Source organism: Mus musculus, chromosome 6 (assembly GCF_000001635.26).
Source record: "Mus musculus strain C57BL/6J chromosome 6, GRCm38.p6 C57BL/6J".
NCBI lineage: Eukaryota > Metazoa > Chordata > Mammalia > Rodentia > Muridae > Mus > Mus musculus.
Genome location: NC_000072.6, coordinates 55,021,015 through 55,142,910, shown reverse-complemented (window position 1 = coordinate 55,142,910; position 121,896 = coordinate 55,021,015). Strand labels below are relative to the sequence as shown.

Below are 121,896 nucleotides of genomic sequence, written 5' to 3'. Positions count from 1 at the left end.
ATCATCTATCTAGCTGTTTATCTGTCCATCTATCTGTCTATCTACATCTATCTATTTGTCTATAATCTCTCTCTTGCTGGTTCTCTGAAGAATTCTAAATCTGTGAAGACAAAATGTCAGGGATGTTCTGAGATCCTTTGGTGAAGCAGAACTCAAAAGAAAAGATGAAGTAGCCATATTGCCACAGTGCCTCAGTGATCATTTTGGGGCAACCCTTTCTACTGCAATAGCTGTCTCACCAAACATACCCTCTAGCACTCCCCTAACAGGGGAGCACATTGCAGAGCTCTCTGTGGTTTGCATAGTGGGCAATGTGCAGGCCCTAGATAGCCTCAGTCCCCCAACCAAAGCGAGTAAGCCCTGTGCCTGGCAGAGGCAAGGCCATAGACAGCAAAGCCAAGAACAGCTTATAAGGAGAAATGGGACATTGAGTCAACATGAAGAGGATAGATTATAACTAAGTGTTATCATAACAAGAGTGGCTGCACCCTGTTTGCAGCTGAGGAGTTGTGGGGGTCCCATGTGCAGATATAAGCCACAGAGAAGAGATACACATGGGATCCAGAAGCTAAAACTCTGCTCAGAGGTGACCATGAGAACACAGACTTCCTGGAATATGTGATGGTTTCACCCTCCCCTGGGAGGCAGGATAGCATGCTCACAACAACTTGAATTAAATCCCAAAGGGCCTCCTCCGCCACACTCCAAGAGATTCAAATGGGAGAAGCTACAAAAAACTTCATAAAGCAACGGCAGGGCAGTGCTCTGTCTGCTCAGGCCATTCTTTGAGCTCTGTCCCTGGCCGAATTCAGTATTGTTGATGCCTTTGTCTGTCTCAGGAAGGTAGGCAAGGTGTCAGGACGCATTAGCTCCACCCCTCATAACCTCCCTATCCCCAAGATGTACTTTTCAGAACTTTGTCTTAGTTCAAGAATTCTAAGGGCTGGGGGAGAGGAGAGCAGGGTGCAAGGGAGGGTATTTCACTCTTCTTCACTGGCAGGTGGCTCAGGTCAAGGGAATGAAGTACAACTTCCAGCAGCCAGTGGAGCATGGTGATGCTCTGTGGATCTAAGAGGCCATCAGCCAGCTCCTAGCCAGAGCATGGGCAAGTGAAAACCAGAAGGACACTGGGAATGGAGACCAGAGCCTTGAAAACTCCAAATTCTTCAGTCTCTTCCAGGACACAGGGTACTACAAGGCAGGCATTGGACAGATGAGAAACTTGAGGCCCCTGTGGGTGGAACCATTTTCCAAGGGCTCCCAGAAAATAAGCTGTTCAATGAATTGGAATCCTCCATTCAGGCCCATGCTCTAGGCCTAGTGGAATAGGCAGTGACAAACCCCTCAAGGTGCTGGCCTTAGGGCTCCACCCTTACTTAGTCTCCAGGGCTACCAGAACAGCACACTAATGTGCCATGCTAGCCTGTATCATCTCAACACCAGACTGGACAATTTATAATGAGCACTGACATTTCTTGGCTCTGGTAACTAGGATGTCCAAGGTCGAGGAACTTTCTCCTGTGTTCACATAGAGAGGGCATTACATGGGAGAAAGTGGGGGAACTTGTAAGCTCAGATCTCTCTTTTAAATAAACCCTCCAGTCCCCACATGGAGGCCTAGCCTCATGACCTTGTCTAACTCTAATAACTTCCCAAAGGCTGCCCTCCAGATACCATAAACACATACATTTGTGCATTGCCTTAGTGAGCATTTCTATTGCTGTGATAGAACACTATGACCAAAAGCACCTTAAGGGTTTATTTCATCTTAAAGCTTTTATGTCCATCCTTCAGCCAAGTCAAGGTAGGAACCTGGAGGCAGAAACTGATCCAGAGGCCTTAGAGAAAGCTACTTACTGGCTTGTCCATCATGGCTTCCTAAGTCTGCTTTCGTATAGCACCCAGCCCCACCTGCCACGGGCCGGTACCACTCTCAGTGAGCTGAGCCTTCCCACATCAATCATCAAGAAAGTGCCCTGCAGTCTTGCCTGCAGGCCAATCCTCTGAAGGCATTTTCCCCAATTAAGATCCCTTGTTCCCAGATGACCCTAGCTTGTGTCAAGCTGACATGAAAACTAGCCAGCATAATTAAGTTGCCAATGCATGAACTTTGGGGTACACTCAACCCACAGCATGGTTTCCTATGATTCTCATTTTGTCTTCACATAGTCCAAAGAGAATGCAGCTTTCTAAACACAGGCAACTCCATTAGAAAAGGCAGCCCCCTGCCTTACCTGGTGGATCCCACCTTCCTATAGTGCAAGTGCTTTCATCAACAGCTTTCAGAAGTGCTCCCAAGCCACTGGGCCCAGAATTTGCCCAGTGAAGGCCAATCCAAAGCCCTTGTAGCCACACAGAACTCCCACTTCTACTGATCTGATGTCTCAGGCTTCTGTCCCTGGGCACCCCAAGTCCAAGGCCCAATAAGTCACTACAGAGAACTACAAGGACAGTCTGGCTCACAAATGCTAAGAGCCTAAGCCAGTGAGTGGACTGCATGGCTATGGAGGCCCCTTCCAGCTCATACTCCTGGGGGAGTTGCATCTGGATAAGGAGTCAGGGTACCAGAAATACTAATTTACAAGGTTCACAAGAGTCTCCTAGCTGATCCCAACCTGGCCACACTCCACTGTGTTCCTACAGTTCCTGTTTGGCCATGTCCTTCCAAATCCAAGACCTCAGCCAGACTGCCTTATACAACTACACACTTCATGGACTTGGCTCTGCTCACTGCCCACTTCACTCATAGTTTGGATTGAATGTGTACCTTCCCCCTCACCCCCAAGTCCCTCAGTTTACATGTAGAAGTCCTAACTACCAACACAATGGGATTATAGGTAGATTTTCTAGACGGTAAAGATACCACATAGATGGCATCCTCACAAGAGGTTCGGTGCCTTTAATGGGCACTTTATGGCTTGTCTATGTGTGAAGACACAAGAGAAACAGTTTACAAATCAAGATGTAGGTCCAGAGGCAGGATCTGCTGGAACCTTCATCTTGGCCTTCGTAGCTCTAAACCCGAGAGCTAAATGTTTTAAGCTTAGTGGCATTTTGATTTAGTGGACCAAACTGGCAAAGACAGCTGTACCCACCCTTCTAAGAGAGATCTCTCTCAGGCAAACCAGTCTTGGCCTGTCCTTGACCCCAGGGACCCATTCTTCCATCACAACATCCCTCCCGCTGCCCTCCCTCACTGTCAAGGAGCAGATCTATACAGATGCTCCCTGCTTCCTGATCCACTGTCTGGTGGTCACTCTTACTCTCTCTTGTGGTCTTAGTCTGGTAACTTGTGTCCCCACCAAGCTGCAACAGTCAGTGTCTTCTTGCCCTCCCTGCACCCTGCACTTAAGAGTTACTCAATAAATAAACTAGTATGAAATTCTAATTTTGGGGAGCTGGAGAGATGGCTCAGTGGTTAAGAACATTGGCTGCTCTTCCAAAGGTCTTGAGTTCAATTGCAGACAACCACATGGTGGCTCACAACCATTTGCAATGGGATTTGATGCCCTGTTCTAGAGTGCATGAAAACAGTGTGTGTGTGTGTGTGTGTGTGTGTGTACTCATATACATAAATCTTTTTTTTAATTCCAGTGGTGGCTTCTACTGTCTAAGCTCCTGCAGGAGTCCAGAAAAATGGGAGCAGATGCCTACTGTGTGATGTCCTCCTTCAGTCCCTCTGCCCCTCACTATCCCATGCCTCTTGCCTTGAGACTCCCATGCATTCAGGACTCAGCAAACACGTGCTATTCTAGGCACCCATGGCCATACTTTGTATGCAGTTTTGAGTGTAGTAGTTTCTAGTGCTTGTTGTTGTGAAAAGAATAAAAAAGGAGGGGGGGGGGTAGCCCTGCACTCATACTAACATTCCAGTCAAGTAGGGAACATGTGCTAGTGTATCCCTACTGGCACTGTAGCCAATTTAGCATACTTTGTCGGGTTTACACAACAATAAAGTCACCTTGTCACACATCTCTGAGAATGCTCCCACCTTGAAGTAACTCGTGGCCATAAATAACTATATTCCTTCACATTTCTAAGCTCAGGTTCCACCTTGCTCCTTTTGGTACCTTCCATGAGACATAGTCCTTTCTTACTGTATAGGTGAAGGGACTGATGTAGAAAGGGGGAAGGAACAAACTGAATATCACAAGGCCACAATAACCAGTGGAGCAGGGGCAGAGGCAGTCCCCACAGAGAGGACCCTGAAGGCCCTGGAAAGGCCACCTCCTCCCAGGGGCCAGTAGTGACCTGTCCTGCACTGCCCTTGGGATCCCTTCCACAGGCTTCTGCCAAGCCCTGCTTTGGGCACTGCTCCTGGGAGGAGCCTACACATGGGACAAGGGGACAACTGTGAAACCACAAACATGACAACTGGAGCCAGGCTTGAGTGCCACTCCAGGACCAGAGTACAAACCAGTCCAGAAAACACAAGCCCTGCAGCTGTTCCCAGGCCTGAAGTCCAAGGCTTCTTTGTGAGCAGGTAAAAAAATCTCTGCCAAGGCTGAACCAAAGACAGTGATTGGTTTATCTTAAAGACAGATGTTGGCAAAATTGCACCATAACTCTTGTTTAGAGCCAGTGTTCCCGAACCAGAGTCTGGGGAAAGAGAGGGTAATATTCTGTGGAAATAAAAATAAAAATAAAAATGAGCAAAATCAGCGCCCATTCTGTCATCGATGCTATAGAAGTACGCCTGAAATTTCACAGCAAACACCTGCATGTGGGGTTAAATTTGTGTGACTCCCACTAGCATAACCACTCTATAGAGACCTGAGTGCTGCCTGGTGCCCTTGTCTGAGTGCAGGCGTGGGCAAGGTGAGGGGGACTCCCTCTGTGTGACTCAGGTTCCTCCCCTGCTGTGATGTCTGGTTCTAGAAAAGAGGTGAACCAGTGTGGTATCTTAATGGCAGTCAGGGCTTCTGGCTCTCATGGGCCCTGCCTTTCCTAAGCCTCATCCATGAATTGGGAGGCTTGTCTGGTATCTTGCCAGAGCTGCCAACTGCCCATTCTCCCTCCTTCACTTCAGGCTCTACCTTCAACCCAAGGCCACCCTGCAGCCGAAGGAGATGTGCTTGTCCCCCACCCCACCCCCTGCTCCAAGTTGTGTGCAACCCAAAGTCCCGAATTCCCACATCCAATTTTCAAAGTCATATTTTTCTTTCATAGTTATATACAATGACCCAGCCATGTCCCTGTCTTCTTAACAAAAATCCCACAATATCCTAAAAGCACTGGTTCCAAGGCCTGGGGACAGTGTCTCTTAATGTCTTCCTGGAAGCCATTTACACTGGATCCTCCAAGCATCCTCTGCATTGCTCAGAATTCCCTGGGGGATAAGCAGCTAAAACATATTCAAAACTACCCCGGAAGACTGGAAAACTCATTGAAAAGCTCCCGCACTGTCTTCTCTACTCAACTATGAATGGAGAGCCACACTGATGAATTGACTGAGCAACACAGCCCCTGGTTCTGTGTGGGAGGAGAGGGGAATGTATTCTCTTTGGAGACCCAAGGTAGGACCTCATCAGGCTAGTTCATATCAGCTGTCCATCTGCCTACTCACCCACTGTGGATGGTGAAGTAAAGCCATCTCATTGATCCCGGCCATCAGTGCACTTAGAGGACCACCGCTAGCCCTCTGCTGATCAGACGACATGGCTGGAAAAGAATATGTATTCCCAAAGAGGAGCATGAGCTCTTGGGAGGTGGGACACCCTTAGAATTCATAATGGCCATGACCCTCCAAAAACCAACTGCACATCAAATACACAGTGTATCTATAGTGTAGAGAAAGAGAAATGGAGCGGCCTGAGCATTGTGAAGAGAGATAGAACTGGAGACTCGAGGGTAGAGAGTAGTCTGCTGTGAGTGGCCAGCCCTGATACCAGGAGCCATGGTGAGGTCCCAACCCAAGTTGTCACTGAGGGCCATATCTGGGTCCATGGCTACACAGTGGGAAGGGTCAGTGTTAATTTTGTGGCTCATCTTACCACTAGAGAACATGGGGGCATCCTTGGTTTGGATGTCCAGAACTGGTCCTGCCTCTCACTGGCTTCAGTGCTCTGCAGAGCTGGCCAGCCCCATTTCTCACTAGCAGCAACATTGGGAGAGTGGGCCCCGAGCCTCACCCAGACACAGTCGTGGAGCTGGCTCTGCTGTTGAGGGTATAGGTGAGCCAGCCCCAAGAACGTGAGGGTGGTTGAACTGACATTGCCATCTGTCTGTCAATGGAGTGGCACAGGTGCAGAGCTGATGGTGGCAGGGGTGCTGGTGAGCTCAAGGGTGGAGTGCTGAGAGAAGGCCCTGCCACTGGGCTGTTGTGCGGTGGCATGGGTGTGGGGGAGATGCTTCCCCCATCCCCTCCCACACCTTCAGTACTCAGAAAGCTAGCCCCAAGGGTGTGAGAGCAGGAGATCTGACCCTGCCTTAAGCTGGTGGTGTCATTGGGTCACCTAGCCAGAGCAGTGCTGGAGAGCTTACCCGGGTGGTGTTGATAGAGCAGCGCTGACATGCTGACCAGCTCAGCCACTACGCAGGCCCAGATCCAGGACTCTGAATTGACCCACTCCAAATCTACATCGTTTGTGGACCTTTGGGACTCCAGAAAGGGCCAGGCCTGTTGAATCAAAGCTTCAGGATCTTCAGGACAACAACAGGATAACCCGGAGGAGTCCAGGTGAGGATCTAATATTGATGGTGTCACAGAAGCCAGAGCTCTCGATCCAGACCAATGACTCATTACAATAAACATCTGCAAGTGGGGATGTGTGGACAGACAGACAGATATACACTGTGACATACTACAGTTTCTATATCTTCTCTGCTTTGGGGTATATGTGTGTGTGTATGTGTGTGTGTTATTTTGGGGGGCTTACAAGAATGAAGGGCAGATATGAGAGGACAGGGAGAAGAGCAGGGCTGGGGTACATGATGTGAAATTCACAAAAAAATCAATAAACAGTTAAAAAATAACATTATACAGGTTATGCTTACATATTTAAGGATGTATATGTAATATATATATGACAACAATTAATGGGAAAAAGGCTGTGATTCTGAAGGAGAGCAAGATGAGGTATAAGGTAGGGTTTGGAGGGAGGACAGAGAAAGGAGAAATGATGTAATTGTATTATAACCTCAAAAAGATGAGGAGAGAGAGAGAGAGAGAGAGAGAGAGAGAGAGAGAGAGAGAGAGAGAGAGAGATGATGCAGGACAGCCAACAGAAAAAGCACAGGCAAAGCTGCAGCCTGATCCCTTAGGGAGCTCTGGAGAATCAATGATACCTCCAGACAAAGGGGCTCTTGTCAGTCAGTGATGCTAGGGCTGTTCCTGAAGGGAAAACTGCTGGATGCTTGGGCATTCGATCTGGTTTTAAGGAAAAGGAAATCTAGTTTTTTGAATGCAGTTCTTCAAATAGGGCTCCAGGTTGGATGTGGACATATATTTGGAAATGCAGGAAAGCCAAGACAGCAGCACTTCTAAGGACTAAGTGTGTATGCCCCTCTCCCACATTCACGATTGGCCCTACTCCAAACGGCTTTGAAACCTTTGGGAGGTTTTCAGGTTAGTTGAAGCTGTGCAGATGTGGCCCCAAGAAAGACTCTTTCTCTTAGAAGAAGAGCAGACCCTGAGACGACACAGGAAGGCCGCCATCTACAAATCAAGAATTCCTCCACTGAGACTGATAGCAACTGCAACCACACCTCAGATTCCCCAGCCCTCAGAACCACCCTACATGTGGCATTGTGTCATGGTGATCAGACAACCCAGGCAAACCTGCCAGGATGGAAAGTGTGTTGAGTGTCAACATCAACCTGTCTTTCACTCTCTGGGCCACACCATCCTTACCTCAGCTGGACTCTGGCTATGCTCTACCCATCCTGTCCTGGCCCAGCTCCTGCCTACTGCTCACCTTGAATCCTCCAACTCACTGGAGGTCTTCCCTTTCCCATTCTCCTAAGCCCTTCAAAAGGTGCCTGCAACACCTGTCCCAGAAAGTCCCAAGCTCACCACAAGAACTGCCCAGAGCTCCTACAATCCCCTCCCTTCATCTCTTTTCTTTTCTCGCTCACCTTTTCTCTACCCACTGCTCCCCTCCTTTCCCCTTCCCTCCCCTTCCGTTCCTCTTTCCCTTCCTTGGAGACTGTGGTGTTTGTCCTGAAGATGTCCTCTTTGACCTTGGCACCCACTGTGAGACAGGCACCAGGTGTGCTCCACAAAGAGGACTCAACAAAGCTGCACACCCTCCTCCGCTGGTCCAGTCAGCTCTCTCCGAGCCTACAATTCCAAATACTGTTGAGCCCTTTCCTCCTGCAAGAGCCCCCTCTGATCGGGACCATTTGCCTGAGTCTAGTAACGTCACTTCCTGCCTAGGACTTGGGAAAGAAGTTCCCTCCCTAACCCCTGTCATCTCCAAAATGAACAGGAAGTCTGGGCCATTGTTCCTCAGAGTTTCCCTTGAAGATTTCCCTTGTACCAAGTGACTTAGCTAGGGGTTTATGGCTGTGAAGAGATACCATGACCAAGGCAACTCTCATAAAGGAAAACATTGAATTGGGGCTGGCTTACAGTTTCAGAGACTTAGCTTATTATCATCATGGCGGGAAGCACAGCAGGGTGCAGGCAGACTTGGTGCTGGAGAAGCTGAGAGTTCTACATCTCGATCTGAAGGTAGCCAGGAGGCGGCTGGATTTGTTTCACACTTGGTGTAGCTTGAGCATTTTAGACCTCAAAACTTCTCGTCCACAGTGATACATTTCCTCTAACAAAGCCACACTTCCTAACAGTGCCACTCCCCATAGGCCAAAACTCATGAATCTATGGGGGCCAAGCCTATTCGCACCACACCAACCATGGAGCCAAGTTCTGTGCCAAAAAGGAGGGAAAAGTGAAGAGGAGACAGGAGGGGAAGGCCACACTCATCCAGGCAGAGAAAAATCAGAGAACAGTTCCTATTTATGAGCCTTGGCAGGTCCCACTGAGGCTCTGAGATTGGAGTGAGAGAGAGAGAGAAAGAGAGAGAGAGAGAGAGAGAGAGAGAGAGAGAGAGAGAGAGAGAGAGAGAAAGAGAGAGAGAGAGAGAAAGAGCAGGATCAGGGAAGAGAGTTGCCCAAGGAGATGGAGAAGAGGCCCTGGAAAGCCAGTCATTAATTATTTTAGGCAGAACAACCAAAGGAAACAGAGTTTCTGAGTTCTCCATAGCCTCTATTGCATGGCTGTATCTCCAGGAAAAGCCTGACCCTCTTAATCACATTCCTAGAATGCCTTCCCCTCAAAGCCAGGGGACAACCACTGCTTAAGCTTTTAACCCCTGCACAATAGGTCCACTTGTCAGGAGCAAAGCCTGTGTGCTCCCAAGCCCTGCACCTGTCACCTTTCAGAGCAGGGATGCGCAGCCCCACCTGGTTCTGGGACTCAGGATCTGCATCCCAGCACTGGAGTCCAAATCCCTTGGAGTTTCCCTCCCCCACATGCTCTTACTGTTTTGGTTTGTGTTGTTGTTGTTTTGATATAATTTCAAACATACAGAAGAGTTGTGCAAGACTGGATCACACTCACATTCCCCACTGTCCAGGCCTCCCCATGTGAGCTACACCAACATGCAGATTTCCACGCTCCTCTAGGCTTGTGGGCCAGTTTGAAGAGTAACTTGGGTAACTGGGATTGCTCAAACAAGTGGGGAGTCCTGGTCCCAGTAGTCTCAGCCAACCCCCATGAATCCTCGGGCCCTCCTGGCTCTGAGGAGCTACAGCCCCAGCAATACTGGTGGGAAGACCATACACACTAAGCCCTGCTCTGGGAACTGGAGTTTGTCCCCTGGCCGCCTGCAGAAGTTGCTGCCCAGAGCCAGCTATAAATAACCTGGAGGCGGCCGACTGTGGGGTGGTGTCACTGCTACCCTGGGGGAGGCGGGTGAAGAATGCCCTGGTGCCCAGGGCTTTACCTTGGTGGGTAGGTCGGGCAGGGTAGGACAGGCCTAAGAGAGAGGCCGGACAGACCTCCTTTGGAAGCAGCCACTTCTGGTCCCCATCCCTGGAGCGATCGAGCGGCAGGATCTGCTGTCCCATGGGGACCCCAGGCTCTCTTCCCAGTGCACAGCTTCTCCTCTGCCTGTTTTCCCTGCTTCCAGTGCTCCAGGTAAGTGGGTGTGCTGGGGCTATGACAGAGGGAAGGAGGGAAGTCTCATGTCTTGGTGGCTGGGTAGCACTGGGGGTCTATGTCTCTGAAAAGGAGACAGAGTCTCATACCTAGATGGGACAGAAAAAGAAGCAAGGATACGAACGTCAGGCAAAATGAGAGAGGAAGGCCTGTGAGGCTGAGCATGGGGCTCTGAGGTGACACCATCCTGGGTGGGACTGTCCTGTATGGTTAATTCTCTAGATATGCTCTGCTGTCAAGCCTACCCTGCAGCTCCTTCCCCCACATCTCTCTTCTCTACCCTTTCCAACAGAAAGCACTCCCCTCACCCACCACTGCCTGTCTCCACCGCTATGAACCCCCAGTATCAAATGAGCCATGACCAGAGAGGGCCAGGAGAAAACCTGCCTCTACTGGTCCTAACCCAGAAGCAGTCCCTCTGAGGAGTTAGTATGAAGGATGGTGGAGAGAGAGAGAGAGAGAGAGAGAGAGAGAGAGAGAGAGAGAGAGAGAGAGAGAGAGAGATCTGAGGAAGAGGGTGTGGAAGAAATCAACTGCCAAGTGTTTTTTCATTTTACATGTGGAGAAACTGAGGCCCAAAGAGCAAGGTTACCTTCCTAAGACTATACTTCTCATGGAAAAAAAAAAAAAACTACCTTCAAATCATCCCAAGAGACAGAGCCCTGGAGTAACTTCAGGGATAGCATCTTAAACCTCAGTGCCCCCAGATGTGCTAGGACTGATCCATTAGACAGTCATTCCAGACACGCAGTGAACGTCTGCTATCTGAGGCACAATGGCTTTTGCCAGCTTGGACAGGCTCCTCAAACTTACCCAGCCTCAGTTACCTTAACAGGAAAAGAAAGATACTCCCTCAACAGGGTCACCCTGGAGAAGAACTGGGATGACACATGTCAAGCCTTGAGGCACGGTGCTTGCATGGAGAAAACTCTAGTTGTGGGTGCCAGGGGTGAGGACATGAGGGTCCTGTCCTACCGGAGGCCCGGCTAGGGCCAGGAAGTGGGTACCAGTCTGAAGCATGGGCCATGAGTCTCAACACCCTTCAGGGCCAGCCTAGGCCCATCTGTGCCTTCTCTAAGGTCCCCAGCCTGAGAGAGAAATGAGTACCTTGCCCAAAGTCACCTCAACGTATCAGCAGCTGGAGAATAAATACACCTTGGTCTTTCTGATGGCCCCACCCCACCCCCAAGCTCAACCTTCTTCTCCCTGGGCCCTCTTGGTAATAGGATTGGTTTCTGGGTGCTTGGCCAACTATTCTGAGATTTCAGCCCCCAGGGAAATGGGAACTTGAGAGCCAGGCAGCAGTGTGGTGGAAAAGCAGCGGGAGCATTGTGGCTCCAAAGGGGACCTAGCATACAGAGGAAGAACACGGCCAGCCGTGCAAGCCCACCCTGGGCATCTGCCTGTTGGGTTCCCAGGCAGGAAGGGCCCTGTCAGGAAGAGCAGCAAAGAAATAGCTATGTTTGTAACCGGTATAAATTGGGTCCAGAGAAAGAGATAAAGAGGTGTGAGAGACCCCAGTAGAAGGCTGAGGGCCCTTGCCTCTGAAAGAGATCTGCACCCTGGGCACACAAGGAGAACTCTAAACTGGAGTAGGGCTGAGGCTGGTTTCCAGGAGAGAGGTCAGGATAGGAGAATACTCCTCCTCCAGAGCCTGGAGCGTGTAGCCAGTCTTTGAACCTGGACTTGCAGCTTATCTTCCAGGGCCTCTGGAGGCCGCAGAGAAACCGTGTATCCTGCATGCCAGAGCGTGTGCTGGTTTCCCAGACGAGTGGTCTAGATAGGGTGAGCACACTGGGTGACATGTTCCATGACTCCTAACTTTTTAAGTAAATCTTCCATTTTGGATTTCACATTTTGGTATTGTGGGTGTTCTCTTCACTTGAGCCAGTGCCGTCCACGTAAATATCCCAAATTCTTGGGAAACTGCCAAGTCTGAAACACTTGCAGCCCTGCAAGCAAGCACGGCAAATGAAAACACTCCACCTGCCATCCCTCCAGTCAGCTGCACCTCTGGGATGGCTTCAGGAGCCCAGGTTCTCCCAGCCCCTCTCCCTGGGATGGGGAAGCTCTCTCTTGAGGTCTCAAGACAACCTCCTACAGCCCCTTTGCTGGTTTTCATCCAGAGAAGGCCCAGCAAAGGGAGGAGACACCGAGAAGTCTGGCTGCCTTCAGATAGCTGTAGAAAACTGGACTTTACATAACTCACTCCATCCTCTCTCAAAATTGAGGCCTGGCCTTTAATACCACCCTTCTCCATTACCACACACACACACACACACACACACACACACACACTGTCCCTTGCCAAGAGTGCAGTATACCCAGGGCCATTTCCCAGAAGCTCTGTCATCTAATGCCTGCCCACCAAAAATTTAACTCCATTTGGAGTGTTTTCTAACCTAATCAGCTAATTTAGTCTCTTTGGGCTTTGCCATTTTGCCAGTGTTTAAGTATTTCTTTTTTTCTGAAGCAATTTGTCTGCAGGACGCTGCCTACTGAGTTCCACAGAACTCAGATGCCCTGAATTCGCTGCTCTAGAATGACGGCATGGCTCAGCGCCTTCCTATTTTACTTCATCTGAATGACACGAGTTTGTTTAGTAGGACTGTTCAGAATTCTAACTTCTGAAGATGGCATCTTAGATCTACAGAATCAGGAGGATGGCCTGCTCTGCATCCTGACTTTGGTTTTCTGGGCAGCTGGCCTGGGCATAGCATGTAGGGCTCCAGCTAGGTGTTATGTGATTCCCTGCTTGAAGCTTCAAGACAACACAGGGAACCCAGACCTTAGGCCCTCTTATCTCCATCTGTCAGCTGAGGAGGAGAGGGGAGGTCAGGGCTCATGGCCACTGCTCTGGTGAAGGGCAAGGTCATTTAAAAAAGCATTTATCTATAAAAAAAAAAAAAAAAAAAAAAAAAAAAAAAAAAAAAAAAAAACCTTGATTTTAAGCCCGGTGTGCTGGCTCACGCCTTTAATCACAGCACTCAGGAGGCAGAAGCAGGCAGATTTCTGAGTTTGATGCCAGCCTGGTCTACAGAGTGAGTTCCAGGACAGCCAGGGCTATACAGAGAAACCCTGTCTTGAAAAAGCCAAATAATAATAATAATAATAATAATAATAATAATAAACAAAAACCAAAAAGAACCTTGGTTTTAATGTCAGGCTAATTTTAGGACATTCAGACAGTTGCTGTCTGTCAGAAGGGTGACTATCACTGGGCCTAGTGGACATTAGATGAGTTGATTAATACGGAGAACGCTTTTTGACCAAATGATCTGTGCTAGGGACTCCTACTGGCCAGCTCCCTCCACACAGAGTCAAGGAACTCCTCCCTCCAACCACAACTTCTGGTCTGGGGCCCAGGTGGGAAAGAAAGACAGGATGGAAGAAAATAAAATAAAATCTCACCAGCCCTCGGAGAAAAGAACAGAGTAAGGAGGTCAGGACACCCTTCTCCCCGGGGCCTAGCGAGGTAGATTTGGGACTTGAAAGGAGGCATCAAGGCATCTTAGGAAGAAGGACTCGCCAAAGAGCCCACTGGAGCAGAACTGCAGGGGTGAGAAGCATACCAGTGGCCTCTAATGTCTTGAGGTCCTCATGTGAGGTACTACATCCTATAAGTTAAAGTTGAGCATTGAGAGTCTCCCATTAAGGTTGCTACCCCCCATTAAGGTTGCTGCTCTAGGAAGCAGTGGACTGACTATCCAGTCCAGTAGTCATCCTCAGAAGAATGGCTCCATTACGGTCCCCACTCCTGAATCCAATGGGACCCCCTTCCCGTTCTCCTCCACGTCTCCTCTTTCTCTTCCTCTTTGTCCTCACATCTCTATCATTTGTCCCCTACCCTGCCTTCTCTCCTGCTTCCTATTCTCCCCTTCCCTCCCTCTCCCTCCCTACTCTGCTCTCCCCTATCGCCTCCTATCCTCCTTCTTCTCTTCCCTGAGCAGAGGTAAACCAGCACACTGAATGGGGCAGACAGTGGGAGGAGCTCTCCCTCCCTGGTTCCTTCCCTGACCTTGGACAGCAGAGGGAAGAGGCAGGGAGGGGCTGATTCCTGGTCCAGCCTAAGACTCAAGGTCCATAAATCTGCCAGGCTTAGGCAGAGGCCTAAATTTAGAGGGAACTTGTCACCAGACCCAGGAAGAGGAGTAGGTCCAGCCAGACCCCCTGGCTCCTGTGAGGTGGCACCTAGGTGCCTGACTGGCCCCTAGGGCACAAGCCCTGCTTGGATAGGGCCCAGGGATAGGAAGAACAGCTGGAGCCTTGGCTCTGGCCTCCTGTCTCCTTCCCTGCCAGGGCTTCTTCTGCCTTCTTCAATAAGGGAACATTCTAGGGGCTAAAGACAGGAAATGAGCCCCACACTGGCTAACCTCTTAGGAAACATCAAAGCAAAGGCAATCTGAGGAACAGCAGAAGTTCAGAGCTGGAGTTCCAAGAACTGGGTGGGGGTAGCATTGACCTTACCTAACCAGGGTAACAAGGCTCTTCATCCATCCATCCATCCATCCATCCATCCATCCATCCATCCAATCAGTCAGCCAGCAAACATTTGTTGAGCACTTACTATGTATGGTCAGGAACTTTGGACACAGATGTGTACCCTGACTTGCTATGTGACTCCTGTGGTAGGGGTGAGGATGAGGGCAGCTCTCTGGTCCCAGGCTATCCAAGGGTATTGTAGAAGCCAAAGCTGGCCAGTCAGAAGAGAGGGTGATGGTCAAAGAAAACAAAGGCTGTTCTCCGCACATCACACAGGTCTCCAGTTCCCCGTAGTCCATCTGGACTTCTGCAATTCCATTCTTTCCTGACACTGCCTCTATGGAAGTGGCATAGACACCTCAATGAGGGTTTAGCTGGACCTCTCAGGGAACAGTTGCATATTCCCAGGCTCTCAGGCTTCAGCCTGTGGGGAACCCAGACCCCATGACCCTTCTTGGAGTCCAGTACTGGATTAGAAGGGCTAAGAAAGATCTCAAGGAAACATCTGGTCCAGATACCAGTTGATGTGGAAGAAGGGAGAAAGGACACAGCTGAAGGAAGGTGCTGAGTGAGACGAGGTGGGGTAGGGTGGAGTCCCTGGCTTCACAGTCAAACTACAAGTCTCTCAATGTGTCATGGAGAACGAATTCCACAGACAAGACAGACCATTAGCACCGGGGTTGCTAAGGCAGTCTGTCTTAGCCAGTGTTCTGTTGCTGTGAAGAGACACCAAGGTAAACCCTGAAGATAAACCAAGGCAACTCTTATAAAAGAAAGCATTTCATTGGGGGCTGGCTTACAGTCTCAGAGGGTTAGTCCATTATCATCATGGCAGGGTGTACGGCAGAACACACGGCACTGGAGCAGTAGCTGAGAGCTCCACCCTGATCCACAGGCTGAGAACAAGAGAACCTCAAAGCCCACCCCACCAGTGACACACTTCTTCCAACAAGGACACATATTTGAACCATGTCAGAAGGCCTCACTCCTGGTGGATAAGCGTTCATATATAAACTCTTATTCACAAGGCCACACAAGCTCCACCCATTTCTACCTGGGAACGTGTCTGAAAGTTCCACACTCTTCGTCATGACTCCAGGAGCTCCGAGAGCCACCTCATTAGCAAGAAATGATACATCGGCCACTCTGAAGATTGCAAGGGTTTCAGGAGTTCCGTGTTAGTGAACCAGGGACCAAGGCCAAACAGAGACTCTGTTCTATATCCCAACTCCACAATGTAAATTTCCCATTTCCCTGCTTGGACCTCTGACCTGCTGGCTGCACCTGCCTCTTGTGACCCAGACCTCTCCCCACCATCCACTCTGCTCTTCTGTGGCTGGCGAGGGCCTTCTGAGTGCCACGTGTGGGCTGGGGTCCTATTGGCCTCTGTAAATCTCACCTTCCCACGCTTACCTAGGACCAGCCTTTCTCTGTGTAACAAGACCAGTCAGCCATACGCATAGCTCATCAGGTTCCCTGGGCTGGAATCTTGCCCTGGGCTCTTACCCGCTGTGTGGCCTTGGCTCCTGTGAAGTGGGGTTATTCACAGCTCTCAGAAGCTGTGGCAGGGAGCAAATGAGCTGTCTTCTGGTCTCAGTTTAGAGCAGTGCCCAGCACACAGAAAGCATCACACAAGAAACTGTCTATCTCCCACTGCCTCCTACCCTCCCAACAGCTCCCTAAAGCCAGGTTTTGCTGGCCTGTGACCTCCTCTCACCAGTATCCTCCCGTCCCCCAACAATGTCCCCATACCAGGTTCTGCTGGCTGCCTTGAGCCTTTGTTCATTTGCTTCATGGGGTCATTCCTCTTCATACTTTTCACCCTGATATTTCCCTGCTCATCTGCCCTTTGGATTCAGCTCTCAGCTCATGCTTCCCAGAGCCTTGAATGTCTTGACAGGACAGTCATTCACTGCATGCTCCTGAAGGCTGAGCCTGGTGAGGAGGTGGAGGTCATGTCTTCAGGAGCTCCATGTCCACTGAAGAGATGAGAAGACTGGCCTCAGAGAGGTTCGGTAGCTTTGTCAAGGCCATGCTGTACAGAAACAATGTCCCCTAGAAGGCTGAATGTAGGGCTGTCTGAAGTTCCACTCATACTACCCACATGCTGCCCTTTCCCTACCTACCCACTGTCTCAACGGCCACCAGGGGTTCTGCTCAAAATAGGTACCCAAAGGGTGTGCCGTGTGCTTGAACCAAGTCCAATGGAATCAAGCAGATCCTGGGTGGGTAGGTGGGGTTGTAAAAGAAAATTCTTGGCTATGCCGACTTTTGGACCCATGGAAGGAGGAGTTTGGAGAGCTAGAGACTGAGACAGAGACAGAGACAGGGAAGATTCCAAAGCCTACTCCGACCAGCTCTTCTCGCCCAAGATGGAGCAATGCTCTCCTATACTGAGCACAGTGCTACCGTGCCCACCCCCGGCAATGGGTTTTGCTCAGCCACAGCTGGTACAGCCCGGGCCCAGGCATCTGACACAAGGTGATGTGGGCTTCCTTGGTCTGAGTGGTCTGGGGTTCCCTAGAAACCTGCCCCTCCAGGAAGGACTTGCCAGCTGCTCTCTCTCTCTCTCTCTCTCTCTCTCTCTCTCTCTCTCTCTCACACACACACACACACACACACACACACACACACACACACACACACTATAATGGGATGACAGAGGGGCTGTGCATCCCTCCCTTGCCCACTCTACTGCCTTCCCACTCATACTGCCTTCCCACTCATCTCCCTTTAGGGCTTGGCTCTAAGTCCTGGCGTCCCATAGCCTCGACAAGACAGGACACATATTCATCATGTGGTATTGAAGACTGAGCCCAGAGAGGGATGCAGAGGTCATGCCTTCAAAAGCCTAGTACCTATGAAGACAAGAGATGACTAAGCAGCAGAGGGTCTGTCCTGGAAGCTCCCCTAGTCAGTTGGTGGGCAGTCCTTCTACTGAGCAAGCAGTGTCTTCATGACACCCAGGAGGCTGGTGTAAGGGAGCCCCAGGCAGTGTCCAGAGCCTGTGCACAGAACCCCTGGCCCCCATACGTCCTGGAGGCATAAAGCAAGAGCTTTAAGGTTGACAGCTCAGGATGTCCCTTAGAATATGTGTGTTTGTGCGTGCACATGCATACACAAACGTCCCTGAGCACCCAAGGCTGCCAGCGAACTTCCACTAAGCCACGTGGGCACTAGGTCGACATCTGAGTGATGGGGTTATTAATCAGCAGCTCTAAGCCAGCACAGGGACACCAAGTGTTCACCCTTCAGGTTCAGCCCAGAAAATAGACTAAATGTGATGTTTGAGGGCTTCAGCCTATGGGAACATCCTGGGGCAAATGGGCCCAGCTGTCCAGGAAAGAAATCCTGACAAGCAAGAGAAAGACAGCTGCCTGCTAAGGGAACAATGCCTTCTGCAGCCTCAGAATCAAAAGTGACAGGGCTGAGAGGGACCCAGAAGCATGCGCGCGCACGCACGCGCACACACACACACACACACACACACACACACATACACACACACACACTAGTGAGCACATGCATGCTATTGCAGACACACACACACACACACACACAAGAACATGCATGCTATTACAGGGTAGAGAAGCATGGTCTTGGGATGAGCTGTAGGCAGCGTTAGGATTTTAGAGGACTTTGCTCCAATCCAGCCTTATGTCATTTTTTCCCCACTTTTTCTGCCTTTGCAGATGCTGGGCTCCCCACTTAGGCAGGGACCCTTATCAGCTAAGCAAACTCCTACTCACATGTCAAAACCCATTTCATCATGTTCTTTTCCATGCCACTACTCCAGAAAATGCCCTTCACCCAGGGCAGACATGCTCACACCTGTTTTATCCACTGTGCCCAGCAATTACTCTGAGGACTTTCCTGAAAGACAGGATCCTAAATGACTTTGCCTTTTGGATTAGACTTTACTGTCATCTGCTCCTTAGCGAGTGTCTGAGCTGTCACTGTGGTCCTTTCTCTCTTATCCACTCATTCTTTCATCACCATACAACTCCTCCTCTTACAGGAAGCCCTCCAAGGCCTGGTTAGTTATCTTTCCCATATATTAACCTTTATGTCTCTCCAATTTATCTGGGCCAGGAAAGCTAGACTGCAGCCTGCCTTTCCTGCCTCTGCCCTTTCTCTAAGCTTAGGATACCTTGCCTGGGACACTTAAAGTCACCACAGGACCTAACACACAGAAGGCCATCCAGAAGCATTTGCCGGGAGCTTTAGTGATAGAGGACAGGGCACTACATTGGTGTATCCCATCCACCTTTTGGGGCTGAGAGAAGGGGTAGACTCCTGTCTCAAAGGTGTCCCTTTCTCGACCACTTCCCCAGCCCTTGGGGGGCTCCAGGAGAGGCAGGAGCACTGCTTTCCAAGGGGACTTGAGCATCTCCTGCTGAGCTGTCTCTCTCTCTGCAGGAAAGGTAATAGACATGAGGAGTGAGAGACATAACTGGGTGCCTGGCCAGTAACCCTCACCTCTAATCCCCTAGGTGGCCCAACCAGGCCAGGCACCCCAGGACCAGCCCCTGTGGACACTTTTGGAGCAGTACTGCCACAGGACCACAACTGGGAATTTTTCAGGTATGCATGCTTGCCCACCCCCACCCTATCCCGCACTCGTCCTGGGACCTGAGGGGAGCCCTGGAGCTTGAGCAAAGCAGCTCAGTTGGATAGCACACAGAGCCCTGGCTGTAAGGCCCAATTTGGTCTCTTCACTGGAGTCCTTGCATAGTATCCTTCTCTATTACAACTGTGGGCTCTTGATCAATGACAAGAATTTGGCCAGAAAGCCTCTTCTTGCTCACTGTCCCTGCCTGGGTACCTGAAAAAAAAAATCAACTAGACTGGTGTGTTCAGGAGCCTAGAGAGGGGATGACCCTTCTGCTTTCAAACTCAGCCAAAAGGCAAGACTAGCAGAAGGTGTAAAAACATCTCTGGTTGCCGTGGCTACAGGCATCACCCCAGTATGGTCCTGTGAAACAGCAGCCAGGCTCTGGGCTCTGACCCTCTGAGGTTTCCAGAAGCTGACTCACACAGTGAGGGGAAGTGCTGCGGAAGGCGGAGTTGATAGCTCTAGGGAGACATTTCGAGGGCCCCACCCTCCCTCCCCAGACTTCCAAAGGGCTGGTTCACAGAAACAGCATGGAAAGAGGACTTGGGAGAGGGAGGGTGTCCTATGGCTCAGAACCTGTCAGGGCTCAAGGGAACAGGAGTGCTGGCCAGCCCTGGACATCCAAACACAACCTGAGGCAGACATAAAGAGGTTAAATCCCACCCCCTGCACCTCTGCTGTGGGGCTGTGCAGAATGAGACCAATCTTGTCCCAGCTCCTCCATGCAGCAGCTGTGGGGCTTTAGGCAAGACACCTGTCTCTAGGAGTTTCCTAGACTACTGTGACAAAGCACTGGACTGGGGTGACTTGATGGATTCAAACTCATCTCCTCCCTATTCTGGAGTCTGGAAGGGCATGGCCAAGGGTTGGCTTGGGTTGGCTACTCCAAGGCCTCTCTCTGGACTTTCCTGTCCTCGGGTCTTCCCTCTGAGAGAACCTGTCCCACCTTCTTAGAAGGCCACTCATCTTAAGAACTGGGCCTGCTGGCCAAATTGCATCCATATTTGAATCACCTCTGTAAAGAACCCAGACCCAGTGAAGACCACAGTCTTAGTTATTGGGACTTTGGATTACAATGTGAGAATTTGGAGGGATAGCACTCAGCCTACATCTCTGTTTCTTCATCCATTAGAATTAGGGTTTAAGTCTATCTAATAGGCACACTTTGGCAGAGGGGACAGACAGCATGGGCCATGCCTAGCAGACAGGAGTGCCATCCCTTCCTGCACTTTGTCATCAGAGGAAACACTGCTGTTCAAAGACACCCTGGCCTCTCCCTGCCCTCTGCTTGAAAAGGTGGGACAGATGCCCCACCCCCAACCTGAGATGGGGGAGAAGGCCATCCTCTTAGACACCACCCTCCCTGCCCCATTTTTAAGGCTTCTTTCCGTCTGCTGACAAAACCCACTGGCACTATTTATACAAAATTTGGTTGAAAAACCCTTTTGACTCATCAGATAAGAGTTCGTCTCAGTTTGGCGGGAGCCTCGTGCCCCTTAGGAGTTCACAGTCCACAGAGTCTCACCTTGCTTATTTATTTGTTTTTGTTGTTGTTGTTTTGAGGTCTTTTTCATTTTGTTTTGTTTTCACCAGAAGCGAGCTGTGATTGTGGCCACAGCTTTCTAACCTGTGCTTCTCTCTAATAACTGCGAGTGACTGCTTCCTTGTGTCATTAAATATTCATCCAGCGCATCGCTGGTGACGCTGCCTAGCAGCCACTGTGAGGACACATCATCCCTCATTAGCCACGGCCCTGGGGTGGACACGGGCACTGTTAGGATGCCTGCTGGGCTGCGGAACCTGCTTCTGTAGTCCCCGAGTGGGAGCGGTCTCTTCTCTCGTGTCCACTAGTTAGGAGAATGTGGAATGACTAAGGGAAGCACAACCACGCTCACCATCGCTCAGAGAATCTTACGTGCGGAAAACTGAAAAGAAAAAAAAAAGAGCGAGGGAGTGAGTGATAAATGCAGCATTCAAGATGGTGCTTCCTCTGGGAAGGCATGTGTGGATAAATATGGGCATGACTGCTAATATCTGTTCCAGATTGGGTGGCCAGCTCATTATGGTCACTGCTATACAAACGCTTCCATTAAAGAAAAGACTATAAAAGTTAGACTGTGTATGTGGGCTGATGATGACAAGGGACTGTAAATCAAAGACTATGACCAATTGTGCTGTATGCCCCTGTGGTCCAAAATAAATGAAAAAATCCACATAGTCAGGAGAGCAATTATAACTTCCAGCAAGCCCTTAATGGAATATTTCTATTTTATTCATCACACATGCAATTACATATATTTGGAAAATGCCTGGAAATTATTGGGAGGCATATTATTTATTCTATTCAGAGACAATATAAGGGTCCAAAGGCATCCAAGGAATCTTTTAAGTAACTTTCCAACTCAAGATGCATGGATACTCATACACAAAGACACTCGTGTGTGTACACACACAGAGGAATACTACTATTAGTTAGAGGGGCAGGGAGTCTGGCCAGGGAGACAGAACCCTGGGTATTTCTCAACCCTATGGCTAAGGAACTTGCTTGGTTTTTGTTTTCTGTTTTCCCCTGTGTAATGGACAACCATCTCTGGAACACTCTGACGGGTGTTGGAGACTCTGGGGGAAGTTAGTGAACAGGCTTGCCCACCCATGGAGCCTCATGTAAATAGAGTTGGCTAAGTCCAGGTTGGTAGAACTTTGTTGAGAACTAGAGCACTCCCTATAAATAGGGAAGCATCTTGAGCAGTAGGGGCAGAAGAGGTAAGACCACAGCTGCATGCTTACGGGAAGGGAAAAGAGGCTGCAGGGCATTCTAAATGGTGGGCAGAGCATGGCAGAAGCACAGAGCACCCAGCCAGCAACAGGTGAAAATGGGGCGAGCTCACCAAGTGTCTTCTTTACAGTGCCAAAGACACTGGCCCCACCCTGAAGGCTATGCAGAGCTAATCCTGAAAGATGACATGACCACAATTGTAAAGTCTTCTCATCTTCCCTGTGAAGGAAGTGGGATGCCAGCTGCAGTGCTGCAGAGATGAATACAGCTGGCAGGCTGGGACAGGGAACTGACTCTCCCTCCTCTGCATATCTGTACAGTGCATGTGTGGGGTGGGATTATCATGACAGGCGTTTCCTGGTCCCACAGTGTGGATCCGTTGTTGAGCATCGGGACACCATATCACCTCCTCTGTTCTTAGGCAGAGTTGGGGGAGACATGGCCCTGACCGTCCCTCAATGTCATAGTTTAAGAGAGATACACCACACCTCACTATGACTCCAGAAGAAAATCTCATTGCTTGTCCCTAGCCATCCCTAAATGGACTTCCTGTCTACACTGTGGTATGGAGGGCAGCCTCTCACAGAAGCAAGGGCTGTCCTTTTAAACCTTGTTGTCCACTTGACACTTGCATGGCGGGAGTGTAAATGAGAGCATGTGTAGTTTTGTCTGAGCACAGCACTCTGACAGTAGAGTCTCTGTGGTGCTCTGTAGGCCTATTTAATGGCATTGATGGGGCTGTGCAGTGGGTGTGTCTAAGCTGGCCTGGCACTATGCATCACCACCATAGCTATATCAGTGGTGGCCCTTGAGACACTGAGGAGCAGAAACACACTCCTCACCCCAGGCTCCTCCTGACAACAGGACACTCCCTGGCACCTGATGCAGACCCCTGAACCTACTCTCCCATGTTCCTGGCCCTGTCAGTCTGGAATGCAGATACTTTCCAAATACTTGTCCTTTCATGCCTAGCTTGGGTCTGTAATAGGACTGACCAGACACCACAGGAGCCTATGTCCTTCTTACCTTTTCCCCTTTACTAACAAACAACCCCCACCTTGCTTATATAGAGCTGGATCTAATCTAAGGAAAGTGTTCTTTTCAATTTCTTCTTCATTTACCCATTTGCCAGCCTTGAAGTAGGCAGTGAAGCCAGTTGGTTTTCCTATGTAACATCTCGAATCGTGTATCAGTTGTCTCTGTAAATATGAGATCATGAAGAAATGGGGCCATATCCTGGGGTCCTAGAGATCTTAGGGATTCATAGGGCCATATCCTGGGGTCCTAGAGATCTTAGGGATTCATACATTTAGGATGCACAGTAGCTTTTGGTCCTGACACGGAACTGGTCGTTATCCAGAGGAAACTCTGTTAAGCAAGCAAGTCACCCAGACCAACCCCTATTCTGTAGCAACCCGCATATAAAGGGGCAGGCCACGTGTGCTCACCGCCTCCTTGCTATGGTATGTATATGGTATTCCTCCTGAGCCGAGCTCCGATCAGGAATAAAGTCACCCTTTGAGCTTGGCTTGGTTTCCCTCTTCTCTGCACTATGACAGTATACGAAGAGCCATCTTTTGCTAGTGAAGGAGATTGCGTCCCTGTGAGGACCAACCCAGCTACTCGTGCTCTGACCTAAGGCTCTGCCAAGAGTTGGACCAGGGCCCTAACTGTCCATCCAGGGAGGCAGAGGACAGATCTGTCTGGAGCTCTGCAAGTCTCCCTTCCAGTGGGCAGATCCTGGAGAGAGTCCAGGGCTCAGCCTGGTCTTACTGCTCGTGAACTCGCTCCCTCTGCTTGGGAGTGTCAGCACTATTAATACAGAGTCGAGGAAGATTGTACAAAGGCAATGGCCCGTTCTTTGCCTTTCTCCACCTAGAGCACTGGCCTCTTCAGGATGGGTTTGACCTTCACTAGAACCTCGTCCCCATTGGAGGGTGCAGGGGGACAGGACTCATTCTAGAGCCTCTTACACCATAGATGCTCTAGACTGTGAAGGAACTCAGGAAATGTGCCACTGGTGGAGAAAACTCAGGAAGACTCTTGCCTCAGGCAACATGACAGAAAGGAGAGGCAAAGTAGAATCCAGACAGAGAGAAAGACACACCTAGGCAGGTTCCTCAACCTAGGCACATCCACTTCACAGGCGTGGAGTTATAAGCCCACCCTGAGCACTCTGAGATAGTTAGGTCCATTCAACTAATCCCCAGGCAAGCATCACTAGGGAGGGGAGTGCGGGGGGGGGGGGTGGGCAGAATCTCTACAGGGGTGCTCCTGCCTCCATTCCTGCTGGTGGGAAACACTAACTTTTTTCCCTTCCTCAAATGGCCCTTCATAAGCCAGGAGAAAGAGATCTTTTTCCCCTCTCACTCTATCTGGTGCCCAGGACACTAAAACCTTCAAGTCTTCCAGATCATTTTAATTAATTTCTTCCTAGATGTCCTCCTCTCACCGCTGGTGGCAAATCTGCCAGTGTGAAACCTGGTGTTGTCACCGGTTCCTGGCTCCTGCTGGGAGCCATCTACCAACTCCACTCTCTGCAACCCTCCGGGGCTCCGTCAACCCATTTACTTCCCCGGGGCACAAATCTGCTGCTGGGCTGACTAGTTGGCCCTATCCATCTCTAATGTCCTCCGTTGGGAGAATATTTCTGAGTCAAAAGCAGACCAACTTTGGCTGGCGATAGGTGTAGGAGGGTGGCATAGATCTCCTGCAGCCCCGAGGCCTGCAACCCTCGATCCTCGGAGGAGTTATTCGGCCACCCATAGATCGCCAGCACTGAGGCCATTCTAGGGACTTGTCGGGTCCAGAGGGCACCGAGAGCCGCGGTCCCGACGGGGCTGGAGACAGAGCCCCGCCCCCGACGCCGCCATTGGTCGTGGTGGAGCGGGCGGCCCCTCAGCTCCGCGAGCCCCGCGGCTTCTCTTGGCCAAGGTCCTGGGGTGATCGATCAATTGCGGAGCCCCGAAGCTGCCCGACTGGCCCGGGGTGGGCGGGGAGGAGCCTGGACGCTGCACTCTCTGGCTGCTCCTCGTCGCGCCCGCTCCCTCGCAGCCACGCGGGGCGCGCACTCCCACTCCCTCTGCGCGCGGCTCCGGGGCGCAATGGACGCGGCGCTGCTCCTCAGCCTGCTGGAGGCCAACTGCAGCCTGGCGCTGGCCGAAGAGCTGCTCCTGGACGGCTGGGGAGTGCCCCCGGACCCCGAAGGTAGGCAGGAGGCTAGACAACTAGCGGCACATGGGCTTGCTCCGCCGGCGTTCTCCTAGTGCAGGTCTGAGTGGCACCCCGCGCCCGGGCCACCCCTCAGAAGCTCTCTGCGCTCCCTCCTGTCTCCAGGTCCCTACACCTACTGCAACACGACCTTGGACCAGATCGGGACCTGCTGGCCACAGAGCGCACCCGGAGCCCTAGTAGAGAGACCGTGCCCCGAGTACTTCAATGGCATCAAGTACAACACGACCCGTGAGTGTCCCTCGCTTGTCGCGTGCTGGCCTCCCAGAAAGGCGGCTCAGAAAGGAGGGAGGGTTCTGGACCCTAAATCGGACACCTGTCGATGGCCTCTGTACCCCGAAGCACTTACTTCGGGAACTCTGTAAATGGGGCACACCTTCTGTCCCTAACTCTATAGTGCTTCTAACCCAGATTAGGCGGTGGTTTGCCCAGAGTTCTCATGTTTGGTAAGAGCTGAGCAAGAGAGTGGGAAATACTTCCTTCCCTTAGGAGCAACCTTCCTCTACGCTGTTTGTTGAAGTGCCTGGTGTGTGTCCATTCAGGCTTCGTTTCTGTTTATACAATCCTCTCCCATCTCTAAGGCGACGCAGCATATATCTTGATCGTTATCCACGTTGTGACTAAAGGGATCAGACCCTACTACTGGAGATGAGCGATCACGAGGGGATAGGATAAGGAGATGAGCTCCTACATTGGAGAACATACTGAGCCTCAACTCCCGGGAGCCAGAGGAAACAGGGTATCATCTTTTTCCCTAACCACTGGGACTGCTCACTGAGCTTTTGAGTCTAGAGCCCTGGGCAGCGTTACCTCTGTTCAACCTCAGGTAATGTGGGTTTGGAGGAGGTCCACACCTCCACCTCCCAGGAAGAACAGCCTGCAGCTTCCTTCCTCATGGAGGCTGGAGAGCCCCCTGAGAGAGCTGCACACTGCAGGAAAAAGAAGAGGGAAGCAGGGGGTGAGGCGGAGGGGCATTCAATCTGGGGTTTGTGTCAATACGCACATGTCAATACAAATGGAAGCCAGGGCATGGGAGGCAGGACTAAGCTCTGCGAGGTTGCAGGTTGCGGGTGGCAATGGCTCCTACATGCTAATACGGCACTGATGAGACTCTGTGGCAAGCTGTTTGTCTATAGCCCTTAGCAGTAGTGTCTGAATTGTGATCTCTTTCTTCCATCAACACCTACATGTGCACTTCCCAGCTCTCTGAAGGCAAGGAGACCTTCACCTTATAGGTACCTAAAACAAGGCCACAGTGCCTGCAGTGGGGCCAAGCTATGCTCCCTGGGCTCAAGGAGCAGCCTGCTCTGAAAAAGCTAGGACTGGATGCTCCTAATAAAAAGAAAAATCTATGGAGGTAGAGGAGCCACTGATGAAGGTTTTCCCGTCACCCAAGAAACACCTGCTAAGATGATTAAAACAGATCTCATTGAGAGGTAGTGAGGATCCCGGCCCAGGAGGTATGCAAGAAATGCCTTCAAGTTCCCTCCCAGGAGTAACTAATGACATTGTATTTTTAGGATGTGACCTCTGTGAAGTTGGGCAGTGGAGATCAGGTACCTAATTGAGAAGAACGAGGCTAAGGGCCATGAAAGGCAAAGGGGAATGACTGAGCCTGAGGAGGCTCAGAGAGAGAGAGCTCTTACCCTGTTTCCTCCAACCAGCCTGGAACCCCACCTGCCCAGGCTGGGGCCTGACTCTCTCTTCCAGAACAGAGCTCAGCACAGCATCATAGAACCAATTGCTGAACCCCCACTATGTGCCAGCCACAGCAACTGTACTATATTGAAGCTGCCTTTGCATTTGCTATAGACAGAAGAGTACCGAGTGATGACTGCCCTGCTTCAGGAAAATCAGTGGGTTTATGGGAAGAAGGAGAGGGAGGGACATCGCATACCAGACCCCTCCTAATATCAAGTGAGAAACTGAAAGAAAAAAAAAAAGGGTCAGGATGCCATTGAGGTTGGTAAATGTGGTGGCAATTAGCTCTTGGTATCTAATGAACAATTTTCTTCATTTGGACCAGAGTGCTGCCTGTACCTTCGCTCCTGGCAAACACTGAGCTGGGGGTGGGGTGCTGGCTCAGAGAGATACCTGGAGCTTGGAGGATGCAGTTGGTCAGCCCTGGCTGGAATAGGGCTCCTGGCAACAATGGAAATACCTGATAGATTCTCCTTCTACCTCGGGCCAGCCCAGCCTCTGCTGCCTTCAGCGGACCTTTTCCGTGCCTTCCTTCTTTAAACAGAGAAGCCACTCAGTGAGAAGCCTAAGGGAAGAGTTGCCTAATCTCATGTCACAGCCACACTTGAGGATGGGAAGTGCTCTGTGTGGGTGGCAGTGCCTGCAGAGGGGCGTATGGTCTGTGAACTCCGCTGAGCGCAGAGGACCTGGCACGGAACCCCTAGTGCTCATCGCTGCCAGGTGCCCGAGTCACCAGGAAAGCCTGGTACCCACAATTCCACTCCTGCAGCTCCCTAAAGACCCACACTGTTTTCAGATCCTAGTTGCAGAGCTCACGGGTAGAGTACGGCTAGCTAGCTCTTAGGCACCAAACCAGGCAGGAAGCCATGACCCTCGTGCAACAACCTCATGGCAACCCCATATCTAGGAGTGTTCAGTTTGCATGGAGGGCCTGAGAAGGCTCAAGCCTCCAAGTCTGGAGGGTTAGTGAGGACTCAGACCTCTGAGCTGCACTTTTGAGGCAGGCTTGGTTCAGTAGGTGAATATGTGATAGGTAGATGAAGGTGTTCCGGGCCAGGAAGAGCCACAGGAGGCCTGTGGAGGGGCTGTGCTTAGTGCCTGGGAACTATGGAGTATTGTAGAATGTAATAGGACAAAAGTTAATACGGACAGAAAGGGACATGAAGGACTGAAGATTCATAGCATTGCCAAGGGCTTTATTGTAGCTACAGTGGGAGCTTGGGCAGGATTGTGAGTGCAGAGAAGCTAAGGTGGGGTCTTCTTGGTCATGAGGTCAGGGGGGGGGTAGGAACACTGAGACAGCCCTTTGGTGGAGAAGACACTTTGGGAGCAGAGGAAGGTTTCCACCTAAGTGGCCTTGGATGCTGGAATTGACCAGGAAGGAAGGGAAATGGCAAGGGAACAAGTATTGCAGAACATGGGGGAGAGATGCTGGCTTTGAGGCATTAAGGGGACCTCTGAGCAGAGGCATCCAAGAAACAGCTGTCTGGGTAGCAACAGCCCAGTAGAGCACCAGGGCACCAGGGTGAGGGTGAGGTATGCGGCAGCTATGGAACGCGTGGGAGCAGGTGTCAGCACATCAGAGCTGTCACTGGTCTCGTGCAGAGAGTATCGCCAGATGCCACGGCCAACAATGGCCAAAGGAAAGGGACTCGGGCAGGGTCACGCAACCCGAGGCCATGGCAGCACCACCTTAGAACCTGTGCCCCCTCTACTACCCTGAGCCCTGGCACACCTGTCTTCTCAATTTACTTACCATGCCTGGAGATGGAGTCTGGGGTTATCCTCATGCTACACATGTGGAAGCAGAGGCTTAAAGACCTAAAGTAACTTATCCCTAAAGGAGCAAGGATCCTAAACAACAGTGCTGCCAGGCTAATCCGAGAAGGGCTTTGTCAAAGGGATCTTGGAAGGCTGGGTGTGGTGATGTGTACTACTAATCTCAGCCCTTGGGAGGCATAGGCAGGCATATCTCTGTGAGTTAGAGGCCAGCATGGTCTACACAGCATGCTCCAGATCTGTCTCCAAAAACCCAGGATATTGGGAAGAGGCTGGTGAGAGGGCCTATTGAGTACAGGAGGTCAGCCCACAAACCTAGGGACCAGAGTTGGATCCCTCGAAACCACCTAAAGGTGGAAGGAGAGCTTCTGGGGTCACTGAATTAAGGAGCTAGATTTGAGGAACACCGGACCCAGTGGGAAGAGCCACTGCGGCTCAGGCTGGAGCTTGTCCTAGTGGTCTCTGGAGGGAGGGGCTCTCATCTACTTTGCGGGCAGGCAGTCTGATGAATAGAGAACACGGTGATTCCTGCCCGCTTCCTCAAGCTCTGACTGCCAGGAGTCCTAAGACTCCACTGAGAGGTGGACCGGTCTCCCCTAGACTTCCCAAGCCTAGGTTCAAATCCCGGGCAGCTAAAACCAATCCGAGCGTGCCCATGCATGGTACAGTCCAGGGTGAGGCCCCATTCTTCCTGGGTCTCAGGTTCCCACCCATAGGGAGAAAAGAAGTGGGTTTCCAGCAACAGCTTACTGGGGAGACGGCACTTAAATTCATATTACTCCACCTCCCTATTCACAGACCTCTCTTGACGCATATCCCCAAGTATTCTCCCCCACTGTTCTCTCTTCCCCTCTTTCACTTTCTCTACTTCCCTCTTCTTTCCTTTCCTCTCCTTCGATCTCTTTGCCTTCTCTTTCCAATCCTCCCCGTCCCCATTTCTTATTCCCCTCCACCTCTGATCTCTTTGTCCACAGATCGCCTGAGTCTTCCTGCTCTCCCTGTCCCGGCCCCTCCTTCCTTCTCTGCCATGGTCCTGTGGCTTCCTCTGAGGTCCTTTTGCTTCCCCAGCATGTAGCCCATCTTCTTTCAGGAGCACCTTGTCTTTCTTATCCCTGCCAAGAGGAAACAATGGGGCCAATATGTACTGAGGCATTTGTGAGGCAGGGAGAGAGGGGATGTCTGCCTTAACTAACCTAAGGGGATTCTGAAGCCTCACTTCCAGAAGCCCATTCTGAAATGGAAGCACAACCTAAGCAGCCCCCAGACAGAGAAACCTCCCACCAGGTTGTGTCCTAGGACCAGAATCCCCTCTTCAGCATCATGGGACAGAGGTGTCAAGAAAAGTTGCAAAGCCCTTGGCTTCAGGAGCCCTGAATTGCTGATAAACCAAACTTGCACAGAGATTGGGATAAGGGCTGTAGTGGGCTCTGGGCCATGCCTAGAGGACTTCCTGGAGAGCCCTGACAGCAAACATGTGGCATTTGTTAAAGCTACAGGTCTGAGGGCACAAGACAGACCAGAGCCTCTGGGGTAAGGGGTTAGAAGCTGCAGACCTAGGAAATGGGCTGCCTCTGTCTTTGGGGACACGTGGTTACCCCCAGACTCTTTCATCATTTTCTACAAGCAGGAATGTGTGAAGACTATTTTCCTCCTGAGAGAGAGGGAAGGCAGGGTTGGCTTCCCCATCACATGAGGTGTGGAAACATAGTGGGGAGTAGGGGAGAGAGAGCAGATGTGGAGACACTGCCAGCAGTACCTACAACTGTCCATGTGCCTCCAGCCACCTTGCCCTGTCACTTCAGGCAGGAAAAGACCGGCCATGCTTTAACATCCACTCACTTTGTGTGGAAGGAGCCCAGAAGACAGGGAACTCTGTCCTGAGGTGAAATAGCAGTGATGGCTGCCAGAGCCAATGGGAGGATGGGCAGTAAGTTGGGAAGGCTTCCTGGAGGAAGTGTTTCACTAGAGCTGGAAGAATGGAGGCAGTGGTGTGTCACGTAGAGAGAGGGTATGTGAGCAGGAAAGAGGAGGACTTTGAAGGTGCTGAGGGCCTTCATTCTTGCAAGACCCAAAAGTGCTGACTGACTGTCCACAGCACTTCGGTGCAGGACCAGGAATTCTGCAAGGATGCTGCTTGATTTTCAGCATGTGCCATCTGAATCTTTGTCCAAGGTCACTGGGAACCTTGGCCTGTCCTGCTCCTCCCTTCAGCACCGTTCCTTGTCTTCCTCTGACTGCCACCAGCAACCTCAGAAGTCTGGAGCCCAGGATTCTTCACCTCCCCAGCACCCCAAAGGGTCCGTTCCTAGCTGTGCTCAAGTTCAGTCACTTGGGCCTTCCTGACCACCTCCAGCCATGCCCCACTACATGGCACCTATGAGCTACCTGCGGAGGCAGGGGGATGCAAGGAGCCGGTTGAGATGTAGGAGGCAGCCTCAGTGCAGGGCTGGGGTTACCTGGCGACCGGCCACCTCCTGATTTGTTTTTTTGTCTTAGTTCTTTTTCCTTTATTTATTATATTGACTTTTAATTTTTTTTATTGTTTGTGAGTGATGTGGGAGGTGGGGCACATGCCACAGCGTACACGTGGTGATCAGGGGACAACTTGATGCAATCAATTCTTTGCATGGATTCCAGAGATCAAATCAGGTTGCCAGGCTGCCTGGGTGAGTGTCTTTCCGCTTTGAGCTCTCTTCCTGGCCCAGTATGTTTTCCTTAGCATATACTATTAGTATATTAGTAGGCTTTTGTTGTTGTTGTTGTTGTTTTGAGGATATGAATAAATAGATTCTGTTGTTTCTGTTTCTCCTTCTCCCCCCTCCTGTGCACCCTCCTGCCCCCAAAACTCCTTCCCAATCCCATGTCATATCCATCTTTCCTTGGTCACCCCAGCTCACACACCTTCCTCAGCATCTCCTTCTCCTGATATATGTCACTTTATAGTCTCTGCCCAATCTCATAGTCTCTTATTTACATTCACACAAACCACAAACCATAAAAAGGATCAAGTCTGACTTTTTTTTCTTTCTGAGGCTAGGTCACCTTACTTAATATAATACTTCCCAGATCCACCCATTCTTCTCTGAAGCCGGTTTCATTTCCTTGCTATTATTGATACTGCGTCCTTAGTTATCTTATCTGTGTGAAGAGAAGACACTGACTTCATGAAGCCATGTCAAAGTGGAGAAGGAACGGAGCTTGTGTCTCCTTGTGTTCTGCAGGGAACGGCCATTGAGGGGCAGGGGGAGACGGGGAGCAGGTAGCGATCTAGGGCCTGGAAGGAGGTGTATCCCTGTTTTAGGCATGAGGGGGACACCCCACACCACAGAGGTTATCATTCTGGGATGGCATGGTCTCTCTGCACATTGTCTTGGAAGGAAGCAGACTGTCCATCCCACCTGAGTATGTCTAATGTCCAAAAGCTAACTCAGATTCATGCTTAGGTTGCTTTCTTATACAACCCAACATTGCCTGCCTAGGGATTGTACTGCCCACGGTGGGCTGGCTTCTACACCAATTAGTAACCACTCTCCTCAAGCTGCTAGGAGGAGGCAGGCTTTCAAAAGGCTGCTCTGTTGTTGGGGTTGGGGTGGGGCCAGGACCTCGCAGCCATGGGCCCACCTCAGCCATTACTTTGCACGAACCTAACTCTTCTCAGAATGGCTACTTGCCTTTCCTCTGGCAAGGTGTCCCCTACATTGAACCTCCATTTCTGTGCTTTAGGAAGGTCTCTTTTCCCTTTCATTCCATGGTTCCAGAATAGCCTGTGCTTCAGGGTCCACAGCTCACTGCCTTTTATTCCCTTCTCGGGCTAGCATCATGGCAGATCAACATCATGGAACACAGGCCACTAAGCATTGCTAGGGATGCCGAGAATGCAGAGCAGAGGCTAGGACACCCTGTGGGGGCTCTCCCATAGGTTCCTCTCCTGAGAAAGCAGTGATATCCACAGTGAAGTGGATCCCATTCACCCCTCCCTCTCCTTCATGGACCTAGTGTGACCACCATCAAATTTCTCAGTGTCTCCATAACTTAGTTTCTCCATTGTGTCCTATAAGTATAGGTGGCTGTCCCTACTTTGTTCAGTATGGGATGGTAGAACATAATAAGTAAAAAGCCTTGTAGAACTAAGAAGCTTTAGGTCCATTGTAGACAGTTAAAATGCAGAGAGTAGTGTCCACACAGCATAACAGCAATGGGGTGGGCATTCTCTGGCCCTAGGTGTCATAGGCAAATGACTCCAATGAGGCCCTTTCCAACTCAGTGTCAGACTTAGGCAATGGCAGATACCCAGATCTTCAGTCTAACATCCTTTCTGACCTAGAACAAGTGTGAACAAGTGTCAACATCCCCAGCTTCCCAGTCTCTGGTCACCTGCTTCCTAAGGACTATGATAAGACCAAGGAGATGTGCAAGGGGTCCGAGAGCCAGTCCATCCTGTGCTGGGGCAGCATTGGGCTGTACAGACCACTCTCTTAGAGAGACACACCTCAGGGAACTTTCTGTTGGGGTCATGACTAAGTCTCAACCACCCAGCTCTGGCAATGACTCCCCAGTGGTCTCTTCAACAGTTAACCACACCATATATCACTATTGCCCAGGTCAGGCAGTGAAGGATAGGCTGAGAAAGGATGGAGAGACTTTCTTCTCACCAGGCAAGAAAATGAGTCCAACATTTCAGTAAAGAAATGGTTTTACATGGAGCAGCTGGACTTCAGGCGACAGAGAGATTGGGGTGGGCTATGTACTCCCTAAGGCATCTTCTTCTTGGAATGTGGCCACTAGGAGTCTTACACGTTGGTTGCAAGGAGCTTAGGCGCAGTGGGGAAAGATCCTTTCAGATAAACTGGCTCTTTGGCATCTCAGGGGGATGTGTTCCCCAGGGGAGGCCCACCCCTGAGGAAATTTCTTCCCCTCTTTCATCCCAAATAGACCAAAAGAGGAAGAAGTTTCTTTCCCTCTTAATACTCAAGGAGATGCCCCTGACTCAGTTTCTAATGTGCTCCCCTCAGAGCAGCAAAGACTGTGTCTGGATAAAGTAAAAGATGCTTCTACAGGGCTTACCATTTAAGGCTGATGTCTCCCAGGGACATCAAAGTCCAAGGGGTTGGACCTTGGTGACTGAAGTTCCAGCAGTGGGGTTGGCCTGTCATTGGATGTGTGAGAGATTTAGTTGCCTCCTGCATGTATATTGCTGTGGGGTATGGTAGGGTTCAGGCATCCAAGGTTGCCAACTCTCCTTTTGGCTTGTGCTGAGTCTCTCACCCTTTGAGTTCCCCAGTAACCTAGGCAACATCAGCAGCCTTAGTCCATCCCTGTGTGTTCAGCTCTGTTCAGCACTCAAGAAAGGGCCAGATGGGAGGGAAATGCAGGCCTTGCTTTAGGAGATCTCTGCCTGGAGATAAAGGTTCTCACTGCAGGCAGCCTGTGGGCTGGGTAAGAAAGAAGGGCCTTTTAAAACAGGTATCAGCAGAAAAAGAATAGTCCTAGTCCAGCATGGACCGGGGAGATGTGAACAGCTGGACCCTTGGGGTGACAGACAGCTGCTGTGCAAACTGCGAGAGGAACTGAACTGACCTAAGTGGTCAGGAGCTCTCCAAGGTCTTCCCACCTGCGGAGATGGCGATAGGCTTTGGTTTTGCTGTCCGTGGTGCTGAATGGTCCAAACCACTCACTGACTTCGATAAATGCCACGTCTAGCCTCTTTCTCCCTACCATCACCTGTCCTTCTTATAGGTCTTTCCAAATAGCCAGGGACAACACCTCCCCTCCTTCCAACACAACCTCACTCACTCTTTCTCCTATATCCAACCCGTCTCTTAAATTATTTCCCCAAATGATCAGTCGGCTTTTCATGGTCCCTATCTTATGAGTGAGGATATGAAGATAAAGGTGGTGATTGAGGGAGTATTTTAGAAGTAGGGACGCTTGAAACTATCTGAATGGCTTCATGCTTAGCATTCAGCAAAATGGAAAGACCCACTTAGTAGATAGAGAACCTACTGAAGATCACAACAGTATCGTTGGGAAGCAATGGGAATGACTTTTTTTTTTCTGAGAGGGAGAACCAAAGCAAAGGGAGAAAGACTTGGCCATGGTCACCTAGCCATCCAGAGACAAAATTAGAAATAGACAATAAGCTCCCATCTTCCAGTCAGGCTTCCAAACCACCTCAGGTGAGCCTCTGAATGAGAAACTGTCAGCAAAGCTTTGGCACCTATCATGGGGAGAGTCTGTTACTCAATGGTCCCGTGCCACTCTGCGGATCCCCACCTGTAGCATCCAGACCCTAATGCCCCTGGAAGGACACATTGCACACCATCAACATTGATTCTCAGCAGGTGCACCTGTGTTGCTGTGGTAACTGGTACCCACTGCACTATATCCAGCTCTACACTCTGGCCTGGACATCTGAACTGAGACTGTATGTGCCCATCCTCCTGTGGTTTAAGGGGAGGAGGGAGCAGGGCTCCTCCACTCTCCTGTCCAAGGCTGTGCCTGAGGGCTTGGTGCCCTCATTAGTTGGAGCAGACAGCTCCCTCAAGGAACAGGCACATCTGTCTTCCAGTCTTCTGGTACCCAGTGTTGATAGCCAGAAACTCACCCCCAGACAGCATCAAGCCCCAGAGGGAAGTCTTCTTCACTCCCACATCCACATCTCAGACAAAGATTTTGGATGTTTAGCAAATCTAAGTCAGTTCGATGCTGGCCACATATCCTCAAAGTCCTGCTCCTGAGGGGCACACAGTGGCTCCAATACAAACCCTGCCTACTTGTCTGTCACCAGAGAGCTTAAGTCCAGTAGCAAAGGAAAGGACTATATTCAAAGTGACAGAGCCCACCCAGAATCATTGCAAATGCTCTAAAATAGATTTTTGTTTTTCAAACCACAGATTGTGTGACAATAACAGACCATAAAATCGATTTTGTGGGTCACAACTAGCATTTATGTATGAAACAAATGGATACATTAGCACAGAGTAGAATGGCCAAAATTATAGCTGTGGTCAAACTAAATTTTGCTTTGTGAAACTAGATCCAAGCAGTCATTCGCACACAAGCACACGTGTGCACACAGTAATACAAAAATGCATGTGTTAATGGAGTCCAAGGGCAATAAAAGATGAAGCGCTGTGTTCTGAGAAGTGAGAGTCTCTAGAAGAGGTACTCAGAGGGAAAAGAATGATGGCTTCAGTTCTATGGTGCTGAGCAGGCCCTCTGGAGGAGATGGCATGGGGCTAGGTTGAGGATAAACAGGAGTTTGTTGGAGGACAGAGTGTCTCGGGGGCTGAAGCACCAGTGATCTGGGCATGTGCTAGGTCCATGACAGCAAATGCCAGCTGTGACTGGGGTGCCAGGCAAACATGGGATCCAGGGGTAGAGAAATCTTAGTATCATGTCTAGGGGGTTGGACTTCATTCTTGAGAGCAATAAAGAGACACTGTTGGTTTGTTTTTTTTTTTTTTAAGTATGCATGGTATTTCACCATGGCCAGGACCACCTTCCTCGCCAACAGTAAGGGAGGTATCCCTCAACATGCCAGGTAAGAAATGTCAGTGGATACAGGAACAGAAGGGTCTTAGGAGTCTGGCATTTTCTGCTGAGGACACTGTCTGTTTCCCTTGAAAAGATTTTATTTTCTTATGAGTAGTTTGCCTGTATGTATATCTATCTATACACCATGTATGTTCTTGGTCCCTAAAGAGATCAGAACCAGGTATTGCATTCCCCTGCAACTGGGCTTAGGAATGGTTGTGGGCCATCACATGGGTATTAAGCATAGAGACTCCGGTCCTCTGCAAGAGCAGCCTGTGCTTGTGACCACTGAACCATCTCTGTCTCTTTCTGATGGGGACTGAGCCCTGGAGCACCCCTCCAGGGGTCTCTCATTGAGGGTAACAATCAGGGTGAGGCACCACTGGCTGACAAGGTGGGCCTCATGCTGATGGCACTGGAGGCAAAGTTTTTCAAACACTAAATTTGAGAACTCTGTGCATTCAGAGCACTAGAGTAAAGAATAATTGAGCTAATAGAATCTCACCCCCATTGTTTGCTGCTCTCCGACAAGCGCTCCTTAATAATCTCCTCTCTTTGAGCTCACTGTCAGCTCAACGGAAGTGAGTTTCTAAGTAACTTAATTTTTTTTCAGAACTCACTGCTTCCAAAAAACAATCTAAACTTTCCCGTCCAGCCCTATGACTCTGTACTCCGAGCTATTTATTTTAATTAGCTTTATATTGTATATTTAATATGAGCCAAAAAAGAAAACCCACAAACATATGCCCATTAGCCAGTAAGTAGAGCTCTGGTACAAATCACCCCCCAAACAATGGATCAATCAGAATTGTAATCAAAGGGGAGGTGAGCTCTGCTAACAGTGATGCAGAGCACAGTCTGGTGAAAGGCTTTGGGGGAATCTCAGGGAGAAGGCATACTCCTGCCTGGAGGGTGTTGGGGGAGTTATGGAGAGAGCAGCTTTGAATCTAGACCTCCAGGGTCAGAGCTCAGGTTGGAAGCTGAGTCTGAATATTCTTGGCCTTCATGCTTTGCCCTTGAGGAAGCCTCAGTTTCTCTTCACTGGACACGGCTGCTCTAAAATGTCCTATTGGACATCACGTTCAGCTTTGGTGTGGATATCGGCTCTCCACACACATATAATGTGTAGTGACCTGGCAGGCACTCATAGCTCCCAGGTGGCAGCACAACCCTGCATCCACAAACATCTATGTTACCACAGTCAGGTGGCCCAGAGGTCAAGAACACAAAACGCAGAGCCAAACCTTGCCATCTTGATAACCTCGATTCTCCCTGTGCCTCAGTCTCTTCCTCTATAGAAAAAGGATCGGAACAAAGACTGAATGGCAAGCGTATCTTGTCCATTAGACTCAGCTGGAAGAGCACCTGGGCGGGCAGGCACATGCAGTGTAAGTGGCAGCTATTGTGGAAATGCAAACGCTGCTGTCGGAGAAGAGTATGAAGCCCACACGGAAAATGATCGAAGAAGCAGCAGAAATTGTTTGTTGTGCTAAAAGCAGCCAATCTTCAGCCATAACCCAGGACTCACAATTGGGTCCAGTTTTGTAGCTGTGGAATAAAGGAACGAAGTTTCACAAAGAGCTAGTCAGAGAGTGTGTCTAAAATGGGTTTCTTTAGCGGCCTTTCAGCCACTGAGTAAGATAAAGCCCTATGTGTAATTTTCATATAAATGACTCATATTAGCTTTCAGATATGCATTGTGTTTTCAGGTCTGGGAGAACTAAGGAGTGTGGACCTTATCCTGCAGGTACTAGGGAGCCAGGGAGGGCTTTTGAGGCGGGAGGGCGTCCTGACTCTCAGTGGTTGGCATCTTCTCTAGGGAATGCCTACAGAGAGTGCCTGGAGAACGGGACCTGGGCCTCAAGGGTCAACTACTCACACTGCGAACCCATTTTGGATGACAAGGTGAGTGCCCTCCCCCACCCCCACCAGGTCCTCGCAGTGTTAGGATGCAGGCTGAACATAAAGGACCTCATGGGCAACAGAGCCAGCCTTGGTGACACCCAGACCCCCTTCTCTGCATCTCCTACCCTCCACAGGGTCCCCCTCCAAGAGAGCTTGGGTTGGTGAAGTGAAAGAGAAAGGGCCCTATGTAGTCGGTGCGCCCTAATGGACTCTGTGAGCACTCTCTTTCCTGTCTGTGGAGCCTCACTCTCCCCATTGGGCATTTTGCTTCTATCATCCCAAAGAGAAACAAGTACAGCCTTCCCAATAGGAAGTTGGGCCTGCCTGGGCCTTGCCACACTGCACTGGCTCCTGCCAGTACTGCCAAAGATATAGCCTCCCTTTGCCCTTGGGTTTAGTTATGTGATCCAACCCAGGGCCTCATATATGCTAGGCAAACACTGTCCCTTGAGCCCCACCTCCAACAATCTGGGCTTCATTGCTGACCCAAAATGGTATGTCCCAACTGCACCCTTCCCTTCATTCACCACGGAAGCTCTCAGGTGGTCTGGAACCTTTCCTCAAATGAAGTCCAAGTGTATGGGGTGGAACATTGGCCTCTCCCAAGAATTGGAGAGGTCCCAGGTGTTCCACAAAGAGGCCTCAGGCTCGCTACACAGCCTGGCTACAGAGAAGCTTGCTCTCAACAACCCTCTGACCTTCCTCCTGGCAGTGAGACAGGATGGACTGACCTGTATCCCTCTTGAGTACTACTACTGTGTTCTGCACTGCACATCCTCATTGCTGTGCTCAGGGGCCAGTTCCAACCTACCCCTCCGGACTCCCTATGGGTCACTGCTTCTAAGGCAGGAGGAAAGGTTGGTCCCATAGTTCACATATCACAGCTAAAGTTAATCTCACCCTCAGTTACTCTGCCAGCAGAGGTCTGAGCAGAGGCTAAACTCAGACATGGCACTGTGGAGGATCAAGTAGCCCTAGCATATCTCAGAATAGCTCACATCCAAATGTACCCCTAAAATGTATGCTGGGGGGCCTGGCTATAGTTTCTGTGAGTGTGTGCATGTGTGAGTGTGTGTGTGTGCATGTGTGTGTGTGTGCACGTGTGTGTTGTTGAGAATTAAACCCAAGATCACACATGCTAGACAAACTATCTGTCACTGATCCTCAGCTCCAGCCCTATTTATTTGTGTATGTATGGATTTATCTATTTAGAGCCATTAAGTTGTCCAGGTAGGTCCTCCTAATCTCAAGTAGCTGTGCCAAACAGCCTGCGTCTCCAGACTTGAGCCATTTATAATAACAGAGAGCCACCAGCGGGAAGATCTAGGTGCCTGAGGATACTGAGAGCCATTTTTTGTCCCAAGGTCAGGGCAGAAACAGCTGGAATACCAGCCCTACTCCCACATAGCCATGCCTCTGTCTTCCCATGCCTGTCTGTCTGTCCAGCAGAGAAAGTATGACCTGCATTACCGAATCGCCCTCATTGTCAACTACCTGGGTCACTGTGTTTCCGTGGTGGCCCTGGTGGCCGCTTTCCTGCTTTTCCTAGTGCTGCGGTGAGTCCACCTCCACCCTGCTTCCTCCTTGTCTTTGCCTCTCCCAGACATTGTCTCTTCCATTCTGGGGCCCCGGGAACAGTAGCCAGAAGTGGGTTTAAGTCAGACCCCCAGGGCCATGACCACCAGCCTGCCTGAAGGGTAGAGAGCAAGCCCAGCTGGGACCACCAGGGGGTCCTTAGGCTCTGGTTCAGCCCCACCCTCACCCAGGCAGTGTCGTTCCCAACTGGGTTTTATCCTGCTGGCCCCCAGCCTGAGCCCCAGATGAATCTGACTGACCCTGACCTGGGCCTCCACAGGAGTATCCGCTGCCTGAGGAATGTGATCCACTGGAACCTCATCACCACCTTCATTCTGAGAAACATCGCGTGGTTCCTGCTGCAACTCATCGACCACGAAGTGCACGAGGGCAATGAGGTCACTTCCGGGAGCCTCAGACTCGGGAGGGGGGGTGGTGAGGGGAGGGTGCCTGTCTGGGTGCCTGTCGGTTCCTAGCCTGTCTCATGTAGTAACCCACCCTGGGGCAGGCCTTGGGGGTTGCTCCCAGCTAAAGCTATCACTGCATGCCCTGCCTCCTGCCCCCTGCCCCTGACCCGGTCCACCTTACAAATCCAGGTACCTTAGAGGAAAGGAGCTGGTGTTAACCTCTACCAAGGGTTTTCCTGCTTAATTTTCAATGTAGGACTAAAGAGATTAATTCCCTTCCACAGACATGGAAAGTGAAGCTCAGGGGTAACAGTTACATTGTTGGTGTGGTGTGGTGTGTCCACTCCATGGCCCCAGTCCCCCCTAGATTTTTGTCGACTGTTACTGCTGAGTGTCCAAGTCACTGTAAAACCTAACCTGGAAGAGGGCCAGCTCTACTCTATGCCATACCTCATAGAGGTCTCAGTACATTGTCTTTGGCTGACCTGGCCCTTAATACACACACACACACACACACACACACACACACACACACACACACTTGGTCTAGTTTGATTCTTAACTCAGCCTGGCATTAATGAGACTACACTTAACCTGGAAAAACGGCAGCTTAGTATTTGGGTTCATAGCCTCCTACCCCCCAAGACTCTCTCAAAGGACCAGGGCTAGAGGCTGTGGGGCAGAGGTATTGGACAGCGAGCCCCTCAGCCTAGGAGCAGTACCCAGAGCCCACTACTGTCTCCCACATCCTCCACATGCTAACATTGACCATAAGAGAACTCTGGGAGAAAGCCACAGTGATGAAGCCCATGACTTGGACCTTGGCTCAGAGGGATCACTGTGTGACTCTGGGACAGTGCCTGTCCTTCTTACATCCATGCAATATTCTTGGGAGTGTCTCCTCTCAGAGGAACAGGGACAGTTCCAGCTCTGTTGTTAGGTCACACCACAGTGGCCCTGAGCACAGCCCCCATTCATGTCTTTCTTTTCCCTCACTGCTGGACAAGGTGGCTACCTCAGGGCTTAGAAAAGTGCCTGAATTTTTAGAGGCCTCAAAATTAGCAAGAGCCTCCCGCTATGAGTCAGCAGGATCCCCCAACCCCAACCCCTCAGGCAGCCCCACCCTACTCTCTGGCTTGCTTCTCTCACATCATTTTTCAGTTTGGTTTTTTTGTTTTGTTTTGTTTTGTTTTGTTTTGTTTTGTTTTGGTTTTTGGGTTTTTTGAGATAGGGTTTCTCTGTGTAGCCCTTGTTGCTTTGAAACTCACTCTGTAGACCAGGCTGGCCTCAAAATCAGAGATCTGCCTGCCTCTGCCTCCCGAGTCCTGGGATTAAAGGCATGAGCTACCATGCCTGGCTTGCTTCCTTTCTTTATAAGTGAAAGTTCAAAATCTATCCCTAAACGAAACCCAGTCTGACTAGCTGTGTAGCCAAAGGGACATTGAAAACAGTGCTCAGTCAGCCCCAGTCAGCTGGCAGAAAGCCAACCATTCTCTTTCTAGACTGAAAAGATGGATCAGGCACGGTGATACAGGCCTGTAATCCCAGCTATTTGGGAAACTGAGAAAGATCTTTATAAGTTCTGAGCAAACCTGTGCTACGTAGTGAGTTCATAGCCAGCCTGGGCAATTTAGTGAGACCCTACTACAAAATAAAAATATGTTCAAAATTCTTTAGAGCTGTAGGCTCAGTGACAGAGTGCTTGCCTAGCAGGTGGGAGACCTTGGGTTCCACCCCCTATACCACATAAGCAAAAGGAGGCTGAAGAGGCTGGGGAGGAGAAGAGGTCAGAGGCACACGGAAGAGGAGCTGCCCGGAAGTGAGGGTGGGAGCCCGAGGTACCCCACTGGGAGTTTTGTTTGGAACCCTGCCCTTGAGTCTCAAAGTTCAAGGTTCCGTGGCTCCCAGTGGGACCTGCTCTGCTGCTCCAGCAGCCTTTCACCACCCCACCCTTCTCCACATGCAGGTCTGGTGCCGCTGCATCACCACCATCTTCAACTATTTTGTGGTCACCAACTTCTTCTGGATGTTTGTGGAGGGCTGCTACCTGCACACGGCCATTGTCATGACGTACTCCACAGAGCACCTGCGCAAGTGGCTTTTCCTCTTCATTGGATGGTGTGAGGATCTCTGGCCAGGAGGACCTCCTGGGAGAGGGGCACTGTTGATAAAATCCATGCTCTCCCCCACTTCATCTTGAGGCCAAGGACTGAGCCCAGCCTGCCTTGCCACTCCCTTGCAACCCCCAGCCACTGCCCCTATGCAGTCTTGACCAACGCTCAAGTACAGCTCTGCCCGCCACCCCTGCACCATCTCAGGATGCAGCTGCTTCCACTATTCTGCCCCCCAAACCCTCCAGAAGTCATTCCAGAAAGAGTTCCTCCTACCCAAGATGACCAGCCCAAAGACACTTGTCCCCTACACCATACCTTGGCGAGGATGGCTGAGAGTTGGTCGGGGCAGGAGCTGGGACATGCACCATGGGGCGGGGGGGTCACAGGTGGCCCTGTAGTTGGAAAACCCAAAACCATCCCAGGCCCCTGTGATGCCCTGCCTTGACACTACAAGAGGGGGTGTGTGCATGTGCCCATCCCTGCAGCACGTGTCTCTCCTTTCAGGCATTCCCTGCCCTATCATCATCGCCTGGGCAGTTGGCAAACTCTACTATGAGAATGAGCAGTAAGTGGGACAGGCTAGCCTGGGGGTTTTGAGAGCCCAGATAACAGCAATTCCCTATGGGGTCACAGGGACAAGAGGCAGTAATTGGCGTTAGAATAGAGTCACATCTAAGGACCTTAACGTGAGGAAAACCTCAGAATGACAAACGGTGCTCAGGATGTGGAAGGCTGCCTCGGTAGGTGGTAAGCTTTCTCTCAGGGGTGTTCAGATAGACACCAGAAATGTTGGGTGCTCTGAGATGGCTGTCTGAGACTGGCCTGCCCTGGATGACCTTTGCTGCAAAAGCCAGAGACTTAGCCCAGCCTTTCTTCCAGTCCCAAAGCATCTCCAGCTATCAGTGAACCTGGCCAGGCAGTAGGTGCCTTCCCTAGTTTGCAGCTCGGCTCAAAGGCTAAAAACTGGGCCCAAGGCTGAAGAAGGTCCCACATCACCTGCAGCTTTGTGCCCTGAGTGTTTGGCACACAGCACAGGTTCTACGAACAACAGGTGGCATGGGACAGCCAGCCCATAGACCAGTGAAGGAGAGCCCAGCTCTTTCTTGCTTCCTGTACCTGCTGCATGTTCAGTCCTGGATGCCCCAGGCAAGCCCTGAGACTGGCCACAGGAGGCCAGCCACACCAGACACAACAAAACACAAGGCAGGGCCTTGCTAGGGTAGCTAGTATGCTTAGTCGGCTACCAGGAACTGCCCTGGAGCCTGGGGCTTGGGAGGGGTCCCAAGAGACCTAGTTCTGAGTTGAGAATCTGTGTCCACCTCAGCTGCCCTGTCTTTTTGCAGGTGCTGGTTTGGCAAGGAAGCTGGTGATTTGGTGGACTACATCTACCAGGGCCCCGTCATGCTTGTGCTGTTGGTACGTCCTCTGTGGATTAATGGGCTGGGGCACAAGGAGCAGAACAAGAGATCCACGTAGGCAGAGGCACCGTCAAAGACCTGGCCTGGGCCATAGCCTGCACTCATTCCATACTGTGCCTGTGCTCTGCCCACTGGTTCTCCTATGGGCTCTGCCCGTGGTAGCTTGCACAAGGCTTCAGGCTTTCTTTGCTATTTTCCTTAGGACTCCACCTAAGGAAATGGTCTGTCTGGTTGGTTCTAGCGCCTTCCGGGGGTCATATGTTCCTTATCAGGTCCAGTGCTGAGACAGGAGGGTAGGCAAGCTGAAAGGTGAGCCAGCTTCTGCTCAATGCATTGCTCAGTTCCTCTGCCCCCAGGAACAGCCTCTAGGGCCCCGCCCACCACCCTCAGGCTGGCAGTAGATTCCAGAATTCGGTGTAATGAGCAATTGTTCCTGGGCCAGCTCCCCGCCCTTTGCTAAGTGTATTCACATCTAAGATATAATTGCCACCACATCTTTAATGTACAACAAGCTTTAATTAAGATGGAGTTTAAGTAGTGGCTGCATTCTGGGGGGAAAAAAAGAGCCCATTATATATCATACATTAAAAAACATACAAAAAAGCCCCATAAGAAATTGGCATTTATATAAGATTTATTTTAGGCTTCTATGAGTACCAGTTCTCTTAAAGGGCCATAGAACTCTCCTCTTTCACATACCAGGTGCCTATTAGGTCTACCTTTGTCTACCATGGCAACAAGTCCTGTCATCTCTTCTGTTCCCTGACGCTTGCTCGCCTGTGACTGTTGGAGTCACTGGATCCCATCTTCGCAATGTCCTTGATGGACATCAGCTGAAGATGACTAGGAAGGTCTTCCACCCACTTTCAGGGCTCCACTCACTTAGGCAGGGGCTGGCCTTTGTCAGCAGTGAGGGAAGGGTTGTCCTTGGACTAGCAGCTGCAGTGACTCACTCACCCCTCAGTGTGAATGAAAACCTCCCAGCCAGCTGCCAGGAGCTCGGGTAAAGGACCAGAGCTTTTGATAAACCTGGGACCCAGCCAAGGAAGGCTGGCCTGGATGGGAACCAAAGGCTTGTGAATGCGCTCCCACCTAACACTGTTGTCCAGGTAGCGAGGAAATCATAAAGAAGTGGGAAGCATTTGGGGGTCCAGCTCCCGACTGCCCAAGTATACATACCTCCCTCTCTGACTGCATACCAGCTTCCTTTGGAGCCAGCTGCTTATAGCAGCAGAGATTTCTAGGATCCAAGCTGAGCAGCATGTCCAGATGCTTACACATTTGCTACATAGGAGAAATGATACTGCCCATTGCAGAGATAAACCCAAGGTTACAGACACAGTTAGAGCTGAGACCCAGGGACTAGCCTCCTGCTCTCCACCCTACCTGCTTGGCTTGCCTGCCTCTCCCCTTCTCTAGAGGGTTGTCGTCATTTATTTCTGGATTCTGTGAGAAGCCTGACCACTGCCTAGTAGTTATTGTGGGAAAAAAAAGGACGTTTGTTCATTACAACTGACACGTGGCTTTATAGCCACGATGGTCACTATGCACCAATCTTCAAGGCAAGTCTGTGGTTTTCTGTGGGACAGGTGAGGAAGCAGAATCGCGGTTAGTGATTTGCCTAAGACCACTAAAATGCATGGGAATTGGAACCTACGCTTACAGCCAGGAGTTCCCCGGAGGTGGTCTCGGGACCCACAGCAGGGGATTTACAGAGGGTCTAGGCAAGCGAGAAAATCCAGTCAGGGTTACCACCAGGACAAACAGCCTTGGTCTCAACCTGGCACCCTGGAATGGCTATGTACAAAGGTCTTAGCCGTGTCCCTTTGAAGGTGGGGGAGTCTGTCCTATTTATCTCCCCTGGATGTTGCCTCAGGACAGCTAACTCTCCACACCTTCACTCTACCCTGTGACACTAGAGAATGCCCCAGGCTGAGCACTGTCCCCTTAAAGTCACAGACTAGACATCTACATCATAAGACACTAAGGTCTGACTGACTGATGCTGGGCTCTGTGACTTATGAACGGTGACTCTTTAGTCTACATGCCTCCCAAAAGCACCCACAGCTTTTGGGCATACCCGGTCCTAATGTAGATGCCTGAGGCCCCAGTCTGCTCCAGCAACATACACATGTAACAACAACCAGGGGCCTTGACTATGCACATCTGGGGTCCTGAATATAACACCAGGTGTGCTCAGCTGCTGGGAGGGGGAGTGTGCTGTCAGAGCTCTGTGCCTGTCCTAGCCAGCTCCCTGGATGTAGTGATCTACTGAGGACCAGTCTCCAGGGGTGCCCATCCTGAAGGGCTGGTCCATGGAGAGCAGACAGGTATGGCCCTGAAGTAAGTGTGATGCAGAGAGCAGCAAGATGAGTGAATAACACAAGGAAGAGACAAGTATATAGCTTGGGATGACCTGCTCAGAACTAGGAGAAGCCAGGCTAGAGATGTCTCCAAGACCTGGAGCAACCAGCTTAAAGATGGCAGGAGCCAAGTCTGAAGCCCACACAGACATGAACCGAAGTCACCTATTCTGTTATCTGGTCTTCCCTGCCTCCCTCTCAGTCTATGCCTACAGTGAGAATCTCGTAACAAAGAGGCTCTTGTGAACAAGCAGCAGGACTTACTACGTACTTTCTCCTGCAGCAGGCTTTGGAGAGTTACTTACTGAGGGTGCAGAAGCAGTGGACTGGCTTTGTACTGTCTTCTGCCTTGGATTATATGGGATGAGTGGCTGTAGCCTCTCGTTTATGGTGTGAACTCGAGGGAACTCTGGCTGGTACCATGCTCTCCTACTATAAGGCATGGATGCTTAATGGGGTCAGTGTGAGGACTAGGGGGCTCAGATATATGCTAGTGCCCTGGACTCTTCCTCAGCAGGTCCTGGATTATACAAAGCCTCCAGGGGACAGACCATCAATAGGATGGGGAGGGGGCAGCTGACTCTGAAAGAGTAACCAGCTTCTGTCTTCCCACATTTCCTTAACCCCTGTAGGAGCAACATGTAAGGCCTAGGAGAAGGATGTCACTGAAGCCAGCCCTGCTGCCTTTGGCTTGAGAGTCAGCCAGTCTATTGCACCTGCATGTCTGTAAAGCATGGCTTGTAGTGGGGCCTGCCCGTTAAAGAGGATGTGGCTTGAGGAATAGCTGTGTAGTGCTTGGGACTGCACCTGGAATGATATGAGCACTAGCTCTTCATTGTTGAGCTCTGGGCAGGGATAGGCCTCCCCAGGCCTTTCCTGTCACAAAATAACACAGACTGAAATGCTCACACTGTGGGAGTCAAGACAAGAACTCCTCCATGGTGGGAAAGCTCTCATATGGTGGCTGCCTTGATCCCCACCACCTCCACCTTCCACATGCAGGACCCCTCTAGACCTGGTACCCACTTCACTGAGGAGAAGCAGATGGAGTGCAAACGTTCAAGGCACTGAGCCATCAGTGGTGGGGGTGGGGGTGAAAGACAAGACTTCTCAGTGAGAGCTTCTTAGGGGAGCTAGCCTTACCTGTACACTCCAGCTGTCTCAAAATCCAGCCATGGGGGCTAACTTAAAAACATTCCAGGATGGGTGGGAGTGTCCGGCAAGAGAATTGTTGAAGGACTTGGAATTTTCCTTTGTGGGCTTCCACACACTGGAGCTGGTCTTGATTCCCATAAGCAGAATTACTCTGGCCCCAACAGGAGCTGGTTCCTTCACCTCACTACCATTCTATTCTCTCCTGGTCAGGTGTTTGACTGGAAGCTTTCCGCTTTCACAGCTAATGCTATCACCATTTCTTAGCTTGTTTATTTTAGTGTCATTTCTCCAGCCTTTTCTAAGTGAGTCCCTATGAAAAATGCAATCCCTTCTGCCATCAGAAGCTAGGCCATAGTTCTCTGTGAGCAGACACTGTGTCTGCCTGTCCACACACCTTTCACTGATGCCCCAGCTCAGAGGCTGACATGGAAAGGTAATTGCTTGAGCCAGTTAGACAAGGTATGAGTATAATGGTTTGCTGGGGAGCTGGCATGTTTTGCTTTGGGGTATGTGTGGTCTGGAGTGGTCAGAGTGCTCTCTGGAGAGAGAGGAAGTTATCTGGGATGGAGCTGATATAGATACTATAAAGGGGGGGGGGCTGGGAAATGAGCTCAAAAAGAAAGGGTAGCTTCCAGGGAGACAAAACCAAGTGAGGGCTGCCTGTTAGTGAAAAGGTAGAACAGGGTCTTCTAGACACTCCATATCAGCCGCCTTTCCTGCTACCTCTCAACATAGAATAGGACCCTGTGGCCAAGAGGTGGCCAGTGATTGCTGGGTACATGGGTGGGTTAATGGGAGGATGGATGGATGGATGGGCAAAAACAATGGGTGGAAAATGGAATGAAGTGTTTGGTGGGAGGGTGGTTGGATAGATGGACGACTATTTGGTAGGTTAATGGAGAGATGAAATATTGGGATAGATAATTGAACGAACCAGTTAGTGAGTTGAATGATGTTCAATCCAAGAAATTTGAGTATCTTTTTATTTCTCAGAGACATCAGAAAGACTTGGGAAAAGAAAAAGAACTTTGTGTTACCTTAGGCTAGGTGAACCTTGAGAGGCAGCAGGCAGCAGGCCATGAGCAGCCTCTTACTTCCTCCCGGCTGTCTGTGGGCTCACTGGGCCATAGTCTATAAATGAATGTGAGAGAGAAGTAAGGTGTAGGGAGATGGGAGCCTGAGGTCTCCAGCTCCTCTACTGCCCAGTTTGGGGACAGTTGGCTACAAGGCTGATATATAATGATGTCCTTTATTCCCTTCCCTGAATCTATAGAGTGAGAGAATTAGAAGGGCTGGCTCGATCTGTAGAAGCAATGGATTTTTCTAGACAGAGACTGGGGAGCATGTGTGTGTCTCCACACAGATAGGTCAGCAGACATCTCTAGGCTAATTATGTGTCGCCCAGGCTGTGAACGCTTTCTGGGGAAAGAGTCCCAACAGGCATGTACACATTCCATTCCCATTTGCCTGCACTTAGCAATACCTAAAGAGAAATGCAGGCACACGGTGTTCCCTGATAGACACATACGCATGGTCGCACAAGACCCACTCTGAGACAAGCACATATGGACAGTCATACAGGGCAGCATACACAGAGGGACAGCACAGCCCCAGGGACCAGCTGCTCAACTGACTGACTCTTGAGATCCCCCTCAGAGAGCAAGAGATGCGGGGGAGCCAGAGACCCATGTGGCAGGCAGCTGACTCAGGAGCCAACAGACCCATAGCAGTCAGAGGTGGGAGTGTCTTTGATGTTAAGGGAAAACACCAAATGAAGATTAATTGTTCCTTTCCCAGCGCAACTGGGCAGCCCATTTATCTTCCTCGCCCGTGGGTGTCTGAAGGCTTTGGAGCACCTAGGAGAAGGAGTAGTAGAGACTAATCACTCCATCTGGCCTATGTCCCCCTCCCCCCAGGGTAGGGCTGAAAGGACCTTTGACCAACCATCCTAGAGCTGGTGACAGTTTGAGAGTCTCTGAGATCCTACACCAATAAGTAGGAACCCTGTGACCAAGAGAAGTAGATCAGAGATCTGGGGCGTGGTTCTGTATTGTCTTGGAGTAAAGCAGGGGGTGGGGTTCTCAGGAGTGACTCCAGAGGAGTAGTCACATTCCCCACCCATCTTCTTTATAAGCTGCCTGGACCATGGGTGGAGGGCAGGCAGGCCCTGGAGTCAATGGGTGCCTTCCTGCCCTGCTGGGTAGGAGCAGAAGTTGGGTGACCAAAGCAGGTGCCCGGTGCTGGAGCTTCTGCAGGTGCCAGAGGTTCTTTTTCTCAGCCCACTCTCATCGCACACCCTTCCCGTGTCCCTCTCTGCTTTCTTCCAGATCAATTTTGTATTTCTGTTTAACATCGTCAGGATCCTGATGACGAAGTTACGAGCATCCACCACGTCCGAGACAATCCAATACAGGTACGGAAATGCCTGGACACCTTGACCTGGCGGGTATGGAAGAAGCAAGGGGGTCCAATCACCAGAGCCCTTGGGGTCCTCGCCCCTAGAGTTGCTTGAGCAAAGCATAGCACCGCATCCCTCCTCCCCGAGTGAATCCTATCCTATAGGCAAGCTCAGGCTTGTTCTCACCCTCTCGCTTCCCCATCCAGGAAGGCAGTGAAGGCCACGCTGGTCCTCCTCCCCCTGTTGGGCATCACCTACATGCTCTTCTTTGTCAATCCTGGCGAGGACGACCTGTCCCAGATTGTGTTCATCTACTTCAACTCTTTCCTGCAGTCCTTCCAGGTAGACACCCCCACCCCCACCCCCACCCCGGGGCAGCACACCTCCCAGGCCCGGATGCTAACACTGAGCCGGCACGCTAGGATGGGTTATATGAGCACCAAAACGCAAGCGCTTGCACATCCAGAACCCCCACTTGGCCCCAGATGCTGACCAGGGTGCCCTGATTGTAACCCCCATCCTGGGACTTAACTGTCTTAGCACTTCTCAGAACACCTAGGACAAGCTCGGGATGTTGAGGCAAGAGGTCACACCCAGCTTAGAGCAGACCCTGGGGTAACTGTATGCCTCGTCTAAGCCCAGGACTTCTGAGCTCCACCCAGCCATCCCATGTCCTCCCACACTGCTGGCTGGAATGACCCCTCAGCAGATGCCTCACATCGCCTTCCTTCCTTTCTAGGGTTTCTTTGTGTCCGTTTTCTACTGCTTCTTCAATGGAGAGGTAGGAGACAGGGCCTTTGGGGTGGTCTAGGGGCTCAGGTCTCTTAGACTGTGCTCCCAGGTGGTCCAGCCAAGCTGCCCAGTCTTTCAGAAGAGCTTCGTCGCTGGCTCTTCTCAACTCCATCTATGGAGTTGAGGAGATGGGGCTAAGAAACCACTTAGCTTTAGGGGAATAGGACTTCTCCTGCAGAGCCAGCTTAGGTCAACTACACAAGCCAGGAGTAACATGCCTGTGCTCAATGTGTGCCCTCAGAGTCTAGGAGCAAGGTGCCCAGATAGCAGGACCTGAGGAAGCCAGACAGAGGGGATGACAGAGGAAAGCTTTCAGAAAAATGTGAGGTGGCATATGTCATTCAAGCAGTTCTTTACGAACTCGGCAGAGAAGAAACCGTCGAGGGCTGGTGGATGACTGCCAAAGCTCAGGACCTGAGTTCAAACCTAAGACTCAAACGGCGGAGGAAGAGAATCTACTCCTGAATGAAAGCTGACCTCCACATACCTGCTGTGGTGCTCAGTGGGAACACACATGCATGCATACTCTCTCTCTCTCTCTCTCTCTCTCTCTCTCTCTCTCTCTCTCTCCTCTAAGGAAGAAGCTGTTGTCTTCCATTACAATACAAACAGAAGAGAGTCAGTTTAGTGTAGAAAAGACGGAGACAGGAGTTGTCCCTTAGGCAGTGGTAGAGAAGGCAGAGTACATAGGGGGCGACAAGAGGCTTTTCCTGATGAGCAGAAAGCTGGGCCTGATGCCTGCTGAGTTGAGGGGCTGACTTACAGAGCCATAGTGACTAATTCATGGTGGCAGGGGAACTGGAACCTTAAGCAGGCCAGTAGCCTCTCCAGGAGAGGGAAAGAGAGGGTGGGTCCCTGAAGGAAACTGCGGGGCGGGCACAGAGTTCAGGGGAGGACCTGAGTTTAAGACCTCACCAGTGCCCTGAAGTGAGGGTGGCAGGCCGAGGGCCATCCCAGACAACCTTAACTTTAATAGTTTAAACTTTAATAGTTAAATAGTTAAATAGTTTAATAGTTTAACTTTAATAGTTCTCGAGGTCGGGGTAAGGGATGGCAGAGGCAGGTGACTCTCCTTTCCTGCAGGTGCGCGCGGCCCTGAGAAAGCGGTGGCACCGCTGGCAGGACCACCACGCCCTCCGGGTGCCTGTGGCCCGGGCCATGTCCATCCCTACGTCGCCCACCAGGATCAGCTTCCACAGCATCAAGCAGACAGCTGCTGTGTGACCCTCTGTCACCGTCTGCCCGGCAGTCCACCACTGAGGCAGCTTCTCCATCCTTTACAGCCTTCCCCTGGGTCCTCCTTGCTACCCTGACCCACAGGGTACAAGGTACAGGAGAAGGGAGGAGAACGAACACTCCCGCCTGGAAGGAAAGGAAAGCTATGACATGGGGGGGCTCTGAAGGACCAGGGCCCAGTGCAGCCAGCCACACATCTCCAAGCACGAAGGAGCAGAGGGACATCACAGGACCCTCAGAAGGGATGCATCTCACACCATCAAGCCTCTGTGCACCCAGCCTCTTTTGTGGGGTCCTCACTGCAGCACCATTTACATCTGAAGAAACTGAGGCTCAGAGCAGGCAGGGACCTGGCCAAGTCACATAGCTACTTGCCCCACCCACAGCACCCACAGTTGGCTCTGCTCCTTGCTTTCCATCTCCACACGTGAGGGCGCCCTCTAAAGGTGAGGGAGACAAGAATGACCTTATCTGGCTTCATCCCAGAAGCTGTCGAGCAGAGATGACCAGCCCTTTACCAAGGTAGCCTTCTTCTTCCCCAGTCTGTTTCCCATGTGTCTCCAGGAGAATGCTGGCTTTCAGTCGGCCATCCCTCCTGGGAGTCCCCAATTCAGTCTGGGCTCAGTCTGGGGACCTAGACCACGGGAAGTGAGTTAGATGGAAAGTCACACTCTCCACAGTGCCAGACAGAAGGGAGAACAGAAGCGCCTGGGGAAGAAGGGTGAGGATCCCCCAAATCAGAGTATGCCTGGGAGTGATTGAAACAAGGGCCCCAGGATCTCAGTGACATCAGCCAGGCATCTGTGGAGTTGGCCACAATTCAAGCAACGAGATGTTGGAGAGATATTGTGAGCCAGTAATAAAGGCAGAATGTCTGCAGGACATATCCATGCCCCTCTTCTTACTGGCTAGGCCCAAGCAGGCCTTCCTGTGGAGTCTTTAGGTTCAAAGGGCCCGAATCATTCCTGTCACCCCCAAAGGGTGGCATCTGCACCACCCCCAGCGTAGACCCCACCTGTGCCAGGGACTAATATTCTGGAATTGGGAGGGAGAGGAGGCAAGGCCCTTCAGGCTCCGAAAGCAAGAAGACACAGTTTGATTTCAGGCTTCTCTTCCATTCCTCTGCCCCTGGAGCAGAAGAGGGGTGTTGGGGCAAGCCAACAGACTTGAAAAGGCCCCTTGTCTAGGTACCCCACGAAAATAAACTTTGAAAACGTATCCAGCCTTACGCATTTTTATTTTGGCGTTTGATACATTTTAAAGCATGAAAAGACGTGGTTTCTGACACTTGGTATATATTTGAATTTTAGAAGAAAACTGTCGCGGCACTTTAAAACACACCAAATGACACCTAGACACTGCCTGGTTCTAGGGCCACTGTCACCTGTCTTCAAACACTTTGTCAGCAGGTGGCTTGTGTTGCTACTTTTCTTTCCAGCCTTCTCCATCATCCCACCCTGGGGAATTTTATTTTTAGAGGTCTTCTCTGGCCTATCAACTTCTCTGCCTGACTCTTGGGATTTTTCAAGAGTTTTCTAGATCGGCCTATCACGACTTTTATTTTTCTGGGTTTGTTGGACAGGACCTCACTTAGCTCAGGCTGGACTCATGCTTGCCTTGAACTTAAAATCCTGCCTCTGTCTTCTGAGCGCTAGGACTATAGACACATGCTTAAAATTTTTTTTAAATATAAACAGTTTATTAAAGCCACGTTGGATATTGGAAGTTTTTTTTTTTGAAAAAACGCTTTCATTTGGGGGTAGTGCTTGTGTGCTATAGTCTGCGTGTGGAGTCAGAGGAAAAATTTTTGGAAGACAATTTTCTCTTTTCACCATATATGGGTCCTTAGGATGAGAGATCTGAAGACTGCTTTGACATCAGCCATGGAGATGCAGAGTTTGGAGTTTGCCCAGCTGGTTTCCTGTCTTTCTTTGGGGATTACAGTTAAGTGATTGGATGAATCTCAGAAGAGACCTTGAACTTTGGAATTTTTAACATTGTTGAGGTTAAAAGTTGGACTAAGTGCATTTTACATTAAGAGAAGTTTGAACAAGCATAACAAGCTTAGAAAGGAAAAATATAAAATATATGGTTCGAGTATTAAACGGGTACCAGGAAGTGAAATGGAGCAAAATCCTGTGTTCTAGGAGATAACAGAATAAGGGAGTGGAATTTTGGGGCAAGATCCTTCCCAGCTAAGCCAGCCCCAATTAAATGTTGGTTTTGTTTTGTTTTGTTTTGTTTTGTTTTGTTTTGTTTTGTTTTTTATAAGACTTGCCTTGGTCATGGTGTCTGTTCACAGCAGTAAAACCCTAACTAATACAGAAGACCCACATCATCTTGCTTTAGGGCAAGCACTATTACCTGCTGAGCCATCTTGCCAGCCCTAGATATTGGCAATTATAGACAGTTTTTATAAGTAATTGTTAAGCCTAGGATGGAAATTATATGGGAATCACACCTCAAACAAGTGCATGGAAGTCTAATTGTTCCGGAATCCACGGATGCATTTTACAACAAGAATGAGTCGGAATTCAGGATCAACTTCTTTCCTTCCTTCTTTCCGTCTTTCCTTTTTTACAGCTGCGTGTGCTGGGGCTTTTCAAATAGACAAGCAGCTGTAGGCACACCACTAACATCTATATGATGCTTCTGAGATGTATGTCCCAAATTGCACGGCGATCTATCATCAAAAACACTCTATCTGCCGCCTCTTAAGCCCTTTTTATAGCGGACTGAAAGAATGAGCTGAAAATGATCCCAAGATAAGCTTTGCGTCCCCAGACGGCATATCTTCTGCGACGGCTCCCCGACTCATGTATCAGATAATGGTGGGAGTTGGCGAAGAGGTGGTTCCCACTCGGCAGTGCTCTAGAGAGTGCCATGGGCAAAGCTGTGCCTCTGCTTCTCTTGTCATTGGGGAGGTAGGTGGCAGAAACACCTAGGCTTGGGTTTCTCTAGGGACAAAAGTCATGCATGCCCTACGAAGTCTCCCTACCTAGCTGGAGGAGCAGTGAGAGCTGAATTCATTAGCATCATGGATACTCTCTTGTTTTGTTTTGTTTTGTTTTGTTTTGTGTTTTGTTTTTTTTTTGAGACAGGGTTTCTCTGTGTAGCTCTGGCTGTCCTGGAACTCACTCTGTAGACCAGGCTGGCCTCGAACCCAGAAATCCACCTGTGTCTGCCACCCAAGTGCTGGGATTAAAGGCATGCACCACCACCGCCCGGCATGGATGCTCTCTTAGAGCAAAGAGGTGTAAATGGCTTTGCCCCAAGAGGCTATATGAAGAGCTGTTGAGACTGGAAGAGACTGGAGACTTATCAGAGCCTATGCCACAGAGCCTCAGTACCACCCACCCGTGCTCCTCAGTAACACCCATCAGTGCTCCTCAGATGCCCTCCTCTGCTGTACCACTCATTATTACCTAGAGGGTTCAGGGGTCTGTGATGTATGCTGGGTGGGACAGTGCTACCCATGTCTGCACCATGAGAAGTCTCCGGTTACAGACCAGTTGGATAGAGATTTCACCCCAACCCTGCTCTGCTTCCTAGGCCCCAGTCATGGCCATGGCTGAGTGGTGGGTGTCCTCAAAATGCCACCAGAGACATTAGACTATCTCTCTGAATCTACACTCATTAACATCACTCAGCATCTGCTCCCTACAGCCCAGTCAGTCCTCATTACCGTCCTGCAGTCTTCTGTGCTGTTAGTCCCTCACTGAGTGGCCTTCCTGGAGAGAAGCCTCATTATCAGATTCTGTCAGAACAACTTCCAACACCCAGACCCTGCAGGCCCTCAGGCGTTTGTTTAGCCCTTCCACCCACCCTACCCTAGAAAGCTGGGAAAGAGGAGGGGGCACACCGGGCAAATTCCTCGTCCTAATCCAATGGCTTTGAGACTGCAGACTGAACCCCAGCCCCAGACTAGTTCCAAGCCCAGGGGTCCCTTCCTAAAGGTGGACCATAAAGTGCCTGATGGGTTTGTAAATGCTGGTAAATGATAATTGTGGTGAGTGATGGAGCTTCTGTGGGGCAGAAGGATGAGGACAGCATTTCCCAGGGTGCTTTAGGGAGAATCCGCGGTAGAAAAGCTAGCTACTGAAGGCCTGAAGTCTCTAGAGCTCCAGGGTCCTGTGGAAGGTAGCTGGCTTGGCATGGAGAAATTGGATTCTGAGAGAGTTAAAACAGTACAAACAAACAAAACCAAAACCAATTATGTACTTGTCCAGGGATGGGAAAACAGGGCTCTCTAGAGTGGAGTCTTTCAAGACTCAGTGGACCCAGGAACCAGAGGCAGTATGATGCTCTGTGGTAGCTGTGAGCTCTGAGCATGAGCTAACAGGAAGAAAGTCATTCCAAGTCCCTTTCCCGCCGTGTGTGTTTGGATGCTATAGAAAGCCAAGGTGAGTCCGGCTTCTCTGAATCCTCTAGTCGAAGACAGCTGTAACAGGAGAGGATGAGAAGGCCTGTTTAACACGTGCATTTATCTGTTCATCAATACGGACAGTATGGTTTCTGCTTATTCTCTTGTGTGGGTTAGCATCACTTAAAAATGCTAATTAGCAGGAGGAGTGGGTGGATCTTTCCACCTTTCAGTGACGGATCCCTCCAGGTTTTCTGGCAGATCTCATAAGCAATGTAAAGCTCTCCACACAAGGCACAAGCATGGTGTTCATCACAAAGCCACCAATGGCCTCAGCCTCTATCTGGCAAAGCCTGACCACCAGCCCCTTTCAGAGAGCCTTACTTCTAGTCAGACATGGGCCTCTAGGTGTCCCTCCAACAGATGCTACTGTTGGACTAGATATCCCTGGGGACTATGCTGTCCCTTGCTGCCTCCCAGAGCTATTTAACCATTCACTGAGCAATAAGAGTCCCTTCTTATTGTTCCACTCACAGCTGGGTTAACCCACAGGAGTCCAGTGTTAGCAAGACAGACCACAGGCACAAAGAGAGCAACCAGCGTTGGCAAAGGGAAAAATCAATTATTTCATTCCGTTCCCATCCTGATCTCCCATCGGAGCCCAAGGCCAGTTCCCAATACAGCATTCCTTCTTTTCCATTTCATGGGAATAGCAGAAATGGGGGTCTTGGGGGTATTTCTGTCACATCCTATAGGATCTTCAGCAGAGGACTCAGGGTGTAGTTCTTTGGTAGAGTGTTTTGCCTAACACCAAAGGCCCCAGCCTTGATTCATAGCACCACTAAATAAATGGCATAACCCCTTCCTGAGGACATAGTGGCTGCAACAGCAATCTCAGCTCTTGGGAGGAGGGGGTGGGCGCATATCAAGTTCAAGACCAGCTTAGCTACATATCAAGTTCAAAGCCACAGTTATATAGTAAGATCCTGTCTATACCATAGCTGTCATCTCACTGGTGGACACAAGCCTGGATGGCAGATGTACAGTCTGCATTCCATCTGCATCTAAGGATGCAACCAGACAAGTTTACGCCTGCATCCTGGACCTCTCACATATCCTGGTTTGAACAATAAATTATATGTTCACCCCACTTAACCCCAAACTGTCTCACTCTACAAGAGAGTGTCTGCACTATACAAATGCAGCTGGAATAAATGAGTGGCGACTCCTAACGTTAGCACCTGCAGCTTGGGAAGAGAGCTGGTGTATAAGGGACCTTCCCAGGCAGAGTCCTGAGCCCCTTCTCAGTACCTGCTGGTTGAATCTACAAGTTAGTATAGGCAGGGGCGAGCCAATGAGACATGACCTGGAAATAAGTTATCCCTCCCCATTGCTGGGAAGGTGGCTAAGTAACAAACTGCTCTTACCGCGCTTTGCAGGCCACTAAGTAAAGCATCCTCTGGTTCTCCGAGGCCCAGCCTCCCATCAGCACCTCAGCATCATGGGCCCCACAGAGGGTCCTCTGCCTAGGAGGGCAGAACAATTGACTCATCACTGTTTCCCACCTCTGAGTTCTCTGGGGAAGGCGGAGTGGGGAGCCATGAGCATCCCTGCAGTGACCTTCCCATATGCATCCTGACCACCTTCTGCTTATGAGAACTCACATTGCCACTTGTCCGTCTGGAATGTGCCTTATGGAGACCATGCTGTGTGTCTAAGCAAATGGCCACCCAGCTCTGGTGTCTTCAGATCTATCTCATTTGAAGATAGATACGTTTGAGACAGACTCTAAGTGACCCTCAAGCTCCCTTTAGACTTCCATGTCAAGGTCTTTATATCTGAGGGCATGAAGTGCAGGCACTAGAGAGATTCGCACAAGAGAGACATGTCTGGTGAGAGGGTCTCCTGGGACTGGCAGGCAGATTTGAACTTCCTTTGGGCTGTGAACACCAGGGAAATGTGACATCCTTTTCAACAGAAAACTTCAGACATCTATAGAAATCTTTGAGGGAGTCAGGAGGCCCAGTTTAGAAAGCCCTGGCCTCAAGATAAAATCACAATGCCTCCTCACACTGTGGAAAACTTAGGCCAGTGATGCTCAGGCCTGATTAGAAGGAGTGGGGGAACTTTAGTAGTGGGTGGAATCATGGGAGCTCTGAGTTCCACTCAGACCTGAACTGCACTCCTCCAGACGTGTGAACTGCACATGAGCAATCAATGGAATGAATTTCAAGGCCCTTTGCCTGTCTCCCATGTGCCTTCACCCTCTCTCCCACTGGGAGTGAAGACTGAGGTCCAAAGGGCTTATACAAAGGCTGTGAAATTAGCATAGAGAAAATACACATCAGCATAGTGCCACTAGGACTTGCTGAAACCATTGATGCAGGCACAGCGACACTCCAGAGTCTGAAGGTGACCTGTGACTCAGAAACATGTAACAGCACTGCAAGGAAGCCCAGACTATCCAAAAGACACCCCCACCCCCACCCCGTGTCTACGATGCTGGATGTCAAAGCTCTAATCCTATAGCGCCTGGCCAGTTAAGTTTCTCATTCTCTGTCCTTCCCCTTTGGAAATGGATCTTTTTCTAACTATCTCTGCTTTTGCTGCTGTTTATCAACTGCCTGTTTTAAATGAAGACGCAGCTCTCACCTCAGAACGAATGCTACAGTTTATTCTGGTCTCAAAAATGAGTGACCATGGAGCAGGAACACAGTTAAGTCATGCTACTTAGAAAATAGAAAAACAACAAAAAAGAAATAAACAACAAAACATGTTCCAACATGGTAGCAGAGCAAAGGGAACTTGTCTATCATGGTTCTTGGCAAATAATACATTGGTGGAAATACCAGGTAGGCAGATTACAGCAAACCAGGAAAGTCTCTTTTATAGGCCACAGATGTTGTCTGATGGCACTCTTAGCCTTTGGTGGAAGCTAGGGATTTGTACATTCCACAAAGGATTTTTATCCAATAATCACAAGGATGTTAGGTCAAACTCAGAGGTGGGCAATAAATGGTTATGCAGGGGATTAAAGACAATTTAGTTCCAGCTCTCCAACATCCAGCTCGCCACAATCCATCAATAGCCCTATGGAATCTTTAACATGGGTGTGGCATTTTGGCGTGTGTGTGTGTGTGTGTGTGTGTGTGTTGGAGGAGTGGGGAGTGGTGGGTGGGACTCAGCTGTCCAATTCCTTGTTCCTGGTCACAAGAACCTGAACATCCCAGCGGGCACCCAGGAAACCCCAGTATCTACCAACATCAGCTGCACCAGGCGGCCCTGCTTTTCCAGATCAGAGGTCACACTTCGTAGGAGCCACACTCAGATTGTACTCTAGCCGTCTGCCCAGCTGGCAAAGGCTTGCAGGCAGGACCACATCTAGCCCAGCTCCGAGAAGCCAGTCCCGTTAACAGATAATCTACTTCTTCTGGGATCCTCAGGCTCAGTCTTCTACTGTCCACACAGAACGTTTTCTCAGAGCACACATTTCAGGGTTTCTTACATTGACTGCCTAAATTTTGTGATGGTTTTTTAAAAACAGCTTGCTAGTCCCCTCATTTACTTGATGTCAGTTGAAAAGATGGCTTACAGTTCACAATATGAGGTGAAGTTTCTCCAGCTAGGGGTTTCTGAGGGACTGAGGTTCCATTCCCCTAAAAAGTTGTCCCCACTGAATTTGATCTTCTGTTTGGTGGCTTCTGGCCTTCTGCTGGCTGGAGATCTGAATTCTAGCCAAGGTTGAGGTGTATGATATGCAAGGGGTAGTCATTTCAAAGTGAACCAACTTTAGCATCAAACTTACTGTGTGTTGCTTCTCCTTTTGAATGCTTTGGCCCTTTGGGTGAGTTCAAGTGTAACAGGAAAGAAACATGAGATGCAAGGGGCAGCAGGAAAGGGCCCGTGGGGGACTGGTAGTGGGCTAGAGAGGGATAGAACACAACGTTCCCTCCCAGAGGGAAATGAAGCCGCTGAGTGAAGGGTGCAATGAAACCACTTGAGCTAATGTGAGTGACAAGTTTAGACAAGTCTTTCCAATAAAACAGATGGTGACAGACAGAGCTGTGGCCAGACAGAGCGGTGGCTGAGAAGGCGGTAAGGTGGCACCCAGTTTATATCTGGGGTACAGGTGGGTTAAGGATATCCTGGAGTCATCAGAGTCAGTACTGAGCATGGATGGGTCAATGAGACACATGTATTTGTAAGCTTGGTTAAAACCTGTAGTCCTGTAAATGCTGTTTAGGTTGGATTTTGTCAGTGGAGCCCCCACCCACTCACCCACACATACACACAATTTCATTCTACTTACTCTGTCACTTAATGCACTTGGATGCAAAGCAGTGAGCTTTGATGAGCCCAGAACTGTTTTAATTAGCCTAAATTGTTCTAGTTAGCATAACCGCTTTACAGCTCATTGTTGGTGAGTGAGATCTATCAAATGCAGAGGAAGATCTATACCGGCTCCCTTATGTTGAGTCCAGGTGCTGGGAGCTGGGCTCCTCTTCCTGGCCTGAGATGGAGGCTGCCCTGACAGACACTGGGCAATGGAATGCAGCTGCTTTGGGCACAGATCTCCCTCCACCTCTCTGCTCTCTGACTCTACCATTCCAAGCCAGCAATGATGAAGCTCCAAAAAGGCTCTCAGGGAACCTAAGACCCTCATCCCACTCCCTCAGCTCACCGGAGCTCAGCAAGGTCCTCACGAAAGACCCTTGTCAGGACTCTGCCGTCCCTAAGCAAGGAAGTTCCCCAGGGCAACAGTAATAAGTAGCAGCTCTCCGAGGGACTTCCTCAAACACTGACACTCAAAACCCACCCTAGGGAAACTTCCTAGTGGGGAAAGGTGGGGCTCAGGACTGAGTATTTTGAGGTGCTCCAACACTCGGCCAGGGTTGAGAACCTGGGGAAGGGGTTTGTAGGCAGGAGGGTGAGGCTGCAGGGTGCTCCTCTCAGGCAAACCCTGCTACAGCTCTGAAATCAGCATCCTAATTTCCGGAGAAGACATTAGTTCCATCCACATGGTCTTAACACGATTACTGCTTAGAGGCAGCCCGATAACCAAGACTTATAGGATAGGCAACAGGAGGTGAATTTTGAGGCAGACGATTATTCATTTACTTACTGAATCTTCAATTCAATTTCATATCCATATTAGCCACATGTCCCAAACACCTGCTTGAAACACAGACTTTCCACGAGGGTGCAAGCTAATGAGAGCGGTAACTAATGGTTTCAAAACCTCCCCACCCATTACACCCATGACCATGGTAGCCTGGTCACAACAGACCTATCCTGGGGCAGCTAACCAATACAGCCTAAAGTACCCAGAACTTATCTCCAGGGCATGTGGTCCTCAGGCACACACTCTAGAGCCTCTCACTGAAATCACAGTGGCCAATGCCACCCTAAGGTACAGGATGAAGGCCTGGTGACCCGGTTCTCATCACCTAGAACTGGAAACACCACCTCATGACATTAGCAAGATCTGTTTTTCCAATTTGGTGGCAAGTTCCTTTCTGGAATGCCTATCTCCACTCAATGCTTTGCTACGGAGGCTCTCGGTAACGTTAAGGTGTCACTCCCACAAAAGCCAGACATACGCTGTACACATAACTGTTACACTTGGCCAAGTGACCTAAGTCCAACCTCAGGTGTTCTTTTGTTTTGTTTTGTTTTGGAGACAGGGTTTCTCTGTATAGCCCTGGCTGTCCTAGAACTCACTCTGTAGACCAGGCTGGCCTCGAACTCAGAAATCTGCCTGCCTCTGCCTCCCGAGTGCTGGGATTAAAGGCGTGTGCCACCATGCCCGGCTCTAACCTAAGGTGTAAAGAACCCTACTAATTTGCTTCATGGAACAAATTAGTCTGAGTCACCTCATCACTGTTTGGGAGGGAGGAATGACTTCTGAGCCAGGCTAATCCAGCAATGTTCGGCTTGCCACTTGATACACAGACCTGAAACAAAAATGTTTTTTTAAATCTAAAGTCTACATGAGAACATCAAGAAATATGTGGCCTTTAAACTAATGGGCATGAGCAGAAATGTGTGCAAAAGGCCTGTTCACTTAGAACACAGCGCTTTGCACACGTGTGCTTAAGTCCAGTTGAGTTAGGGTGCAAAAGCAATCAACGGTCAGCTGTTGTCCACGGTCCTCTCTGGGGAAATCCATCGTGGAGAGAGCATGGTCCTCTGGGGAGGGTTGCACAGCTGCACCTAGAGGCAGAGCAGAGGAAGGGTGGCCATGCAGAGCACGCACAGACTGTAGCTCGTGACGGGCGGGTCAAACAGAAGAGCTTTAGCTTTGGCTGGAACCCCTGTATGGTACAGGTAGGTAAATCTCACGGTAGGTTTAACACACCTTCCCATCCTAACGAGCTCATCCGTCTGTGCTCAGTGTTTTGCTATGGTGAAACGTGCTGGAAAGGGAAGTGCTGCCAAGAAGGGAGGGAGGATGCTAGTGTATAAGACTGTGAGGCGAGAGGGATCCCTGGACAATGAGTTCACTTAAAGTATAGCTCATTCTAATTTAATAACAAATGCTCACAGAAGCACCAGACAGAAAACAAATCAGCCTTGGTACAAGGATTTCTTCCCAACAAGGTCTGTTCAAAAACTCAACACTGAGGGCTAGGGCTGAGGCTTCACTAAAATGCACAACACCCCAAGCTCCAGTCTCCACCCTGTGAAAATGAATCCCCACTAGTTCAGGGTCTCTGCTGAGACCCTGCCACTGCAGCCCTCAGTCCTGCAAGGGTGGCCAGGCCTCTCTGGAGGTCGGCAGTCCCAGACCTGGACAGGCTCGAGCTGGGGAGCCAGATGAGGCCTTAACTCTACAAATTCTGCTCCCTGAATGTGTTCTACACAAAAATGTACTAGCAGCAAAGCACATTGTTAGAAGCAAAGCCCAAACTACAAAACAACTGTAAGATACTGGGAACCGCGAAGCCAGACAAGCAAGCTAAGTCCCCTTTGGCCTCAAGGACCCAGTGACTTCTAGAATATAGGGTAGACAAAACTCCTACAGCCTTCTCCATGCACTGAGCCTTTCCCAGAAGCCACCACCTGCCTGGGGATAGCTGTCTCTCTGGCACAGAGCATCACCTGCTCATCTACAGATAGTAGACGTATGCCTGCTGGGAGCTGAGGGGTCAACGGAGGCTTACGGCAAATGGGCATAAGAATTCTTTGCGATATAAAGGTTCTAAAGTTGGACTATGGATGTATAATTGTTAAGTACACTAAGTTGCACACCTAAAATAATTTGTAGCTTACAAACTATACCCCAATAAAACTGTTACTTTTAAAAGATGTACCGTGTTAAACACAAGCACATCTAAACAAATATCTGAGAGAAAAGTCTTTGCTAAAAAAAAAAAAAAAAAATGGAAACACAACAGATGGATTATAAATGTGTTCAGAATTCCTTCAACTTTAATTGTGGGAGTAAAACCAAGCAGCCACTGAGGAAAAACCGTCCCTGGATGCAGTCACAATGCTCTGTGTAGTGGACATGATGAGTTATTTATTAGCACGATGGTCATAAGCTGCCAGCTGTTCTCATTCCTCTACTGTCTCCTTCTTGCCAGTCTCTTGCCCTTCAAAGAGTGGGTACCTGGCCTCCACATCAGCCCAGGTAATGTTGCCGTTGGCCAGATCGCGGACCACATTGGGCAGCTCAGAGACCTGGGAAGAGAAAAGAAGTGCAAGCATTAGCCAACTTGACATCTGTGGTGGGCATTTGCCCTGAATTCAGGAACCCTTATATACAGTACAGAGCAAACCGTCTATCTGTGATATACTGCACACCATGGATACACACATGATGTCAGCAATGCAGACAGAGCAAACCACCGCCTATCTGTGATATACTGCACACCATGGATACACACATGATGTCAGCAGTGCAGACAGAGCAAACCACCGTCTATCTGTGATATACTGCACATCATGGATACACACATGATGTCAGCAATGCAGACAGAGCAAACCACTGCCTATCTGTGATATACTGCACACCATGGATACACACATGATATCATCCTTTACAAGCTGTGTTTGTTTTCCTAATTATGCTCACCGCCTCCCAGGCTGGGGTCTTTCCTCAATTCCACAAAGGCTCAAGCCTACCAGCTCCCTGCACAGCTCAGCACCGCCACAAGCCTCTCATCCCAGTCTGTATCTCATGCTATCTCACGGCTGTTACATTTAACTCCTGTATTTAATTAAGTCTATGAGGTGCAGCAGAGCAAGTGACAGTGGCCTCCAGCAGTGGTTGGCAAAGTCGGGCATGGAAAAGCAGCCTATGTGGAGCCTGTTAAACCGCTTGGCTACCCTTCCCTACCACCGGCTAAAGGACGGCAGGTCTGGGGTGGAGATTAAGATGCTCCAGCAAGTTCACAGGAAATGCCCATGTAGAGGCTGATGTGGGACTCACACAGAACTGCAGCCATTGGAATGTAGGTACAGAGTAGTCAGGACGGGTGTATAAACACAAGCCTGATTTATGAAACCCTTTTGGATAAAGCAGTTTTTGTTTCTATTTTCCTTATTATAACTGTATCAAGCTGAATACTAGTAAGTACTCTAAATAAATGCCTGTTCAAAGTTAACACATTAGCCAGGCGTTTTGCAGGGACAGTGCCCCTCCAGCCCCACCCTGACCCACTCAGCCACTCTTCTGTGCCTGTCCTACCCCTGTGGTCACTGCTCTTTATAACGTTACAAAAAGATTCCATCTCCAATGGGCTAACACTAAGTTTATACACACATTTTTACGTGTCTATAGAAATACAATGATAAAGATGGCTAAGATCCCAGAGTGTGCCAGTAAAACTATGGCAACAGCCTCAAGGGATGATACTTCTCTTGCTTAATAAACAACCAAGTGTAAAAACGAACTGCTAGAAAAGGAGCAAGAGTAATCCAAACGACCATACAATATTAGAGAAGTGTTAATGGGTATTTTCATAATTAAACCAAACAGTTCTGGGAATCTGGGCTTTGTCTGATACAAACCAATCATTAATATTACAAAAAATAAAACCAAGAACATAAGTATATCAAAGTCCAATTCAAGCCAGTAGGAAGCAGTGAACATATCTAAGAGTAACTGTGTGAGAAGGCAGTCACCTCTGCCCTTATCTGTCTCATGGAGTCTCGGTCCCTCAGAGTTGCAGTGTGGGGCGTCTTGTTCACTGTATCAAAGTCAATAGTGATGCCGAAAGCCACGCCAATCTCATCAGTTCTTGCATAGCGCCTTCCAATAGACCCAGAGGAGTCATCGACTTTATGAGACACGCCGTTCCTGGTCAGAGCTTCGGCTATTCAAAACAAAGTGAGGCAGAGTAAGGTACTGCAGTAATTCTCAGTGTCATCTGAACGCAGGCTCGGAAGCTCAGCAAACACAAAGGACCCTGAGATGAGAGCAGCAAGTCCCAGCTATATGGGTGCTTACTAAGTCCCCTGCAGCAGCCCAGATTGCCCTGCTATCTCCACCCAGAACAGCTGCACCGGAAGGAGACTGCACAGCCCTGAGCTGCTCATGCAGAAGTAAAGGGCCAGCACTCCTGGGATCCCTCCAATGCTGTAGATTCAGCAGGGCGCTACATTCCACTAGGGTTTTGGGAAGAGGGAACCAAGGCCACTAAGAGCAGCAAGGAATTCTGAAGTCTGACTCCTGACTCACCCCATGCTAAGACATCTGAGCAAGTCTGCTCTGTTATAATATAAGCAGAGGCTAAAATCCCATTTATTCATAGTCAATCTATGATTTTACTCAAACAAATGATACATTCAGTAAAACTGAGTCTGCAAGACAGTGTTCCCATGGAGATCACCCAACTGGATTTGCTTACATAATTCCTTGACAAATGGCATAAACTCTTGGTTCTGGCTCAGTGGAAGGACAGAACATTTGAATGGAGCAACCACAGCAGGGAAACTGAAGAACTAGATGGTTTTAAAAGAAAGAAATTCAAATGTTAGCTTATAAGTAATTGTTATTGTCACAAAGCACAAAGTAGTTACACTCAGTAGGTAACTTAGACCACTTCACTATCAAAATACCAGCTCTTCTATCAGCATACAGGGAGTAAATGGCCCAACCCTCCTACGCTGTGCATGAACTCAAAATCAAAGGCAGCAGATGTTCTGAGGCAGGCAAGCCAGCTTTTTGCAGGCCATTTTGCATTGAAAATGAGAGCTGAAGGCATGTCATAAACAGGACTTGTATAAAAGGTTCATTTGACGGCAAGAACACACAACATAGGAGCAACTGGATGTGTTCCATTAAAGCACCGAATGACAGAGTCGAGGCTAGCTCCTGCTTAAAGCTTAATTACCCCCTTGACGGCAGGCAATTACAAATATCCTGCTACAAGGGAACCTTCTACTTGAGCAACACAGAGGCCTACATCACAGCTTCCTCCTTCAGCCTGGGATAATTCTATTTTATAGAATCAAGCAGGAACTTGCCTTTACAGATTTTTTTTTTTAATTTCACTAGAAATGTTTTCATACCAAATTTGTAGGCAAATGGATTAAATAAGTGGGTGCTAATAATTCAGAAACATTTTTGGCTTCCCACAGCCTAATCAAATTTCTCTTCATGGAGGGACTATGCAATTCATAATAGTGTGACTAATTTATTCTTGTTTAGCCTTTATGAAATGTCTATTAAAGCTCTAGTTATATCAATATTGTTGAATTAAAAAAAAAGCCAAAAGACTTTTTTCTTAAAAACTAAAAACCTTTCTATTAAAAAAATAAGCAGGAAAACACGAAGCAAAACTGACATCTAAGTAAGCCCTTTAGTTAGGCACACCATCACTCCTTGACTCAGCTGTGTCTTCACGGATGTATCTGAAGCCTGGGCCAGGCTCTTACTATTTGACAAATGAAGGACAGCTACCATCTCATGTCAGGACAAAGATGCAGTCTCATCACAGAGACTAAAAGAGCAATTCTGTTAGCTATGTAGTATAATAATGTGTCAGACTTTCTAGAACTCAGGACCAAGAATTCACCAGTTCATTCTTCAATGCTTGATGTTTTACAAAGAACCGTGGGTGGATATCCAACGTTCCATGTGTGCTCAGATTTGGACTACATGTAAATGAGACCGTTTCTTTAACCAATAAGACAGACAAAAGCTCTCTCTTCTGTAGCTAGCCTTTTGATTTTCTTCCTGGAAATCTGCTAGCAGCAACCGGAATACACCTTCCATAGAAAGTGAGATAACAAAGATAAGGCTCACAAGGTTGAGGAGAGAGTGGAAGGCACGGAGCCGTGATGCAGGATCATCAAATGAATAGAAAACCTGAGGGGTTGAAAAGCTTTTTATAAACTCCTACTGCCTCAACACTTGAATGCCAGGCAAGCTCCACCTAAGCACTCATTTCGGGGCAGCTCACCGTTCTCTGTTCATCTCCCTCTCGGACATGGAATGTATGTTCCAATATGGTATACATGATCCTGCCCAAGCCAAAGGAGGGCTCAATTACACTCGGAACAACTTCTTCCACTGCAAAAAAAAGTAGACAATTTAGTAATACTCTCTCAAGGACCACAGGATGCAAATCAGAGTCCTTGATAATCCTTGGCACTCCAACTCCCTAAATCTGGATGAGTTGTGATCTCTATACAGAATACACTCAGAACTATATGCTCATAAGCAATATGATCCCTTTAAAGGGAAAGTTAAGTCAAAGAATGTTTAACCTGAGTATTCACATAGAAAAATGAAGCTTGTGTCCTAGGAGTGGTCCTTCGAATGAATAAGCTATGAACAGTAACAGCAACACTCTGCTCTATCCCCTGCTGCCTTTCGAGAAAGCTAACAGACCTGGCGCTTTCATTCAAGAATTTGTGAAATCAACTACTGGGGACTGGAGAGCTAGCTCGGCAGTTAAGGGCAACAGCTGCTCTTTCAGAGGACCCAGGTTTGACTTTAGCACCCACATGAGGGCTCACAACTGTTTATGACTCCCGTTCCAGGGAATCTGAAGCCTTCTTCTGGTCTCCAGGCACACATGTGGTCCACAGACATACATGCAGGCAAAACACCCATCCATATACATAAAAAACAAACCAAGTAAACAAACAAGCAAACTCAAATACCTTAAGGCAGGCCTGGTGATACAAGCTTGTAATCAGGAGGCTGAGGCAGGAGGATTGCTAGAGCAACTCTAAGGCCAGCCCTGGACAACTAAGTAACCTAGTTACTACCATTCTGTGGTCAGGAAACACTGAAGGTAGACTCTGCTCCACAGGGCCCTACACTCTCCCTGTAGGTCACACTAAGGAAATGTACTGGTAACTACTACACAGAGAAGCAGCACTATCCTAGGCCTTGGAGAGCTCCTTCTCTGTGGGTAATGAGATAACCAGGGCCAACGGTTCAGTTCTAAAGAGGCCATTTTTTTCTTTGACTGGTTGGTTAGGATTTTTTAAGACAGGGTTACTTCTCTATGTAGCCCTGGCTGTTCTAGAACTAGCTCTACAGACGAGACTGGCCTTGAACTCAGAGATCCACTTGCCTCTGCCTCTCTCCTGAGTGCTGGGATTAAAGGCGTGCATTACCACTGCCAGGCAGCGAGGCTGTTTCTTTTGTCTATGATAAAGGAGTCGTTGTTATCACACACTTGCCATGAAAGTGCCTTCCCTTCATGTAAACTGTGCTTCCACTGCAGCCTCTCCCTCCCTCATCATCATTAGATCCCTCATGCTGGCTGAGTGTCCTCCCGTCACAGACCATCAGCACCACCTGGGTAATAAACTGTGGTGACAGATTCATGCACCAGGACAAAAGAAGGAAGTGGGTAGTGGTGAGGAGATGAAGGAGAAGAGTAAAACTCGGCTTAGGACACTCGCCCACCTTGTATGAACGTGGCCTAGCTCAATCCTTAGTACCACAGGGGGAAACAATAATCCAGGCACTTTCCCCCTAACCTCTGCAGTGTCATCTGAATAATGGCAGGCGAGGCTGCCGGTACACAAGTGCTGCTCTATGCCGCCCTGCTCTGCCTGCGCGGGCTCCTGGACCAGCTGACCTGTTCATAGCCTATAGCTCTTTAGCAGTTTCTAGATGCCTCGATTCAAAGCCAAGCAACATTCATTCATGTGGGCTCCAAAATGTACACTGCCTAACTCAAAATCTGCCTGACCAAAAATCCCCAATAATTTAGAGTAGGGGAAAGAAAATGCCTCAACTCAATAAAAATACTTTTTCCTGAAAGTTGGAACGTTTTCAGAGATTCCATCCTATGTACTCAGGCTGTAGGAAATACAAAGACGCCTTTGCTGTTCAATACACACACACACACGCATCTTTAAAGACACCTTAATGCTCAAGGTTTCCATATCCATCAAGCTGCTTCTCCCTTCAAAATTTATGTAAAATTAACATCACAAAACTTTTATTTTTTTTAAGCTCAGACATAATGGCTAGTTTTTGTTTCTTTATTGATCTAATAAATTACCATGCAGTGTTTTCTGGAATCTCTTCACACTGACCATGTCTTTCGTTAACTGAAATGTTTTTCCTTCAGTTTCAATAGTGAATTCCCTACAAACAGAGAAAAAAGACAAAACACATTAAAGAGTAGTTAGAACACAAACCCCTTCTCCAGGATGCCGAACCACTCTGTTATAAATGCTAACACAATTTGGTCTTCTCTCTGGATGACAACTCATGAAATGACCACCAAATTAAGTATTACCCATACATTGGCACCAAACTGTATATCCCGCAGAGGATTTCAAAAATGTAGCTCATTTTATACAACTCTTTAAGTGATTTTATGGCAAAGTCCTCTGATCTTGAAGTCAAGATTAAATATAACAACTTAAAAGCAAAAAACAAAAGCAACTATCTTAGAGTAATCACATTTATCCAAAATAGCTCTGCAATTAAATGGCCACTGATCTACACACTATCCCAGTACACACTATCCCAGCAAATATAAACCCCAAAATAAAGTAAGTGAAGGTCAATAAACAAGCTTTCTGGCCTTGCTATGTGAATATAAACATTCTCACCAGGTTGTGGTGCTCATACTCACATCCTGAGCCAGTTACAGGTTACCAGAGCACTCTACAGGGCCCTACATTCCAGCTACTTTCTCTCATTAGAAAGGCCGGTTTGCATTTCTCTGGCCGGATGGCAGCTCAGGCAGGACTAGGAAGCAGAGCCCTCATGTGGTTGTCTTGAAGATATAGAAGGGCTACTCGTTACCATCCACTTTGCAGGTGTCTTCCAGTTATAATCTCCTGCCTCATCTGGATGGTTCTCACTGATCTCCTGTAATAACTACTGGCTTGAAATCTGTGTTGTGCACTGTGTCATGTACTCTATGAGTAGTCTTAACTGTACAGTAGGAAACAGTTAGCATTAGCAAGAAGATAGCTACTGCTTGAGATTAAGCCCAGCAAATGATCTTGCAGAGTCATGATAGTCATTAGCAAATGGTATCTCGATACAACCATTATGATGTCAAAGTTCCCACGTCCCTCTCATGTCCCCACTCTCAATTACAATTAGTAACCTGCTTTCCACTATCATAAAGTGTCTTTCCTAGGCTCTCATGGAACTATATCTATCATAGGCTTGGGAGGCAACCTTTCAGTGAAAGACAAGTCACAAAATAGCTCAGGGTTTGCTGGCCCTATGTGGGCTCTTCAATACTATTTTATTGTTTTTGTTTCATTTGAGTATTTTTGTTGTTTAAACCCGCCTCCCTAAAAATGAAGGGAAAAAAAAAAAAAAAAGAGGGAAAACCGACAGTGCTCTTAACGGCCGCTCCACACATGGCAAGAGTCAGCTACTAATAGTACATGTCTTGTAATTCCTACTGTGTTTGTCTGCTGCTCAGTCTGATTTACCCACAACAGGAACCCACAGTAACTGACGTCACCTCGTTGTCTTCAGTTTTGGTGTATGTGTGTGTGTATGTCTGAAGTTCTGGTTTCAGTTGTGTACTGTTCAGGAATGACATGGCCTCCTGGGTAACTCCCTCCATCACTGTGAAGTGCCCTTTGTCCACCTAATATCCATTTCCTGGAATTTACTCTGATACTAAAATAGCTACTCCAACTTTTGGCATATATACACAATATATATGTTAATATGTAATATATAAATATATAATATTATACATAGGAAATATTTTCTCTGTATATATTTCCTTTTGCTTTTAGACCCATTTCTGATTTGCCACTGACATCAGCTTGGTGGACATGCATTAATCAGGTCTGGAACTTGTGAAGCGCATGGACTGACAGCCAGCGGCTGTATTCCAGTACTTACTTCCTTTTATCTCCTGCTAGCCACTGATATTTAGTACAGATCTCCCACCTCACAGTTACTTCTATCTGTTCTTTGTTCCTTTTCCTCTTTTCCAATCTTCTAGGGGTGTGGTCCTGGTTGGTTTTCCCCCTAAACTGTTCTGTCTCTCAGCTTGTGCCTGGCTTGTGTGCTTTCTGTGCAAGCGACAGTCCCGCACTTTAGCCTGTGCTTCACCGCATGCCAGCTATCACTCCATCTATTCATCACAGGGCCTTCCCACCCAAGACTCTTACTTTGGTATGCATTTCATTTCCATGCATAAATTCCCTAACAACGTTTTTGCTTTAGTTTGTCCTGCACATGCAAGGTTGTCCATGTGGGTATCTTAAGGCCAGTGGTTGTGTGGAATACCTTCCTTGAGCCCCTAAAATCAGTAATCCTGGGGTTACAGATGCATTGCACCACACTGGATTGTATGTGAGGGTCAGGGATGGAAACTCATCCTCACGCTTGCACAGTAAGCACCTGATCTGATGAGCCCCTGCCCAGGGCACAGTCCGCTGTCAGCCCCTCTAAAGACCTTGCAACATGATTCATGCTCAGCATGTCCTCCTGTTTAAAGCTCTGCACCCCACACTTTACAGAGCTTTGACTTTGCTTGACAGTATTGCTGAGTTTATCATGTTTGTACTTTTGGCTCTAGACAACTGAAGGCCCTGACCCAACTGAAGGATCTATCACTTTGACAAGAACTCTAAATTATTATCTTTCTTGTCTGTTATATAATGACGCTTTCTCCCCCCACTGGCTGCTTTAATTTTTTTTTCACTTTATACATGGTTTTTAGCAAGTTGAGTTTTCTGTGCCATTTCGTGATTTGTCTTCAGCCTGCCTGGGTTCAGCTTTTAAATCCGAGTTTCTTCCTGCCACATCATCAGATGTTTGCTCTACACACTGTGACTATCACACATGTGCTTATCTGGGTGGCGCTGTCCCATGGAATCCCAAACCCTCACTTTTGATGGTCCATGGGTAACTTCCAAGGCTGCATCCTTAAATTTAATCATCCCTCCACACTGTTTAATCCACAGATGTTTGCTCTACACACTGTGACTATCACACATGTGCTTATCTGGGTGGCGCTGTCCCATGGAATCCCAAACCCTCACTTTTGATGGTCCATGGGTAACTTCCAAGGCTGCATCCTTAAATTTAATCATCCCTCCACACTGTTTAATCCACAGATGTTTGCTCTACACACTGTGACTATCACACATGTGCTTATCTGGGTGGCGCTGTCCCATGGAATCCCAAACCCTCACTTTTGATGGTCCATGGGTAACTTCCAAGGCTGCATCCTTAAATTTAATCATCCCTCCACACTGTTTAATCCACGGTTGCCCCATACGGTGAGGCGGCAACTCCAGGTTCCAGTTCATGTTTATGCTTCCACTTCTTACGGCAGTTCATGTTCTCCTTTGTACTCTTTATTACAAGCGTATGCACGTGGACGTATGCCATATGTGGGCAGCTCTTCCCTGCTGAGTCAGCTCTCCAGCTCTTCTTTTACATTCATGAGCACATGCAACACATTTATAACTGCCTTACTACATTTATGTATTTACTAGTCATGTTTGTTGTTTCTGGGTCTTCCTTTGAACTAATCATTATCAGTAATCACAATATACTGCTTTTACAGATGTTCAATAATTTTCTATTACTATAGCTTGCACACTATTTGGCACTGAATTTTGTTGTACTTCTTTAAAGACTAGTTTCTGTTGCTTTTATAATTATGTGTGTGATTACAGAGTATTCTATGCCTCTTATTAAAAAAGTTAGATTGGCTTCTAATCTAACTCAAGACAAATAGTCTCTGCCATGAAAATACCTAGAAAAGAACTTATTCCTGCTTGTTCTTCTGAGATGCTGGGAAATAAACTCAGCACACTGGTCATAAAGATAACAAAAAGATCCTATTTGTTTCAAATATATTTCTAGAATATAATGTCAAAATTCTAACAAAGAGAGTTCTTTAAATACAATTAAGACATAGGTAGCACTTACCTGTCAAAGGCCTTCTAAAACAACCCATCTTGTCCCTTGCTCTCAGAGCCTGAGGGAGACGCTTACCCTTTCTCACTCAGCAGCAGCTCCATCTCTGAAATGTAGCACTCATCACAGGCGCTGAGATACTCCAGCACTAGCTTTGCATCCTTCTTGTACGCCTTGCCCACGGCGCCCTTGTTGGGCTCAAACTGTACAACGTTAACTGTTTTGTATGAAACAGTCAAGGAATCAGACGCAGTACAACTTCAGGAATTGGGAAAATCATCTTGAAACACTCAACCATACCAACTTCAAAGCCACCACCCAGTCCTGCCAGCATTAGTGCCCCAAACTCTGTTTATGCACAAAATGAGCCAGATGGGGGTGAGGGGAGTCGGTCAGTAAAGTGATCCCCCACAAGCCTGAGGGCCTGAGGTCAAATGCTCAGCAATCACATAAAAACCACGTGTGGCTGTCCGTGCCTACAGTCCCAGCACTGAGGAAGAGACAGCAGCTCCCCTCAAAGCTGCTGCGCTGCCAGTCATACTGAAATCAGTGATCCCCATTTTCAGTGAGGGATTATCTCAAAAAGTATGGTACAGAGCAGTAAAGAAGACATTTGATGTGGGCATCTGGTTCACACACACATACTACACACACACACACACACGAATAAACAAACAAGTGAATATCATTAACAAAGACTTATAAGGTTACAGTGAAATAAAGGATTTTATCTAATCTGCAATATATCTTAATCCACAGCATAAAATCATCGGGTAATGTCTTTGGCCAGTGAGGTGGCTCAGTGGGAAAAGGTACTTCCTTCCAAGATGATAAACTGCATTCAATCCCTGGGACCCACATGATGGAAGGAGGAAAGTGGTTCCTGTAAGCTGTTCTCTGAATAGCTGCACACACACAAGCGCTGCACCAAAAGCACAAACATTAAATAAAGGGAATTTTAAAAATTTGGTTTTGTCACTAGTCCATCCTAAGAATTGGCTCATAATCTCCATACAAGACAGAGAAGCAAACTCCTATTCGAGTATAAAGAGACAGTGGGCTAAACTATCTTTAAATGGCTCTAGGCTTACATGAGAACAATACTTACCAGATATCCTATATCTAGGGGCACATGTGCAGAAAAAGGCATGTTGGAATCATCTGGACAAAGTAGCCCCCCAGAAGACATTCTGGACATACTTCTAAACATAAGTCTTTTAAGGTCTAATGCTGTGGGTATTAATTATATCTTAAATAGACTCCAGGAAAGAAGCAATGAGGGACACCAGCCAACAAGTTTAAACAACCCCAAAGCTCTCCATTCATTCAAAGAACAAGAGGCAAACTGGGGCTCAAACACCTTTAGCCTTAATTTTGGAGTGGCCACAAAGGATATGGGTTCTTTCAGAGGTTTCTCAGCTACTAGTGGAACTTTGGTGGCTCGAGCATGACAGGAGAGGTCGTAGCAGGAACGGTCAGCACATCCAACAATCTCAATCCAGCCCTAGGAAAACAGAACTAACAAAGTCACTTACCGCTTACACTGGCTTTGCTCATGAAAGCATGCAGACAATAACTAATCCTTCCAAATATTCCAGGACAATTGAATTATAGACTCTACAAATGGATTTTGTAAATCATTAAAGAGAACAGTTTCATACATGAGGCAGTTAACAGATCTATACAGTACATAGAGAATTCACACTGTATATGAAGTGGCTTTATTTTCCAGACTGGCTTACAATGTCATATGACTATCCAGTAAATGAATAATCTACAGGTTGAATATGAAAATTAGACAGTTATCTGACCAAAACCTATAGATTTGGCTCAAATTTGTAGCCAAGACTCAAATGTGGCAGAAACTACTCCTCCCTCTGAATAGCGTGCCATCAAATAGCTAACTGAACATGGCAGGACATGGCTGTAAGTCCTAGTACTCAGTTAGTTCACCTGACTGAACAGAGAGAAACTCATAAAATGTGGGTAAAGAGGAACAGGTGTCATACCTATGGTACCAATTGTTTCAAGTAGCATACAGTGGACTGACTGCCAATGTCACTGTAAACCCCTGCAATGAAATCCTGACACGGAGGTGCCTTTAGGAAGTCACTAGGTCACAAGAGGAAAATTCCAATCACGGGGTAAGTGCTCCTCATTAGAGAGCTCAGCGGAGAGCTATCCTCCAACAGGGGTGAAGAAAAGATGGCAGTCATCAACCCATTAAGAGCTCTTAACCAACCCAGAGAACACCAGATTCTGTTCCTGGCCCATACCTTCTAGAAATTTGTTGAATTTTGTTGTAAGAGCATAAACCAAGACACAACCTTACGGATGTGTTCTGTAAGAACAAGAGAGCCTATAAGGCATGAAGGTCAAGAACACAGGCTTGAAGTCAGAGAGTTTAGACTCAGCCCAGTTCCACCTCCTCCCCAGCTTGAGGCTCGGAGACTCTTCCCTCTTAGCATTTGAGCATCTTCAGGAAGAGAAGAGATGTAGAGGACTGCATAAGACAATGTAAAGCACTCAGAAGCTTGTAACAGCAACAAATGTGAACGAACAAGAAAGTAAGGTGGATGAAAGGCAGGCCAGGCCAGGGTTGGAATCTCAACTGACACCATGTGCTCTACTGCTACTTTAAATAAAACCAACAGAACTGGGTGAAAAGAGAAAGGCAAGCAAGGCAGTGGTGGTGCAGGCCTTAAATCCCAGCAATTGGGAGGCAGAGGCAGAGGCAGGCAGATTTCTGAGTTCGAGGCCAGCCTGGTCTACAGAGTGAGTTCCAGGACAGCCAGGGCTACACAGAGAAACCCTGTCTCGAAAAACAATAAAACAAACAAACAAAAAAAAGAGAGAGAGAGAGAAAGGCAATAACATAAATCAAGAAAGATTTTATTGGTTTAATATGAAATAAGGAAACTCCAAAAAAAAAAAAAAAAATCAGGAGTGTAGAAATATATGTAATGGTATCTGGACTCTTAAAATAATTACTATCCACCTGGCACTTTCGTGTAACTGTTTCCTCTTCTTGGACAAGCAGTCCCTCCTGGAGGGACAGGAGGACAGGTTTAAGGCTAGCTTTGGCTACATAGGTAATTTGAGAATAACCTAGGCCATGTGAGATCTTGATTCAAACAAACAAACAAACAAACAAACAAACAAACAAACCCAAAATACAAACAATAAAGATATGCATGTTATCACACATTTATACATGCACATTATCCACAGAAAAATCATCTAGAAACTGAGAATGTTGGAGACCTGCTTATAATCCTGGCACTGGGAAGGCTGAGCCAAGAGGTTTATGGCTTATGCCAGCCTGTGATAACACAGATGACTGCATTTTATAAAAGCCAATGATCTCATGTAGCTCAGAGACCCTGTGCCACAGCAGCTTCTCTCCTTGTTCGTGAAGATGCCTCTCCAACATGCAGCAGGGAGAGCCAGACACTCAGGCCTTGCTCAGGCATCTCCAACACTACCCACACACAGAAGAGTTAGCTACAGCCTGCTGATTTTCATTCCTAAAAGTGGGACTGGAATGGAAGGACATGATGGAGGTGATCTGAAGATCTCTGGATTTTTATCAAATACAAAGAGCGAAAGAGACCAGAATCTATCTCCTAAATCTACCAAATAATTCTCTAAGGGTAAATATTTTTAACCCTACCACCACAGCCAGTGTTTGCTAGACGCCTGTCAGGAGGCCGGCCTATCTCAGCTCCACTGAGGAATGGTATAGCACTATGCACCCAAAGACAGACACACCTGTGCCACCCCACCATCACCCTTCCCTCCCTACCTAAAGCAGCTATCTGTCTCCCAAGGGCTTTCCAACACATAGGGTGGCCCCTCTTTACAAGTCAACCGCTGTCTGGTTAGTTCTTTGGTCCACTCTGGCATGAAGAGCAGTGAGCAACGGTGTAAAGCATTACTGCGGGCTACTCACATAGGACGTTTTGGACTCGGCATCCCAGCAGTCGCAGGCATAATGGGCCATCTCATTCTCCATATGCTGCCGGAAGCGGAGTTTATCAGGAGATATTCCAACCTTCGTGAGGTAGAGGTAGATGCGGCCAATAAAATAGCCTAATACTGAGTTGTTAATCACACCCTGAACAAATAGAAGAGCAGCAAAGAAGAATGAATACTTCTGAAGGCTGATGGACTCTGTCTACCTGCATACCTAGCTACGTCAGTCTACTGAAAACAGGACACACACAGTAAATGTCCTTCCCACTGAAAGAACAATTTCAAATACCCACAAGGTGATCTTGGTTATTTTTAAAATGTCAAGCTAACAAGTTAATAATGAAGTCATTCAAAATATATCTAAGACATTGGGTTCTAACACTTGGGAGGCAGAACTAGGCAGATCTCAGGCTAGACTGGTCACATAGCGAGTTCCAAGACAGCCAGGACTAGACAGTGAGACTTTGCCTTGAAAAACAACAAAATGCGTAACACATCTGTCCAACTGACTCAGGCCTATACCATACACTTTCTACATCCAGTCACAAATAAGCCTAACTTAAATTAACAAACTAAACAGATATATTGAGGCTGTTTTGTTTGTTCTGAAAAAAAATGTTTTCTTGTCCACTGAAATTCATCTGCTCCATATAGGACATATCATTTTATAACTTTAGTACTGGACCTATTTCCCATCACTGCAAGGATGTTAGCTGGCTACCTTTATCAACTTGACACAAACCTAGGTATCCATGAGTAGGAATCTCAACTGAGGAACTGCGTCCACCATACTGGCCAGTGGGTATTTTCTTGATTGCTGTAGAAGGCATGCAAGTCCTTGTGCTCACAGATAAGCACTAAGGAAGCCAGGACCACTAAGCACATAGGTAGGGTGTCTATTCAAAGGGAGAGATGTCGAACCTGCTTTCCACCCAGAAGACAGAACAGAGAGAAAGCTGGGAGCAGGCTTGGTTGATAGCCGGGTGACCTTTGAGATATCTGTGTGGCCAGGCCACACCTGACCGTCCCCGGGACTCTTATCTTGGGCTTCTTTGTCTCAGTTACTCTATGGCACTATCCTGTCGCAGACCGTTTTCTTGAGCCCTTTTTCTCAGTTAATTTTTATGGAAGACGTTACTTGTACTTTACAAAGAGCTCCATGGAGTCACGTCTTAAGCTTTGGTGTGCACATAGGACCGAGTTACTTATCACCAGGAAGCTTTTATGCCTGTGGTTTGTACCAATACTGGCTACTGAGTCACACTGAACTGAACGAGCTTCTTATCTCCTGAGGACAGTTATTCTGCTGGCCATGGACACAGAGACCTCTGTAGGTTGCTAATTCATACTGGAGGGTCCAGTCCACTACGGGTGATGCCATCCCTGGGAGGTAGACCTAGGTGTATAAGAATGGTACCTTAGTAAGGGGAGAGGCAAGCCAGTAACTAGCATTTCTCTATTGGCTTCTGCTTCAAGCTCCTACCCAGCTTCCCTCAGTGATGGACGATAGCCTACAAATAAGTGTCTAAAAAAATAAATCCTTTCCTCCCACGTTGCTCTGCTTATGGGATTTAGCCCAGCAGGTTATTTCTGCAAAGCGGATGATACCTCTTCTTATATACTTCTAAAGTTAGGAGCTAAGTGCTTTTCCAGGCGAGCCACTCACTACTGGGAAACAGCTACTGAGGGTATTCACTCACTCATTTCTCCATGCAGATATTTAAAGAAACTCAGAAATATACAAGGCCTAAAGCCCATGCTGTGGGCAAACACAGGGGCCTGGATCCCTTGGTGTTCGTTTTCCCTGAGTAAATTTCTGTCTCTTCCAAAGTTGTGTAAATTGTTAAAGTAGAATCAGTTAGATACAGGACAGTTGAGACTAAGACCAATTTTTAAATGCTGTGTGTGCGCAGTTGTTCAGGAGTTGGTCCTCTCCTTCCACCATGTGGGTCCTAGAATCAAACCCAAGCCATAAATAGGACTTCACAGCCGGTGAGCCTGCTGGGCCACTTCCCAGGCCCATCTGAGAAACGGTTTAACATTAGATCCTGGCCCAGAATAATTGGATCCTGGTTAAGATAATTTTCTCTCTTGATACTAATACCACAAAGTAAATTCTATATAAAACAAATAGTATATAGGGACTGGAACTGCAACTTAGAGCTAGGTCACTTGCTCAGCAAGGTTTGCTCATCAGTACCACAAAAGACGAAAACTGTCAGGGTTGAAAATGCAGTTCAGGCACTTGCCTGACCTACTACTCAGTGCACAACCAAGCTGCCAAGTCCTGCCACTGCTCACTGGCATCATCTTCATCAGCTCCCTGAGAACCTTACCTGTTCAACAGCATCTCCCAGACGCATCTTCCGAGCAGACTGTCCAGTGACCTGGGCTTTTGCTGAGTACAAATAAAGGCAGAGGTCGGCCACACTTTGGAACTTGGGATGGTCTTTCTCAGTGGGATCTACAAAGTGCTCAATCTCTGCCATTGTAAACTCCCTGGAAGGAAAAACAAGATCAAAATCTGCATGCCTAACTGTATAACTGAGTCTGTCAACAAGGTTCCCATTTCTGGCTGCTCACTCCTCTAGATAAAGGGCCGAAACCCCAGGCTTTTCTTATGACTAGCTTCCTAAAGAAATTACCCAAAGATTTCTGGGTTAGGTTTGTGTAGGAGATTGCTCTTTTAAAAAAACACCAATAACTGGCCTAGTAGACAAGCTGTGGTAGAAAGCAGGCTTGGCACGCTCAAGGCCTTGGGTGTGAGCCCTAACAACGAAATAACAGCAACAACAGAAGTGACAACTCCTCTCAACAGTAGTCCCTTCTATGTAGCAGTAGCCGAGTAGCGCTATAAATAAAAGTAATTTTTAAAAGCAGATTAATATATCCTTTAAAATAGGAAACTAGCAAAGGTCACATAGAAGGGAAACAAGATGCTGGATAGTAGCAACCACATAAATGACTCTGCTTAAAGCGTCAGATCTCTGCATAAATATATACCAAAGGAAGTCACAGACATTTGCTTTTCAAAGAATAGGAAATTAGAAGTGAACTGAAATGGTTCTCCAGGTTTTAAAGCAGGTTGATTGACTGTGTTTTATAGCTCCAAACAAGTAAATGACTGATAATGGCACCAAACAGATGGTCTCGTTAGAGTGAGAGCATCTAAATAAAGCATGATTCCAGGCAAAGGACGCTGGGCATGAACTGAACAAGCCACGATCAAGCTCAGCACATAATGACGAAATAAGTACGCACATGGCAATGGCTTTCCAAAGAGATTTCTCTCAACTGCAATTTAGTAGCTATTACAGGGGAAGGGAGAGTGGTTTAAGTTAATTTTATGAGTCAAAATCTTTTTAAAAAAATGGACACAATCTCACTGGTGTACTCTCACGATTATCACAGATGTTTTAGAAGCAACACAAAATTGCACAGATTGGCCCTAAACACATGAAATGTACTGCCAAGAGCTCTGGGTTTTTAATTTTACTCGTTAATGGCACTTTTTTCCTTGGTCCCAGAGCACTAAGTCTTAATTACCTTTCAGCAACTGTAAAATGTGTCTGTGCACATGAAAACGCAGGTGAATATGGTGCTGTGCCCTCACAGGACGTACACCAGGGCTGACAGGAATCAACTCGTACTGTGCAGAGGAGACCAATTAAGGGTCTACCCAGAATCCCCCAAGTGGTGCTGCCAAAGTCTTCCCGTGTTCTCTATAGAAAACTTCATGTCAACTGCAGTTAATAATGCACTAATAGTATCATCATCTCAGTACCTGCTGAAAGGGTTAAGGTTGTGACCTCCAAAGTAACAACTGAAAGGCAATGATGTAAAAGTTACGAGCTTGCCTTTGGTCATCAGTCCAGGATGTATGTGTGGCTACACAACCTATTTTTCTATGGAATATAGTACTCAGAATGAAAATGTCAAAAAGAAATGTGGAAACCATAAACTTAAATGACGGTAAGCTTCGAGAGTAAGAGACTAACCAGTGCCAGGACGCTTCTCACGCATGCCTGGACACAGCAGAGAGAGCAGGATGTCAGACAGGCGGGTGTCTGAACTCAGCAGTGTTGGCTTGCCAACCGCCCTGTCATCAACCTCTACAGGCTTACACCTGGACACGGGCACCTACAAGAGGGTGCATCCAGGACACACCTTCCAGCAATCAGCAAAGCCGCCTCCCCAGGACAGGGACACACGCACGCACAGAGAGAGAGAGCGAGAGAGACAGACAGACAGACAGACACAGACACAGACCGCCCCTGTACTCCACAGCACTGACAGAAATGCACTGGTTTTAACATAATGATTATCATCAGGATCTCTACATCCTCAAGAGGTGGTGAGCAAAGAAAAGATTTCAGCCCAAGTAGGAACCAGAAGCTCTCATCTTTGCTCTTTCCTTTCCTCAAACAAAACTGCCACCTTCACCAGAGGTTACAACAGAAACAAACTGTGGTCAAGGTTAAAGTACAAGTGTGGCGGTTTCCATCTCCATCCCGACACCAACAGTGAGTACCTGACTCGGATCAGTCCAGACCGAGGTGAGATCTCATTTCTGAAGGAGTTTCCAATCTGGGCAGCAGCAAAAGGCAATTTCCCTTGGTTGAATTCCAAAAGTCGTTTGAAATTCAGGAAAATTCCCTGTGCAGTTTCTGGTCTCAGATATCTATAAAATTAAATAAACCAGTCTATTACAAGTAAGACAATGTGCTTCCAATAAAACAAAGCCTGTTACAAGTAAACTACCACAACTATCTTTTTCACAGTAAAATTATGCTTATGGCCTAAATAAAAGATTTTAAAAGGAAGAGATCCTGCCCTAAGGAGCAAACACTCCCACAGACCCACGGGGCAGACTAAGAACTTGGGATGGCCAAAGTGCCATCCAAACTCTCCTTATCTCTTTACTCCAAGTCCACTGCTCTGAGTGTCACGACAGTGGTCTGAGTTAGAATGGCCCCCATTCGTCCCCAAGTTTGAATACTTGGTACCCAGTTGATGGGACTGTTTGGGGAAGTATTAGGAAGCATGGCCTTGTTGGAGGAGCTGTGTCACTGGGGGCAGACTGAGGTTTCAAAAGATTCCTGTCATTCCCAGAGTGCTCTCTGCCTCCTGCTTGTGGTTGGAGATGTGGGCTCTCAGCTGTTCCTGCCACCATGCCTTCACTTCGCTGAAGACTCTAACCCTCTGAAATATTAAACAGCTGGATACGCTCTTTCATAAGCTGCCTCGGCCGGTTGTCTCTCCCATATTCCCTCACTTGCCCTGCTCCCTCTCCCAACTCCCACCCCACTTAACCTTCCCATTCTAGTTCCCCCTTTCTCTCTCCTCAACACTACATTCTACTTCCCCATCCTTCTGACTACTTGGAGTACAGTGTATAATTATTGAAACATTAAATACTAACATTCACATATAAGGGGAAAGTGTCATATTTGTCTTCTGGGGTCTGAGTCACTTCACTCAGAGCATCTTTTTCCTGACTCCATTATTCAAGGCACTGCTTCCTTGGTGATTTCTCAGCATGTTTGTTATTTGTAGAAAAAGGCTGTTGACTGTGTTAACTGTATCCTGCTATTTTGTTCAAAGTGTAGAGATCTCCTGGTGAAAGACCCTAGGATCTTTTAGGGGCACTAACACTAAGGGCCTTTTGAAAAAGCATATGGAAATCTACTACTATAGAAGCTTCCTTTAAAAAAAAAAGTCAACATATAATGTGAGAGACAGCACCCCAAGGAGACATCTTATGTCTCCAGACATTCCAGTGTCTGGAATGGGCTATATTTAGTCATTGGCCAAAGAGTCTCATGGGCCTCCCCAAATATCACAAGTTATTGGTTGCTCTTGACAACCTGACAGTAACGCCCTATGCTGAAAACACAACTTGCTTATTATGTCATCAAACATGGAGAACTTGAAACTTAATTTCAACTAACTAGCATTCATGGTACTGGAAGTACCTTCCTGCAAGACATACTAGTGCAATATTAGCACAATGTTATGGATAACCAACCACCTGCTTAAAAACTCCAATCTAAGGCCCACTGCATGAAACGGAACAACACTTGATACTGCTAAAGTGGCCAAGAGCTGAAACTACACAGGTAGCAGGCCTAGGGGAGACTACTATTTAATTATGCCTAATGACACACTGCTATACCTAACATCAGAGCACTCACCCACACGAGAGAAGCTTCTCTCAGAGGATGGTAATTAACATGGAGACCCACAACTGGACAATGTGCAGTGAGAGACTTGGGAGCACTCAGTCTAACTGGTATGGTTTCATTACACCCCTCCCCTTCACAGCTCAGAGATCTGGGTGGGAAAGGAGGTGTAAAGATTCAGAGAGCCAGGGGTGGTGGACAGCTCCCAGGAGACAGCATCTTACACAGACAACAGGGCTGATGTACACATGGCCTCACAGAAACTATGGTAGCATGCACAAGGTCTGTACAGGTCTGGGCCACATAGAGTCCCACCACTGAGAAGGGGAAGTGGGTACAGAATCCCAGCCCTACCAAGATGCTCTTTGCAACTGATACCTACTAGGGGAAAAAAAAATTAGTTTTTTGCAGTGGAGTGTGTCACTGGGTATATCAACCACACTCCAGGGAAGGCCTCATGCCTAGGAATAGGGGTGTGTGTGTGTGTGTGTGTGTGTGTGTGTGTGTGTGTGTGTGTGTGTGTGTGTGTTAGGTTTTGTTTTGGTTTTCAGAGCATGGAACATGAAGTTAGGTGGTAGAGAGGTGAGGATGATTTGGGAGCGAGGTGTTGGGGAGGAGAGAAACATGATCAACACATATTGTATTTAAAAAGTTTTCTTACTTAACAAAACGTTGCCCTTTTCATGGTCTCATTACAGCAACAGAAAAGTAACTAAGCTAACCAGTAAGGCCTCTGAACAACCACTGCCTGGAGGCAGACGCCAAATTTAGTTCCTTTTGAAAATAAGACCTATCCCTTAGCGTACTTTTTAAAAAGTCTTTTTTGAAAAGTTGGCAAAACAAAATAATGGTTTTCACTCTGGCATCGTCATACACAGGTTACTCTCCTCCATCCCTGTTTATCCCTGATCCTTCACTGCCCTTCTCTACCCTCCTGACCCTACTCTGGCTGGTCCTCCCGAGACCCACTCGGCCCCCCTCTTCCAGCACTCTTCTACTTTCCCTGCCTGTTTCCCTAAGATATTTTCCTCCATCCCGGCTAGTGCACCCCTCCTCTTTAAAAAAAAAAAAGATTTATTTCCTTTATTTTATGTCCTTGAATGTTTTGCCTGCATGTATGTGCACCACATATACGCAGTGCCTTCAGAGAGCCAAGAGGGCATCCAGTTCCCTAGGACTGGGATTCCAGAGAGTTGTGAACTGCCATGTGGGTGCCAGAGTGCAGTCCCCAACCGCGTCAGGTCTCTTTCTCACATCTCTGTTTTCTGCGTTGTACTGTCTACCAAATGTCTTTGTCTTTATCTTAAAGATAAAGTCAATCGTATATAACTGCCTTAGTTACTGCTCTAGTTCTGTGAGGAGACACTATGACCAGACAACTTATAGGAGAAAAGTATGTGATGGGAGCCTGCTTACAGTTTCAGACCACCTGACCAGCATGGTGGGGAGTGTGGCAGCAAGAGGTCATAGTGTTGGAGCACTAGCTAAGAATTCTACATCCATTGTGTGCCCCGGTACAGGGGAACGCCAGGGCCAAAGGGGGGGAGTGGGTGGGTAGGGGAGTGGGGGTGGGTGGGTAAGGGGGACTTTTGGTATAGCATTGGAAATGTAAATGAGCTAAATACCTAATAAAAAATGGAAAAAAAAAAAAAAAAAAAAAGAATTCTACATCCAGATCTACACAAAACTTCAAATCCCACAGAGCAACTTCCTCCAACAAGGACACACCTACACCAACAAGGAGCCTTCCAAACAGCTCATCAGCTGGGGCTAAGTATGCAAATCTGTAAGACCACGGCGGGGGTGGGGGTGCATACTCATTCAAACCACAACAGCATCATAGCCAGTGTCCTCTCTAACTTCAGAAAAGACTCTGTGCAAAACATTCACTTAAAAAGTGTTCCTAGAGGCTTTCTGCAAAATAGCAAAACAAGTTTAAAACCAAGGAAAAGAAACCCTAAAGTTTACTCTCGTTCATTCTTACAAAACTACTATTCATTTTTGTGGCCCTTTCCATGTTTCATTAAAATATAAATGTGGCTACAGGGTATATTCTAAGTAGTGTGTATAAAACTATGCCATTTCCTGTATGATTTTACACTTTTCCTATTTTTAAGTAAGTAAATGCTCACAGGTTAACTGTGACTGAATGTCAGACTGAAATGATCTACTTGACTACAACTAGTTTAACCTCTCAAGTCAATGGACAAATATGTTATTCTTACTTTCAACTAACGTACTTATTTTTTTTCCTTTTAGATTATTTCCTAATATGGCCTGTGTCCTAGTTAGGGTTTCTGTAGCTGTGATGAAACATGATGGACAAAGCAACCCAGAAGGGAAAGGGTTTATTCAGCTTACACTTCCTTAGCACTGTTCATTATTGAAGTCAGAACAGGAACTTTAATGGAGTAGGAACCTGGAGGCAGGAGCTGATGCAGACGCCATGAAGCAGTGCTGCTTAGTGGTTAGCTCCTCCCACTTTCTTACAGAACCCAGGATCCTCAGTCCACAGACAGGCCCACCCATCAATCTCTAATTAAGAAAATGACTTACAGCTGATCTTATGGAGGCATGTCTCAGCTGATGCTCCATCTCTTCAGATAACTCTAGCTTGTGTCAAGCTAGTATAAAACTAGCCAGCACAGCCTGAAGGTGGCTCTCGTTAGGAAGCACGCTTGCTGCCACAGCTATGAACCTGAGCTCAGTCACTGCAGCCCACATGGTGGAGAGAACTAACCTAAGAAAAATACCTTTCACTGAAAATTCCATGCTCATTACTTTGTATGTCAGGTTGAAATATTAAAAAGGAGGCTAAGGGAAAAAGAAAAAATCAAGGCCCACCTATATGTCATCTACAGACTCACATTACATTAAAAAGAGAAAAGGAACCACGCGTGATGTTATGCTGTGCAGAGTCAAGGGAAGTGAGACAGCCCTACATATGCAGAGCCACGAAACGCACAGCTCTGCTGCCTGCATAAAAGCTGTCTTTTTTTTTCCCCCTTCCCTTCTCCCTTGCTCATCCCCCACCCCCACCCTGCTCGCTCTGGGCCCCAGCTCTTCACTGCTGAGCCATCTCACCACCCCATAAAAGCTGTCTTATATTTTAAGAGTGTGGGCTAGACCCACGCTCTCCAGCACCATGGGCCACTAGATAGGTCTACGTTAATGAAAGTGAAACAAATGTTGAAATTCGATCCTCAGAAACACTGGCTTCTTTTTAAATGCTAAAAAGCCACACATGACTAGTAACTCTAGTTACAACATAGCACAAAATGCAAACCGCAATGGATGGATTCAATCATTTCTAAATATAATGCAAACTCAATGACATAAAGCACTCTCCACCTGCCTATCCTGTGAAGCTTACTGGAAGGTCTGAGGATCATGGACTTCTGCGAACACAACCCCCACTCGCAGCCTTCCTCTTGGCCCTCAAGTTTACCTTTTGTCACAGGCAATTTTAATAAGTGTGTTAGATAAACAAATAAATGAAAAACAATACGTACCCAGGCATATTTCCTCCAGGCCCAATGAAGGTCTGGAACATTAAGTTAAAAGGTACCGGAGGGGACAGGTCATTGCCAGTGGTGGGAGATTTTACATTATAGTTCACAAAAAGATCCGCAAGTTCTTGTTGTCCATAGTTATCAAGCTAAGGGGCACAGAGAGAAGATAATGAGTGCAAACGTTACAGAACAAGGCACAAGATCAAGTACTATCCACAGCTTCGTCCCACCACTGCTCCAACCACACTAAGTGCAGGTCACCAGCCCAACATATGACCAGGAAAAATCCACTAACAAGGACGAGGTCTGCCTGGGGAAAAACGGCTGACTCCAGGTCTGAGACATGAAGCAAACAGAATGAGCCTAAAAGTATCCTGTCATATCAGTGAGCAAGGAAGTTACCGAAGAGTGCTAAGGTGTACTGAGAGACTCAGTGGACACTCCTGCAGCTCAAACGAGACAGTCCAACCATCAGCAATAGCTACCACTAAAGGAGAAGTATCAGTCTTTAATTCCTAAATCAGAACTGAGAACAGCACAAAACCGTGCAGACAGGTGGGATCTCACTGCGTCCATTTGGACTTTATGAAAATGATGGCCCGTGCACTTTTAGATGGATAGTAAGGATCCGACACATCGTTTAAAGCAAGATAGAGGCATGGGTCAAAGATGGAGTCTCCATTTTCTTTATGGCTGAAAAGGGAACTTTCCCATTTTCTTCAGTCAAAAGAAACAGCAGAGGACAAAGTCATTTTGGAATGCTTGTCATCCAGTGGGCCTGGGCCATTTGCACAGTGACGGCCCCATGAAGACGAGCGAGCACGTACCAAGTGTCTAAGCTCTAGTGATGACACAGTCAGAGATGAACAAGCAGGGCCATGTGAATAGTGACAAGATTTTTTTCTCTAACATTTATTTTATTTTTTACAATAAAAAGTTTTAAAGCTGACTTTACGAATCTGTAAATGCAGACAAAGGTCAACAAAGCTTGGGGGTGAGGGGAAGCAAGGGAAGTAAGCAGTCCCAGTTGAGACCACACAGACAGACAGGGAAACAAGGAAGCAAGCATCAGTGGCTGAGTCCACACAAGGAAAGAAAGAACTCTTCCTATGGATGAGTGAATCTGCGCTTCAGAGACGCTCCCACAGTCCCACAGTGGCACTGGAATCACGGCATGAACTAGTATGGCTTTGCCATGACATGGCTCCATACCAGCTGGGCTTTGAGCCATGAGGCTAGAGGTCATTTCTGAGAACTGTGTCAGCTGCCATCCTCACTCTTCACTGAGGTTTTATATATAACAACTGCAACAAAAATCACTGTCCTGAATACGAAAGTCTAGTGTTCAAACTGCAATCACAGGTCCTCAGGTCTCAAAGTTTACTTTACTTGGAAATGAAAGCAACAGGTAAGATCAAAGACACACTCCAAGGCATATATATGACTATATGCCTTGGAGTTAGTAATGCTGAACGGAAAACAAGAAATCAGAGGGGGAAAGGCAGGCATAGTGGTGCACAGCTTTAATCCCAGTAGGCAGAGGCAGGACAGCCTGGTCTACATAGTGAGCCAGGACAGCCAGAGCTATGTAGTGAAACCCTGTCTCCAAAAACAAAAAATAAAATAAATCAACGACAATTAGTGGCATCTCTCACTTCCCTTTAATAAACATGAAGCCTTGGAAAAGGAAGGAAATAGAAGGAACCCATGAGACTGAGGCCACAGGCCACAGGTCCACTCCCAGCGCTGGAAAGAGCTGCAACTGTAGTAGAAGTATAATTAAAAAAAATAATAATAACAACTTTCTAAACTTAACAGCATTAGTGTGACAAGCTTCAGGCAAGTGACAAACTAAACATCACAGGGACTGACACTGCTAGATGGGTAAGCAAGCAGACTAACAAAGTGTTTAAATAAAGAAGAAAATTTTACATCTGATGTTGGAAGGCAAAACTAATTATCAGAGAAGAATGTACATGCTTAAAAGAAAAATAGGCTAAGGGTAGCAAAGAGTCTAGCAATTTCCATGAAAGAAAAGCAAAATGTTAAAAATCAGCATGGTGGCGAAGGCTGATGAGGAATGCCAATTCAAAAAGATTTAAAAACAAACAAACAAAACAAAATAACCCAAAGTGGGTAGGTGGGACAGTTCAGTGGGAAAGGGTATTCAGCACCAAGCCTGACGGCCTGAGTTCAAACCCAGGGATCTATGCAGAGGAAGGAGAGTGCCAACCTGACTCCCTATAGCTGTTGTCTGGCCTCCACCCTAGACCACAGCAGGGGCCACTCCTTCTCTCACAAGGTAAATAAGTAAACTTGACAAAACCAAAACAAGCCAGCAAATGTGAGAGTTCTCTACCCAGTTTTAGACAGACCAATGGGCTTTAGAGCTAGGCATGAATGCTATGCTTGTAATCCCAACAACTGAGAGGCTGAGGCAGGGGGATCACATCAAGCTGGTGGCCAGCTTGTGCTAGTCATGAGGTCTAGACTACTTTGGGCTAGACAGAGACTTCGATGAAAAGACACAGGAAGAAAAGTAGGACCACAACTGTTTGTCGTTAGCCACAGAAGAAAACGTGAGGTATGCTCCATGACTGACACAGTGTAAGAAAAACTGTAAATGCATTTTGCTCAGGCAGAACTCCAGACAGGCGTGGGTTGTTCTGATGTGTCTCCCGACTGCTCACCTGGGCCAAGACACTTTCCATCTCTGACTTCTTCTCAGCAGAGCACTTCTTATCTGACATCAGTTTCTGTAAATGAGCTAGAACAACAGTGCTGGTAAGCGACAGTTTCCAGCAAGGAAGGAGGGCACATTCTGAGCGCCAATGCTGGGCAATGAAGACAAATACAAACTATATATTTGGGATAGGGGTGGGGAGAGGCTGGAGAGATGGCTCAGCAGGTAAGAGCACTGACTGCTCTACTGAAGGTCCTGAGTTCAATTCCCAGCAACCACATGGTAGCTCACAGCCACCCATAATGAGATCTGACGCCCTCTTAAGGGGAATCTGAAGACAGCTACAGTGTACTTAATTATAATATTAAATAAATCTTTAAATATATATTATATAAATAAAATTTATATATTATATATGAATATATTATTTATTTATTTTATGTGTATATGAGTACACTACTGCTCTCTTCAGACACCAGAAGAGGGCATCAGATCCCATTACAGATGGTCATGAGCCACCCTGTAGTTGCCGAGAATTGAATTCAGGACCTTTGAAAGAGCAGCCAGTGCTCTTACCCGCTGAGCCATCTCTCCAGGACCCGAAGCTAATGTTCTTATCTTCTACTTGTTCACTGACACTTTCGCAGGGAGGTCTTGATGTTACCTAGGTAGAAAACCTCGTGCTGATGATGGAATCCAGGACTCTAAACATGCTAAGCAGTCTACCACTGAACTACAGTCCCGGCCCATAATAATGTCTTGATCACTTGCTGATTAGAAAAATTACTACCTGAATATAACTAATCTGTAGGTGACTCTGTAACATAAGCTTGAAACGTATGTTTAGTCTGAATATGTTAAAACAAGCCAATTTTTAAAAAACAGAAAAACTTGAGAAATAAGTCCAACCTTGTTTTGATGAAGTACAAGAAAGATGCAGACGCATACCTTTCAACAGGTGGTCTGCTCGGAAGCACTCTCCGTTCTTCACGTCCTTCACCATGAAGTCAGCAAATTTGTCTACGTGGCCAGAGGTCCTAAGTGAACAAGCAAACCAACAAGTGAACACACACTTCTAGTTACTTCAAATGATGTTCTGCTGGGACACACAAGTGAAAGGATGTCTTGCTAGAGCAAGCACGTGAAAGACTGTTCTCCTGAAGCAGACATGTGAGAGGACACTTGATAAATATGACCCCACAGACAGTGGGGGATGAGTGCTGAGCCTCGGTTTGCTCCACCTTTCTAGTCTCTGCTCACCACAGGCATGTATTGGTTCACCTTAAGTTGTGTTGTCGAGCTCAACTTGTGCTAACTCTGCCATTGAGAGAAACTTGCCCAAGAACTGCTCCTGAGACCCCCACAGCAGCTTTTAGCTTCTGCAGCCTCATCTCAGGCCAGCTGGGGAGCCTGGTGGTTTCTCCAGGATTGAGCTACAGCTGCCTGGTGTCTGCTTGCTCAAAGGACTGGACCAAAGCTGTTGGTTAGAGCCTGTTGTCTGCCTGCCTAGAGGACTGGTCTGCAGCTGCTGAGCCATATTTGGTGTCTGCTATGCGACTGAACTGCTGAGAAAGAAGAGCAAGCTCACCCTAAACAACTACTGCTGAACAGGTCCACTTCCCCCACATCCTAAAGACTTTTCTCTTCCACTACCTCTGCTGGGTGGTAGGGTAGAGGAGAGGGTGAACCCTTATTAAAAGTACGTACAAAAAATCTATGCTTACAAGTATGTTTATCTAGAGTTTAGATTCATGCATATCAAGATGGAAACTACATCTAAAGTAACAATATATGGCAGACAGAGACACATGCCCTGAGAAAACTTTCTTCTACCCTCTCAAGTATTTCTTGCCCAGGAAAAAAGAGATTAGCTAGATTATACACATTTACAAACTGTCTTAAGGCTATATGACATTTCAGGATAATTCAAGCTTAGCGAAGGCCAAAGCCATCAGGGATCTGATGAGCTAAGACTCACAGCTCAGCAGATCCTCACCTACAGTGACTTTAGTATTTAGTTACTGTAAGTGAGACAATTAGCTCAACGAATTTATCCAGATCTTACAGACTCATCAACGGGGACACCTCGGATTACTAAGAGCACCTCAAAGAGGCTAATAATAAGAACTGCTCCTTCCCAGACAGCATTAAATGGTAATAAGGGTGAGACACAAAGAGATAAGAATTCCTCTTGCACAGTTACAGAAACCCCACCCTACCTGCAATAATCTTGAATCTTATCCTTTGCATTTAGGTGAGAATGCCTACTATACTAGCATTTTACACCATGGAAATAAATAGCCAAGGGAATATCCACAAATGTAGCTATGCAAACACAAATTCATAAATACTTTAACTTAAATCCGTCAGTTAGCACACTAAACTATGTTACACTTGTAAAACAGAACATTATGCTATCATCAAGAAAAATGCTTTTTAAAATTATTCATTCGCTGTATGTCCGTATGTGGGTGTATGTGACAAGGTCAGAGGGCAAGCTGTAGGAGTTAGCTCACCCTCTATACCATGTGGGGCTAACTAACTAAACTAAGGTTATCAGTTTTGCCAGCAAACACTTTGACCTGCAGAAGGGGACAAACAGCAATTTCAACGTGGCCACCTGTGAGCAGCAGGTATATACTGCTTTTGTTTGTTCTTCACTAATTTTCTAAATGAACACAGATAGCTTTTGTAATCAAAGGGTTAGCTATTAACTTGTAAAGGCCCTCTCCCACCGAAGCAGAAGCTCACTTTAAAACTGGCTCAGGGGTGAGCATGGTGCAGTCAATCTCCAGGATCTGCTCCTCTTGGATAAAGTGCTGCCTCCAGGCCTGGATGATATTGTTCTTCAAAGCACATCCTACCGGCCCGAAGTCATACAATCCACTGACACCTGTGAGGGAGAGAGGTAAACGTGGCTTTTCCTGTCACTCTGACTCAGATGTTGCCCACAGTGCAAGCCCTCTGCGCCAAAGAGCGTTACTTACTGCTGGCTGACTGTGGGAAACCTAAAAGCTCCCTCTACTCACTGAAAAGGCAGACTGCAATGTATGTGGAGAAACAGCTACACAGGCAGGGAAAAATTACCTAAGGGCCAGCACTGCCTTCTCTGAATTACGTTGGGTACTTGGGCTGTCATTTAAACCTCAAGAGGTAAGACATTCAAAGATGTGCTTAGCAAATCCAGGCAAGATACAGTGACAAAGCACTACAGGCTGATCACTTCGAGGACCTGTTTAACCAGTAGGCCGTTCTTATAGCACTCAGAAAGACTTGTGTCATCTTCCTGCCTGAAGAACACCTTCCCTGACGAATGCCCACAAAGAATAAGCCAAGGCCCATGTATAACAGTGGTCTGTGAGGAGAGGCAGCCAGGTATCAGAACTACAATAACATTCTACACACCCAGGGTACCAGCAGGCCTTAGGAAGAATGCACCAATATACACACAGCCACAGCAAATGCCTAGTGTCTGAGCTTGTAATCACTACCCACTATGAGAAAAAAGGCTCCAAGAATTCTCAGATGGAGTGAGAGACCTTGATACACTCAGCCTTTTCCCCCCCCACGCCCCCCACGCCCCCCACCCCCCCCACCCCCCCCCCCCCGTGCTCAGGGTACTTTGCAGAAGAGGTGGCAGAGTGTAAGACCCGAGGGGATGAAAGGACACCAAGGAAACCAGGCCTTCTAAACAACAGGAGCAACACCTATGTGAGCTCAGAGACCGAGGCAGTGTGCGCAGGGCCTGCACCAAACAGACGCAGACACACGTCCCTAACCCTAGCCCAGAGGCTAAATGAAAGATTGGTTCTCTCTAACTCTCGCTGGGGACACAAACTACTCCCAAGGGCAGGACACATGCCCAGCAGTAGATGCCAACAGAAAAGGAGCTCAAAGGTCATGCCAGGGTGCTTTCTTTTTCCTTCTGAAAATTTAATTTCTTTTATTTTTTTAATTCTTTTCTTTCTTTCCATCCTACGGGTCCTCTATGCGCGTATTATGGCTTCCAGTTTCATGTTCTTACGGGATTCCCGAGTGTGGGTGAGCACGTCTCTGTGCCTTTATCTGCTTCTTGGGCTTTCTCTTCTGTTTTGTTTCATTCCATTCCAATCTGGGTTTTTTTTTCCCTCTCTTATTACATTTATTCAATTGACCTTTAGATATCCGTTAGTTTTCCAGGGAGAGACAGAAAGGAGGTGGATATGGATGAGAGGAAAAAGTGGGAAGGAAAACTGGCGCACGCCTTTAATCCCAGCACTCGGGAGGCAGAGACAGGTGGATTTTTGAGTTCAAGGCCAGCCTGGTCTACAGAGTGAGTTCCAGGACAGCCAGGGCTACACAGAGAAACCTTGTCTCAGAAAAAGAAAAGAAAAAGAAAAAAAAGAAAACTATCCATTTAAAAAAAAAAAAAAGGCCGACAGGGCCGACAGTGGTGACACACACCTTTAATCCCAGCACTCAGGATGCAGAAGCAAGGAGACTCTAGGTTTGAGGCCAGCCTGGTCTACAGAGTTCTAGGACAGGACAGCCATGGCTACACAGAGAAACTGTCTTAGAAAAAAAATATATAAACAAAGAAATAAATTTTACAAGGGGGTGGGAGGGTAATTAACAGAGTGGGGAGTACTAAGAGTTTATGCAAATATCAACTCTTGAACAACAAAAATGTAAATTACATGACTTCTCTCCTTTATGGGATCTGACACAATTGAATAAACATCAGTTAGCAAGCCAAGCTCTTGACAAAGCATAGTGTGATTTAGATAAGTTTGGCCCCAAAGACACACTTTAGAATACTTGGCTCAAAGGAAGTGGTACTACTAAGAGGTGTGGCCTTATTGGAGGAAGTGTTGGGGTGGGCTTGAGGTTTCCCAAGCTCAGACTCTGCTCAGCGTGGAGAGACCCTCCTCCCAGCTGCTTGCAGAAGACAGTGTCCTGGCTGCCTTCTGATCAAGATATAGAACTCAGCTTCTTCTCCAGCACCCTGTCTGCCCCATGCTGCCATGCTTCCCATCATTCACTGTGGCTTCATTCACCCCCTACCTCCATAAATAGCAAAAGCCTGATCGTAGAAAAACCTCCTCTTCAACGTATCTTCCATTTTTGCTCTATCTACGATGTCATCTTTGGGCTGCAATGCCAGCTCCTATAAGAGCAAACAAGAAGAGAGTAATTGGACAGGTAGGCGGGGTTCTAACACATCTGAATTTGGTAGAATCCAGTATAAAATGCTAGAGATGTAAGACGTTGAGGAGCTAAAGTGGAGGCCTCAGTCCCCACAAACACTTTGAGCAGCAGTAAAGAAGCTGTGATAGTTTGGATCTTAAAGTCCCCAGCAGCTCAGAGTTGAAGGCTCATTGGCTCTCCAGTTGACAGTGTTGCTGGAAGTGATGGAAACACCACGAGACGCGCTCGCGCTCTCGCTCTCTCTGTCTGTCTGTGTGTGTGTGTGTGTGTGTGTGTGTGTGTGTGTGTGTGTGTGTTGAGGCAACAGTGTCCCTCCCCATGTCATTTGCACCACAGGTCTGAGCAAACAGGCTGAATATAGACAATAACGCCTGACACTCTAGCCCAATAAGCCTTTGATTCCTGAGATGTGTCGCTCACAGCAATGGGAAGCTGAATAATGCAGACACTGCTACTCACGTAGCAGATATGATTACTTACGATTGGAGTCTTTCTGCCTACAATCCCAGAATTGAGTTATCGAGCCAGAAGGAGTTTAAAGTCAAACTGACTACAGTAAGACTTGCTCTCAAGAAAACAAAAAACAGACAGGACTACTACACTTCTTTGAAGTAATTTAAGCAATATCTCAGTTTATAATGTATTATGTAAGACATCACTTTAAAACCTCAGCTGCAAGGCTCAGGAGATGGCCTAGCAGGTAAGTGCTATTGACTAACACAGGCCTGAATTCAGCAGCCCCCTCTGTACCCACATAAAAGCACAGTGTGGGGTCATGGATCTGTAACCCCAGCGTTGAGGAGATGGAGTCAGAGGATGTCAGGAGCTCACTGGCTGGCTAGTATTGCCAAACCGAGGAACTCCAGGGCCAGTGAGAGATGCCTGTCTCAAAAAATAAAAGGGACAGCAAGAAGGGACCCGACAGGTACCTCTGGCACTGAAGCACAGACAGACACAGACAACCCTCCCCCAATCCAAAACAAAACAAACTGACCTCTTGGACTATTTAAATTTAATGCTAGCAGGTTTACAGTTTGAAAAGGTCTGAAGTTAAATATAAGACAGATTATAACAAAACTATTAAATCTAATCCCAGGTGAATTCTTAAAGAGGAGCATGATGTCTTCTAGGAAATTCATGTATTTTATTATGTCTAGGACTGGGGGACAGTGAGAGTTTGGGTTCAGGTAGTGCGGAAGCTTTAGAGACTACGGGGCATTGTAAGCTGCACTTCGTTCTTGAAGCAGGGTCTAATGTGCTAGGCAAATGCTCCACCACTGAGCTACACAGCCTTGAGCAGCTCTCAGAGAAGACAAGAAGTTGGTTAGGTAGAAGGAGGAAAAGGCACAATGAATAATAAAAAAAAAAAGACCAAATGGCACTTGTTCAGAAAGCTTTTGAGTGGCACTTGTTCAGAAAGCTTTTGAGATCTTTCCTACCTGGAGAGATTAAACAAAGAGGAATAAGCCTACACCTACTGACGTTTCTGCCTTAGCATCCTAAGACTTACCTTTGCTTCCAGAACCCTCTTCCGGGCCTTGAGCTCAGCTACTGCTCTGTCCACATCCACTTGTGGGGCTTTATCTTCTTTTAACTTCCGTACAAAGTCTCCCTGGCCAACAAACAAGCTACAATCAGGACTGGTTTCAGAAATCAGCAAACACTAGTGCTCTTTTTAAACATGCACTTAAAAAGTATTTGTACACAAATACCAATTGCACGTGTTTATTCTGTAAGAAGTCTGTAAGAAGTATCAATAACTGAAGGCCTGTGTCCACAGCATGCACTGTCCAGGAGAACATAAGTAAGTGGGTTCACACGGTGAGTCTGTGGGGAGAGAACAGCGCTCACCTACATATGGACGACTGACACTGAATGTTCAGGCAGGTTACCAGCACATCAGACACACTGAAGAGAGAATTAGTCACCTAAGAGACAGACTTTAAAAGTGCCTGGAACAGTTCAGAAAGCCAGAGTTTAAACCCTCGGGCTGGTAAAGAGCAGTAATCTAATACATTCAATTAGAATGTATAAGAAAGTAAAAAAAAAAACAAAAAACAAAAAACTTTTAAGAGGCAAAATTTGGGAAGATGGTTGACTATAAAATGTCACCAATTAACGGATCAGCACAAGAAAATCCAAACATACACACACAAGATGCCACACCTGGGCAAGCCACAGTAAAGGCTGCTGGGATTTAAAGACTCAGCTTTCACTTCCTATCAGTGAACTGTGAAACCTGGAACAAACTGGAAATCTCTCTGGACTCCCGAGTATGGTAAATCCCTGCAGACTTACCCCCATCTCCTGGGCTGTTACAGAACACTACCAAACCAACTACTGCAATAATAGTATGTGTGCAAAATGGCTAACAGCTTTTGTTCTGCTTGCAGGTACCTCAGCCTGGCTGTGGCCACAGATGCTTCAAGCCAAATCTGTTCCACACTGAATCGTTTTCTGTCTCTCAGGAAACATCAAGCTATGCTTCTTTAGCTCCAACACCTCACTGACTTCACTTCCCTATTTACCCTCTCCCCATCTGACAAGATGCCAGCTTGTCCCATCTCAAATCATCTAACACTAACATGAAACTAGTCCCAAATAACCTCAACTTTAGTGTTGTCATTTTTAAGCTTTACTTTCTGAACACAAACCACCCTTAGCTTGGTAACTGTCTCTACCTTGTGCTCAGTGTCCATCTTCCTACCACTGTGTGTCCCTGAGCTGTGTTTCTCATATTTCCAAATACTCCAACCTGGCTGCCCCCAACGCTGTCCCTCGCAGAAGCACCTTTTTCTCCCATATACAAAGGGCTGAGAGGGTAGTCATGTTTTCTTTACTGTCTTCCCTCCTGAGATCCTAGGCCCTGGAGGGATCCTTAGCATTCTCCTCTGGCTTTCCAAGTCCCCACTCCTCCCTTCATTCATGACAGCCTCTTCTAGAACCAATGTTCTCTAGATATTCCAGGCAGAAAGTACAAACAGAACAAGAACCAATGACACACACCAGAACCCAGTGCCAGCTGTTTCTGCCCTTCAGAACCTCCTAGTGCATTTCCCAGGAGTGAGCACGGTAAATGTGACATAAAGGCTATACCTTATGCTGTGGGTAATTTTTATAAAGAAGTATTCATTGGCTGAGAAAAAACTGTTCAATATTTGGAAAAACACAGCATTAACCACGGCAATGCTGCTGGTATCTAAGCAACCACACATGATGTCTTTACCAGTGCACACGCACAGCAACTGCAGGAGGGTAAACCTGGGCAGGGGCTTAAGCATCCGCTTGGCTCATTACCGCTCCCAGGAGACAGACCAGAATGTACACACTGAAATACTCAGTGCTTGGCTGCTAATGTATCAAACTCCTTCTCTAACTCTTCATATAGCACTATCTGCACACACACGGTTTACTTAGCTGAGCTGGGCACAGTGGTGCTCAGCAGCACTCCAAGGTCTATGATCTGCAGAGACCCCACCTCAAGTAGATTAAGTAACTAACTTCGTTTGACATCCTCTATGAGTTTCACTACAACAACAGGGAATTTTGATGTAAAAAGGAGGCAGCATCTGACATGGTGGAGAGCCATGCTATCAGCCTCTCTCCCCTCTATCACACTCAGTTTCTATTCTATCTCAGCATCAATGTTCCAGGCACCCTCAAACGTCATCTCATCTGCCTCACAATACTTGTGATCCAAAAGTGGACGTTCTGGCTTGTTTAACGTACTCAGATGCAGTCAGAAAAACCTTCAGACATGTCCATTATGACACTCAGGCGTCTGTTGGCTGATACCATTAACCCAGTATGCCAAGCACCCAGCACTCAGTACTAGCTACTGACCCACTCTCCACTCCTTGAGGGGCTCCTCAAGGGTGTTAGAACGTCCACCCCATATGCTTTCTCAAGAGGAAATGAAGCCTGTATGAGCCTTTGTACAGGAGAGGTGGCAAGAGGTCCTTTTCCGTGTTGGAAGCACTCAGGTGAGTCCTCTTTAAAACCTCCCCAGTGTGTTAATTATAGGCTCCCATATCATCTACTTCCTCCTGGAATTCTCACCAGGCACTGTGGAGCCATACCATAGGTATTGAGTAGAAAGGATTTAAAATGCACTATCCCAAGTCACTTTTAGTCTTTTGAGGCACAGGTATTGAGTGGCCAGCCTTCATATGAGAGTCCTGTGAGGGAGGCTTCCTACCGTTGAGGTCACTATCTTTCCAGCCTAGCAAAGAAGGGGAAATTCACATTTATTCTGAGTAATATAGAGAAATTAAGATCTCAATTTATTTTAAACCAAAAAAAAATCAGAGATGCCTTAGACTCAAGGATTCCTACTAGTTAACTATTTTTCTTCAGCACCCAACCTCATCTTGGGGCTTCTGTGAGCACAGTGAATGGAACTGGCCTGTACTGCATCAAGACTTAAACTAGAAGCCCTGTTCCCAGGTGGAGGATTACAATATACACACACCCACACTAACACACACACACACTCATACACACAAGCACACACTCGTACTCATACTCTCACACACACACACACTCTCTCTCTTACACACACACTAATGCTCAGTGTGACACAGGTGAATGGCTAACCTAGAACTTCACCCCAAGGGACCACATCCTCATTGCTCCTTCTGGGAGACGCCCAAGTCGTACTCTGCAGCCCAAGAAAAACAGAGCACGTTTCCTTGCTGCTGGAGAGTGCCTGGCTTCGCACATGCGGCCAGCAGGTTCTCGCTAAGGTCAGTGAGGCCATCTTAGATTCCAAATGTTTTATAACTACTAAAAACGCTTCATAAACTTTTCATTTGGCCTTTGTAGGTTAAGCAAGAAGTTTAAGTCACTCTTGGCTCAGAAAATCAAAGCCAAGAAAGATCCAAGGCTCCGCACGCTGTCTCCCCACAACTAGGAAGCAGCCCACCCGTTCGAGTGACAGAGCCAAGAAGGAAAATTTGAAAGGTCACCGTCTCAAAATCAGAAGACATTAATTCTCACACATGGGTTCACAACACTATCAGACTAAGAATCTAAGAAAACATGTAAGTTCCAGGCCAACAGTAGCCGGGGACAGGGAACCAGTGTTCTTTCCACTGGTGAGCAGTCCACAGGACACACTTAACAAGAGCATACTGTGTGCTAGGAGCAGGAGGTGCCAACACTTTACATGAACTCACTGTCATGCTTACAACTTTTCTGTACAATAGATGAAGAAAATGTCCAGCTACTGAAGGCTAAAGAGTCACTTGCCTAAAGTCACAATCTCAATTTGGAAACGTAGCTTCAGAGGCTCCACTCTGAATGACAAAGTTATATTGCTACCACAGTTTAATCCTTAAACCACACACACGCACACACACACAGACACACACACACACACACACAGACACACACAGGGGAGGTCAGGGGTATAAAAAAGGCCCACCAAACAACTCTTCAAAGCTTTTCTTTTGTTGTTTTTGTTTGTTTGTTTTCGAGACAGGGTTTCTCTGTGTAGCCCTGGCTGTCCTGGAACTCACTCTGTAGACCAGACTGGCCTCAAACTCAGAAATCCACCTGCCTCTGCCTCCCAAGTGCTGGGATTAAAGGCATGCGCCACCACCGCCGCTTTTCCTATACTGTCAATGATTAAGTTCTACCTCAGCAGAAAAAAACAAACAAACAAACAAACAAACAAACCTCCACTACAACCACTCTGTGGGAGCTTCAAGCCACACACACACCCTCAAGTCCAGAGAGTGACTGTGAAACCTCATTAAACTGTTCCACCAGTACCTATAACCTCCAGAACAGTTCTGTCACCTCCAAAGATCCTGCTTGTTCTGACAGGTATGAAGAGCCACATACATGGTGGCAACCAGAGAACCCGGAATCACTGTTTGCACAGAATCCTTCCTTCCTTTTTTGTTTTTTGTTTGTTTATTTGTTTGTTTGTTGTCTGTTCCCCTCTCCCCACCCTCACACACCCTGTGTGGCCCTGGCTGTCCTGGAACTTGGCTCTGTGGACCAGGCTGGCCTCGAACTCGAGAGATTCACCTGCCTCACTGCTGGCATTAGAGGTGTGCCCACCATGCCTCGTTTTTATTTCTGTTTGTTTGTTTCTGGTTGTTGTTGTTTTTAAATGAGAAAAGCAATCTTGATAACAAGGAATGGGACTACAGCTGAATGCTGGGAACAGGTAAACTGTGAGGCCAAAGCTGCAAAGGTGGTGGTGAATGTCAGGCCGAGTGCAGTGGACAGCGAGTGGGAAAAGGCGGATGTGAAGACAGCAGTCCAAGCTTAAGACACACTTCTAAAAGCTTGTGGACTCAGGGCCCCCTTGGGTGCCCTCAAGAGTGGGGCTCCTGGAACCATACAAATGTGCCACCACATCCAGCACTCTTCATGGATGCTGAAGATTATGCTCAGACGCTCATGAGTGCATAGCAAGCTCACTGCCGGCTGAGCCATCTCCCCATCCTCAGGACTCCCCTTTAACCATCAGAGTCACCAAGAGAGCTTTTCTGTGAGCTACTGCTGAGCAGCTAAGTCCTGACTTAGGGTTTAACTTACACATTTCCATCTTGGTAGGAACCACCGTGCTTTAAATTTTGAGCTTCTACTGTTTCCCAGGCCAGAGATATATAGGCTACTTGTGGGTTGCTGGGTGGCAGCAGCAAGCCGTAGCTCCCAGTCAGCTAAATGATCAGAAGGGTAAACGAGACACTCCACAGTCACTTGGCTGCTGAGCTACGTGTTCTTAGGTAAGTTAGGTGTTGTTATCAGGAAGTTTCAACTTACACTATTTACAATATACAAAGAATTTACCAGCCTATATTGTGGGTAGAGAAATATTTGTATTACAAAATAAAACGGAAACTTGGAAAACTTAAAAAATTTTTAAATTGCTTAAAACAAAAACAAACAAACAAAAAAAACCAATATTGGGCTGGAGAGATGGCTCAGCGGTTAAGAGCACTGACTGCTCTTCCGAAGGTCCTGAGTTCAAATCTCAGCAACCACATGGTGGCTCACAACCATCTGTAATGAGATCTGACGCCCTCTTCTGACATGTCTGAAGACAGCTACAGTGTTCTTACATATAATAAATAAATCTTTGGGCTGGAGTGAGCAGAGGTCCTGAATTCAATTCCCAGCGACCACATGATGGCTCACAACCATCTGTACAGCTACAGTATACTCATATACATAAAATAAATAAAATAAACCTTAGAAACAAAACAATATAACATGAACATTCTGAAAATAGTTACTTTCTAAAGTAAAATAAAGTTTTATGGTGATTTGCTAATCTCTTAACTTCTAATTTATCAGACAGATTACCATATATGTTATATATTATAATGTATGGTCCTAAGTATTTCAAAATACTTCCGGGTAGAGTCTATCAAAGAAATCATACATAGTGGAATTCTAAGTCGTTTCAGGCAACTGTAGAAATTCTTTGATCAAAGCTCTGACAAGCAGTAGATTTAAAAGGCCCAGTGAGCTGGCTCAGCCAGTAAGAGTGAGGCTAACAAGCCTGACAGCCTGGGTTTGATTCCCAGAGATGCCATGGTGGAAGCAGAGAACACATTCCTGCAAAACTTCCACATACAGTAACAGAAAAGTGATATCCTGAAGACTTGTCTTTACATCTCCAAGTGAGTGTGTGGCATGCATGTGTACACACATACAGAAAATAAATATAAATATATGAAGATATTTTTCAAGTAATTTCAAAGGCATAGAGACAGCTCGGTGGTATATGCTTGCCTAGCATGCAGAAAGCTTGGAGTTCAAGCCCAGCCCCTCTGGAGGTGGAAGCTGCAAGGTCAAGGTCATCCTCCACTACATGCTGTCTTTGAAGACAGCTTGGGAGACCAGAAACCCTGGCTCTGAGGCCACAAAGTAGGACCTACCTCAAAAAGAAACAGAAAAGTTATTTCTACCTCAGAAACCACAGCACTGAACTTTTTATAATCAGTTACATAAACCCAGGAATGTATTTTAGGACTCTGAAAAAAAAAAAATCTTTACCAATGCCTGTGCTCATCACAGTGTGTCCTGGTCATTTGGAGCTTCATGAATCATAATATACTTTAAAAAAAAAAAAAAAACCTTCATGATTGCTAATATCACCACTTATCTTATAGAGAAATTCTTGAAGCCCTGTGAATCTGTCAAGCTCAGACTTAAGAGAAACCAGTTTGAATTTTACTTTGGGGCACAACTATTTCTGGTAACACCCCCCTTCAAAATGCACGCCACTGTTAAGAGCGATCCTTTAACACCTCCAAACGACACCTCAGTAAGTCTTCAACTGCCCAGGCTTTACAATGAAAACGTGTGACATGGACTGCACTCCATTTTTCCATACATGTCCAAGAGGAAAACCGTTTAACTAGATGATCTTCAAACTCTTTCCAGTGACACTGGACTCAGTATGACTCAAATTTTCCACGCAACTAATCAGTGTATATGTACTTCTGGAAAAGTAGAAAAGAAAAAAGTCCAAACTAACTTAAATAAATTAATTCAACTATTGGGAAAATATCCCAAAGTTAAAAAAAAAAAAAAACCAAAAACCCTATCAAACAAACACATAAAACCAAAAAAACAAGTCAAAACCAACAACAAAGGACATGAAGGTCACACAAGCTGTACAGGAAGGCTCTCCATGATCAATGCGTCCTGAAGTTAACTACATTCAGTCTTACTACAGAGGAATACTATGTACTGCAGTTCCAGGCTAACGTGGCAGAGGGAGGGGTTTGCAGTGTGTGCTTTTTTTTTTCCCCCAAAATTAGATGTATTGTTCCAAAGGAAGGAGTTAGGTCACAACAAAACAACAAAGGAGTCACACATACATTTATGTGGGGAGTGGAAGGTGGATGGAGACTGAATGTACAGAACATACAATTAAAAAAAGAAAAAATAAAGCCCATAGTGAAAATCAAAATGAAAGCCTATTAACTGAGTCGGGCTCAAACTGGAGCAAAGTGGCAGAATTCCTCGAAGCTGCAGCACCTCAGCTCCAATGAATTATCCTTAAGACAGGATTCCACCCTCCTTAGCTAGACAAACGATTGCATCAGGCGCCAGAGCAGGCGCAACCCGACCGGTGTTTACAGCTAGTAGGTCATGGATGCCGGGCCCTACTGTAAGCTCTGGCTCTCACTGGGTGTGGGTATCATTCCAAATACTTTTCTCCTTTCCCTCTTAAGTCTGATCACCACCACTCAGTGCTACAGTAAAAAAAGGAGATCTGCATTAAATCCCCAGATTCTCCAGCTAAGAAACCTCCCTTCCCTTCCGCAAAATGACATTTTCAGGTGTTCCACCCTAAGAATGGATGACTTCACTGAGTGGCTCGGTCAGTCCATCTACAATTTCCAGCTTGATCCGAAAGCTCGCTGGTTCCAGACACTCTCTTCAGAAGGCAGAAAGATGACAGGAGAGGGATCATGAATTCGCATCAGTATTGGAGGGGGGTGGGGGGTCGACACCTCCCCATAGCCACGTTTCGACCGTGAGCCAGTCCTCAGGCTAAACACTGAAGCAAGGAAGATAAAGAGAAGGGAACGCTTCCCAAAGCATCCCCAAGACTAAAGAAAAGAAGCGCGCAGCATCAGCTTGCCGCTGAGCCGAGCCATCGGGGCGCTCAAAGAGGGAGGCGAAGCCTACGGCTGGATTCGGGGTACGCAGAGAGGGCACGAGGCCCAAGGATCACGGATGCCGACGCAGCGCGGGGACAGGGGAAGGACGGACAGGAGCGGGGTGCGGCGCGCGGCTGCGGGCGAGGGTCGGTACCTGCTGGCGCACGGCTAGCCGCAGTGGGGCCAGCAGCTCCTCCGCGCTGTCCATGCTGCTCCGGGAGGCGGCGGGCTGCGCGGGAGCGCTGAGGAGCCGCTGAGACGCGGACGCTGCGACCACTCGGGGCGGCGACAGGAGCGGCAGCGCGGCGCGGGTGGCTCTGAGCAGCGAGGGGAGCAGACAGGGCATGAGCACGCCGCCTAGGCGGTGCGCAGGGCGGCTACGGAAGCGGCGCGCGGCCCGCCCGGTGCATGATGAAATAGCGCAGCCAGGCCGCAGGCGCGCGCAGCCGCACTTCCCGCAGGCGCGCGCAGCCGCCGCGTCTGCAACCGCAGATTCGGCAGAGAACCCGGAAGGGCACCAACTTGCTCAAAAATGTGTGAAGAGGACGCTCCAGACAAATGCACAGAAGGACATGGCTTCTGAGAGTGCAGTCCTAACCTAGATGCCCGAGCACCTTTAGATCGTGGGCTTCTCTGTTGTCCCAGACGCTCGAATCGCCCCACTGGAACACCCATACTTCTGCTTCTTCCTCAGCCCATTGTTTAGAAGAGTATATAAAGTCACATAAAATCGGAACCTAGAGTTACTATAACTCTAGTGGGTCATGGTGATGCACATCCGTAATCCCAGCACTTGGGAAGACGAGGTAGGAGGATCGTGAGTTCAAGACCAGCCTAAAATACACAGTGAGCCTCTGTCTTTAAGAAACAAACAAACAACAACAGCAAAAACAAAAATATTGCTCAAGACCCAATGTTCCTCGGACTATTTATAGGAATCAGAGTTGCTGTTCTTCTCAGGGCATGCCAGTTAATTTGAAAGACAAGGTGTAGAGGCAAAGGAAAAGTGATTTTACTTGGATAACCACCTCATGGAGCAGTCAGGGGAACTCTAGCCTCAAAGCTCTTGCAGAAGTTATATAGGTTGGATGCTCCCAAACTTGTGGACACCTCACAGCCAGTCAGCCAGATGATGGGCCCAACCGGGAGATACCACCTTCCAGTTTCACAAATATCAAGAAGACCATCATTATCCTTGTGCTATTGTTGTGATTGGTTAGCTGGTTTTTTACACAGTGGACAGTCTAGAGGGCAATGAACCTGGCTCAAGGCCCTCTTTCAGAGAACCCAACTCCATGCAGTGAGAGACCACACGTTCTCAACTCCCAGAAATCTTTGATGCTGTTTTTTAGGGTGAAGAACCAGACACAAGGTAGTTACTAGTTTACCCAGTATCCCCAAGACAAAAGTTAAGCAAGAGGAGGTTTGTGACGCTCTTCATTTGCTTCCAAGTTGCTTTTACTGCCAATTTTAGGGATCACGCGTATTTTTATTAGCTTTACTGGATATAACACCTGGGGTGCTGTGGCAATCTTGGTGTTTTTCAGGAACTTGAAGGTGTAAACCAGTTTAAGTTCCTGGCCCTTTCCTGCAGCCTGCACAGATATCCAAGGGTGACCTTTTGAAATCTGGAGGCTTAAAATTTCACACTCAGAACATGCTATTGCCACCATTGTTTAGAAACATAGATCCAGTGAAGGGGTCCTGACAAAGATCGCTGATGCGTCCTTAGTCTTCACCTATAGTCACTTTTCTGACACCTCAGGCCACCCTGCTTCTTTATCTACAAATAACTCCAAACCCCAGTCTCCAGGAGTCAGGTCCGAAATTCGTTCTCATGGCTACATGCTTGGCAGTCTCATGCATATTTTCCCAGTGACTGGCATGATATGGGCCTGTTTGAGCAAGCCAGGAACAAGTCCAGACAGACCTTTACCCATGGTTTAGCAGCTTGCAGTGTGGGGAACCCATGGACTAATCCAGGCACAGACCAGACCCCTTGTCCCAGGGAATTGGCCCATTGCTGCTGACCTGCAAATTTCCCTTAGCAATGGAGAATGCTTCCTAGGCTTGGGAGACGGTTTACTCAGTGAGTAAATTTGGTGTAAGTAGCTGGGTGCTTCATTTCTTCTCTCTGGTTTGGAATTGGTGGTGAAAGTCTTAGTCCCAGATACTCTTTATTGCTTTGGCTGCCACTTCCAAGGATCTCGGTTCCCAATACTGTTGGCTGGAAGTTTGGAATTTTAGCCAGTCCTAGCTAAAGTGTAAACATCTAAGATTAACACCCAAACCCACTCGAGACTGAGATAAGGAGATGTGGACAACAAAGGAGGCCTCTCTACACCAGCCTGGTATAGCAACTTGCTCTATAGGAAAACTTAGGCCACAACCTACATAAGTTTGAAAATGAAAAGGTTAGTCATAGGTACAGGCAACTTTAATGAGTTCTGTTCTGTCATAAAATAATTTAGAGCCATCTGGATTTTTGTAAACTGGTAACTTGATATTATTATATTGTTCTGTCTCATTCACTTATGGGTTAAATTAAAATAAAAAAAAACTTTTCAAATTGCTGCATCCTTCTCTTGTCACCGCAGCTGCCACAGCTCCCTGGAGACCACGACTGGGATTCTGTGCTCTCAGTGCCAAAGCAGAGTCTGTTCCCACTCAGGGAACCATGACAGTATTTGGTGACACAATTAGGAAGCTGTCAATTCCTCCTCATACCCTCTCTGTGTAGACATCATGATGACAACCCCTTTAACCTTCTTGCAGGGATGCTCCAAGGGCTTACTTGTGTCCTGCCTTCTCTCCTTACCAACACTTTGAGGAGAAATGGAAATGTATTGAAAAGAACCGAGTGGGCTCCAGTAGACACCAGCCAGAGCCCCTCTGTTGTCTTCAGTACAGTCTGTTAACTAACACAAAACATGTGAGTTAGTTTGCAGACAAGCATTATGTCTCTCTGCAGACAAAATGAAGGAACTAAGAGCTGGTTCGATGTCCAAGGGATAAAGTGGTCTCTGTACAAGCATAAGGACTTGAGTTAAGATGTCAAGCTGACTATTAAGTAATTATCTGGGGAGTAAGGTTTAGGAAATGAGACAAAGCAGAAACAATGCCAAATAGACTTGTTAGTGCTAGGAGGACTGTCTTAGTTAGGGTTTCGTTGCTGTGAAGAGACACCATGACCAAGGCAACTCTTCTAAAGGAAAACATTTAATTGGGGCTGACAGTCTCAGAGGTTTAGCCCATTATCATCATGGCAGGAAACATGGCAGCATGCAGGCAGACGTGGTGCTGGAAGAGCTGAGAGTTCTACATGCTGATCCATAGGCAGCAGGAAATGTCTTCCACACTGGGCAGAGCTTGAGCATAGGAAACTTCAAAGCCTGCCCCCACAGTGACACACTTCCTCCAACAAGGCCACACCCACTCTGACAAGGCCACACCCACTCTGACAAGGCCACACCTCCTAATAGTGCCACTCCCCATGGGCCAAGCATTCCAACATCTAAGTCTATGGGAGCCATACCCATTCAAACCACCACAAGTACCTTAACCCATTTGCCAGCTTCAGTGGGGCTAGACAAACATTAACCCATTTGCCAGTTTCAATGATGATAGGAGAATACTGAGCCACTCACAAGCTTCAGTGATGCTAGGAACATCTTAACCCGTTCGCTAGCTTCAATGATAAAGGATCATTTTAACCCAGTCACTGGCTTCACTTCTGTCATATAAAACTAGATGATCATCTAAGCCCTTGAATCGGATTCTTCCCTGCCAACTCCTGAATAGTCTCTGAGCACTAGGCAGGCCACTTAGTTCCATTAACAGACAGAGAGAGACCTGGAGGTTGGCAGATAGTGGGAGCTGATATGGAGTAGAAGAACCAAGAGCTCCATGAAGTTGGGTTTTTCCAGGGTGTAAGAGTAGCTTTCTGGAGCAGTCTTGGGTGGAGGAGTGCCCAGAGGAACAGAGATGAGCCGCCCCTGACAGAGGGGCTTGAAGGACAGTAGGCTTCTTGGGCAGAGTCAGCATTTGGTTGAAGCCAGAGTAGTTAAAATACTTCCTATTCAGGGCCAAAGAGTGTCAGTGTTTAGACTGGCAAAGCTTGTTTCAGCTGCCTCCACTGGGCAGGTACAATGGCCTCAAGGTGGAGGCACTCCCGTTTGCCTCTCGTTTAAAGAGTCTGGAATTCATGGGCCACTAACAGTAATCACAAATATGGCCTCATATCCACCAAATTTAAAAGCAAATCAGTCCTCAGCTGTTTGTGGTTAAAGTATACTCAAGTACCTGCCGGGCACTTACAGGAGAATGGATACTATCAGAAATTGTGTTGTTAAGTGAAATGAGCCAGACTCAGAAAGACAATTGTTCCATGTTTTCTTTGATGTGTTGAATTTCAACTTAAATGTGTGTGTGTGTGTGTGTGTGTGTGTGTGTGTGTGTTTCTTTATATATGTCTGTTTGTAGGTTATGGAACTAGAAAGGGGCTCATGAGAGCAAAGGAGATCTTAAGGGAAGTAAAGATTCCACAATTTCCTCGTCCTGTGTGGCTTGGTCCCAGAAACTTGAGTGGCGAAGTGTGAGAATGAAGACAAACTTGGACCAGGCATGTTGTGCACAGTCTGCTATGGTGGCACCAGCTATGCAGCAGCCTGGAGCCCCTGCATGCTTCTGCTGACAGAGAGGGGAGAGTTAACTTGTTCGGTGAGGAGGTCTCTATAAGGTGAGTGGCTCAGGGTCTAAGTATCTGGGAGGAGGAAGCTGCAGTTGTTAGGGGTTTGTGTACACACTGGCCACTCATTCATCAACACTCACACTCCTCCACACCGCCGACATCCACACTGGCACCAGAAGAAGGCTTTGCCGTCCCTCTGAGCCCGATTCTGAGGGAAGGGCTTGGCTGTTTTTCTCATGGATCTGAGGCCTTGGCCCTTGGCATGGCCGGCTCAGGTCAAACAATACACATTCGCTTAGAACTTCACTAGCTCAGGCCTTCATCTGTTTCCTACAGGTGGGTAGTAGAGAAGACACTGGGATACAAGGACTTGGAGAGCAAAAAGGGCTCTGCCTGGGAAAAGGAAGGCAACAAGCTAAAGGCAAGATGGGGACATGGGAAGACAATAGGGAAAGAAACAATATAAAAACAAACTGTAATGCCATGATAAAAAAAAAAAGCCATTAAAATACACAAACTTGTCGGTGAGGTTGTCACAGGAAAGACCCATTGACACCTGAAGGAGAGATCACTGGCAGTCATCAGCCACCTGAAATGTCTCTCAGACCAGGTTCCACCTTAAGGTTAACTTGGGTGCAGTCCATTGTGAACATACACACAAACACACACACATACACACAAACACACACACACACACACACACACAATTTCTCTTACCAAAGACTTGCACTTCAAACTGCTTTTGTTGCCTGAGAAGAAAGAGTCCCTCTTACAGGTTCTTAGTCTTGAAATAAAAGGATTTAAGAAAGGAGTCAGAAAGAAACTAACAGGACAGCCAGCCGCCAGGAGGAAAGAGATGGGAAGAGAAAAGAAGTTCTGCTTTCAGGATGAAGATTTAGCTTAGCAGTCGAAAAGGACAATGGAAAGAAGAAACCCAAGTTCTGAGTTCTAACTCAGAAAGCAGTGGGCTTAGCAGAGAAGATCTGCAAGCAGCTTCATGGAGTGGGGGTGTATATATATATGGGATCTAGTGTGTGTGTGTTGGGGGGGGGGTAACTGGTCCTCCCTTTTTCTGGTCATGTCTTCAGGTGTATCATGTTTCTTTCCACCCCTCCCCCACCCGCACTCTCCCATCCCCCCCAGCTTCAGACTGGTTGTAAAACAGGATTTCCTCCTATGGCAGAAGGTCTCCAGCATTGTCTGGGCCTGGGAGGCTTAATGTCTATATCAAAAAACTATTACCAGCCATTGATGGAGTCAATTGTAAAGGGAACAGCTGACCATCAGCGGTCCTATACACCTCCAAAATGGCTGGCACATTGATATTCATGTCCCAAATGGTACTTGGAAATAGATGGCAACAGTGAATGGTTGGTCTCTCCTATCTTGCTGACACCTACCCTATGCCACTTCAAAGTGGTGGGAGAAACCCTGGGATTCGAGTCTCAGTCAAAGGTTTTGTCACTGTGGCAAACATCCAGAAGAAATGGTTTAAAGGAAGGAGGATTGCTTTCGGCTCACTGCTTCTGAGGTGTCAGTCCACGGTCACCTGGGTCTGAGGTAAGGTTGAGCATCCTGATGTCATGAGTCTGAGTAGTGGAAGGTTGTTCAGCCTCATGGCAGCCAGGAACCAAAGAGAATAACTTAGAGATGGGGAGAAAGGAAAAGATATGCCGCAGACCCTCTGGGCCCTTTTGTCTGAGTGGAACGAGTCTCTGGGGCAGGTGGGCAAGGCGTCAGCGGGTGACAGACAGACCAACACGGAGATTGTGCAGAATCTGAATGTATTGTCACAAAGTGAACACCAGTCTTATATAGTACAGAAAATACAAGGGGTCAGAAGTCACAGCAGGCAAAGTACATTGAAGTTGCCTGACACAAAACAAAGGAATGACTACAAAGGGACTCACAGGAACCAGGTAAATGTTTACAGTAAAGATAAAGCAGTCCTACCTAGGGTCAGCTTAAATGACAGGTAAGGATTTCACACTCTAGTGCTATACCTTTGAACCTTGTGAAGGCTCGCACCAGCGGGTTCTGCTCTTGGCAGGCCTCATGAATAATGCAATATCACAACCCCCCCCCACTCCGATTTCCTAGGCCTTGCTATATTCTTATATGAGTGTAACTTTTAAGTATCTGGAGAATCTCCATTTGTCAGGTGGCAGAGGTGTGATGATGTGTGCACAGGTGGCAGAGATGTGATGATTTGCCAGGAGAATTCACCAACTTGCTTCTAATATGCAATGCAGCCTGTACTGAAGATTTCTATCTCAGTGGGATTCCCTAGCTCTTTTTATGGTATTCCCTTGTTTGGGTGAGATTTGCTACTGTGATGTGTGCACAGGTGGCACAGGTGTGATGTCTGCACAGATGGCAGAGGTGTGATGTCTGCACAGGTGGCACAGGTGTGATGTGTGCACAGGTGGCAGAGGTGTGATGTGTGCACAGGTGGCAGAGGTGTGATGTGTGCACAGGTGGCAGAGGTGTGATGTGTGCACAGGTGGCACAGGTGTGATGTCTGCACAGGTGGCAGAGGTGTGATGTCTGCACAGGTGGCAGAGGTGTGATGTCTGCACAGGTGGCAGAGGTGTGATGTGTGCACAGGTGGCAGAGGTGTGATGTGTGCACAGGTGGCACAGGTGTGATGTCTGCACAGGTGGCAGAGGTGTGATGTGTGCACAGGTGGCACAGGTGTGATGTCTGCACAGGTGGCAGAGGTGTGATGTGTGCACAGGTGGCACAGGTGCGATGTGAGCACAGGTGGCAGAGGTGTGATGTGTGCACAGGTGGCACAGGTGTGATGTGTGCACAGGTGGCAGAGGTGTGATGTGTGCACAAGTGGCAGAGGTGTGATGTGTGCACAGGTGGCACAGGTGCGATGTGTGCACGGATGGCACAGGTGTGATGTGAGCACAGGAGACTGGTTTCTCTCCAGTCTTCTCCCAGTCTGTTCCCTCTAAACTGTCTAATCCTGGCTCCCTTAGAATGTCCTCCATGATATGTTTGTCTGGTACACACCCCACACAAACAAGTTCTAGGTTATGGTCGTGGACCAAGACTGGGCATGAGATACCTGGTGGATCCGATTATGAATGCAGGGGCACGGCTCCCTGATAGAGCTCACAGACACATCCTAAGGTACTTAGCTGTTTCAGGAAGAGGTTACCCAGTAAGAAACGTCCTTAGCGGACAGTGCAGGAAAGGGACAAGGTGGAGGATTGCTTAGTCACCATAAACAGGGATATGATAATCATATGTAGTGATGGTAAGTTGCCTGCTAGAGAAAACAGAAGCCTCCACTTAGAATATTCCCTGTTTTAATTTCCCTGTGTGATATCTCCACAGCCACAGAGCGCACCTGCGACTTCCCTTCTCCAGGTCCAAGTCCACCCCCCCCCCCACAGGGGCCTATCGTCAGCCTCATGTCCCCTGTCACACTCACTGACGAAGACCCTCTCACATCCTCCACATCTGACCTGACCTCATGGTGGTGAGGCTTCTAGGGAAACCAATGAGATTTGAGCAGCTTAGAAGGCAGAACATGGAATCAGAGTTGGTTGAATTCTGGCAGACAGCTTCCAGAAGAATTGGACCAAGATAGCTTAGCAGTGTACTGTTAAGTTTCCCAAAGACTGGCATTGAGACAAAAGCCAGCATTCCTTCAGGGACTTAAGATAGTTTCTACCTACTGAGAGTCATTCTCTGACAGAAGGGACACATGGCTCCTCCATGAACCTACGCCTGTGGTGCCTACTAGCCTATCAAGTCCTATGCCAGCCTCTAGGTTCCCTCAGTCCCTACCACAAGCACCTGCTACAGTCATCATGGCTGGCATAACCCACCCCAACCCTAAACCTCTCCAACCACTGAGCTTCCCTTCCCTTCCCCCCAGCTTCTCTTTCTCTCCTATGTAACCTCTTGGTTCCCATGCTCTTTCTTGGTCCTCTTGGTGACCAGGCCAGCTCAGTCAGTCAACAGGGGAGGGAGGGAGGGAGGGAGGGAGGGAGGGAGGGAGGGAGGGAGGATTAAAGGAAGAAAAAGACAACTAGACAGCATTATAGCATGACTTCAGCCAGTGCGGAAGCTGAAACCTTTATTTTTACCCTAGTCTGCCTTTATACCATTCTTGGTACGTGCAAAGTCAGTTCTTAGATCAAAGACAAAGCAGTCAGGGAACAAACAAGGCAATAAACAAAGTCCCCAGATCACTGTGTCTAGGGGCTTATCAGGATGACCAAGATAAAAGGAATGCCACACAGTCCTCGGCTGTTTACCTCGAGCTTTGTATTAGCCCGAGTATAAATCTTCTTATCTCTTGCCCTCCTAGCCCAGTGTAAGTATTCTTGCCAGTATCCCAGATGTGGCATCAAGGGCATCAGGGTCATCAGGGGCATCAAGGCTCCGCCCAGCTCAGCCTTCTCTCCCCTCTCTCTTTCCTTTCTCTCTAGCTCTTCTCCACCCCTCTATCCTCTCGTGGCCCTGCTCAGTCTAGACCCTTCCAGATGGCTCTGGCTCGACTCTCCCTCATATGTACAATAACCCTTCTCCTTGGCCTTACCTTGGAACTGCCATGTCCTTCTTTTCATTTATGTACTGCCTAGGAGCTGTGGTCTCAAGTCAGAGACTCAAGGCACAGACATAGAACACACAGAGGGGTGTGAAGTCCATGGGTGCGGGGCCTAAGGGTGCAGGATTCTTTGTGCTTCTCCGATATTGATTTTTTCAGTGATTTTACTTAAAGTATTGTTTGTGTTGCCTATTTGCCAAGTATGACTTCACTTTCTACCCGAAACAGAATGACCTATAAAAATAGCTGAAACACTGAAACAATGGGTCATTTCCCTAAACAACCTGCTGACTGCTGTGTGTGCTTTTGTAAAATCTTGCTTGCCCACCGCACGTTGTGGTTTTCAAGCATACAGTGAGAACGCACACTAGACCTAGCCTACAAGCTTTCCAGGAGCTATCCTGGCTTTGATCCGCTGGTGCGCTTCTCTGGATTTTCTCTCTAAGCTAACAAATCTCAGTCTCCATGTTTACCTTTTGGGTCAGGATGTGAAGGTGAGACAGCCATACCACATTGGGCTCTCCTCAGGAACTCTTCAAAGACTACTGTCAACTTGTCTCACTGTCAGGCCTCCACACACTGTGTAACAGTTACTATTTCTCTGTCAGTGTGTCTGGGCCACGGTGCTAGTCAGTTTTCATTGCTGTAACGAAATATCTGAGAGAAGCAAAGGAGGAGAAGAATTTGTTTTAATGTCAGAGGTTATAGTCAGCAGCTAGCTCTATCCTTTCTGGGCCTGTTGGCAGAAGTTTGTTTGTTTGTTTTTAATTTTATTTATTTATTTATTTATTTATTTATTTAATGTATATGAGTACACTGTAGCTGTCCTCAGACACACCAGAAGAGGCCATTACAGATAATTGTGAGCCACCATGTCCTTGCTGGGATTTGAACTCAGTACAAGGCATCCCTTCCCCCTGAGGGACCAGATACACACACCGGTATAGTATAGAATAGAGTTTATTTAGGGCGTGGGGAGGAGAGTTAAGAGGGTAGCAGAGGCAGAGAAAGGCAGAAAGAAGGAGAGAGTAGAGAAGTAGAGGCTGGCCATGAACAGATGGAGAGGGGGGGAAGGGGAAGGGGAGAGAGAGGGGAAGCAAGGAGGCAAGAGGCAAGGGAGGAGTAAGAGAGAGAGGAGGGGGCAAGCAGCCCCTTTTATAGTGCCAGGCCTACCTGGCCATTTGCCAGGTAACTGTGGGGGTGAAGTCCAGACAGAATACCAATGAAATGACTTAGCTTGGTTGGGCGTAGAGGGAGGGAATGAAGGTTATTTGGTAAGTGGTGGTTTGACTGTGCAGTTCTAGAACACATGGTCCCAGCTGGTGGAGCTGTCACTTGGGGGGAGGGGCAGGACTTTTAGGAGGTGGGGGATAGCTAAAGGAAATTGCTTACTGGGAGGCAGGTCTTAAAGGGGTTAGAGTCCATGCTATCCCTCTCTCCTCTCCTTCTCGTGCCCTGCCTCAGTCTTCCTCCCTCTTTCCTTCCCGACTACTAATGTTTCTTAACCAGCAGGCTCAAAAGTGCTGGAGGCACTGAGCCACCCTTTGCATGTCTTTCCCACTACTGGGGACCGTATCCCCAAACCACAAACCGTGAGCCCAGATGAGCCCTTCCTCCTGGAGTTTCTTCTTGCCAAACAGTCGTGGGAAGCAGAAAAGTGGCCAATACAGTAGCCACACACACACACACAGGTTTATTTACACAACCAGTGCCTTGTGACAGCACAGCTCCATCGGCCCCACTGCCCTGCGAGGAAAGCCGTTCCTTCCACCACTGCTTTGCAGTTGCCAAGCTCCAAGCATCCGGGGACACTGCTGCTGTGTTGCATTGTGAAAACATGCCATCCCTGGCTGTTCTGGGTGGAGGGATGGAGGCTCTGGGTTATGCCTGGCCATCCTTTGTGCCTTTTTGCCTTGTGTCCTTAGGGTGATAAGACTGGACAGTGTAAAAGATGGTGTTGGGAGCCGCGCCCACATTCGCCGTTACAAGATGGCGCTGACATCCTGTGTTCTAAGTGGTAAACAAATAATCTGCGCATGTGCCAAGGGTATCTTATGACTACTTGTACTCTGCTTTCCCCGTGACGTCAACTCGGCCGATGGGCTGCAGCCAATCAAGGAGTGACACGTCCGAGGCGAAGGAGAATGCTCCTTAAGAGGGACGGGGTTTCGTTTTTCTCTCTCTCTTGCTTCTTGCTCTCTTGCTTCCTGCACCCTGGCTCCTGAAGATGTAAGAAATAAAGCTTTGCCGCAGAAGATTCTGGTCTGTGGTGTTCTTCCTGGCCGGTCGTGAGAACGCGTCTAATAACAATTGGTGCCGAATTCCGGGACGAAGAAAAAACTCGGGACTGGCGCAAGGAAGATCCCTCATTCCAGAACCAGAACTGCGGGTCGCGGTAATAAAGGTTCCCATAAAACAGACTGTTGAGAAGGATTCAACTACATGAATTCAGAACTTTTCAGCTGGGGAACGGTGGATACCAGTAAGTATAGCTTTACGAGGTACGCCTGGCCTTGAACTTTCTAACGAAATTCAAGACAGTCTATCAGAAGTAAAGTGGGGAATAGCTTTACAAGGTACGCCTGGCCTTGAACTTTCTAACGAAATTCAGGACAGTCTATCAGAAGTAAAGTGGAAAATGGCTTTACGAGGTATGCTTGGCCTTAAACTTTCTCTAGTGTTAGAAGCCCTTTTGTTCCTTTTCACATGTTATCAAGTGATTAAGGCAGGGCTAAAAATTCTAGATGAAATTCAGGACAATCTATCAGAAGTAAAGCGGGGAGAGAGAGTAGGAACAAAGAGAAAATATGGTTCACAAAATAAGTATACAGGCCTTTCCAAGGGTCTTGAACCCGAGGAAAAGTTAAGGTTAGGTAGGAATACCTGGAGAGAGATTAGAAGAAAAAGAGGAAAAAGGGAAAAGAAGAAAGATCAATCAGCGGAGGCTTCTAAGAGAAGGAGCCTATACTCATCACTAGATGAGCTCAAGGAGCCAGTTTTTAGTAGTTCTGAATCAAATGAAAAGGCTATTAGGGCCTGGAAGGCGCTCTCCCGAGCAGGTGAAGCCACTGGACAATAATGACAGAGGCAGGCTCTTGCAGCCTACAAGGTCTTATTGTCTACCCTGGAGTTGTAGATCAGAATTGTAAAGGGGAACTTCAGGTTCTCTGTTCTTGTCCTCAAGTTGTCTTTTCTATATCACAAAGGGACAGAATAGCTCAACTAATAATAATTTTGCCAAGCCTACATGGCTGTTTTTTCTTCTTCTGGTATTCCTTGAGCTGCCAGAGGGATTGGTTCTACTGAAAGTGATTCTGATTACTTAATAATGCCTTTAGATTGTTGTCAAATTTTATCTACTCACGTAGGGGTAAACCCTCGTGGCGTCAGGCCATTACAGGTCTGACAGATGGATGTCACGCATATTTCCTCCTTTGAGAGAAATCAATATTTACATGTTTAGATAAGAAGAGATCACCTCCATACCTTAAATGATTTTCAAAAGCTGTTGGGAGATATTAATTGGCTCAGACCTTTTTTAAAGATTCCTTCCGCTGAGTTAAGGCCTTTGTTTAGTATTTTAGAAGGAGATCCTCATATCTCCTCCCCTAGGACTCTTACTCTAGCTGCTAACCAGGCCTTACAAAAAGTGGAAAAGGCCTTACAGAATGCACAATTACAACGTATTGAGGATTCGCAGCCTTTCAGTTTGTGTGTCTTTAAGACAGCACAATTGCCAACTGCAGTTTTGTGGCAGAATGGGCCATTGTTGTGGATCCATCCAAACGTATCCCCAGCTAAAATAATAGATTGGTATCCTGATGCAATTGCACAGCTTGCCCTTAAAGGCCTAAAAGCAGCAATCACCCACTTTGGGCAAAGTCCATATCTTTTAATTGTACCTTATACTGCTGCACAGGTTCAAACCTTGGCAGCCGCATCTAATGATTGGGCAGTTTTAGTTACCTCCTTTTCAGGAAAAATAGATAACCATTATCCAAAACATCCAATCTTACAGTTTGCCCAAAATCAATCTGTTGTGTTTCCACAAATAACAGTAAGAAACCCACTTAAAAATGGGATTGTGGTATATACTGATGGATCAAAAACTGGCATAGGTGCCTATGTGGCTAATGGTAAAGTGGTATCCAAACAATATAATGAAAATTCACCTCAAGTGGTAGAATGTTTAGTGGTCTTAGAAGTTTTAAAAACCTTTTTAGAACCCCTTAATATTGTGTCAGATTCCTGTTATGTGGTAAATGCAGTAAATCTTTTAGAAGTGGCTGGAGTGATTAAGCCTTCCAGTAGAGTTGCCAATATTTTTCAGCAGATACAATTAGTTTTGTTATCTAGAAGATCTCCTGTTTATATTACTCATGTTAGAGCCCATTCAGGCCTACCTGGCCCCATGGCTCTGGGAAATGATTTGGCAGATAAGGCCACTAAAGTGGTGGCTGCTGCCCTATCATCCCCGGTAGAGGCTGCAAGAAATTTTCATAACAATTTTCATGTGACGGCTGAAACATTACGCAGTCGTTTCTCCTTGACAAGAAAAGAAGCCCGTGACATTGTTACTCAATGTCAAAGCTGCTGTGAGTTCTTGCCAGTTCCTCATGTGGGAATTAACCCACGCGGTATTCGACCTCTACAGGTCTGGCAAATGGATGTTACACATGTTTCTTCCTTTGGAAAACTTCAATATCTCCATGTGTCCATTGACACATGTTCTGGCATCATGTTTGCTTCTCCGTTAACCGGAGAAAAAGCCTCACATGTGATTCAACATTGTCTTGAGGCATGGAGTGCTTGGGGGAAACCCAGACTCCTTAAGACTGATAATGGACCAGCTTATACGTCTCAAAAATTCCAGCAGTTCTGCCGTCAGATGGACGTAACCCACCTGACTGGACTTCCATACAACCCTCAAGGACAGGGTATTGTTGAGCGTGCGCATCGCACCCTCAAAGCCTATCTTATAAAACAGAAGAGGGGAACTTTTGAGGAGACTGTACCCCGAGCACCAAGAGTGTCTGTGTCTTTGGCACTCTTTACACTCAATTTTTTAAATATTGATGCTCATGGCCATACTGCGGCTGAACGTCATTGTTCAGAGCCAGATAGGCCCAATGAGATGGTTAAATGGAAAAATGTCCTTGATAATAAATGGTATGGCCCGGATCCTATTTTGATAAGATCCAGGGGAGCTATCTGTGTTTTCCCACAGAATGAAGACAACCCATTTTGGGTACCAGAAAGACTCACCCGAAAAATCCAGACTGACCAAGGGAATACTAATGTCCCTCGTCTTGGTGATGTCCAGGGCGTCAATAATAAAGAGAGAGCAGCGTTGGGGGATAATGTCGACATTTCCACTCCCAATGACGGTGATGTATAATGCTCAAGTATTCTCCTGCTTTTTTACCACTAACTAGGAACTGGGTTTGGCCTTAATTCAGACAGCCTTGGCTCTGTCTGGACAGGTCCAGATGACTGACACCATTAACACTTTGTCAGCCTCAGTGACTACAGTCATAGATGAACAGGCCTCAGCTAATGTCAAGATACAGAGAGGTCTCATGCTGGTTAATCAACTCATAGATCTTGTCCAGATACAACTAGATGTATTATGACAAATAACTCAGCAGGGATGTGAACAAAAGTTTCCGGGATTGTGTGTTATTTCCATTCAGTATGTTAAATTTACTAGGGCAGCTAAATTGTCAAAAAGTCTTTTTCAGTATATGTTACAGAATTGGATGGCTGAATTTGAACAGATCCTTCGGGAATTGAGACTTCAGGTCAACTCCACGCGCTTGGACCTGTCGCTGACCAAAGGATTACCCAATTGGATCTCCTCAGCATTTTCTTTCTTTAAAAAATGGGTGGGATTAATATTATTTGGAGATACACTTTGCTGTGGATTAGTGTTGCTTCTTTGATTGGTCTGTAAGCTTAAGGCCTAAACTAGGAGAGACAAGGTGGTTATTGCCCAGGCGCTTGCAGGACTAGAACATGGAGCTCCCCCTGATATATGGTTATCTATGCTTAGGCAATAGGTCGCTGGCCACTCAGCTCTTATATCCCATGAGGCTAGACTCATTGCACGGGATAGAGTGAGTGTGCTTCAGCAGCCCGAGAGAGTTGCAAGGCTAAGCACTGCAATGGAAAGGCTCTGCGGCATATATGAGCCTATTCTAGGGAGACATGTCATCTTTCATGAAGGTTCAGTGTCCTAGTTCCCTTCCCCCAGGCAAAACGACACGGGAGCAGGTCAGGGTTGCTCTGGGTAAAAGCCTGTAAGCCTAAGAGCTAATCCTGTACATGGCTCCTTTACCTACACACTGGGGATTTGACCTCTATCTCCACTCTCATTAATATGGGTGGCCTATTTGCTCTTATTAAAAGAAAAAGGGGGAGATGTTGGGAGCCGCGCCCACATTCGCCGTTACAAGATGGCGCTGACATCCTGTGTTCTAAGTGGTAAACAAATAATCTGCGCATGTGCCAAGGGTATCTTATGACTACTTGTACTCTGCTTTCCCCGTGACGTCAACTCGGCCGATGGGCTGCAGCCAATCAAGGAGTGACACGTCCGAGGCGAAGGAGAATGCTCCTTAAGAGGGACGGGGTTTCGTTTTTCTCTCTCTCTTGCTTCTTGCTCTCTTGCTTCCTGCACCCTGGCTCCTGAAGATGTAAGAAATAAAGCTTTGCCGCAGAAGATTCTGGTCTGTGGTGTTCTTCCTGGCCGGTCGTGAGAACGCGTCTAATAACAAGATGGGACCCATCCTTTTAAGTCATTTTCCAAGAAGAAAATAAGAAATTGCCCAACATTGCTGTTTCAAAATGGCACAGAAAAGTCTTGTGTTGTGCATCATGAGAATGATTCAAGTATTATTATTTTTTTATTTCTGTACAGATATTTATGGGCTGTGCTCTGCCCATTCTAGAGGTTTCTGTTCCAGCTAGTCCAAACACAGCAAGCCAGAAAGGTTCGGCATTGATTGCAGCTGCTTTAAAAAGGGCATTGAACTTAACCTTCTCTCTTTCAATGTCATTATTGTAGTCCTGCAGGATGAGGGCGGAGCAGATGCAGATAAGGGCTGAGCAGATACACTTGCAAGATGGAGCAAAAGCAGTTGGGGGCGGAGTAAACGCAGGTGAAGGCGGAGCCAGTTCGGGCAACCTCAAAGAGGGCTGTTGCTCAGTATTAGTTGTAGGGTGAAGTGCAGGCCTCACCCCAACTCGGCCTTAGCTTCCTTGGAAGGGTCCTGTAGTGTTTTCAGAGACAGTGTTTCACTATAGATAATAGAAATGGCAAACTTGTGGCTTCCTTTTCATACTCCTGACCAGAGACAAAGGCCTAAATGCTTAGTCCATTTGTTTGCTACTATAACAAATCACCCGAGATTGGGGAATTAAGGAATAGAGAGACTTCTTACTGTTCTGGACACTGCAGTGCATGAAGGTGAGGGCCAGCACTGAGATAGGGACTTCTGACTCCACGACTCTGGATGACATCACATGGGAAATGACATCACATGGGAAGAAGGGTGCATATGTATGAGGCAGCTCACTCCTTTAGGAAAGCCATTCCCAAAGTAATTAAACCAAGCCCACAGCAATGGCATCCATCCATCCATCCATCCATCCATCCATCCATCCATCCATCCATCCGCCTGTCCACAGGCACCTACCCTTCCTGATGCAGAGACGGCCACGCCGCTGGCTTTTTTCCATGCCCCTGGCTTCGCTGCCCCATTTTGCTCCTCTAGGGCTTTATTTTCGTCTCTAACGTTTCTCTTCCTTGTAGTTGTCTTTTGCAGTTGACCTGGGATTCCAGGAAGGATAGGCTTGGGCGACAAACATCTTTATGACAAAGCACTTCCGAGGGCCAGCGAGTCTCACAGAACAGGTTACCACAGCTTGCCCACAGCTGTGAGGTTGCATTTGGAACAAGAGCAGTCTCCTGAGGGGACCCAAATTACTTCCCTCAAGTGATAAGAGGATAGTGACTCCTCAGAAACCCTCCAAGGACAAAACAGATGGCTCCCAGCCTGCTAAAAATACCAGCCATGCCTTTGCCTCGGAGTTTCTATTGCTGTGATAGAAC

At 47.6% G+C, this 121,896-nt stretch overlaps 2 protein-coding genes across 6 annotated transcripts; one reads left to right on the top strand and one right to left on the bottom strand.

Annotated features, from left to right (window-relative positions):
• The first annotated feature begins 9,894 nt into the window (after window positions 1–9,894).
• Crhr2 (corticotropin releasing hormone receptor 2) lies at window positions 9,895–52,863 on the top strand. Of its 5 annotated transcripts, none has more exons than NM_009953.4 (13): window positions 9,895–10,141; window positions 19,138–19,228; window positions 25,372–25,497; window positions 38,102–38,187; window positions 39,637–39,743; window positions 40,043–40,160; window positions 42,136–42,289; window positions 42,788–42,848; window positions 43,627–43,699; window positions 49,547–49,632; window positions 49,824–49,959; window positions 50,357–50,398; window positions 51,493–52,862. In NM_009953.4, the coding sequence occupies exons 1-13, from the start codon at window positions 10,070–10,072 to the stop codon at window positions 51,631–51,633; spliced, it is 1,293 nt and encodes a 430-aa protein (NP_034083.2). In that variant the 5' UTR covers window positions 9,895–10,069; the 3' UTR covers window positions 51,634–52,862. The 5 variants fall into 5 exon arrangements, with proteins under 5 accessions (NP_034083.2, NP_001275547.1, XP_006505545.1 ...); NM_001288618.1 differs by having other exon boundaries at window positions 39,634–39,743; XM_006505482.3 differs by lacking the exons at window positions 9,895–10,141; window positions 19,138–19,228 and adding an exon at window positions 24,885–25,242 and having other exon boundaries at window positions 51,493–52,863.
• A 10,543-nt stretch (window positions 52,864–63,406) lies between these two features.
• Gars (glycyl-tRNA synthetase) lies at window positions 63,407–104,910 on the bottom strand. The gene is made up of 17 exons (NM_180678.3): window positions 104,678–104,910; window positions 96,396–96,497; window positions 94,742–94,844; window positions 92,450–92,591; window positions 90,647–90,735; window positions 89,706–89,782; window positions 87,016–87,161; window positions 81,853–82,002; window positions 79,658–79,820; window positions 77,299–77,463; window positions 74,743–74,850; window positions 73,425–73,570; window positions 69,487–69,572; window positions 67,420–67,529; window positions 65,863–65,956; window positions 65,138–65,328; window positions 63,407–63,691 (listed from the first exon to the last, which is right to left on the bottom strand). Exons 1-17 carry the CDS (start codon window positions 104,867–104,869, stop codon window positions 63,566–63,568), a joined length of 2,190 nt encoding a protein of 729 aa, NP_851009.2. The 5' UTR covers window positions 104,870–104,910; the 3' UTR covers window positions 63,407–63,565.
• Between the last annotated feature and the right edge of the window lie 16,986 nt (window positions 104,911–121,896).

Coding starts and splice junctions, on each gene's coding strand:
- Crhr2 (NM_001288618.1), top strand. CDS start 10,070: ATGGGGACCCCAGGCTCTCTTCCCAGTGCACAGCTTCTCCTCTGCCTG. Junction 39,744..40,042: donor CTGCTTTTCCTAGTGCTGCG/GTGAGTCCACCT, acceptor GGGCCTCCACAG/GAGTATCCGCTGCCTGAGGA. Junction 42,849..43,626: donor CTCTACTATGAGAATGAGCA/GTAAGTGGGACA, acceptor GTCTTTTTGCAG/GTGCTGGTTTGGCAAGGAAG.
- Gars (NM_180678.3), bottom strand. CDS start 104,869: ATGCCCTGTCTGCTCCCCTCGCTGCTCAGAGCCACCCGCGCCGCGCTG. Junction 92,592..94,741: donor GGCTTTTGCTATTTATGGAG/GTAGGGGGTGAA, acceptor TCTCCCTCACAG/GTGTCAGTGGATTGTATGAC. Junction 82,003..87,015: donor CCTGGAGGAAATATGCCTGG/GTACGTATTGTT, acceptor TTAATTTTATAG/ATATCTGAGACCAGAAACTG.